Below are 144,179 nucleotides of genomic sequence, written 5' to 3'. Positions count from 1 at the left end.
CCAGGTCAGATGGTTGAAGGTACTTAGTCTGCAGTGGTACTGATTCCTAGATCTCAAAGCCTCCTTGACAATGTCAGAAGTACGTATCATTTTTAATAGTACCTATGGGCCTGAATGAAAGTAAAAATTCTGACTTCTGATGAGACTGGTTTGTGCTTCAGAGGTGTGCATTTTCCTTTGTATTTCAGTGGGTTTTTCAGTTGTTTTACAGAAGGGGTTTTACCTGGCTTAAAACCTCTGATAGCATTCACTTACAGGCTTGGATTGCCTCTTCAGCTGTACGAAATGTGATTAAAAGAGGTTCTGCTTCAAGAACGGCTCTTGAACTTGGGCCAATCCACTTCTTCTGGCAAATTAGAGTATGATGGATATATGTATGTGCAAGCATGTGTGCCTTTTATTCTGTTTCTTTAAGGTCTGTCTGATTTTGAAAAAAAACAAACCCAAAACACCAAAAAGAACCCCAAGGAAACATACAGTAGCAAGGATTATGGAAGAACTATTTGCTAAAGAATCATTAACTGCATCAACCAATCAGCTTGACAGTATAGTTGCTGGTCAAAAGAGACATTAATTTGAGGCTAATTTAGATCTCATGGGCTTGTTTGACAGGAAAAAATTGTATAAGGTTGTAAAATGACAGTTCAGAGGAAATAGCAGAAGAATTTGGACACAAGTGTGTGGCAATCTCACTGATGATCCTTAAACTCTCAGATGAGCTGTATTTTTGATTATAGGATAATCCTTAAGTTTTTAAGTTTTGAGTTGTCCATTAAGAAAGGAAAATTAATTGCATCCCTGTTCTTACTCCCTTGCATGCTGTTACAGACTTTGACATGTTGTTACACTTGTTTTGCTGCCCTGGAAAAATGTGTGTGTGTCTCCTTTTTCCTCTGTTTCATGGATGTGAGTACACACACACTCATGCACATACGTATACATATGCACAGGTATTCCAGGAGTCTGGGAACCATGGAAATTAGTTTACAATTTTCAAACTGGTTAGAAACACAAATGGTGGTTTTTAAAAGTGTTTGGGGTCATCAGTAAATGTATGTTAGGCATAGACTTGATAGACGTTATGTGCTTAAAATACCTTTTAAAAATATGTAGTCTAGTGTAGTGTTTCACAGCTGTTCAGTTTGTGAGCTGATTTTTAAAGTTTCCAAACTTCCACAGTATAAATTGGCAGTGTGATGCTGACATGGGACCTTATGGTTTTTTTTTTTTTTTTTTTAGACATATACCTGGTCATTTTAGCTATATATCTTCCAGGCTGTTTTGGAATTCACAACTTGTAATCACTGTAGGCACAGATAGAGTGTTATGTGGGAAAGAATTGTATAGGTTTAGCTTCTAATGTCTCAGGAAGGGAGGGAGGAAAGAAAGACAGGAAGGAATTCTGGGCTCTTTTGGAGGCAAATAATGGATTGATTCAGCCTCAGTTCAGGTTAGAGCTTCTCCCTGTTTACTCAATGACTTCTCTCTGAAATCTTTGGCTTCTTCTGCCAAAGGCAAATATCCACCTCTTAAATAGTTAATCTGATTTGTGTCAATCCTTTGTGCTTTCAATTCCTATACCTTCTGTCGGTGGAAAAATGTATGTGAGTTCTTTTGAAATCCTACTAGTTAAAATTATATCAAATGATTTAACCCACCAATGAAGGAAGCTTGAGCTAACTGATCAATGTTCTAAAGCAGATTAGGGCTCACTCATGATATTTTCCATTGGCAGTTACAGAAGAATAATGAGCAAACAGAAGTAGAGAATCATTACTGGCAGGGACAGAGCTAGAAGAAGACGTCTATGATTTTAGATATACCCTTGATTTTGCACAAATTAAGGTCAAGAGTAGAACTCCAGTAAATTTTCAGTGATGAAGTGTTGGCCTAGTAGCTTTCTTGTATGACTCATGGAGTCCATGAATCGAAGGGAAACACTTAAGATTCTAGCACTCCTAAGCTGAAAGCTGCATATTATTCATCCATAGATATCTCTTTGAATAAACCTTACTATAGTTCACAATGAGCAAGAGACAGATATTGGATGTTTGTGCATGGCTAGCAACACTACAAGCCTGAGTGCTGGTGGCTGTAGACACATTTTATCTCAGCAGTTTAAAGGGCACATCAATTTCATTCAAGTCCAATAGTGGCAATTATTGCTTTTAGCTGAAGTAAAAGTGGAGCCCACAGACAGCTTTTCCTTCTGTTATTTCAAAAAAAGATGACTCAAATAGAAATCTTTTACTTTAATCTCCTAAAAGGAGGTTAATTAAAAGAACTTGTTAAAATATTTGTTGCTAAATCTTTTTACTTTTTTTTTTTTTTGAGCTTAGGTTTTTAACACTTTCTTCAGTGTTACAGAAATACCACATACCATAACTTGGCTGGTTCTTGGTGTGTTAAATTCCTCATAGAAAGGATAAAGCAAATTTTTAAGAAGCAGCTTCTCTTTATTAGAGAGCCCATTACCAAAAGCATATAGAAAGAAAAAAAGACAGAAAGCTGATATTATTTATGTTATCCACAGAATGCCTCTCAGACCCATTCACATATCCAAGCAATTTACTTCCCAGTAAATTTAAATTTGCATCCCAGCAAACCTGAGTTTATCACATATATTACTTGAAAATAATCACCTTGTTGAATAAAAGAATCAGAATTTGCTTCAAAGTAGTAATAATGAAGTGCCATGTAAGTACAATTTTATATTTGGTGAGTGTGAAGAGTAGGATCAGATCTCTATAATCATCTAGTTTTGTTGTAAGTTCTCCTGGTGGACTTTTTGTTCAGTCAATTGTTTACTAGAAGCTGTATAGTCCAGAAAGATGGTACTCCTGAAATTCAATATTAGGACAGGTGTTTTCACATGGAGTGTGAAGCAACCCTGGAACCGGTTACCCAAAAAGTTGAGAATAATCAAATTTTTGTTTGGTTAGTAACCAATTCCAAAGTTGAAGAATCTCCATCCTTTGACATTTTTGAAACGTAACTGGAAAAAGCCATGGCTGATCTGATCATACACTAGCAATAACAAGAGGCAGCACTGCACGACCTCTGCTCTAAGCAACATTTCGGAGACTGTGAAGGCTCACAGTTGAAGGCCACGATCGGAAGGGAGGTAATTTTGAGGGGAACCTTCGCAGGAATTTTCGATAAATTCTTCTTTTAATAATTTTATTTTTGGTCGAGGGGCAATGTGCTGAACAAATGAATCAGGCCTTAATTTTACTAGTCCTGAGTGGCTGAGCCCTGCACAGAGGCAGGGATCCACTCTCCTCAGTCAAATATCCTACAAAACTAGAGGTCTTTCTAGTCTGTTAAATATTCAAAAAGCAGGAAAAGCATCTGTGAGAATTCTTCTTATTTATTTATATTTCATTTTATTTAGTTAATTAATAACTTTTTGGTTTTTTCCTGTCCCTTCCATTAGTGCCCTGTCAGACTGCTAATACAGTATATACTTCTTGGCTTTTCTAAACAATTCAATGAGAACACAACCAGCCACCTATCATGGCGCTCTTCTGCCCATTATAATATTACTATTATAGGAGTATGTTCTTGTAAAAATATTAGACAACAACAAAACAAATTACAAATATATTTGACTATAGATTGATAAACACTTCGTAGATTGTCTAGGCTGCCCAGAATTCCTTCTGTAACCACGTTCACCTAATCCCCATGCAGAGAACTGAGAACATCTGACCAGAAATACAGCCTTCTTATTTTGCTTTTAACACAGATGTCATTCATCACCAGGAATGCCACCTCCAGGGAATTCTGAATGAAAAGGCCAAAGCAAATTCAATCAGAACCTTCCTTAAGCCTATTTCTTCTAAATCATATCCCTTGATGAATATTTCAATCAATTAGTTGGCAGTTTGTCTACATTTTTCACAAACCCGATTGAGTTTTAGCTGGCTGCCCATATGGAACACATCTGTCAGCATGGGCTAACTCAATTAACCTAATTCAGAGCTACTGCAGGTTTCTAAAACTGAGTGGAGTCATCACTCCCTTCTTTGTATGGGCAGAGGAGAGGAGAGGACAAACACTTCTTTGTGAAAAAGGAGGAGAGAGGACAGTATCTGGGAAATCTCACTGGTTGGTTGGAACAGGCTAGTATCTTGAGACTTAAAACTGACTTACTAATATACATTACTAGTAACACCTTTTTACCTTATCATCACACTTATGGCTTAACAGTGTGTGTGATGTGCTTAGGAAGTGCAGTGTTTTGTTCATTTGCCCTAATCAAGATGAGAAGATACATTTAGGTGGAACGTAAAGAGAATTAAAATAGTAACCCATGTTCTTCAGAGTTCTTCAAGCTTCTTTTCTGTAGCTGGTCCATTGATGGGTTCCAAGCATATATTTATTTGCACTTTAATGATCTTATTAACCCTTCTGTAAAAATATATTATAAACCACTACAGAACTGGAATGTCCTTGTAACCTCCATACTTAATGTTATTAAAGATTGTATGTCAAGGACTTCAAGAAGATAACTTTAAAATTCAAATTTTCAAGATAGATGGAAAATAAACAGAAAAATTAAATGAATGTATACAAGTAATTCCATCTGAAACCCGAGTCACGTGATTGTAAAGTAGTATGCCAAAAGGCAAAATTTCATGAGAAGTGAAAAAGCCTTCAGTCAGGGTACAAGGTTATAACTTTCTATTTATTTATTTATTTATTAAATTAACTATTCAGAACACTGTCATTCAGAAGTTTAAAATTAATTTAGAAAATAAATGTGATCTACAATAAGATCCAAAATCCCAACACATTTTGGGAAGGCATACACAAATATGTCCTCCACTACAGCAGCATTTTTATGCGATGTGATCCTATGAACAAAGGATTTTTCAGTGACTTCAAGGACCAACATATGGAATTTAATAAGCAGGAGATTTACCAGGCAAATACGTAGTACACCAACATCTTTGCCTTCATTTATTAAGATGCTTTATCTTAATTCAAATAAAAATTTTGTGTGTGTGTGTGTGTCACACTTACAATTACAACTGATCCCCATGATAATTGGTAAAAACTGTACAAAGTGCTTTTATATCATATGCGTTCCTCATCTTTTATTCAAATTAATAACTATGCCAAAACTTCGTAAAGGTTTCCTTTCCTGTGTGAACTATTTCCCATCTGCGTCTTTGAGGAAAGGAATTAGTAATATTGCCATCAACTCTTTAGTGAAAACAAGACTCAGGAGATGCAAGAGTTAGATTGTAAACAGTTCTACCTTGCAGTAATTCCTACTGGAATCTGCTTTTTCCAGTAGGTACTGTGTCCTAAGAATATGATGTTGTTCCCAGTGAGGTCAGTGGAATGATTCAGTTTCAGTCTCTTATGGAAAAGTGCTGTTAACAGATTATTTATTTCATCATATTTAATAGCAGTAGCCAAGTTTGTATCATCAAAAATATTCTACTTTTGTTGCTGGCAGAGGATCGTTGTTTCTGCATATGAAAACATGAAGGTCTTCTGATATTTTGAAAATTAGATCACCATTCTGAAAAAGGTTGATACATTTTTTTTTGTAGAGTTCATAGCTTTGGTTATTCAGAAAAATCCCTCTCTTTAGTCCACAATGAACTCTTTTTCTTTTTAAACACTTGCAATGCATTCAGACTGAATAGGAACATGACATACACAAAAGCACAAAATTAATTCTCACTTGAGCAGAATATAGTGATTTTGAGAAAGTGGTATTTCAAGCTACCAGAAGTCAGCTCAGTCATGTAGTGGGGCAGCTCCTCTTGAACCTAGTTTTCAGTTCATTGAAAAATGTGTATTTGACATTAACATTTTTATCTTATATCTGACTTCTTCACACTCCAAAATTAATCCTAAAATGATCATGGTAACTGGTCTTTCTGAAACAGGATTATAAAGGCAATCTGACCCATATATAATTCCAGTTGGAGATTATGCACATTTAGTTCAACAGTCTGTGAATTTAGCTTCACTAATGACAATGGCCTGCATCCTCTGTTACCTTTTGTCTCAGAGGATAATCCTCATAATTGTGAACCCCAAGATTATTGGATAATTCATTAGTCTTTGATGATCTTTTTTTCTACTGGAAACTGTCCTATACAAGGTAGATTGTAGAAAAGCACAATTAGTCTACCAATTACAGAAATAGACAATAGCTGTCAGATAATACCATAGATAAGTACCAGATCATTGAGCATTTTGATAATCTTATTTGAAGAGATACTTCAGGTGGAAGGGATTCATAAGGAATTATTTCCATCAGTCATTTCAGAAAGGCAGATGGGAAACATGTGAAATCCAGGCTACGAGTCAGAGAAGTTATTCTGTATTTGAGGAGTCATGTGCTTAAGGGAGGGAAGAAGACCAGAAAGGATCAAGGAGCTTCAGAAAGTTTGTATATAAGACTGAATGAAGCACAAACCCTGTGAGGAAACTGAGACAAAGAAATGCATTTGATAGCTTGTTTGCTTTGTTAAGTTTTTTTTTTTTTTTTGTACTTTCCAAACTACGCAACATGGTCTGGATTCATTCTGTTTAATTAACACACCTGAAATGGGAGTCCGTTCTCTTAATAATCAGCAGAGCACTGTGAAAAAAAAAAAGAAGTTAATGCTACCATCAGTCTGGTCTTTGGTAAACTAACGTGTCCTGTCACAATCCTTATCTTAGTAGTGAAATTGTATAAGGACACTATGCTTAGAAATTAGTCACCTTAGATACAATCTTGTGTTTAAGCAATGAAAATCCAGTCCTTGCTGTTTCAGAATTCCTGTTTATGAAATCTGTGTGCTACATATTTATTTCAGTTGCCACATAGCTCTAGAGCAGCAAATGGGCTTTTTTCTTTCCCTTTTTTCTTCACATAGGGATCTACTTACCTCTCACTCCTCTCAGTTAGGGCAGCCCTTTTCTGTAGATCCTTTTCTGCAGGAAGGATTCAGATTTCTTAACACAGAGATCTTTACATAATCTGACCCTCGAATTTTGGACTGCTGCTTCTCTTTTTTACTATCACCTCTTAATGTAAAAGCAGCTTTCAATTCCTGGCCACTGGACAGAGATGGAATACAGATAAAAAAATCTCCAGTGTTAATGTGATGTATATTCATCATCATGTTTTAAAATGAGACATACTAAGTCCCTTCGATTTTCTTTTGAATCTTTTTCTTCTACATTTTATGCACTGCTTTTCTGAGCATCTAAAAGAATAAATGAATTTAAAAAGTTCATGTACGAATTAAATATTAATGTCTGCTCTGGTTGTCATAAGCAGATAGAGGCACAATAGAACTATACCTATTACATAGCAGAGAGAACACTCTATCTGCCATTTTATATGATATATTCAGTGTTCAGTAACTGGGAAACTTGATCAGGAATTTACCACTGAAGGAAAATTGTGACTGTGATTTGCTTAGAATCAAATAAGGTAAAGTTTCAGGATCTCTCTTTCAGGAACTTTTAAACCTGGATTTCTCTTTCAGGAATTTGAAAACCTCAAAATTTGAAACCTGGGGTCTCTGGCCTTAAAGCAGTCAGGCAGCAGATTTTCTCCTTCCTGATTAATCCACAAGACAGCTAAGAGATATCGTAAATTGCTTCTGTCATATCCCATGCTTGGAAATATATAAAATAAATACATAAAGGAAAAAAGGAAAATCAGCTGAACTAAACTTGATAATTATTTTTCCTCATCTTCAAAGAAAAATATATTTAAAAATGCCCAGGACCTCTGCAGAGGTACTTGAGGGGTAATTGGTTTAGCTCCATACTCCTCTGTAGAATGTGTTTTCGTCAGGGATAATGACTCCTGATAGCTTTCTGATTCCTAAAATACAGATGTCTTCCTTTCAATTCATCACTGTGTGGTATATTTGAATGCAGCAGCTCCAACTTACTTGATTGATACTTTCATGATCAGTTTATTAAAACCACCAAAAATTTATTCTCTTTCCAAATAGATTAATTTAAACATTTTCACCTCCTCCACATATACCATGTAATCACACAATAATAGCTTACTAAAACAGTTGTCAGTATGAATGAGGCTAATTTATCCAAGGTGGTTCCCTGTAGGTAAAATGAAGGCTAATTTCAAAACGTTTGTAAAACTCAGACTCTGACCAAAGAAATTTTTGTCAGCCAGAAACACACTAAAACTGGACCATCTGTACTACTTGAGTCATCTCCCTTTCCTTCCAGAAATCAAAAGAAACAGTAGCAGAAAATGACAGTCAGTTTCTCAGAAAAAAAGTTTTTTTTTTAAAAAAGGATTTCAAGTTTTTCATAGTTTCAGCTTTTTCAGAGTCTCTCTGAGAGAAGGGTACTTCATGTTCTATTTTAGCACATCCACTGGAAGGAATCAGGTAGAGAGAGGCATAATAATACCACAAGAAGCTCATTATGTAAAAGATATTAGCACAAAAAAAAATTACTTAAATTCATCAGAACTATTGAAGGATCTGGATTAAATTTAATTTTGTAAGAATTTCATTATTACAAACGATACTTTCAGGTTATTTCATTACGGCTGTAGCCTAACTTAAGCCTATCTTTGGGAGACCTATAATCTCCCTTCTGTTACTGAATTTAAAAAGATGTATTTATGAAATTACAGAGTAGATGTCATCCTGATGTTTCTGACGTAGTAGCTATTTTGCTGTACTGTGAGAAATATATATGGATTTAAATTTCAGCTATTAACGTTCTTTGCATTGAGCAGAGTATAAAAAGGCTTAGAAAAATTTTGTTGTGGGTTTTTGTTTTTTTTTTTTTTTTTTTTTTAAATAGACTGTATTCCCTTCCTAATCTGAGAATTTCAGTCCCTTAGTCTTATACTTTTGTCTTTGTTTTGGTTGGGGTAGAGCTATTTTTTTCATAGGAGGTTTTATTGTATTGTGGCTTGGATTTAGTATGAGAATAATGCTTGGTTTTCTGACTACATTCTTTCTATGGGTATTTTCTAAGCAGAAAATAAATCTTCACCTTCTTGAAATAGGTCATCAGTGTGCCAGCCTTCAGATTTGTATCCCTGTGTTGTTGTTTTAAATTTCTAAAACATTTAGATAAAGAAACCAAGCAAAACAGAGATTTTTGTGAGTCCTAGATGTAGCTATTAATGAAAATTTTTGAAAAAAAAACCCAAACTAGAATATGTGTAGGTGCTGTGATGTCTTTTGGAAAGATTATGCTGTAGGAAGCAAGAATAAAAAAGTAAGGAAAATGAAAAAGAAGTGTTATGACAATTTCTCTTGAATTTCCTTTAAAAGATAAACCTGCAGTCCATAGGATTTTATCAGGCCAGATTTCTTAAAGTTTTGAGAGAAACCTAACCTTTCGTTATTAAATTGAACTTGATTCTTCTTTTTTTTTCTTTTACAACAGGAGGTGCCATTCACATTTTCCTAATTGTATTATCCTGATGGATTAACTTGTTCAACAAGCTGTATTTTTTTCATTTGTTTGCAGTTGTTTAGGTGTTGAACCACCAAGAGACGAGTCATCATCCTTATACATATGTTTTCCTTATCATTCTGATTTACCAAATAGCAATGTCATTTGAAATGAAAACCTTTTCATTGTGTAGGAGTAATAAAGTACTGGAAGGGGATAGATTCATTTTATTAAGTAAAATGGCTTGTTTTACTTAAAACATTTCCACCATTCATTTTTTGTTTCTTCTGAACACTTCCCTGTCCTAAGCTAGCTGAATTCCTGCGTATAATTCCAGATGTGATCAAACCTCAGCTTACTTTGTTTTGTCAGTTATGGTAAGAATGCCATAGACTAATAAATCAAATAGCTTATTTGATATAATAAGCTATTTATAATTAAAATTTCATAGCTATCTAAAGGAAAAATAATGAGGTATAGCTACTATCAAATCCTTTAGCCTTGCAACTATAACTCAAGTATATATTCTAATCCACTACATAATGTGGGATAAATAACCAGACAACATTAGATTCCAGAAAAGAAAGCTAGAGCTTTATTAATGTTTATGTTCTTTGTCTATGTCTTTTCAATGGTTGACATGTAATACAAAATACCAGCCCCTTAAGGGTATAGTTTTTTACAGGCCGGGTGATTTTTTAAAATGTCTACATAATTTCTCTTGCATATATTAAATGGCTGTTGCTTTAGAGCCATCATGACCTATCACTAATTACAGCCTAGAGTTGTAATCCTCAAATTGCAAGATGAGGGATGATCTTCAATCTCTGCAGTGACAGCCACATTTTAGCAGGACATGCAATATTTATCTTCTTCCTGGAGATGAAGAGTACAGAAGTTAACAATGGAAACCACTACACGGCAATGTGCCTGATATCTTATTTTTCAAGAAACCATGGAAAACAGTCAGATTTGTGAGTAACTTGATTCTGATCACGAAGCTCTTGCTGTGATGGTTACTTTCAGACAGAATACTTCTCAGCGTGTAGTTCAGGATATCAGCTCTTATAACCTGGAGACATAAAAGTAACAGGAGTTAAATGGACTCCTGCAGCAATGGACCTGCCATCTAAGAAGAGTGAAAAAAAGTGCTTAATGAGCTCTGAAAACATTTTTGGTTTTTTGCTTCAGTGTTTTCCTTTTCATTTTTTTTTAAGTAGAAATGTCTTGCAGTGGCTTTCCTTCTAATGAGCATTTCTAAGAAAACTGTATTTTTTCTTCTTTGGGAAAGGTGAGACAGGAGGAAGCAGAGCAGAAGGGGAGTTTTCACAGGAAAGCACATTTCTTCCAAAAAAGAATGTTTTAATTATAGTTTGAAAATTGTTAACTGAAATGGTGAATTAGCTACAAATTTTGGACATCAAGGAATACTGGCAGGAACACTAAGGATTTGCAGGATCCAGTGATCATAGAATCATACAGTCATAGAATGGTTAGTGTTGGAAGAGACCTTAAAGATGATCTAGTTCCAACCCACCTTCCATGGGCAGAGACACCCTGCACTAGACCAGGTAGCTCAAAACCCCATCCTGTGGAGACAGTGTTCTCATGGGAGAATGCATAATCAGTACATAAACTCTGAATAATCCTGAAAGATACAGCAAGGCCATGAGAGGCCCGAAGAAGCTTAAGCAAGCAAGATAAGAAGAAGCTGGAATTCACTGAGTTAATGAGAACTGTGGACTGTTGGCAAGCTTTCGAGGTCAAGTTCTCACACCTGTGCTTAACCAATTATATGTTAGTCACTAAGGGTCTTCAAGACATGTATCCAATCATAATATGCCAAATCACTGTAAGTGCATGTAAGAAATAGTATATAAGGAGCTAAGGCTTTGTAATAAATTTGGCAATCGCTTGATCACATTGATCGTCTCTGTGTTGTCCGTGACTCCCGTGTCAACAAGTGGCGCCCGAGCAGGGACCCTCCGATCGGTAACTCGATGAAGACGAGTTTGAAGGTCCGACGAAAAGGAGGGGGCAGGGAGCCGGCTGAAATTCAGCACTGCCCCGGTGCTGGGAAGTCAGACGTCTGCAAAACTTTGGGAATCTCGCCCTGATCAGGTAAGCAGCTGGGGAGGAGATGGGGTGGGGCACTTGCTATCCAAAGAGGAACAGGCGGTGGTGAAGCTCCTCCAACACATTCTCTCTAAGAGAGGACTGCAATATGATAGTGCCGCCTTACAGAGGCTGTTAAAGTGGTCCCGTGATCGCGAGGTTAGTAAAGGGACCAAAGGTGCACCGAAACACTCTACGCTTTGGAGATTGGTGTTTGAGACTTTGAAAGAGACGAAATTGGAAAGGGTGATGGTAGCTTCTGTATTTGCCGCCACAGCTCCAGAAGGGGCTGTCTCCCCTAACCCCCATCATAGTGCTGCGGCTATGACTTTTGCACCTCCTGTGGTACCTGGAACGGCGCTGAAAGAATCAATGCCCCGAGCAGATGAAAGCAAGGGCCAGGTCCGCAGATGGCCATGTACCGAACGAGACACCTGACAAGAAAGACATAGCTGCGAACAACGGAGACCCTGAGTTCAACCCAGTATCAGACTCCCAGTCCACTGAATCCGAGCCAGATTTATATCCTCTGCTTCCAGACTCTGACTCGTCATCTCCCAGGTCGGTCTACTCAGCTCATCAGCAACTACTCACTGGCCTTGGAGATGCTCAGCTGCAACAATCGATGAAAAAGCTTGAAGCCCTCTAGACTCGGATTGAGACATCTCCATCGGTGCCTCCACCTTATCCTCTGCAAAACTCCTTTCTTAAAGAAGGCAAACAGGGGGAGGGGGTGGGAGAGGTATCGGGGGCACAAATCCTGCGCACTGTTGGCACGGATTAATCAAAAATGTGATTATTACAGGTGAATTTTCTGCAATGGGCCTCTCTGCATCCTGTGTTTACTACACAGCAGGGGGTAAAGAGTGGGAAGCTTTTGATCTCAAAATAGTTAAGGAGGCCTGACAAGCGGTGACCACATATGGGTTAAAATCCTCTTATACTCAAGCTGTATATATTATGATTTTTTTTGCAATTGACAGGAGACTTTAATGACTCCCCTGCTATAATATCCGGTCAGGGATTAGGTTCAGGTTATATGACTAAAACTCCAGGTATTGTGGTCCAGCACAAGGATTTGGAAAGTGGCATTTGGAAAGGTTCTGCAGAAGTAAAACTAACTGGTTGAGATTATATGTGTGTAATTACAGATTCCGGTTTGCAGTGGGTGCCAGCTAGATGGGTGAAACCCTGGAAAGAGTCAGCATCACCCCAGGATACCCCCCTTTCCAGTGATTGAATGAATTGAAATTTGAGCTCAGGACATCTGTTTTATGGATGTTTTCAGTCCTCTTAAAGTGAAGGGAGCAATCTTTTTTACATTAAAGTAAACAAACAAACAAACAAGAACTCAAAACCCAAAAAACCCCACCCCCATACCCCCCTTCCCCGAACCTCCAGGGAAGCAAGACCAGCGCGGAATACAGACGTATTGTGTGATTTTCTGGTGGTGGGAAGGTCTCTTTTATGCTGTTATCAGGGGTATTGGGCATACTGTGACGGACCGTGGACTTGGGAGCCCATATACAACTCATTTGATACAGTCTCTCTGTGATACTCATGTACTAGAAGTTGGTAAATATAAGTATGTCCACGTTTCTGTCGGCCTTTGGAAAACTTTATAGATATTGCTGGCCACTTCTTCCAACATGAGCTGGCCACCTGTGTCGGAATGAGTGTACGTTTTGGTCAGTATAAAAGCCCAAGCCTCATACGATGTGGGGGAGGCAGAGCCTCTGTGGGGACGCCTGCTAAGGATGAGCCTGCCACCTCACACTGCAATGATGCTTCTTGGAGCTGGTTTCCTGTTAGTCTCCACAGGGTCTTTGTGCCCCGTTCTGTACGTGGGACTGTAGTGGGAGTAATGGTTGTCTGGATTTTGTGCTTCAAATATTGTAGTTGTGTGGCATGTGCTTGTGGGATCCCATACGTGTGTGTGTGTGTGTGTGTGTGTGTGTGTGTGTGTGTGTGTGTGTTGAGGGCAGATGGTGTTCTGTGTATTTTTGTTGTTGGGTTCATGTAAAAGTTTTTAACAGGTAGCAGTTTAACATTTCAGACAAGAAAGGGTTAATGCAAAAGTGCGGCTGCCGGCAGGTATTTAATGGTTGCTGCTGAAGCAGGCAGGCAGCTGTAGCTGCTGCCGAGCAGGCTAGCATTTGTAGCTGTGCAAAGCAGGGTGAGCGACTTTTGAAAAAAAAAAAATGAAAAAAAAAATCTGACCTCCGATTCAGCTCCCGGTGGCCTCCTTAGAATTAAACCTGGCGAGAAAGGTCAAGGACAGCAAAAAGAGCTTTTTCAAATACATGGCAGACAAAACTAACACCAGAGGCAATGTAGGCCGACTGATGAACAGGATGGGTGCCCTGGTGACAGAAGATACAGAGATGGCAGTTACTGAATGCCTTCTTTGTCTCTGTCTACTCTGCTGCAGGCAGTCCTGAAGAGCCCTGCACCCCTGAGACCTTAGATGAAGTCAGGTCAACGGAGCGGTTTGCCTTAGTCGATGAGGAATGGGTTAGAGACCAGTTGAGCAATCTGGACATCCATAAATCCATGGGTCCAGATGGGATGCACCCGCGGGTGCTGAGGGAACTGGCGGAAGTCATTGCTAGACCGCTCTCCATCATCTTTACCAAGTCTTGGGAAACGGGAGAGGTGCCTGAGGACTGGAGGAAAGCAAATGTCACTCCAGTCTTCAAAAAGGGCAAGAAGGAGGACCCGGGTAACTATAGACTGGTCAGCCTCACCTCCATCCCTGGGAAAGTGATGGAACACCTTATCCTTGGTGCCACCTTAAGGCATATCAAGGATAAGAGGGTTATGAGGGGCAGTCAACATGGCTTCACCAAGGGGAAATCATGCTTGACCAATCTCTTAGCCTTTTATGAGGAAATAACACGGTGGATGGATGATGGCAGAGTGGTGGATGTGGTCTACCTTGACTTCAGCAAAGCATTTGACACAGTCTCCCACAGCATCCTCACAGCTAAATTGAGTCAGTGTGGTCTGGATGATCAGGTAGTGAGGTGGACTGTGAACTGGCTGAAGAAGAGAAGCCAGAGAGTTGTAGTCTATGGGGCGGAGTCTAGTTGGAGGCCTGTAACTAGTGGAGTGCCTCAAGGGTCAGTACTGGGACTGGTATTATTTAATATATTCATCAATGATTTAGATGAGGGAATTGAGTGTACTATCAGCAAGTTTGCTGATGACACTAAGCTGGGAGGAGTGGCTGACACTCCAGAAGGCTGTGCTGCCATCCAGCAAGACCTGGACAGGCTGGAGAGTTGGGCAGGGAATAACTTGATGAAATATAACAAGGGAAAGTGTAGAGTCCTGCATCTGGGCAGGAACAACCCCAGGTTCCAGTATAGGTTGGGGAATGACCTGTTAGAGAGCAATTTAGGGGAGAGGGACCTGGGGGTCCTAGTGGACGACAGGATGACCATGAGCCAACACTGTGCCCTTGTGGCTAAGAAGGCCAATGGCATCCTGGGGTGTATTAGCAGGGGGGTGGTTAGTAGGTCGAGAGAGGTCCTCCTTCCCCTCTACTCTGCCCTGGTGAGACCGCATCTGGAATATTGTGTCCAGTTCTGGGCCCCTCAGTTCAAGAAGGACAGGGAGCTGCTGGAGAGAGTCCAGCGCAGGGCAACAAAGATGATTAAGGGAGTAGAGCATCTCCCTTATGAGGAAAGACTGAGGGAGCTGGGTCTCTATAGTTTAGAGAAGAGGAGACTGAGGGATGACCTTATTAGTGTATATAAACATATAAAGGGGGAGTGTCACGAGGATGGAGCCAGGCTCTACTCAGTGGCAAACAATGATAGGACAAGGGGTAACGGGTACAAACTGGAACACAAGAGGTTCCACTTAAACTTGAGAAGAAACTTCTTCTCAGTGAGGGTGACGGAACACTGGAACAGGCTGCCCAGGGAGGTTGTGGAGTCTCCTTCCCTGGAGACATTCAAAACCCGCCTGGACACATTCCTGTGTAACATTATCTAGGTGTTCCTGCTCCGGCAGGGGGATTGGACTAGATGATCTTTTGAGGTCCCTTCCAATCTCTAGCATACTGTGATACTGTGATACCTGTGCTTAACCAATTATATGTTAGTCACTAAAGGTCTTCAAGACATGTATCCAATCATAATATGCCAAATCACTGTAAATGCATGTAAGAAATAGTATATAAGGAGTTAAGGCTTTGTAATAAATTTGGCAATCGCTTGATCACATTGATGGTCTCTGTTTTGTCCGTGACTCCTGCGTCAACACCATCCAACCTGACCTTGAACAGTGCCAGGTATGGTTGAGGGAGTATATATTTTTGACGAGAAGCAGTGGATGTTGAGCTTCTGAGCAAAAACCGTTTACTTTCATTGGGAAAACAGAGAGCCCCATCCAGTGGTTAGTGGAGTTCGTGGAAAGCTTCCAGCTGGCCCTAATGAAAATTGCAATGAGTTCCTAGGCTTTGGTAAAATGACTGTAGAAGTGAAAAGAAGCTATAATCAAGACAATCTTTCCAAAAGCAATTTTGAGCACTTTCCCTGGTAAAAGTATAAATAAACGGAGAAAGAAGAATAAAAGAGAGTGAAGCTCAAAGTCTAAAGTAGCTTTTTCTTTTCCTGTAGAAAATTGCCCAAGGAAAGATGCGTATTGCACCTGTATTTTGAAATGAAGGGCTGTATACTTTTTTTTGTTTTCCCATCAAGTTGACATAAGATATGAAGACTTAGGACATGTCTTATGCTTTTGTCTTGAAAAAAATTAATGCATAGAGTGTGGAAAGCAAATTACTGTTTAAGATATTCTTTTTAAAGAAAATAAATACTGCAATAATTCAGAAATTTCTCATTATCCTTTTATGTCCTTACGTTCCAGTTTATATGAAAAGGTCATCTCAGGTTCAATTCCTCTTTCAGTTCAGGACAGAATTGTGTTTAAAATTTCTATCTGAAAAGAACAAAAAAGGTTAAATAAACAAATCAAATAAAAACAATATGCGGGCTTGAAAAATGACAGTGCTTTCACGTCAAGCAAGGTATAAAATACAAAAAAGACCAATCTCAGCTTTAATTGGCAAGGAACTGCTGCTGCATGGTGTGCAAGAAAAAAAACAGAAGCCCAAATCACAATCTCCTGATAATTACTTTTAAGATACATTAGAGAGGTTTATTAACAGATATAAAAAAAATTGTGGTTCCCAGCAAAGGTTTTAATGGGCTATGATGGTTGCCTGTCCTGTGTCTAGCTAGGTAAGTTGTGACACAATTAATCCTTGTGAATACAACTGTACTTTCATGAAACAAATTTATTCATTTTTGGCAAGATGTAAGCATGTTTGTAACCTCAGTATTTACAGCTGAGTTCTGAGAGAGAAAAGAAAATTCATTTAAGGGACATTACAAGATTAGCCCTTTTGTGTCCCTTTTTTGGAATACTTTGTTCTTAACCCTCTGCATTCAGATGAAATTTGTATGTTAATCCACTTCATGGCTGCATTTTCTGATATTATAAGACCAGTGAAGGTATCTAACTCCCTAATAATATATTGCATAATATATTCTGCAATATCCTTGCTATTTCACGTCTACAGTCTGATTTTCAAAGCCATGCCTTGTAAGTCACCTGTTCACATATAAAAAAAGCAGACCTTACAGTCTTCCAAGAGTAATAACTTTCAATTTAGATAACAAAAAGTGCATGTTCCAGACAAAGTAAAAAAACACCATTCCCTGGCACACTTTCTTGTTCTTCAGGAGTTATGGCTGCCTACCCATCTAAATCAGACCTCCCCCTTTCCCCCTTTTCTTTCTTTCTTTCTTTCTTTTTTTCATGTAAACCTCTTTCTCTTACTCGCTGGCAACCTGAAAACTTAACTGCTGACACAAGAAAGACACTCTTCTCATATCTGGTTCTTCATACCTTCTCTTGTGAGTTTCTCCCGAGTCCTTCAGTATTCTTGTTTCTTAAGATACAGCAGTTATTACTAGATCATTTTATTTTGCTTGTGAAAAAAAATTGACTCCCTCATATCACAGTTTCCACACAGACGTTAAAAGAAATTGGAACCAGCTAGTTCTCTTCAGGTGTTGCTGTACAAATAGAAAAATACCAGGACTTAATGTTTTTGAGACACAAAGACAGCAAATGTTGGATGCCATAAGCACAGAGATGCCTGGAAGTACAGGATCTTAAAAAAAACCCAGAAAATTTAATAAATTGTAAGTTGGGTTACCCAAGTTAGTTAATGGCATTTTCTCTTATCAGATATTTACAGTCAAAGATTTTATGTTTTAGCCTTGGAGAAGCAACATGTTTAATGCTTCTTACAAATGAACTACTTGTTGAATTACAAGTTAAATGAGAGGAAAAGTCTTCATCTTCATAAATACTGCTTTTTTTCTTGTTCAGGATTACAAATCTTAAAGATGTGGAGCTATAGTTGTCCAGCATGTTATGAACTCACCCTCTAATCTACTAGCATTCACTATTATATTAATGGAAATTTTTCACTTAAAAATTATTCTTGATATTGTAAAGGATGATGTGACATCCTCATTTTGTATTGAAGTTGTTCCTACCATTTCATTTTTATGTTGCTACCATAGATAGTTATATGACTGGTTGGGATGTCAAGATAAGTGAATAGCACCATTTCAGATATGTGCATTCAATCTGACATGGTAAGGGCTAGGGAATGCTACACATTTAAATACTTTTAGCAAGAAGTTACTGTGCTTTTCATTGGCATTCTAAGTAAATATACAAGGAAAAAATGCTTCTCAAGAACTGAGATATTTAGGATGAGTTTTGTAACTAGCTTCTAGGTCAGGAAAATGGGAAATAATTGGTAATGTAGTTTGTTTATCACATTGTTTAAAGAACATCTAAACTCTACTTTATGCTCAAGTCTGTCAAAATCTGCCTTTTGATACCAGTTGGCAGATCTTAATATTGTAAAGCATATGCTCTCTCTTGTAAGCAGAGTAGTGCTGTGATCTCACAATCTTTCAAGTTTGTAATGACCAGGTACATACTAAATATGCATAACAACTGTTTTTATGAGATTGCTGGATATTTGAGCTCTGCTGGTAAAGCATAGCTCCAACCCAAACTTGGTTTTAGAAGAAAGAACCATAAATATATACCTCTGTTTTTATGAAGTCTGATAAGTTTATCAAGACTCTTACAACATTTGATATGCTCTTAACACTTCTATTCATGAGTGCAGCAACCTGAAAGATCTTTTTGAATGAAAGTTTCTATTCCTTATCATTCTGTGAGGAAGATTAAAAAATTAACAGGTATTCCATTGTGGAGCACTAAAATTAGGCTGTGTGGAAAAATGTTCATACTAATTGTTGAGAAAGGGGGAGATTTTTACCTTTTGTTATCTATGGACATGAATTTATTTTAGTAAGAATTTCTAACATGTTGAGACACAAGAAACCACTTTTTAATTTTATTTTCTTTTGACCATTTACATTGAAAGTTCAGGATATAAACTTAATGGAAACATGTTCTTCCTTAATCGCATTGTTTTCATATGATCATTGTATAGTCAGTCCACAATATTGTTTAATGATAAAGAGTAATATTTTTTTTAAGGAGAAAGAAGAAAGATTACCAAAATACCCCCACCCGCACCCCATATTAAAAACCAAACAAATAAACAAACCCCCACATACAATTCAAAACACCTTAATGTTTCATGGAACCTCCTCCCAAGCTCAACAAAATCCGAAACACCACTATCAAACCTATTCCAAATCTGTTTATGAATGATGGGCAAATACAAAATATGTTTAGGATAACCCTGCATTACAAATTCATGAGTAGCAATCAGCATGAATTTGTCAAAAATAAAGCATGCTGAAGCAACCTGCTAGTATTCCATGAGTCTGTAACGGGCTTTCTTGAAAGAAGGGATGTCTGACTACAGTAAGGGTTTTTATTGTATAACTTTTCTAGAAGAGAAAATTGAGAAAACTAGAGTTATGACAATTCATGAAGAGGTTGGCCACTACAGAACTCTTTGTGCAGCGCTGTGCCAGTTCTTGGTGCTCCACAAGTTAAGCATGAATCCTGTGCTTCCCTATGGGCATCCTACCTCCAGGCCTATCGCACTCCTCTCCACCTCTCAACTTCGCTGTACTGGAAGTATGAAAGAAGAAGTCCTTTCCCATACCTCTTGAACTGAAACTCTTACTTCCACCCTATCTGTGACTGAAGGCACTCCTCATCTGACTTATCCCTTGCTTTCCCTTTCCCCTACCTTCTGAAATATAGGTATGTCTGAGGGCTTTGAGTGTGGCCATCTAGGTCAGGGAAACAGTCTGAGTAAAAGCGGAATTTCTGAAAGTTTAAAATTTTTTAAAGTTATCCTATGAAAATTAATGACTATTTCTAGTCTGAGTTAATTATTTTGTTTATCTGATGATTTTTACTTTCAGTGTTTATAGCAGCATGGTGGTAGGATCAGGTAAATAAGAAAGGGCTCTATTGTGGTTTAAACCCAGCCAGTAACTAATACCTGGTTTTAACTGTTGTGTTTTTGTTTTTTTTTTTTTTAAATAAGCAGTTTTCTTTGTAAGTTTGACTCTGCAAGTGTGTAATAACCAAGTTTTTTCAGTGGTAGTACTGAAGTGGAAGTAGTTACCTTTGATCGTAAGGATTCTCAGAAGCTAAAGGTTTATTCTGTCTATTAAGTCCTGATGGCAGGTAATTTCAGGAAGGGAGAAAAAAAAAAAAAAAGCTGAAACAAGTACAATAAATATGGTTTGTACCAAATCAACATTATTTATCTCCCTTGCATTTCAAAATTTTTCAAGTTCCATACACACTTGAATGTAATATACTACAGGAAATTCCTATGTCCAAATTTTGCACAGCTGTTGAGAACAAGTCCCTTGATGCCTATTGGGCAATGTGATTTACCACATTTCACATCAAAAAGAAACCTTCATCAGAGAAATGCGATTGCAGGAGTTGAACTAGTGGGAAACATATACATACTTATTGTAGTTTCATTTAGGGTAATGATAATTTTGAACAGCTAAGTGTGAGTGACAGTAAGAGTCAGCCTTGAAGAAAGAATATGGTTTTTTTTAGAGCACAGTTTATAAAATTTCTCTCTTCTATGTTAAAATTGAGTACATGGTTTCCCTAGAGGATAAGAAGCTGGCTGAGATTTCTACCCTTACAGAAGAAATACAGTTTTTTCTGAAATTCTTATATGCCAAAATGTAAATGCAAATGCTATGTCTCACTCCCTTTTTTTTCCTCCTCTCACTCTCCCTCATAAGCTAAAACTGTGCAGAGACCTTGCCTGAGTGCACAAGAAATGAATGGAAAATTGCAAGAAAATGAAAAAGAGAATGCATTATAAAATTCTGAATGTCCTGGTTCTACTACCTGTGAGTAATTCCAAATTTTCTTCAGAAAGACTTCTAAAATGCTCAGAATATGATCATCAATGGACTGTTCAAGAAAAGGTGGTGCAAAGATATGTTTATCAGGACTTCTGAAGAACCAGTAAGGAGAAGAATAAAAAAACAGCTAACAAAACCTCCTAAGTGCTTGAGAATACACAGCCTGAAGCATTTACTGATAATCAGATATTTAACAAGGCTTCGCTTAGGCTATTATAGCATCTTGGAAGAAAATGCTCCAATCAAAGATCTTTTAAAAGTGATATGGGTGTTTGGGTTATGGGAAAAGAATCTAAAACCCTTCTTTTCTCTTCCAAGCACTCATTTGTGCCTGAAGTACAAGGCAGAAAGTGAAGTGTTGGTGCTGTGGGTGGTGGTGGTGTGACATTTTTCTGCTTTGAGATATTCTCACAGGAACAGAGATGCAGACTTTGGCACAGAGTTTGCCAGAATCAGGCTTTGGAGAGAACAAAAAATGGAGTGTGATATCTGAGGATTATTATATTCCTTGTAGGCGCTGTTAGAGTCTTAGCACCATTCACTGGTGTGAGTGATACCATGTCTCATTTTGTTTAACACAGCATCTGTGTTGCAAGTAGTGCAGCTTAGCTATTGCTAATGGTAGCAGCAGTAGCTGCATCCAGGCATGATAGCTATCCTGTTATATACACTTGCCTGAGGTTAATCACACTCTTAAATTCACTGTTCTTGTGACTCTCAACACAGGTCCTTTTTTCAGCATTTACCTGAGGTATACCAGTACTGAGCCAGTGAGTTTTTTTGAGAATGTAAAATTACCAGGTAATCCCTGGGTCATGGCGGTGCCCTGTTTTAAATGTTTGTAAACAGATCAAGCTCTGCTGTAGAGGAGATAGGAACTTTGATCTTATTTAAATGTTATTTGGGAATTTAATCTTCTTGATATTGAGGAATGTTGTACTGGTTTTCCATCCAAACATATATATAGCCCACTGTTATGCACTTGCTTTAGTGTCAACTGTCTCTTTAAGATCAAAGCTTTTATTTATTTACACATTAATTTCCTCCTGTTTCTCCTGGTGAGATATTTCTAAATTTAAATCAAATACCCTCTTGATCTGTTTTTTTTTGCTAAACAAACCCAGACCTCCTGGTGCTCACCATGACTATCTAACTACTTTCTTGTCTTTGTATCATTCTTAGATATATATGCCGTTTCATGGGAAGTACTATCCAGCCCTTATGTGATTGCCATGCCCAAAGGAAATATTTTGCTGAAGCATCAATTAATAGAACTGCATGAATTCTAGACATAGTTTGGATGGGTTTTTAGTTGGTAGCTGCAGCTTTTGTATAGCTCTGCTTTCTTTGTTTACAGCTTAAATTGTAGAGTAGGTATCTCAGAGAAAAATAAGCTTCTGTCAGTTTTTGTGTCTGCTGTTTACAAAGGAATCATAGCCTAATTACAGCTGTATTGGTCCACAAGCCTCAGTTCCATATTCTTCAGTATGAGGCAAATAACACAGAGGTTTTCATGTAGAGCTCTTAACAGGAAACAATGCAAATGACATTTACTAGCAATTTTTTTTCCCATTAATGAACAGTACTTCAGGGAGTGTAAAGGCAAGAGGCATATAATTTCTGAACTATTTAAATTGCTAATTAGATCTGTACAGGAGGTGTATTCCTAATGCAGACAATTACAACAGCTCCTAAGTGTTTGCCTTACAGTTGCTAATTACTGCAGAAGCCAATTAATTGCTGTTGACTTTTTGTATTCTTTTGCATATCGCCAGTTAATATTTACATTTATAATGAAGACAAAATTGGCAAACACTGTGTCATTTTGTAATGAACAATTTCAGTGTCTAAACAATGAGCACATTATCTCATTTGCGCCTGAAGAGTACAGCTGATTAGCATATGTTCTGTGCACATTAGAACAATATTGTTCTTTCCTCTAAAGAGTGAAAACGTCATTTAAGTGCAGCAAGTACAGGTGCAGTGCCTCTAAGGTGCTTAGAAGTGCTTGTCTACATAAACTGTTTAATAGCAAAACCAAACTCACACACCCATGTATACCTGAATAAATGACTGTAAAAATCCAAGCCCCTACATTCAATATATGCATCAAAGAACTATAGGCTGTTGGTTTCAGAGAACGCAGACCCACAAGAGAACAAGTAACATTTTTCAAGTCTCTTTTTAAAGGTGAAAGCAGTGGGTGTCAGGTCACAAAGCCAAATGCACCTGCTGTAGTTTTGGAGACAGTTTTACAGATCGGATGAGGGGGTCCAGGTTTCACATGGGTTTCTTTGTTATTTATTGCCTCAGGCTCTACAGCAGATATTAACTCCTGCAATGAAAACTAAATTTTGTCTGAATGTCCCTTTTTTACAACAATCTCATGGAATTTTATATAAATTGTATGTCTTCAGTAAGGTTCCCTAAGAAAAGTATGAAAACATAATCCAGTTGTAGGAAAATATTAAATTCCCCAGGGCACATACAGAAGCTAGTTGTGACTATTTTAATTATATAGGGCTTACGATCTACCCTGAAATTTGCCTATTAAATGACCAAGAATACAGGACTTACAGAAGACCTGCCCTAAGCAGAAACAGTTAGACCTGTCTTTGAATCGCTTAACTGGTTATCATATTCAAATGAATAAAGGTGGAACCAAGGATCCACTGTTTGTATGCCCATGCTTTCTTAACCACACTTAAGTGAGAAGAGGGATAGTGAATAAGAGTCTGGTGCTATTTCTTCTTTCCTATTTGTCTGTTTATTTATAGGAATAATACAGATATGGTAAAGGAAGTGATTAAGACTCTTGACTCATCTTCCATGTGCTCTGGATCAGACCACTAGAGAACAAACAAATCTTATGAACACAGTTTCTGATAGTGAGTAAACTATTTCTTCCCCTGCTATATACCAATATCAGTGCAGAAGGCAGAGAATTCAGAGCAGTTGTGGAAACATTATCTTCACTCACAGTGTTAAAACATCCCTTATGGGATTAACATATGGAGAGGATGATTGTCGTAGGTGAAAAGTATTAGCTGATGAAGTCTGTATCAGTATAATTAGAGGATTCCATGAGTCTGTTGGCATAATTCATTAGCTAGAGTTTTTCAGTAAATCCCAGACTGTTTTTTTTTTCTCTATCCAAAATGGACTTTACTAATGACTCTGCCCTTTATGTTCAAGTCATATAGACATCTGCCTCATTTTTTTTTCATCAAATCAAATAAACTGAAATTAATCGTGGTAAATTTGACAGTTATAATTCAACAATGGTCTGTGAAATACTCTGAGTAGCAATTACATCACAGATAATGATAATATATTATTTTAAATGTCTAGCATCATTATTATTAATTTTGTATCTTTTGTCAAGACACTAATGATAATGAGCTCTTTGGAGATTTAGATGGATATTAAATTATTTCCCTAGGTGTTCCCAGCGTAATGTAAAATTCAGTAACCTCTAGTATTAGACTCTTGGAAGAATATAAACATGGGATGGCTTTCTTGTTTCTTTGTTTTCTGTGTACACAAATAAGTGTATTCAGTGATTTTTATTTTAGTTTAATAAAAGAGCAAGATTCTTTGAGTCTGCTTTCTGCAAGAGATAGTGCCTGCTCTGAGATCTAAATGGCAAAAACAAGGATAAGTCAATTTTACATCAATGTTCTTTTACTAATGTGTAGTACTTTACTCATAAGGGGTGAGTTTGTGACATTCATGTGGATAACAATAACCAAATTCAATAGGATTACTACAGCTAAAGACATGCAAGAAAATCAAAATAATAGGCTGCTTCTTTTCCCTCCCCCCTTAACCCTCCCCCCCCCCCCCAAAAAAAAAAAAAAAAAAAGGCTTCTGTAATGAGAAAACTTCTGATGGCTTGAATTCTGTAGCTTTTCCTGTGTTAACACTTTTTTTATTTTGGCTTGTTTTTTAAGAACACGTATGAAATATATAAACATGGGAGGCACTTGATTCTTTTCATTGAGCTTACATGTGCTGTTGGTGATGCTTCATTTTTTTATTTTCCCTTTTTTTTTTAATTAGAATGAATCTATGTCAGAACTAATTCGTACAGGTTGGAAAGTTCATCCTTGAAATGCTGCTTACATGTGAGGTTTTATCCTAGGCAGCTGTGATTATTTAAAAAAATTTGGAATTTGACTGTGTATTCCTAGCATGACAATGTAGCCATAGGTATCTTGTGAGAGTCTGAGGTGTCAAATCAGGATGTAACAAGTAAAATAGAGCCTATATGGGTGAATAGAGCTCTTGCAATCACTCCTGGAATGCAAGTAGTGAAATACAGTGCCCATTGAAAGTATCTACATTTGGAAGAAGATGTTGAACATTTGGAGAGGTTCTAGAAACAAAAAATTAGAACTGTAAAATGCTCCCTATGGTACAAGCAAGAAGTTTGACCTGTTTAGCTTAACAAATAGAAGGTTAAGGACTGATTTGTTCTTTGTGTCTGAGTACATAAGACCTGACAGTTTCAGTGGTGCAAAGAATGATAATTTACAGTTTAGGACATAGGGGCTGTGCTCGGCAGAGAACTTCTCATGCCATGAACTTCTCAGGCCTTGGGCAAATTAATTAAGCTGTGCATAACCCAGCTTTTGTATCATGTATGTAAAGTTCAGAGCACTAAAATGTAATACTGATCACAAGGAAAGAACTTAAAAATGTTCTCTTGACTCTCGTGCTCTCTAGCAAGTCCTGATATTCCTGTGGAAATAATGAAGGATCTGCTTCCCCTCATATACCACACTTTCGCTGTCTTCTATGAGCACTTACAAAGCGCTGGGTAATACCATTCTCCATAACACCTGGCAGTTTATGAAGCAATTGCAGTGTGGAGAAGATTAATGCTTCATATGGAGATTACCCAGGGTCAGCAGGGAGCCCATCATAAGCACATTCTACAATTAGATTTTTTTTTTTAACTTGCATAAAAGTATTTAAATAAAACATTATTCCTGTGGTTGTATATACTGTTGGAAATAAAAAAGGAAATCCAGAATGATTCTTAATAAGAATTCTCTCTATTCAATGTTTTCCAAATCTATTTTTAAAAAGTTTAAGAAGATAAAATTTTCTGCAACTAATAAGACTGAGATAACTGATCCTTTTGTTTACAGTCTTCATATCCCAATTTTGTATTTTTTATCCTTTAAATGAATGGTGTTTTGGAAAGATTAATCCTTCTACTGCTTTCTTTCCAAAACAACGGGACATGACTGTGACAACATCAAATTAGATCCTTATACTTTGCCAAAATTAAAAATAACTGTGATCACTATTACTTAGTGCATCAGATTAATTGATTATAGTGCCAGATCCTTATTTTTAACAAGTACTCACCTTCACATTTTTCCCAATTTTATTCTGTAAAATATCAGAGCTTTATTTATTGGGTTAGACTTTCTCATCCAACTCTTTGTGTGTTTAATTACATGCATTTAAAATGCCAAAACTGTCAGAAGTAATAAGTCTGGAATCATGTTACCTTACACCTTTTGCAGAGCTTTACGGAAAAGTGTATTTGCCTCCAAGAAGACCACACATGCATCTTTCCTGTGTCAGCTCTTGATGCAGACTGTAACAAATCAACTTCCCCTGTAATTACAGAAACTGGATGTGTGAATGTTTTGTTTTGTTTGTTTTGTTTATTTATTTTTCCTTGCGTTTTGTTTCTTTGTTCTTGCTCCATCCGCACTATGAAAAAAAAAAGCAAAAGCTCTTCACTTATATGTTCTGGTCAGTTCTTGGGCTTTCCTGGACTATATATGAATCTGGAACTGGGCTACAGTTAATAGCGAGGATTTTGCCTTCAGAAGTAAATCAAACAAAGCAGAAGAGCCACGCCAAAGTAGAACTGCATACTTGTTTGGGTAAGACAGTTCAGCTCTTTCTGAATGAGAAACCAGGAAAAGCATTTGGGAAGAAGCTTCTGAATGGTCTAGAGGAAAGACTGCGTAAATGACCTGCAGGATGTACACTGGAATGGCAGAACCAGCCCTTTATCGTCCACTTCCTTGACCTTCTTCCTCTCTGACACTTTGAGTAGAAAACAAATGTCCTAATGTGGGAGTAAACAAGGGTTGTTTGGCTAATATTTAGCAATCTAGTTAACAGGGTAGTGAGTTGGCTACTACCTTAAATTTTGTTACTTATGGCTTGCTGACTTGGAGTTATGTATGTGTGATAAAAGTTTCACATTTTTCTAAGTGTTTTTGTCCTCATCCCCATTCTAGTAAGCCCTCTGACATTTCATCTGTGATTCATTCGCACAAGAAGTGTTTTGGTTGGTGTTGTTAGTGATGAACGAAAGTGGCATGAAAAAAATATCCAACTCAAACCCCTATAAATCATTCGAATAGACTGAGCAGGAGAGGATTAGAAGCAACCAGCTGGTTGAAATTTAATTGGCAGTGTTTGGTCAATGTAAGCAAACTTGCCAAGATTTAGTCTTCTGTTAGGTCATTTGTTTCCTCCTAACTAAACTTATCTTGGTTATTTATAAAAGTAAATGAATTATTACTCCTTATCATCTTCAAAACTTGTCATTTCTGGTATTTAAATATCAATTGTGAGTGAAAATAGGGAAAACTCTAATGTAATCTCTTGACATCAAATGGAAAAATGTGAAGGAAAAACAGTTTCTATCTTATTTTTCCAGAAAAAATAAAGCTTAACAACCTTCTTTCCTATTTTACATTAAAAAAAAACCAAAAAAACAAACAAACAAACCATAAAATAAACCTTCAAGAACACATATTTCAAGTTTTTAAATGTTAATGAGGTATTATGCATTGCTAAACTCAGCTGTACAAAAATAGGTTGTGTCAAATCAGAAAAATCTGTAGTGGGGGAAGTTACTTTCTTTATTTGGGCTGAAGGAAAATGTATCTATTCAATACTTGCTTATCAAAGAAAGGCTGTAGTCTTACTCTGTTTCCAGTTTGCAGGTTAAATAGGCTATGCCAACAGTTATTTTTACTGTGCTCATTCTTGCGGAACATTTGGACCATTTGAATAATTTGCTTTTTGTCCAGATCCAGCTTCTAACAATTTATGAGCATAGGCCCAATCAAGCAAAAATTTTGCCAATAAATGTAATTGTTGCCAAATTAATTTCATATACTGAATCATACTGATTATGTTGTATTAAATTACACTACTTATTCTTTATGTTGGCTATACTGAATACTATTAGAAATAGTCAATCCATTGAGAGTTTGGTCATCTTTATTGTTTTGAATAAAGATATATTGGCTACAGTGAATTGGTTACAAATTAAATTGTTGCAGTGTTCATTAGATTTTGTCACTATAGTAAATATGCCAACCAACAAATTTTTCATGAGAATTACTCATGGCTTGTTTTTTATCATTCTTCCCTATCCACTCCAAAGTTACTGACTTATTTCTTTAGATGACCCACATGAGAGTCTTAGGAGTATTCTCTGATATCTTAATGCATTTTGCTTTCTTGCTATGGTGCTGCTTTTAAAGTTGCAATCCATTTCTGTACAGGAGAGAAACAGGCACACTACTGAAAGCACTTCCCTTCCTCTAGTACTTTATATTTCCTAGAATCATATAATCTTCTACCAATAAAATATATGCTATGAAATGCAAAGCTTTAATATATGAAGGTATGTAAACAACGGTGCGGATTTTTGTCTTAGGTGCTTAGAGCCTTGCATGTAAGTTAAGGGTATCTTAAGCTCTGTTAAAGGACAGTTTCTCCAGAGAAATTGTCCTGGCCATTAATCCTCAGAAATAGTGAGATAGCAACCTGAACATGGTTGCAACTGAGACTTTCTTCTGGGTGCTAGTGATTTGTAATACATGTTTAATGGGTTTTACAAAATGTATAAAAGTCTACACTGACCTTTGCAAAAACAGAGGGACAGATGAAAATGGAATATTAGCCAAGTACTTATCCTGTCAGGGTTGCTTTTATAAGTCCCTTTAAAATGAACTGAACTTGCTTAAGTTTAGGATAATGAATGACCATCTCAACTGACAGAGGTCAAATGGAAAACTACCTGAATCTGATATTCTGGTCAATAAAGTATTGCCTGTAAGATACTTCTTTTCCTATTTTGGAGCAGCTTCCCTTTCTTATTTTGATTTCTTTTCAGCATCATATCTGTGCACAATATTTCTGCACCAGCAGACAGAATAGTGGCCCAGGCTACACCTCTATTGATTACAGTCCTTCTAGCCTCAGGAGAACCACTTGTCACCTTGTACAGACTGTGATATTTACTGCTGCAGAGGAAAAAAATCTTAGTTTTTGCAAAATAGTTTCCATTGATTTAAGGCTATAGCATTCTAACAGCTCACTGTTAAATGAACTGTGGGGCTTTTCCCCTTGAATTGTTCCTGAATTATTAGTATACACTACAGACCCCTTTTCTTAACCATTTTCCATTTTTCTGGCTTTGCCAGTGATATTACTAGAGAAGAAGACCTGTCCTACTGCTGGAATACAAATGTAATTTTTGCCCAATGAAGTTAATAGTTCTTCTTTAAATAGATAGAATTTCAGATGCTGTCACCAGGAGAGGTGATATTTGCTTTTTAAGTCCACCACTGTTGCGTCCTACTGTTCTCTACAAAGACTGAAATTGAAGAGGTAGCAAGTAACAATTCCCCCCATTGCTATGCTGAAAACTCACCAGCAAAATATACACACCCCTTCCTACTTTAAAAGTACAGTTCTGTGCTAGCAAACAAACAATTCTTCTCCCTCTTTGTGTCTAACAAAAAGAAATATTACATGTTTGAGTAGATAACAAGAGGTACCCTTAAGAAACAGAAAATTGAAAATCTAGATTGCAACAAAATTGAAAATCTAGAATGCAATAAAATCGCAGACAGAAGGGAATTAGTAATAGCTTCTCCATATTTTAGTAGAAAAACTTTTTATTCACCCAGCAAACAGTATTCACAAACAACAGTGAAGAACAAAAACTGTGATTTATATATATGGACAGGTTTACATGGACCCCTGACCTCCTGCTGCCTTCCTCGCCCTTAGCACCAGAAGCAATTTATGGATACCAGTCTAAATAAACATTAAACAGTCAAGGCCACAAACTGACAGCAAGGAAAATCAATGGCTCCAGAAACCAGCTAGTAGGATCAACAAAAAAGATTAGGCATCACAAGCTAGTGTGGGGCACTTAAAGGTAAATGCAGTTTACATTTCATCTGACAGGGCTCTCTCAGCATCAGTATAAAACCTGTCAAAGAAACAGAAGCACATCAAGTAGCCAGTGGAAGACACTCCTTAGCTGCAAACACTAAATGCTGACATCTGAATAAAAGGAATTTATACTGAGCCCACAGGGAATTTCCAGTTGCTTTTCCAGAGTCATCTCACACACCTGTGCCTTTGTCCATTGGAATTGTTTCAGATATAGATTTGGAGAACTCTAGTTTTTCTTTGTTTGTTTTGCTTTCCTGAATTGTTTCTTAAATCCTTTCCTTACAAGCCTTCATTAAGTTACACCTTCCTCTGTAACCTGAGCAGTTACAGGCTACACTGGGGTAGAAAGTTCCTGCTGAAATCAGTTCAATGCCTTCAGTCTCTACTAGCTCTAGGTTGGGAGCCTGAAATCTCCCACAGCACCTCCAGACTCAGCAGTGGCATCTTTCACCTCAGCCAGCATTCTGTATTAGTACAGTGTGCATAGCTGGATCTAGATAAATGCAGACCCATCCTTCTCATCATCAAGCCAGAGCAGGGCTACTTTTTATGCTCTGGGGCACTGTCTTTCATCAGATCATAAATGTTAATGTTTTATTATCTGTGATCTTCCAGTCACCAGTGAGAATCTAAAGATGATTGGTAGAAGCAGCCTGTGTTCTATTATTCTGCAAAAGTCTGTGACCACAACTGTACTTATTACTGTGCTCAGGGCTCCCAGCTCATGCCAAGTTTTGCCTGACTTTCTTTTCTAGCTATTTTACAAATGGGCGCACAATTTCTGTTTCTTCAGAAACCCTCTGTGGAAACTTTAGTTTAGTTTTAGTAATCTTCAGGCTACCTCTGAAAGTTAGCCATGAAGAGACTGTAGAAGCTGCCTCATACCAATTTGAATGTAGACTTCCGGGTTAGGCTATGAAGGCTGTCTAAACTACTTGATATCCCTATTTAAAAAGGTGGTGAGTGGGGGAAGGGAGGACACACCCTTTTCAGAAAATCCTTCCTTCCTTCCTGGCTCCAAAACAAGGTATTACAGATTAAAATAAAAAAAAAAAAAAAAAAAAATTAAAAAAAAAAGTCTTAAACTTCATTTAAACTCAATCATCCATCAAAGTCACTCATATGTCAATGCCTATCAGGGACATAAAAACACTTCACAAACGAGTAGATTCTGCACTAGCTTCATCTTTAATTCGATATATGATAGCTTCATGTGGACTGCATTGCAAGTGGCTTGTTGTGAAATGGGCAAGATCAGGATGATATTAGCGGGTGCCAAGTCAGAAAACATGATTGCTCTGATATAAGTACTGTGTGCAGCTTGTGATAGAACCACATAAAAAAAACGGGAGCTCAATAACAAGCAGGGTGCATACACCTTTGTATTATAAAGACCTTGTATAATCTTCCCTACTTATCACTTTTCCTAATCTACTAGGATTCTTGTATTTTATCTGGTTTAGTTTTCACTATCCAGCTCCCAACCTACAGTATACTTCAATATGCTTGACATTTGAAAAGAAATGCGTGTGCATTTCCTCTATTAAGAAGAGTGACCTGAAAAACATGCCTTCACATCTCTTAGCAGCATGTCAAAAATAAGCTCACTGAGACCACACTATATCCATTCTGTCCTATTAATGAAAACCCCAGTAGTCCCAATCTTCATTTTTGCCTTAAATTCCAAGGAAATAAATAACTCACAAGAGAAAACAAAGACACATATACTTACTGTGATTTGGTACCTCCATCAAGGTTACGTATGCCAGTCATATATGGACTTTTTGTTGCTAGATGGGACATAGAGGTAAATAGATGCTTTAAGCCATATTTCCTTTAACCTAAGAAAGTGACCATTGTCTGAGTTCACTTCTCATTGAGGTTTAGGTTAAGGAAATTAAAACTGTAGATTAAGTGCAGATAGGGAGTAAAACCAAAAAAAATGAAAGGAGGTTTAGGAGAACGAGACCTACTTGGAGTAGTGAATAGCCTTCATCTGCAGAACTCAGTGGCCTGGTTCATATTTTAAGTACTTAAAGCACTGAGGCAGAGCAGAAGTACGAGCGAGCTGTTCATATGTAAACAAGTGCTCAGCTACTGGGCTTTTTCTTACAAGGGTGTTGGTTTCCCTTGAACTTTCATCTAGATTTGTGAAATTTCTCTTCTGGTCAAAACTGCTATGTTAAGACCAATTCTCTTCCATTTCAATGAGTCAGCAATTTCCTAACAAAAAGTTCTCATCTTGGCTCAGATCTCTTCTTGCTCCCTGAGTAGCAGGCAATTCATACTTGGCACTGGATAGCTGACCATAACACTGACACACTGAAGAGCAAAGAGTTCATTCCTGGCATTGAAAGTCACTCACTAGCACTCTGATTGGGTTTTACTCATTTTATGTACATAGAAGATATGTACATAACAATCAATCATAGAATCGTAGAATCATAGAATAGTTAGGGTTGGAAAGGACCTTCAGATCATCTAGTTCCAACCCCCCTGCCATGGGCAGGGACACCTCACACTAAATCATATCACCCAAGGCTTCTCCAACCTGGCCTTGAACACTGCCAGGGATGGAGCATTCACAATCTCCCTTGGGCAACCTATTCCAGTGCCTCACCACCCTTAAAGTAAAGAACTTCTTCCTTATATCCAATCTAAACTTCACCTGTTTAAGTTTTAACCCATTACCCCTTGTCCTGTCACTACAGTCCCTAATGAAGAGTCCCTCCCTAGCATCCCTATAGGCCCCCTTCAGATACCGGAAGGCTGCTGTGAGGTCTCCATGCAGCCTTCTCTTCTCCAGGCGGAACAGCCCCAACTTTCTCAGCCTGTCTTCATACAGGAGGTGCTCCAGTCCCCTGATCATCCTCGTGGCCCTTGTCTGGACTTGTTCCAACACTTCCATGTCCTTTTTATGTTGAGGACACCAGAACTGCACACAATACTCCAGGTGAGCTCTCACAAGAGCAGAGCAGAGGGGCAGGATCACCTCCTTTGCAGGTCACTCTCCTTTTGATGCAGCCCAGGATACGGTTGGCTTTCTGGGCTGCAAGTGCACACTGAAGCCAGCTCATGTTCATTTTCTCATCAACCAACACCCCCAAGTCCTTCTCCGCAGGGCTGCTCTCAATCTCTTCTTTGCCCAACCTGTAGCTGTGCCTGGGATTGCTACAACACAGTTGTAGGACCTTTCACTTGGCATGGTTAAACTTCATGAGGTTGGCATCAGCCCACCTCACAAGCGTGTCAAGTTCCCTCTGGATGGCATTCCTTCCCTCCAGTGTATCAATCAAACCACACAGCTTGGTGTCATCGGCAAACTTGCTGAGGGTGCACTCAATCCCACTGTCCATGTCACAGACAAAGAAGTTGAACGAAAATGATTCATTTGAGAAACAGAGTTGCTGCCTGTCATCTTTGGCCTTGAAGTTTGGAATTACTCCAAAGTTGACTAGTAAAATTGAGATTAAATTTAAAATTCTAGGGAAGCATTTGAATAGGATTTTGGTTTTATTTTAAACACTACTACTTTGTATTTTTATTACTGTTTTAAGCCTATGTTGCTGCCAAAGTAACAGGTTTTCCTCCTTTTTGTCGATGATTGTTTACTACTATTGTCATGCCCCTTCCTCATCTGTGTGACTACAAATATTGCTGTAGTGTTCAGGCACACTCTTTCAGAGTATTGATCCACATTAAAACTAGCCTTTTTTTTTTTTCTGGGTTAGTTTTGTACTGGATCAATTTATCAAGTTCCAGGATGATTTATGAGTATGAACAGGGTGTCCCACAATCTGGTGCTTCTCCCTGGGTCTTCTATTCTTCTATTTTCAGCTTATTCACTAATAGAATTGTGGCAGCTGGTAGATTGATGGTCATTTGTGATTTGCTGAAATATCTGCATTTTGAAAAATACATCAAAAACTGGAAATGACCAAGACATTTCATATATCAAAAAAACTAATATCCACAAAAGGTTGCAGTTGCTCCGACAAACACTCACAGTCCTAGCACCTTTTATCTGCAAATGCCTCTGTAGAAAACAATAAATCAGGCTGAGCTCATTAAAGAAAGTTCACTTTAATCCCCATAAGTGAGAATAAAGAACTATGCTTCAAGTTTATCAAGATCCTTTAAAAAAATGCAGACTGAAACTGAACTAGAAGAGTAACCCAAAGGGTATGTAATGAAATTGATAGAAGTAGAATTTAAAGCAGGAATTAATATGGATCAGTTCTTATATAAATCTAATATCCATTTGGGTTTGCACATTGTTGTAGGGAAGATGAAATGGACATAAAACATTCAGTTCCCTGATCAGCAGAAATTCTATGGCCGTGCCTTCAAAGTATCTCTGGCCTTTGCTCATCTGAGCAGTATCAGAGGAAGGTTTTATAGTTCAAAGGTCCTAGAATCCTTGGTCTTGCTGGAACTATGTAAGGTGATCACACGTAAGTTGAAGTGATAATGAGGTTATTATTCTATTTATGCCTACATAACATGAATATGAAGTACTGCTTAATCAGAATTGTAGAATTGAAAAGCCACATAAAGGGAGATGTGAAATAAATGCACAATGATCATGCAGTGCAAGATGAAAAAGTTAAATGAACATGCAAGACTAGGCATTCAATACTTCCATAGTGATATGTGAAGTATACTTCCTAACCGTAGCCAAACCAAGGCAGGATCATAATGGAAGCTAAAATAAAGTGCTAAATGTTTCCACGCCTGAAAGTAGTTTGAATTTGGTTTGATTTTCATTATAGGAAGAGTTGAGGATTACTTCTGTCTTCAGTTGTGAGAGTAAAGGTCCATCATGCTGATCTGACAGTTACTGAAATGGGCTTCATGTGCTTTGTGACCACTAAAAGACCACTGTACTTTTATAACATTTGATAGCTTATGCTCAGATGGTCTTTCTGCTTCATGGAAGTTAGAAATGAGACTGTATCTTCAAAATTGCTACTTCCCAAAACCTGATAATACTTTTGATCTATCCTTGTATAGTACATGTTGCAACAGAATTTTGGACCATTTCTGGTGTTACTGCAGTACAAGATTTCTCATGGCATGTCTTTGCCTAAAAGACTAACTTCAGGTTTTAACAAACTAATCGGGTAACTCTGATTGCAAGATTGTCTTTCTCCTGTCTCACAGAGAAGATGGTGGTAAGGATGCTATTTGCTGGAGAAAAAGTCAAAAACAACATAGTTTTCTCCTGTTTAGAATATAATTAATGAAAATATCTCTATTTCCATATAAACGTTCTAACCTGTGCAAGCACATCCTGAATTTCTCACATGCATCTACTTGCATATATTTGCAAGATTGAAATCCTATTTCTTGATTGTAAATAGATTTATTTTCATATGGATCTCTGCGCCATAACTTCTAAAAGTGTAACCTTGAAAACAAATTTCTTTCAGATAACAGGAAGACATTCAAAAACTTTGATTTGTTTTCTGGGATTTTGCTCTGTATTTTTGGGTTTAGGTTTTTGGTGGGGTATTTTTAAATCTTTGAAATATACCTCTGATCCAAGATGCGTAGTAAGTGTAATGTGTCAAAAAAATCCCTCTGGACTGATGCCCTCCATGCAAAATTATGTAGCATTTGTCTTTTCTAAAGGCTATTTTTTTAATTTCTACTTTTGGTCTTCAATGTGGAATATTTATTTTCAGAGTAAGATGTGCTTGTTCTGAAAGTCCTCTCCATGTTGATGTGTTTTATGATTACCTGTTTCTGGGGCTTTGCTGTTGTTTTATCTGTATAATGGTCTCTAAAGTGCACATTGTGTGACAGATGAATCACTCTTACAGTTCCATTACATAGCAAAATAATCAGACCACATGTTTATTACACAAATTCACAGTCTCATACCTATGGAGTAAATATGACAGATTTGTCACCTGGGATGTCTCTATTCCTATACAAGTTCAGCTGACAAAAGTAACCCAGGTTCAATTAGAGCTTTGCAAAGACCTGGTTTGGAATGATTCTCAACATCCAGGGGGCCTTGTGGAAACATACTGAGAGCATTCAGAGCATTCCCATAATGATAAAAAAGCAGCTGAACAATTCACCACAGCTTTGCTCTTAAAGCAAGTGAAGCATGGCTAGTTCAAGGCAGCTTTGCTGCAGTAAAAGGGAAACTGCCTTTTGTGTTCCACTGAGAGTGAGCAGCGGCCTGTTTCTGGCATAAAAAGAGGAAGAAAGTGAGAAAAGGCAAGACCTGAGGTGAAGTGAGAGAAAGAGCTTTGGAGAGCAGAGCAAGCAACTTCTGCCTTTGCCTAGGAAGAAACAGAAATACAGAAGATGATAATGGCATCTTTGGCAAGGATATGCCAGTCTAACACCCTAGACATTTTAAAAACCATGACAGAAGTCAGTTCAGTTTTTCACCACCCTAGCACAGAAAAGAGTAGGGGCATGGCTATTTCCGACCCCTGAGTTTTGCAGACATTAAAAAATGTCTTCTTAGCTTGTACCTAGAGCCAGCATTGGAAAGTAGTCCATACATTGCAGACCAAACCAAACAAAAAATACTGCTTGCAGATTTGCTATGGTTTAAGTTGTGTGTTCATTTGAGGTCTTCAAATCCTGTAGAAATGGACGAGTATCTGCATCAGGCTCTCCTTTGCAGGGGTGGTATATAAATTATTCACAAGAAGTGAAGTAGTAAACACACAGAGATTATTTGAAATAACCAAAGATGTGTCTAAATACACTTCAATAGTATCATAATGGACATGCATGGAAGTAATGTTTATTCAAAAACTTAGTTTTACCCAAATAATTCTAAGTTTTTCATTAAATGTTTTATTTCTTTGTTTTCCTTTTATTTTCTTTCTTATCTCTGAGAAAGCTTTATTTCCCTGCCTGCTCTATAGATCAACTTAGAAAATCATTTTTTCAGCAGTAATCAGTGTGTATGTTTCATGTACTTTTTACTTATTATAAATGCACCCACCTCAGTAGCAGGAAAGCAAATGATCAACATGCAAAAATTAAATGGAGAAAATAATGGGAATCCTGACCGAAAGAACAGATAAGACAAAACATTCTAATGCTAAGGCATCCAAAAATCTGTTAGGACCCCTCTTTCCCTCAATGTGTATCGCAGATTGCATGTTGTTACAAGATTGCAATAAACTGAACTTGGATTAAGAAGTTTTCCATGTCAACCCCTTAGGGCAGCTGATTATAGGTTTGACCTTTTGAGATTCTGTGTATTTCCCACTTAATCAGTGCCGGAATGAGATACTGCTAAGTAGGATCTATGAGAACCCTATGGGAAAAGCAAAGCCATCTAAAAATAATGAGTCTCTTCCCCACTCCCTCCCCTCCTGCCATTTTGAGCTCTATTAGGCCACGGTAAGAGTTTCAATCTAGGCTACAAAAAAGCATAATATGGCATGTGATATTTGCATTATATCAAGGAAAAGAGGTCTGGGAAGGGCTGTTGACAGCCTGGAAAGTGAAACTTTACAGCATTGTTAAAAAATGCTTCACTCTTCCCTATCTCCCTTTTTCCTTTTTTTTTTTTTTGTACAAGGATTTATTTGGTTGAGCTAAGGTTTTGTGAAGCTTTCAAAATCCAGTACGTAAGATTTTGACAGAGTAATTGGTTCTCTCTTGCCTGAGCAATAATACAAAATTGGAAACATCTCCATTTTGTCTTGTTACAATAACACACTTGGTGGTTTAAATATAATCTCACATAGTAGTTCAGTCATCAGTCCGTTTCTCAGCAGTTGAGATCTGTGGGCTTTTTTCCAGCCATGCATTCTAGTTTCTTCTTCTCCTCTGCCTCTCCCCCAGCCCAGCCCCCCTCCATCCTTCACATCTTACCCCCCCTCACTAACAGTCTGTGGAACTGAACAGCATAATAGATGTAATTAGGCTTTCAATAACATGACTGAATGGAGCAGGCAATGTGACTCCTTCTCGGGAAGCAATCAGTGCATTAGGTCCCCAGGACTGAAACTGCATTTAACAAGGTCTGGGGCTTAGGGATTGTTGGTGTAGGTTTCTGATGCTTCCCCATGAGGAAGCTCTACCCAGAGTGCAAATCTTCATTTCCTATTGCAACAAAAGGGAGGAAAGGAACATTAGACACTTTATTACACACATAATGAAGCTAAGTGTATCTGTTGATTTTTTTTTTCTTGCCTTAGCAGTAAATCAACTGTTCACAACTGCTAGTAAGTATAAGTATCTGGTCTTTGAAACCATTTCCTGGGTTTTCTTCATCCACCCTTGGAAGAAAAAAGCTTTGAATGGTGTCAAATCAAAATACAGTTCATCAACATGTTTTAACATGCAGATTCAAAGATTGGTCAAATAATGTTATTTGACCAATTCCTTTCAAGGGGAATGTTTGGCAAAGTTTACACATAGTCTGTTGATTTCTGTTCTTAACTGCGTAGGCTGGTGTTTGCATAAAAAAAAAAAAAACAAAACAAAACCTTTTAAAATTAAATACTTTCATCATTCCAACCTTAACCCTATTTATAGACCATCTACCTTCCTTCAGTTTCCCTTTCATAACAGGATGTGGTATGTACTCTCATATAGTTGTCATTTGCATCAGCCTGTGCTTCCCTATTTCTGCCATCCATTCCCCAGACCTTGACACATATGGGCAGTGTCATGGTTTAAACCCAGCCTGTCACTCAGTACCACGCAGCCATTTGTTCACTTCCCCCTCTTCCTCCCCCCACTCCTGGAGGGATGGGGAGGAGTATCGGAAGAATGTAACTCCCACAGGTTGAGATAAGAACAGTCCAGTAACTAAGGTATAACACAAACCACTGCTGCTACCACCAATAATGATAAGGGAAATAACAAGGGAAGAGAATACAACCACTCACCACCCGCCAACCGATACCCAGCCTGACCAAGCAGTGATCTAACCCTTCCAGGTAACTGCCCTCAGTTTATATACCAGGCATTACTTGCTGTGGTATGAAATACCTCTTTGGCTAATTTTGGTCAGGTGTCCTGTCTCTGCTTCCTCCCAGCTTCCCCTCCTCCCTGACAGAGCATGGGACTCAGAAAGTCCTTGGTCAGACTAAACATTACTGAGCAGCAACTAAAAACATCGGCGTTATCAGTGCTGTTCCCAGGCTGAAAGTCAAAAACACAGCACTGCACCAGCTACTAAGAAGGAGAAAAATGACTGCTACTGCTGAACCCAGGACAGGCAGTAAGGAAAGGAGTTCAGTCTTCATTCAGGGTCAGATCTTTTGCATGATTTGGCACAGAGACAGGGAGAAGGGGATACAGTCAGACATGTCCAAAAGTACAAGGCTTTTTTATGAGGTCACTGGTCTCAGAGTGGGAAGCGAGAGAGAAGCTCAACAAAACCTAGAGAAACCCCCAGTCCGATATCATAACAAATGTATTGAAGGCAAGCAGAGAAGTTCAGCACACTGTGCTGATCTTGACCAGAGGCCCCTTACACATTCAGGAGCCAGTGAGCTACAGCACAGCTAACCCTGTCAGGCACTGCACACCCAATGTGGCTTTCAGGCTATGCTGTGTCATGTCACACATCCCTTGGTTGTGGTACAGGCTTAGCCCAGAATCTGAGTGGGTGTAAGCTGTTACATGCCATATGTATTCCTCTTATTCTGCCTTATTAAAGTGGTTATCTTATTAAACTATTTGTTGTTGGGCCTTTCTGAATGAAATACAGAAAGATTCTTGCACCAGCTTGCTCCTACCTCATCTCTTCTTACCCCTCCATCCCCAGAGTATAGAACATACACTTAGTGTTGTAACATTTCCCTGGATTTTCTCCTCCATGGAAAAATAATTTTGAGATACCTGCCACCAGCAAAGCTGTCACCTTGCCCAAAATAATTTCTGAACCCCTTTCTTCTTAATGGGTCACTCCTTCCTCTGACATAGTCTCTCAAAATCCTTGTCTCTCAAGAAGCAATATTTCTCCCTTCACCACCTGAAAATTCTTATTTCCTCTACATTTCCACAAACCCATAATGTAGGCTGTATTTCTTCAGATGATGTATTTTTTTCAGACACAATAGTAAAAACTCATAAGCTTTCTTTTTTTCTTGTTTTCCATCCAAGTACAATATTTAATGGAAGATATTTAAAAATAAACTGTTTCACTCACTGTAACCTTTCACCAGATTTTTATAAATATTTAGAAAAAAATGACACTGATTTCCTACTTATTATATGCAATAAATTTTGCATTTACTTCTGGATTAAGTCATGCTTAAACCAATTTTTTCTTAATTTTATCAAATTCTTAGAGTACTTTAAAAATTATTTCTCATTTGTTGTCATACTGTCTGTGTAAGCTTTAAGATTATGTGATACAAAGTTTTTGAACTCCATAATGGCACTGTGAAATATTTCAAGCTTCATTGTTATACTGATGATAAATAATAATTTGAAAGTCAGACTGCAATTAAATTCAAGACTTAGAGATGTTTGTTCTCACCTTTATTTAAACAAGGTCATAAACATGGGGTTAGAAGGAAAACCTGGACACATTTTTATAGAAGGTGGAAGAGAAAAGTAGATTTTGTACTGAAATTTGAGGGGGATCTCAATAATTCAATATAGCTTTCATACCATGAGCACAAAATAATCTGTCTTCCCATTCTTCCGCAGTACTTTCCGTTAGGCTCTTAGATCAATACAAACTAGCTGTGCTTCTTTGATACAGAATCGGGTTTCAAACCTTGCCATGTATTTTTAGGTCTTAACTGTGGGCTTATTTTGTGGTTACCTTTGATACCTCTCAGTGATTGAGTGAATCTGCAGCTGGCTAAGATTGGCTGATCGAAACTTTACAGATCAACCCATTCTTCTGATACCCTGCAAAACTAACTTGAAAGTTAACTTATATAAGTACAGCAACTTGACTGGGCCCCATGGGTGCAGAGGCCTAATTGAAAGGAAGGGGATAATCAAACCATTGTCTTTGACTACAGATAATGAACAGTGCTATGGGAGAAAATCTATTATCAAACTAACCCCAAGAAGTTTGAAACCCTCATTCTACACAATTAAAACCTTTCTTCTTCAGATTCAGAGGACACAACTCATCCAGAAATGTCAGCACTACAAAGGTACTTCTAAAGTTATGGTCAATCAACAACACTGATATTAGTTCCCTGAAAGTATGTTCCCAGTATGAAATTAATCTTTGAAGGATCAAAGAGATAAATGCGTTCAAGATTACTAAACCATTGAAACATCAGCTCCTGTAGTGAAACAAGATCTCAAATATTACAAAAATTAAATATACTAAACCAAAGTTGATAGTCAAAAATGCAGGTATTTTTACATGAGTTCAGAAGCAATAGTTCGATATTGAATACTTAATTTGGGAAACTCTCATTGTAGGTGATCCACTCAGCTACTGAACTACCAGCTGACAATAACAAAATTGCTAGCAGTTTGCTCGCAATAAGAACCAAGTTAACTAATGTATAGCTGAGACTTTCCTCGCCTCCATTTTTAGCCTTCACTTAAATTTTGTGTACGTGAATTAAAATCCACAGTTTTAGTCTTTTGGTCAAAATATATGTAATAACTTCATGCTTTCAGGAATGCAAATCTAATTCTAATGTTGAGTCCAGTGACCAAAGGGAGACTTATTTTAACTCACCTGGGACAAAGTCTGTTTATGAAAAGCTAGTTTCTTTTTTTCTTCCAGGTAAATTGCAAATGTGCACTATGCTGTACAAATGAACTATACTTATTGGCTAAATGATCTATATTTATTGGCTAAATCTATAATAAGCATCACTTTATTGTGTTTTAGATTACATGTATGGCATCTTACATATGACACAATTCAATTTCCACGTAGATCACTTAACAGATACGGTAAGAATGTTGATGTCATAATAACAAGTTGGTGTACCTTCAAGTGTAGAAATCTGGGACAATATTAGAGCTGGCAGCAATTTTCAAGTACAACAATGATGGGTTTGCTTTGGTTAGCTGCCAAGTGCCTACCAAGCCACCTGATTACTCCTCCTCCTCAACAGGACAGAGGGAGAAAATAGGATGAAATGCTGAATCTGGTTCCATCCAACATGGGTGAAGCTTCTGGAATCTTCTCACAGAAATCACCCCTGCAGACTTCCCCTGGTACCAAAAACTTACCACATAAAACCAATACAACAAAATCTCAAAATTCCTTCTGAGGTTTATGCATGCACTTTATCCAGGGTTTTCCCATAATCAGGCAAGAATAACTGGGTCATTAACTTAATCATTATAATGTAAATTTGCCTACATTCTGCTTAAAGCTATAGAGTGAACCAGACTCTTATTTAAAAAATATAAACTTAAAAGCAAGTTCACAACTTTTGTGTAGCTGTTATATTATTTTCAGAAGATTTGTCTGAAGAGTAAATAGAACAATTATCATAAAAGGTCCTGTTCACTTGACCTCTACATTTGTAAGAAATGAAATGGTTTTGCCTTTCAGTAGATCATTGCTTTGTTCAAATGAGTCTGACTTTTCATTGTACATACTTATACTAGACAATACATATTATGTATTAAAATACTGATGTAATTTCAGAGCTAAGACCTGGAAAACACTATCTCCTAAAAAAATTCAAAGCCTTTGGACCAACTTTGAAAATTGTCGTGGTTTAAAACCAGTCAGGCAGCTCGTTCACTCACTCCCCCGCTTCTTTCCCTCCCCCTGCTCCCGGGGGGAAGGAGAGGAGAATCGAAATGAATGCAACTCCCACAGGTTGAGATAAGAACAGTTTAGTAACTAAGGTATAACACAGATCACTACTGCTACCACCAATAATAATAAGGATAAAGAAAATAACAAGGGAAGAGAATACAACACTTCACCACCCACCGACTGATAACTCACCCCACCCTGCCAGACCAAGCACCAATCGGTACCTTGTCCAACCCCGCAGTGTACTAACCCTTCCGGGTAACTCTCAGTTACATCCTGGGCATGATGTGCTGTGGTATGGAAAACTTCTTTGGCCAGTTTGGGTCAGGTGTTCTGTCTCTGCTTCCTCCCGGCTTTCCATTCTCCCTGGCAGAGCATGAGGCTCAGAAAGTCCTTGGCCAAACCAAACATTTGAGCAGTAACTAAAACCATCAGTGCTATCAACACTGTTCCCAGGATGAAAGTCAAAACCACAGCACTGCACCAACTACTAAGAAGGAGAAAAAATGACTGCTACTGCTGAACCCAGGACAATGACATATTTGCTACCTTTCACTGGTTTAATAGGCATTCCTAAAGCTTTTATTTTCAGTCTCAGTTTAAAAACCTGTGGCTTAATTGTGGACATACAATTAAGTGTACCTTAGCTTGTAAACCCACTGCTCTGAGAATCAGGTGTTAGCCTGCCAGAATTGCTAGAATTTGTAGAGTGATTGAACATAAACATTCAGATATGAATTTCATGTAATTTTCACAGAAAACCAGAAAAATCAACCCTCAGGCTAGGTTTCAGGTAAAGATGTTAAAAATGTCTCTAACTACATCTGTGCTTTCTAAGTTGTTGTTACCACTTTTTTGCTCACTCCAGGCTTTTTCTTCATATTGTCTTTAACCGAGAAAAATCTACTTTCCAGAATATGTTGAGAGTTACAATGAAACTTTAAGTAATAACTGTAAGTTCTATGGAATAAATAATGTTCTTGTGTTGCTGTTGGGAGCAGCTTTCCACCTGAATTAAAGCATCTTCCATGACTACAGCCACTCTCTGTGGGTGTCTCAGTTCTATAGAGCAACTGCAGAATAGCTTCCTGAGATTTGAAAGCTCTCTTGTAAGCTCAGCCTAGCAGAGAAAAAGACCTTATCAGAAGTTACCAGAAAAATACAACCCTCAACCTAAACCACCGAACTCCAGAACTCTGCTCTATAACAAGAAAGCCTCCAATACTCTTCTGATAAGAGTTCTGCTCATCACATAATTCAGTTTTATACTTTGAAAGATATTTGATAATTCCCTGGCAACTTACTCCAAATTATAAGGGAATTGACCACTGTGTGAGGTCAAGGCCATTAGAACATGCACTTGAAATAGAAAAACATGCACCCTGTTTCTCCTTTCTGTGCCTTGCTACCCCTTCTGACTCACAGCACTGTGACAGGCAGCAATGAACGACAAAGAGGAAGGAAGACATACTGATCTTTCCTGTCAGTTGATTACTGGGATAGAAATCATGATCTCCAGGAGCAAAAATCTGCACAGGCACCAACAATAACCACAGAGGGAGAAGTACTTTAATGAGGAAATAGGACAACCAACAAACACCTTAGTATGTGGAGAGCACAAGTGAAGAATGCAAGCAGGAGAGGAGATTGAGATGGTACTAACAATAAATGCATGAAAAAAAAATTAAGAGAGAAATAGGCAAAGGCATAAGATTGAAGAGAAGTCAGTTAATTTGGAAAAGAAACCTCTCAGTTTAAAATTATTTTAAAAATAAAGAAAATAATTGTAAGAAAAGAAGAAAAGAAGACCCAGAAGCAGTCTGAAGAACAGTTGCGTTACCACAGACTTTGTTGGATGCTTAAAACTAAGATTTAGAAAGATAGTATGTAATGTTATAGCTCACATCAGGGTATCTGAGGGATACCACTTTGTCTTTTTGCCATTTTTTTCCACTTGTCTCAGACCTCACAGTGAAGAATGACTTCTAAAATCAGTTCTGGTTGTCTTAGTTGACCTTTAAATATCAACCCTGAAAATTAAAGCAAACATTTCAGGGTCCTTTAAATAACTGCATATTTTATTTCTTATTAACCCTATGTACGTATCAAATGTAGTTGTAAATTGGGTTTGCTTGCTGAGAAAAATTGTCCACTAGTACAGGCCAGTAAATTATAGCTAGCCAGATTCTGCATCAGCACTTTACTTGCTTCTGATACCTCTATTTCAAGGGTGCTTTTAGGGATTTTACCTGGGAAGATAAGACACATCTCAGCCCTACACTTCTGCCTGCAGTTATGCTGTGAAATGCAAGGAGAGTTTATGTTAGGTCTATAGGTGGGAGTGAGGGTGGAAAGATACCTTAAGCATTGCTATCTCCCATTTGGAAGACATGGTTGAATGAGTGTAATTTGTGATTTACCACCTTGTATTATTTCATAGATACATTCTGAAAAATTTGCCAGACTTGCACCACATTTTCCTTAAGTGGGTGGCATTCAAACACAGAGCAGAAGCCTCATATATAGTTATCACGCTGTTGTGTGAAGAGTGAGAACCAACCAGTCAAGTGGTAGTCTGGGTAGATAGATTGAAGGTCTTCAATCCCTAAGAGCTTCACTGAAGACAGTGTGCAATGTCTTTCCACCATTCACTGGATGTTGGAGAAATGCTCCTTTATAAGCACCCACGAGTGCTCGTGTTTGCAAACTGAAAGCAGATTGCATTCTGGACTTGCCAGAGTTAATTGGAAATTTGTCATTGATGTCAGAAGAGGCAGGGCTGCTGATTTAATTTCCACTTTATTGAGCTTTTTTTCTTGGTAAGGCTGGTAGAACCAGGCACTTTTGTGGAAAGACTTATTCTGCCCAGAGACAATAAGAGGTAGTTGCTAACAAGTATTGCAGTCTCTTGTGTTCTTGGGATGAAAGCTTGCATGATTTTTTTTCTGCAAATGAAGAACAGAAATACCTTTTTATCATTAGCAGGCTGCAAATGAAAAACCAAAATCCCAGAGTTGCCTCTCTGTCAAACGGTTTTAGTGTTCCCATCAGGTTACATAATATTTCATACACTGATAATTTTAGTAGTTATGTCAGGACAAAGAGGAAAGAATTGTTTGACTTTTTAAAAGCTTTGAAAAAGAGAGTGTTCCACATTGTTAATTACTTCAAGGTTGAAAGACTCAGTTCAAATAATGAACTGCAAATCCGTAAGAAATTAAAGCCATGTGCTTTTACTTATTCTTATGAATAAAAACTCCTAAATGTACTCCAAAATTGTTGTTTTTTATCATTAAAAAGACATAACTTAATCCCTAAGTAACATTCTGGGCCAGAGTCTCAGTTCATGTTCATGTCTTGGAGAAGAAGAAGCACTGTTCTTACAAAAGAAATTTTCATCATATGATTAGAGAATATACATTGTTCATAGAAATACCATTATCCAAAATGTAAAGAAGATATCGGTATCAAATTACAATTTAATTTTTACAAAGGACTTTCCTTAATTTGTTACTATTTAAATAAACAGATTTTTTACTAGCTTTTGGATATTTTGAGCCATAATTTAATGGTTTTAGTTATGTATGTTCATATACACAAGTTACTATATCTGTTAATTTTATTGAAATTCAAAAAGAATTTCTGTCATTTCCTTATGGTAATGGAAAAGGTAGGGATAACACGTCAGCAAATATAGTAGTTTCTGCCATAAAACCTTGGAAGTCTGGGACAAGCAAATACAAGAAGGCAATATGAAGTTAAAGAATACAAAATGAAAAATATAGCTCTTTGTTAAATTGATTATGAACTTGATTATGAGCATTAAACACATGAATATCATCAGTGAATGCTGGTACTATTCACACAGCAAAATTCTTAGATACAGTTGATTCTCACAAAAGACTCTGCTAAGCCTTCTGTGTTTAGTGAGCAAATCACTGCCTCAGAGTGCTCAAGGATATTAATTTCAGACTCTTAAGAAAGGCCAAACTATGTATCTACTATAATAGAGACCATGCGAACTTGTGTATCACTATTCATTTAGTAAAACTGCAATTTTGAAGAACTTCCTTAGGTAATAATTTTAAAACTAAGAAAGCAGAGCAAGATACTGAAAGAAAGGGAGATAAAGATAAGTTTATATAAATTTTCAGCAATATCTTTTTCAACACAATACTAAAAAGAAATGTAACAAAGGAAAAGTAGAAAAAATCAAAGGTAATTGATAGATATAATGATGATGCTTAATGTTTTATCTAATGAGTTGACCTTTTGTGTTTATTATATGTTGTAATTCTGTTTTCTGCCTTCAGTTGGAAGGTGTGGTAAGTTTTCCTCAATGATGTGATTATATTTATATAACAAGTAATTGAAGAATTCCAGAAAAATGCAAGGTCTCATAATTTTTCTGATTTTGGGAGGTTTATGGATATGGATGCATATTTTAGAATTCCAGGTCTTCAGGGAAGGGCTCTTTGATTTTCTTTCTTTCTAAGATACTCAGTGCAAGAAGTCTTGTTACCACTGAGGACATCTGGTTGGCATTTTAGTAAGAATAGTTAATAAAGTAGCCATTCTACATTATCTTGACCTTTGAACATTGTCGTCCTAATTTTTGAAAATCACATGAAATACCTCCCAAAGATAATGAAAGTCTGAAGATTAAATTTTACACAGCAAATTCCAATCTCAGCAGATGGTCAAGGTTTTATACATTTGAAAAGAGCATTGAATAACTGAAGAGTTAAGCAGTCTTACATAATGCCTGCTCTGCTAGTTATATTAAAAGTTCCCTTTAATTTGCTTTGTGCATAACTGGGTGCTGTCAAAACCTCCATAATTAATTACTGGCAATAAATAATATTTATTAGGGGTATAGGTTTTTCTTTTTTTTTTCTTTTTTTTTTTTGAAGCACATCACCCTAAGTCGTGTTCTCAAATCATTGTTTGCAAAACTCATGACCTTGAACAAATTCAAACAAACAGTTCCATAATTCACAAACATTTATGTGTTTTTAATGTAAAATTGTTTGTGGGGTTTTATTTCCCTGTTCAAATCAAATCTGAAATGTCTTTGTAATTTTGGTATGATGATGATGTGCAGCGAATTGTGTCCACAAAAATTTTCAGAGGCTTCCAGTGCACTAGCCTGCTCTACACTTCTGCATTAATCATTACCTGAGCCACTTGTCCTTTGAGTTATGTGCACAGATGTGCATGCTATATGACCTCTGGTATCTCAATTATAGCAAGATTTCTTAGTTAGCTATACTATATCATCTAAACCTAATTTGTGTTTCAGAAGAGTGAGGGGTAATTCCATTAGCTTATTTACTCATACTTCTTCAGAGCAAGGAAAATTGTTTGGTATTTGTGACCAAGCATGTCTTACGGTTTTAAAATTCAAATCCGTATTTTAGTTATGACTTCAACCTTGATCTGAGAGCTAAACTAGTGTTTTATCCATTTGCTCTCTGAAGCCTGAAACAGGATGCCCATGTGAAACAGGTATTTAGCAGTATTTTTGTCTAATTTGCATATTGCCATATTTGTAATTATTTTTGTTTGCCATAGTACAACTGCAAGCAGCATAAAATCAAAGGCAGCAAACCAGTAAATTGTTTTGCTGCTTGCCTGTTAGAATCATGCTAAGAATGCTAGAGTACATCACTAGGCAAAATAAGAATTTTAAGTTCTGAGTCTGAAAAGAAATTTTTCTTTAACCCACCCTCTTTTTCTTACTTTTTAAATGGAAACACTATATTTCATACCTTCCTTTTCCTTAAATTTAGTTCGCCTGATTAAATGTACTTCAAAAATTATTTACTAGCTTGTCGAAGGATGCATTACACATGGATAAAAAGTTCAGTTTGTTGAGTTCTGAAGGAATTGACCGCATCACAGGTAGCTTATTTCTTGGCCTATTTTCTTAGTCCAGCCATCAGTGCAATTATCGTCATTAGAGAAATTTTCTCAGGTAGAAAAGAAGGTCACAAGTCCAGGAAAGTTCAAATTCACTTCAGGAAACATAACTGTTTGTTTTTTCAATGGGTTTGTTGGTATCATGATATACTTATCTATCTTTGTAGTCCAGGAGAAACTCTCAGAAGGGAGTATCTCAGTATTTGGTATTGTATTTTTTAATCTTTAAGTTGATTGTCTAAAACTAATAAAAAAATTGAAGGATCCTTCCCCCAATATGCATAGATATGCTTTTGTGCAGAAGGATATCAACATTCTGGAGATTTTAGTTAATAGACTTTTTAATTTTAATCTATGCTTCCCCAGTGAGATAATATTCCCACATTAGCACCGTAACACTGTCTTCACTGCACACTAAAACTGCCTTTATTATGTTGGGGAAGAAGACCAATCTCCCTCTGGACTACATTTTTACATTTAAATATTTATTTTCTTTCTTTTTCTTTAGCTGTGGTAAATCAGCTAGAGGAAAGCTTTAGAGGGCAGAGACAAGATTTTTTATTTTGCCTAATAATAGAATACAACAAATTAGTGACCAGTTTCAGAAGAATTTAATAGGTGCTTTTACCAGTTTTCACTTCATATAACAAATCTGTTGCTGAAGTTTTAAATGAAGATTGTGCTTAAATCAGACTGAAGATTCTTAAGAACATAGCAACTCATGTAACTGCTGTTGTTCTCCTCATGTAATTTTTTCTTAAGCCGGATAATACGTTTCAAATGATAGCAATTTCTTGCATTAAAAAACAGAGGAGCTAACTGCACAAGCCCTCATTTTTTTAATACTGAGCCCCTTTTTCTCACTGAAGATGAGTGATATGGTTAAAGTTGAGGGCAAACTAAACTATAGACAAGATTAGAACAGTTTTTAAATTATTAGAGTTGACACATCCGTCTGATTCTGGTCATTTAAGTTCATAATGTATTATGTACTTAATTATAAGGTTGGTGAGGCACTGGAATAGGTTGCCCAGAGAGGTTGTGAATGGTCCATCCCTGGCAGTGTTCAAGACCAGGTTGGACGATGCCTTGGTTGATTTGGTTTAGTGTGAGGTGTCCCTGACCATGGCAGGGGGGTCAGAACTAGATGATCTTAAGGTCCTTTCCAACCCTAACTATTCTATGAGTCTATGATAGGTTTAATCAGAAATTTATAAATCTCTTGTTTTCCTGGTTCAAGGTTCCGATTTAAACTGAACAACAGCTACGAATCATAGAATGTCTCAAGATGGAAAAGACCCATAAGGATTGTCAAATCCAACTGCCCACTCCTTCCAGGAGTAACTAAAAATAAACCATATGACTCAGAGCATCATCCAGATGCTCCTTGAACTCTGATCAGCTTGTGCTATGACCACATCCCTTGAGAGCATATTCCAGTGACCAACCATCCTCTTTGTGGAGAAACTTTTCCTAATGTCCAATCTAAACTGACAAATCATCTGTCTTCATCACCTCTTCCCTTCCTGTATCAAATCTGGGTCTGAAGCTCAGCTGGTAGGGATTTATGTTGTGAAAAAAATGGTGTGGTATTTGAAGGGCTGGAGGTCACTGAGGGATTACTTCTTAGGTAAACTGGTCCACTGAGTTTGTAAGCAGTGACAGATGATCTCTACAAGAAAATAGTTGATGATTTCTCCCAAATGTGCAATAGTATTCACTCTTGAAATAGGTATATTCCTTTGTCAAATGTGGTTTTACAGTATGTAGTGACAACTACAAATCTACCTTTACCCCTTCTTCACTGTTGTGAGGAAAGATCTTTTTTCAGATCTTTTCACTTGGAGAAAAGCTTATTTACTTAGCTGGAACAACCTGTGTAACAAGTTTACTGCCTTCCTCTGAGACTTTGAAGTTGTAAAATCTGCATTTCAATAAGCAGGTAACTAGTCAGGAAAAAGTAAGAAACTGGCTGTAAATTTTGTCTGATCTTTGTCTGGAAACATTCAAAAAATCCTTTACAGACTTAACAGATATTTTGCCATTTCTTCATATATGTTTTCTATACTTCACAATTAATTTCTTAAATATGTGTCCCTTTATATCATTCACCTTGTTTGGAGCAAGTTGGAATAGTGTGTGGCTGCCCTTTCCCTCAAAACTGTGAGGAATCTGCTATAATAAATTACCTTATGTCTACCTATTTTGGGTTATAACTGCAATATAAATGCAACTTTCCTCCTCTCCCCATTTTTCCTTTAAATTCTTATTATTAATGGAGCATCTCAAAGACTTTTGCACCAACACGAAAGAGCACCAGAGAAAGAAAAAGTCTTGATATTTTGGTTTTCACATTCTTCTGCAAAGTATTTCTGTATAATAAAACAGTATAAGTTCCCTGAGGTTTATAGCCGATTTAATATATCTCTCTTATTTGCTACACCTTTTGCTGAACACTGCATTTTCACTGACCATTGACGTACTTGACAGCTGCTATTCTGCGTAGTTCTTCCAGCTGTTCTGCCTAGCATTAGGCAACTGTATTGTCATGCCATTTGGAATCCCATCTCTTTGCTGCATTGCTGCTTTGAACTGAAAGAATCCACTGAGATCATCAAAAGAAAGAAAACTACCCTAAATGTCCTTTACAAGTTAAAACAAGGCTAGATACTAATGTAAACCCAAGAGGTCAAATAGATATGTTTTTAAAATAAGATAACAATTTGCTTCATTTTACTTTATAAATTTCTGCTACATTGAGAAATTCAGGAACATGAACTTGCATTCTTGGCTTCACAGAAGACTTGAAAGTTTCAAAAGCAATGAAAGTTGTTCTAGGAAGATTTCCCAAAAAAAGTATTAAAACAGACAGGTGAAAACACAGACCTGAAAGCACTGGCCACTTACTTCCCTGCCTAAGATTTGAGCAAGGATCCAAGCACTTCCTTAGAAAAACATTGGTCTGTATGTTTGGCTATACACATGCACATACACACACACATATACACAAAAGAGTCAAGCCGTCATCATACAGAAAAATATACTACAGTACAGATCAGGGTGTCATAAATGATGTTAGCAATGGTGATACTTAAATACAAAATCAAAAGAAAGACTCATCTGAACATGATTCAGTCAAAATGCATAGTTCCAAGGAAAGCTGCATGGTGATCCTTTTTTCATAAGGTAAAGGAAGGACAAAGCAAAGGAAAGAAAAAATGCTTGCACATGGTAAGAACCATGAAAAAAAGGATAGAAGGATGTTTTTAAGGATGAACAAGTCATACAAAGGAAGATTCATGTATAAGAATATCCAAGACCTGACCAGCCTCTGAAGAAATAGAGAAGCTATCAGCTGTTAGCTATGTCCCTTTAATCATGACTGTGTTGCTACCACTTAGGTGTCAAGACTTTGTGACAAAAAGTTTCCACCATTTCACTTTTTTTACTTCAGTTCCAAGAGAAATAATAAGATGGCAAAGGCTGAAGGGCTTTTTAATCTTCTTCAGATGTTTTTTTTTCCCCTTATTCAGCGTACTTCAGAAAATTATAGGATAATTTAGTTTGGAAGGGACAGAAGGAAGATTAGCTTTGATCTCATGATCAGAACATGTCACTCAGACCTTTATCCAGATGAGATTTTAAGACTTTGGAGGTGGATATAGGGTGAGATTTCCTGACCTCTGCTCCACCTCTGGACTGTTCTTTTCAGGAAAAAATTTCCCCTGATAGCCACTCTAAAACTCTCATTTCTGTTTATGTCCCTTGCTTTTTGTTCACCTGTGAAGAACCTGGCTGTTCCTCCTTGATCTCCTCCCCATACTTGCTGATCGCAAGTGGTTCTGAAGCCATCCCTTCTCTAGGCTGAGTAAGTCCTGGTCCCACAGTATCCACCTGCAGGGTCTATTCTCCAGCCCCTGTCTATCTATCCTCTTTGTCTTCCACAGGACTCAGTCCAGTTCATCAATGTCTTTCCTATATGGGGAGACCCAAACTGGAAACAGCACTTAGATGTGCTCTAGTGAGCATAAAGTAGTCACTCCTCTCAACTTATTGGCCTTGCTTCTGTTCATACACCCCAAGATGCTGTTGCCTTTCACCATTGCCAGAGCATACTGTTAGCCCACATTCAGCTCAGTCTTTAAATAGTGAGAGAAAAATCAAACTTTAATGAAATCCAGTGCTTAATGCAATTCAGTGTATTGTTGAACATCAGTAATTGAGGAAGACCAAGTTTGTGTACGTTTGACTGTACATGTACCTTATCATAGAATTATAAAACCATAGAATAGTTAGGGTTGGAAAGCGCCTTAAGACCATCTAGTTCCAACCCCCCTCCTATGGGCAGGGACACCTCACACTAAACCATGTCACCCAAGGCCTCGTCCATCCTGGTCTTGAACACTGCCAGGGATGGAGCATTCATAACTTCCTTTGACAACACATTCCAGTGCCTCACCAGCCTTACAGTAAAGAACTTCTTCCTTATATCCAGTCTAAACTTCCCCTGTTTAGGTTTCAACTCATTACCTGTTGTCCTATCACTACAGTCCCTAATGAGGAGGCCCTCCCCAGAATCCCTATAGCCACCTTCAGATACTGGAAGGCTGCTATGAGGTCTCCATACAGCCTTTTCTTCTCAAGGATGAACAGACCCAACTTTCTCAGCCTCTCTTCATACGGGAGGTGCTCCAGTCCCCTGATCATCCTCTGATAGACTCCTCTGGACTTGTTCCAACACTTCCATGTCCTTTTTATGTTGAGGACACCAGAACTGCAGACAATACTGCAGGTGAGGTCTCACGAGAGCAGAGTAGAGGGGCAGGATCACCTCCTTTGACCTGCTGGTCACACTCCTTTTGATGCAGCCCAGGATATGGTTGGCTTTCTGGGCTGCAAGCGCACACAAGCCAACTCATGTTCATTTTCTCATCGACCAAGTCCTTCTCGGCAAGGTTGCTCTGATCTCTTCTTTGCCCAACCTGTAGCTGTGCCTGGGATTCCTACAATCCAGGTGTAGGACCTTGCACTTGGCATGGTTAAACTTCATGAGGTTGGCATCAGTCCACCTCACAAGCATGTCAAGGTCCCTCTGGATGGCATTCCTTCCCTCCAGGGTATCAACCAAACCACACAGCTTGGTGCCATCGGCAAACTTGCTGAGGACGCACTCAATCCCACTGTCCATGTTAGCGAGAAAGATGTGAAACAAGACCGGTCCCAACACCGATCCCTGAGGGACACCACTCGTTACTGGTCTCCAGACGGACATTGAGCCATTGACCACAACTTTTTGTGTGCAGTCATCCAGCCAGGTCGTTATTCACTGAGTGGTCCATGTATCAAATTGATGTCTCTCCAATTTAGAGACAAGGATGTTGTGTGGGACAGTGTCTAACGCTTTGCACAAGTCCAGGTAGATGACATCAACTGCTCTACCCCTGTCCATCAGTTCTGTAGCCCCATCATAGAAGGCTACCAAATTGGTCAGGCAGGATTTCCCCTTAGTGAAGCCATGATGGCTGTCACAACCACCTTGTTGTTTTTCATGTGCCTTAGCATGCCTTCTCTGACAATCTGCTCCATGATTTTGCCAGGCACAGAGGTGAGACTGACTGGTCTGTAGTTCCCTGGGTCATCCATTTTCCCCTTCTTGAAAATAGGGGTTATATTTCCCTTTTTCCAGTCATCCGGAATTTCACCTGACTGCCATGATTTTTCAAATATCATGGACAGTGGCTTAGCAACTTAACTTTGTCATACTGTCTGATTTAGAAATGATAAATGGATACAATATTATTATGAAATGGTCTATCTGTCCAAGGGACAATAACTTTTGGTCTTAAATTCTGGAAATTTTGAAGTTATTTTGTCTGGGGATTACTTCTGCAATTATTAAATACCAACTTAGCCTGAATATTTTAAATGCAATATATCAAATGAAACGTACCCTAAAACCATGGTTTGAAAGGTATACCTCAACCTCCTTCAGGTTAGCCTCATTATGGCATAATTTTTTACTTATGTTGAAAATAATTTGACTATTCATGTCTAAAACAAAACTAGTGTGAAAAAAATAAGAAGTTAAAGCCCTGAATTAAACACTGTTTTAATGATTTAAGTTCTGTCAGAACTCAACTTATGTTCCAGGTCTTAGCACTACATGGAGACAGGGAGCATTATTCAACTCCAGAAACAACAGTAAATGTGACCATGAAGTGTTCCAATGTAGAGTGGCAATAAGGTGAAAGCCCATTTGAAAACAATTCTTATTTTAAATGTCTTTCCAATGAGTGAAGACCAGAATCTTTTTAATTTTATATTTCTTCTGTGTGCATATTTCTGTGTGTACATATATGTATTGTGTGTGTTTGCAGTGTATGTAGGTAAATCACTGTGTGGTAGCTGCTCATTTTACATAAAAATACACAGAAGGTTCCCGAAACAAAGGTAAAATATTAACATTTTCATTTCTGTAAAGAACCTCTTTTCCTTAGTGTGCTTCTGGGTTATTGCCTAACAATCACACAGCAGTCAAATCTCATCACCTTCAGCAGGAATAATTTATGGTTTAATCTTACATGCAGGTGTATTAAATTAGTATTACTCATCAGAACTCACTTATTAATAAAACAAGCTGAATTAGCCACCAGAGAATCATATTTGGAAATTCAATGACAATTTTACTTTTTTAATAAAGGCTTAGAAATATTATTACAGAGCAGGTGGTATGAAGAAATGTGGTCAAATTTGACATTCATTAATAATTGAAGTGTGGAACGTGACAGAGGTGAAAATTCATATTGATTTTCTCCTCTCTAATATTTGGATGAGTTCTGAAAAGTAAATAAAATGAAATAACAAGGCATATCAAGTCACCCTGATTTCTTTGATCACTCCTCCCTGTATGCACACATATATATCACTATTTTCGTTATCATGTTTTTGAATAATTCAACATCCCTAGTCTTTCCAGTTCAATGCATTATAAAACATGCTCAAGCCAAGTTTCAATCATATTAGGCTGAAAGATGAATCTTTTATGTAGGATTATTTAAAAGAGAATGTGTCTTGGACCCTGTAGTCTCTGAAACCAAACAATCCTGAGAGTTCAGTGAAGAAATGTCAACACCGTGAAGAATTTTTCGATTCAAAAAATTAAAGGAATCCTGTTTGAGGTATATTAACCATATCAATATTAAAAACCTTCTACTGGATTTCAGAAGTGATATGAGAGTGGCAGTATTATCAGGCTTGTATTTTAACTAGTTGTGAAAGCTGTCAAATGCTTGTACTTATGCTGAACTTGGCCCTCCTTTAGGTCAGCTCCAGCAGCACTCTACTGATTTCAGTGATGAAAATCTGCAGGCTCAGTTGATGTTAGCCTCTGTAGCCTCCTTAAACTCCAAGCACACAAGGAGGGTTGCCAGCCTCTGCTGACTAAACTCTAGCACTGTGTAGGCATGAGCTATTTTATGCAGGATTTACATGGATAACATAGGTCATAACATATAGTACACTCCGTCATGCATGTGAGTTTGTTCCAGCATTTCCCACTTCTTTCTGTCCCCACATTGAATAAGCTTGTGAATAAGATCTTCTTTAAAAGACAAGTCTTTGTTTACATTCGTCATCTATTTGAATAACTGTGTTCCCCTTTCTTGGCCCAGTATTGCTGTTAGGAATAGCGGAAATGTGCAGAAAATAAGCTGTGTGTTCATAAAAAGCAAATTCCTTGTTTCTAAAGAAAATAATCTACTCATATGTTCTAGCTGTAGGTGAAAATATTACAGAGAAAATAAAGGAAAAAAAATCACTTTTTGTATTGTTCAGTGTAGATTTCAACCACAGCTTATCTGTCTTCCATGTGAAATTTTAACATTGCCACATGCATACCCACACTTCACGTTCTTTGTGATATCACTCTCCTTCCTTCTGTACAGTCTCTTGTAAGCTTGCCTAGAACTGCAAGAAAATCCTGCTCTCATGGACTTTATCATGGTCATTTTCTGGATGCTATGCAATTTACACAGATTATCAGCCCACAGAGTATTGTTCAAAAGATGTAACAATCTTCTCTGTAGAATCAGCTCTCTATAGTTAATCTATGGAATCTGCTCTTGTCTGTAAAAAAAACCCAACAAATGAAGGTAGCTATAATAATGCCAAAGCAGTAGAACATTCAGAAAAAAATATAAACAATCAAGAGTTAAGAAGAAGGAAGGAAGTTAAAAAAGAAGTTCAAAAGGAGGAGGGAGAAAGTGTGTCAACTCATAAGTTTTTTTTTTTTTAGGGATGCTTTCATGTTTTGACACAAGCATCTCTGCTTCAAGACACTGAGCACAAACAATATGGATTGACTGCAGTCATTTTATGCTCTCATGCTTTCTGTCTACTGCAGAACAAGCGACAGTTTGCAGGACTGTGTTAGCAGATCAAAAGGATGGTGCTTTAGGTCTCATTTTGTAAGAATGGATTTATATTGACTTAAAGAGCCAGAATTAATGAAATAACTGAAAAGGTAGGTATTTTGCTTTAATTAATGAGAAGTATTGCAGAAAATATGAGTCAACTGAGATTTTTTAACTTCGCAATATATTATTCTCTGTTCATATATTTCATATATTAATGTTGAAAACATAATCCCAAATTGTGAGTTGAGAGCTATTTGGAATTTGAGTGGCATTTCTTGATGATTTTTTATTATTATGTGTAGGTTCACATTAGAGAGAAAATATAATTAAAAAAAAATGTTATTATTTGAATTAAAATGAGGCAATAGCTTAATCAGCATCAATGAGCAACCACTACTGGGTAAGTTAAATTGTCCTTATGGGACATGGTGCCAACAGGAGCATGCTCTCTTATGCAAAAATTGCAGTAAGTTGTTCAACAAAAAGATCATGCATATGGAAGCATTATTTTTTGCCTGTGACAAATACCAACTTTTGATGTACTCTTCTATCAGCAAAAGCAGATTTGATAAACTGTCCTGGTGTCAACTGTAACAATTATTTTTCTCCTTCCTAGCACCTGGTGGTGCAGTGCAGTGTTTCGGCTTAAGTCTGAGAACAATGCTAAGAACACACGGATGTTAAGACACACGGAAGTTTTAGTTAATGCTCTGTAGTTCTTACCCTTATCAAGGACTTCAGTCTCTCACCCTCTGCCAGTGGGGAGGGGCACAAGAAGCCAGGAGGAAGCACAGACAGGACACCTGACCCAAACTATCTAAAAAGGTATTCCATACCACAGCACGTCATGCCCAGTATATAACTGGTGGAGTTACCTGGAAGGGACGGATTGTTGCTCAGGTTGGGCTAGGTATTAGTCCTGATCGGTATCTGGTGGTGAGCAATTGTATTGTGCATCATTTATGCTTATTGGCTTTTTTTCTTTTTGCTTTTAGTTTTATATTCTCTCCTTTGTTATTTCCCTTATCATTATCATTATTATTATTACTAGTAGTATTATATTGTACTTTAGTTATTAAACTGTTTTTATCTCAACCCATGGGTTTTACCTTTTTTCCATTCTCCTTCCCATCTTTTCCTCCTGCCTGAGGACGGCAAAAGAGTGCAGGAACTGAGCGAAAGGCTGTGTGGTTACGAGCTACCAGCTGGGTTTAAAACATGACATAAGGAAAATAAAGAAAAAGGTGGGAACACATGGTTTAAGTTGATTGATTGCAGTATTTGGAAAATAAGTGTCCTGTTGAATTTAGGCCAATTCAACTGTAGCCAATTGTTACTGAGTCAAAAAGGCTCTAAGTACTGAGTATTTCACTTAAGTCACCTGAAAAGCTGAATGTTCTGAAAAGTGAAATTTTTATGCACCCTTCAGGTCAGATGGCTATAATTTGGACTGGTTTAACACCCTTGTGATAGCACAGAACCATTTGGGATACATCGCATGGGTACCCTTCTTAAGTTTTGACAGCTTTCCTCCCACCTGCCTCATGTTTCTGGAAGTGGCTAGGGAATTTCAGGCCTTAGACTTTTCTGCCCCGTATTTCAGAGGCTGATGCCAAGTCAGAGATCACAGCTATGGTTTTGGAGGATCTGTTTGCTTTGTGCTCTTCTTCCAAGGGAAAACATGTCAACAGGTTAAGAAGTGGTAGGTAGAAAAGTTATGAAGAAAGTTCTTTTAACTGAGAACATTTTCATTTTTGTAGCAATATTTTATTTTCCTCTGACGAAATTCTTGGTACAAATATGAAAACCACAGATTTTTACAGTCTGCTTTGCTCTGATGTTGTTTTCTCCTCCTTATCCCAGATATATCATTCATTTTCTCCATCATCACACTACATATAGTACATGCATACTCACAGATTTAGAGATAAGTTTGTAAGATAGACATAGAAAAACAGTGTGATGCTTCTCAGTATCTCAATATACTATTTTTATCAAAAGTCCATAGTAGATATTAATCTTAGGGTCTGAAATATTTTCTTTTCACTTGGGAAAACATGTATTTCTTACCTTCACTACCACTGATGCTGAAACAGGGTCTCCTGCTCTGGGTAACAAGACATTACCACAAAAACATGGCACCTGTAATTAACTCTTCCCTCCTTGCTGAGGACTTGTTTAACTGTTACCAGCTTGTACATGTGCCAGCCCATTGAACCTGAACTTCCAAGTAATACCTCGAGCTATAGTTTTTTTGAAACTCCTAAAAAGCAAGCCATAAAGTTCATTGACAAAGATTTTGTGCAAGGAACCCTGGAAAGCTCCCTTTGCCTTATTTGAAACCTTGAATTCAGACCACTCACTGCAGCTGTACTCGCTTTCTTCGGCCTGGCTATGCCTAATATATTTGCTTGTGGTTAAAGATTGCTCTTCTTAGGAGTTAACACGCTATCCAAAGGGAAATGGAAATGGATAGTTCAGGAATAGTAACTGGCTTTCTCGTTTTCTGGAAACCTGCCTTTTATATAAAAGGTTAGTTATCCCCTGTAAGTCCAGGAACTGAGCCTTATTCCTTATTACAAGAAGACTACTTGATTAAAGAATTGAGTCAGTCAGCTATTACAAAGATTTAAAAAAATGCCTCCTTTCTTATTGTAGCCATTGGAAGAAAGATGTGAATATTTGTTAGGAAAGTAGTTTGTGTGATATATATATACATATATATAAAGTTATAGAATTCCTCATCTGCTTCATAGCTTACTTTACTACTAATAACATTCCACTGATTCCTCCACTATTGAGCCAGAAAAATGGATAACAAGTTTATAGTTCTGTATGCAAGGGGAAACTCAGTTTTGTGACATATGACAGAGTATAAGTGAAAAATAACTTAAATTTCCACTGCCAGGCAGAGCTATGCCACACATTACACTTACTGATTATAATTCTTCTGGATCCAGAGCCTATTATTAAGCACCACAGAGTCACAACCCTGAACTGCAGTGCACTTGCCATTAGGCTGATCATGTTGTCAATCAGCCCCTAAGGATCTTACGAATGGCTTTCGGTTGGCAGAGTGAATGAGAGTGAATGCAGAGACCACTCTGCATTCAAGTTTGTGAAAGAGACAACTCTTTTGTTGAATATTTGAAGAGACACTATGTGTTTCTGTGTGCTACACATGATGTTGATGTCAAATTCTGGGCACCTTATTCTTGACAGGGAATACCAAATTTCAGGTGAACAAATAATCAGACATTATTAACTATACAGAATTGAAGAAGTCAAATCCTTCAGACGCATTTCAGCCAAAAATTGTGCAAAATGAATTTTGATTAAATAAGTGCTAAAACCAGGATATCTATATGGAACACAAGTAGACATCACTGAAATATACAAAATTCAGTAAAGCAGATTTCTTTCTTAAGTAAAAATTATTTTCTTTGGGACAAAGGAAAAAAGCATCCACTCTAAGAGAAGCAAAGTATTACGGTAGCTAATTTAAATGAATGTATGTTTTAGTGACATACAGTTCATTATTTAGGTGAAAAATATTTTATTGTGAGGAAAGAAGGAAGTGGCATTATGATCTGGCATGGGAATAAAGGGTCATTTTTATGAAGTCTGCAGTAACTTGGTGGTAGTGCTTAAGGCAGTATTTTAAATGCTAGTCCCATGCTTCTCTAAAACTTGAAGAGTTGCCTGTCCTGTGATAAATGTTTCATTCTCCTTGTAGGCAGTCTGTATACGGGGAGCAATGTTGCATCATGGTGCAGAAATGCACACCTGCCAGTACCGTGAACACAAAAATTAGATGAATTATTTGCATGTATGGACATACATTGTGTAAGAACAGAAACAACTGAGAGGTGGACAGGGTCAAAAAATAGGAGAAAATGCACTATCCACTTCTTTATGTTTTCTTTGAGAGTCTGAGACCCTTTATCACAGCAGTTCATAATTTTGTTACAGCCCTGTATATTCCTAGTGATTCTCTCCCTGAATGAATTGATTTTCATTCTCCATTCTGTTTCAAGTCAATCAACCTATTTTTTTTCATCCATTTTTACATAAAATTACCTGCACTGGGTCAGATCAAAGGTCTACCTACTCCTGACAGGCCTGGGGAAGAGTTTAAATGCAGGGCAAGCACACAGTGATACCTCCCTAAAACAGTCTCCTTCCTTCTGGAAATTTATGATGCAGAGACCTGAACTAGAGGTGTCATATTTCTGTACAATTGTGTTCAATACATTTTTCTTCCATGATTTTTTCTCTTAATTTTCTGATTCCAAACAGACATTTAACATTAACCTCTTATGGCAAGGAAAACCACAGACAAAAATCACAGAATACTGAAGGCCCATCCTCCTTTCCCTGGAATAGTGCTGTTTATCTCTCTTGTCCTTCCTGCTCATTTGTGGAGAGAAGATGCAAGATAGCTCTCCGTTTGGATAGTATGTTAACTCCTAATAAAAGGTATTTTCAATCATAACACTTCTCAATGTGTCTGTGACCTAGTCAGTGAGTTGTAGTACACAAAAGCAGAGCTGCATCACTTCAAGTCTTGAAGTGCCTGCATGTGTATGGTTAGGGCCCTCTCCCCTAGCTGTCCCACATGTGAAACAGGAGTAATAACTCTTCTTTATTCTAACAGGACTTTTGTGTGACAAATGCATCAGAGAATATCATGTACCTAGGTATTATGTTCATATTAGCATAATGAGGAAAAACAATTTTGCCAACATCCTATCAATTCCACTAGAAATTCTACCCAAGAAGAAAGACAATACACAAAGAATAAGTCAAATTGAATTAAAAATAAAACAAAAATATAGTGTTAAATTAAGGGTGATAAATGGCGATGGGAAAAAAAAAGGTAAGGATACACTTTGGTGCTTTTGTTCATTTTAGTTCGTTTGCGGGGTTTTGTTTGTTTTTTTGTAAATCCATGATACCTAGTCTAATAATCATATCTATTTGCAGGACTATGTGTGAAAATAATGGTCATATCATGCCAATATATTCCTAGAATTTATATGAAAATATACACAGTACATCATTTCTACATAAATTCTTATTCTTTATTACTCATCAAATGCTGCATAGTCTGTTGTAAGATCATATATTACAAACAGTGAGACTTCCTTTTTACTTTAAATAAGCACTTGGTTACTTGTCATACTTCAAATTCATTTTTACCCCCCACACTGTTTGCTATTCCACTGCAGTTAAAATACAATTGAAATTACTCTATATTGTCCCAACTCCTACATCTTGTTGAAATAAAAAAGAAACCCAAAGAACAACCCAAAACATATCCATAAATTTACACTTAACACTTACATATGCATTATGTAGCTCATTAATCATCATTAGAGATAAAACAGTTCTTCAATTGCTTTGGAATTTCTCAAGTTTCTAATGTAGGGCTAAAAGACCTCTTCACTTTTGTACTGTTTTATAGGTGAAGGCAGATTTCAATACTGCTCCCCAGAAAACTTCTTTCAAAGCATCAGTGGTCTTCTAAATGCTTCCATTCACCTAATGGATGTGAGGTAACTTTTCCTGTCTTTTTCTGAATTAGTCTCCCTCATTATTTTCCTCTCCTTCTTTGGTCCAGTGAGTAGAATAAGAACATTCTCATCTTCCTCTTGGTTTATTATTCATTTTAACTGAATTCTGGTGTAATTTTCAGGCATTCTTCTCTTTGCTGAGTCAGTAATCTGTGGAGAAAGCCTTTTTCTCCTCTTCCTACTGTTAACCTGTCTTTGAACGGCCTTATCTCTCAGTCCTATAATTTCAACATCATGCTAGCAGATGAGCCTGTGAAATATCTTTTTGGCTTTGCAATTGTGCAGAAACAGGCAGTCATAGGGCAAACTTCTATTCACCCTCTTCATTCTTCCTGAGGTAAAGATCCTTAGTTTTGATTCTTCAACACTTTTTCCAGTTAAAGCTGGCTACTTATGAAATAAAATATGTATGGATAAAAGCACCTTATCAAGGAAGGTAAGGAATAATCTATCCAAATCTATTTAAGTCTGTTAGCAGCCTAGTCACAATCTTTCCACTTTACCTTCCACCAAAGGCCAAATATTCTTTTCTGCACATCAGACCATATACATAGAAACCCTCACATAAAAAGGGTACTTACACTTTTTAATCCCTCCCAGAAATGCCTTCGTCAGTCTGCATTAAATTGGTGATATATGCATTTATCTCAGGGATTGGTCTGTAACAGTAGCTTTGCATGCTAGCCTTTGAGTTGACAAACATTTCCGCCCTCATTACTTGGAAGGTAAACATTCAGTTTTAGAAAAGAATCAGTCTGTTTCTTAATTAGCACCACGTAATTCATTGTACGTTAACATCATACTTTATGTTGCAAGTGGTACTGTTAACAACGTGAGATTTTTGCGTTACATGGCATGTCTTCCATCTCTTTATGTACTTTAACACTGTTGGCACTTCAATACTGCCAAATCACATCTTATCTAGCAGTTCTACAGTATGAGTGTGCCAAGACATTCAACTTTATTAACCTTTTATTCTTTTGAGATTATCAAAAGACAAGTAAGAAATTAAAACCCAGTTGTAATGTTCTTTACCCTTCTATACACCATACAGAAACTGAAATGAAGCAGTGAAAATTATGGATTGCGTAGCTCTGATAAAGTGCAGTTGGCCATGAAAATCTGTGTAGATTAAGCCATGTTGCAAGCCAGTTGTTCAAGTGATAAAAGTCAGTGTACCTCTGGTGATGTCAGTGGTTTTATGATAACTTAAAATCTCTGCAGGTATGAATATGTATTGCAATGTCCATATTGCTGTCTATGCCTGTCTTCTATCACACTTCAGACCTAGGCTTTTTGTTAGGGAAATCAATGTTAGCTTAAGTGAAATAAATGGATATTGTTATAAAACTTGATTGATAAAGGTTCCCCAAGGAAGTGGTTAATACTCCATCCCTGGAGGTATTTAAGGCTATGTTGGACAGGGCCCTGTGGGAGGTGTCCCGGGGCCACAGCAGGAGTGCTGAAACTAGATGATCTTGAGGTCTTTTCCAACCTATTCCATGATTCTATGATTCAAGGCTCTCAATACCTGGGTAATATTTTTATTTGGCTTGTTCCAAAGTCTACCTTACAGATACTAGTACAGCAAGGATGTTCAGATATTTCCAGGACTGTAGGTAACTTGTGATGACAATGGGCATGCAAGAAATTGTTTCCTTGTTTTTCCCTCTGCCCCCACCACTGCCTATATTAGTGAACAGATGCGCAGTTATGACTCTGTGAAGACGCTATATTTGTCTAGCAACTCTCAGACCATTATACTGTGTGGAAGTACAATGTTATATACAGAATTACATTTTCAGATGCAACAATGCATTTCTCCTTTAAAACATGTTTACGTGGCACAAGAAAATCTGAAGATATACTCCGACAATTTTTCAAACACCTCGTTATTTTATTTGCAAATTATAAATAATGCAAAATAATTTGACTTGGAATTAGTGACAGTTCAAAAAATACAGGATATTTCCGATTATTGTTCATCTCTATTGATCTTTACTTCATTGTCATGTGCTTGCCAATATCCCTTACACTTCATCTAAGGCTTATAGAATTATATGAATCAGAGCACTAATGTTTCAAATTTGTTAACTGACTAACCAGATTGCAGACCAGTGGAGAATTTCCTCTCATCCCCTATTCAAGATTTAGGCAGTTAAAATGAGGAAATCAACATAATAAAATACTAACTGCAGTCACCATAGCATGAAAAAACAGTATACAACAGTGTAAAGGATATAACATATATTCAAAACACAGAGACGGTCAAATGTCATAACATGATCTTGACACAGAAACTCAGCCAAGAGGCTTAACATTGCTAAAATGTAGTTCATAGTCTGCTGACTGCTATTACAAATAAATGCGATTTGATACATATTTCAAATTTCACTTCAACCTAGAATATAACTACCTGATACCGATTTAGCTCAAGGAGAGAGTCCCCACCTACTAGCATTTCCTGCAGCAAGGCTTTCTACTCTACTTCAAATGCATACGTAAGATTAAATCAGCTCTACCTATGATTCAGCTGAAGTGTCAGATATAGTCATAATCTCAGTTATTTGGTTCTTTTATGTCATTACTTGTCTTGAGAAAAAAAATCAAAATTTAGGTAGTCAAAAAGCACAGTTGAGATACACGTCTCAATATCTGTGTCCTTTGTAGAATAAGAGAGTTTTTAAAGTATTTTTTTAACAAATTCAATTACATTCATTAAATACCCCCTTTTTAGATGAATGCCTAAGACACACACAGTTTCCAGCAGGACTTTACAACAGCATGCATCTAATGAAGGATTAGCTAGAAAAAACGATTGGTGCAAATTTTAATGGAAAACATGTTTTCCTATGGTTTTTGGGTTGGGATTTTTGGTTTTTGTTTTGACTGAAAGAGTGAAAAAAAGTAGCTTCTGGCTGTTGCACCTGCCAACAAGATAATAAGTTATCATCCCTGTATGGAATGAAGAGTGATTACTCTCCTGCAGCTCAGAGCAGATGCCAGCATAAAGTCTTTTGCAGATGTCACTTGAAGAATACCAAGAAGACAGGAAACACACAGTGTTTTTCTCAGGGGTTCTGAATGGTTTGTGTCACATATTCATGTGTTTATGTGTTCATATATATATATGTTTATCATTTATGTTTAAGCACATCTATATACATACATAAACATAGAAGGTAGAAGTATAGATATACATAAGCACATGCAGACAGGATATGTATTTGCGCAAATGTGCAGTGTGCTGAGATGTACATGTATACATTTCATTTTCGCATGTATTTACTTATATTAGCATGCTATACCCCTTTTTATGTATGTTATATTCAGGTTTGCAAATACATAAATAGCAGTGCCTTTCCAATCTTTTTCACAACTTTTTTTTTTTCACTGTGCCTAGGAACATAAGTCACAAAAAAATGTCATGAAAGCATTCACAAATCCTTGTGTAGTCACAAAGATATACATTAGATTTATATGTGTGTGGGGAGAAAGTGGGATGGATGCAGACTGAGAGAAAGGAAATGATTATGTATTCGTGTGTTTCCCACAGACACGTGCGCATATACCCATGCACACAACACACACAGATGTAATTCTCTACTACCTGTTTTCCTATGCAACATAAACAAGGCCTCTGTCTATCCCAAGAGGTTAATTTGGTCAGACTTTGATACATCACTTTTTGCCTGGTGTTAATATTTTACTCCAAATGCCATATCATCTTTTATCTTTTATTTATGGTGATCTTCATTTCTCAGCAGAGGCAGTCACTGCGGGGAGAAAAGGCAGTGATCTTTAATTTTTTTCTTTTCCTTTTACATTACAAACTTTTGGACCTTAAGAAAAAGTGCAGACTGTGAAAGACAGAGAAAAGATAGAAGGGGAAGTAAAAAACCCTCATACATTGAGAATTCCTTCCAGGAAGCTGAACAAGAGCCAGCTTTTTTCACAGACTGAGGGATGCAGCTATAAATAAGAAACAAGTTTCATTAATTTGTCTTTAGGTGTATACTACTTTTGAATTGAACCCTGAATTGTGAAAAAACAGGTGAAGAAGAAACTTAAAAATGGAAGATATAAGTTTGGAAATATGAATAGCAAAGCTCTTTACATAAACTTTCAATAAATTCACCTGCATCCCTTAGAGACCAACTTATTAAATACATGATTGCTATTTAAAGAGTTAGAACATTTATTGTTATTTTAACCCTTGAACGCTAGCCAGATGAAGCTGTGAATCAAGGTCTGTGTTCTGTCTGGTGTAATACTGCCACAGAATAATCAATTTTTCTTCTGCCAATACAAATAGACAAGAAAGATTGCCTGAACAAAGATTTGAAGAATACTTTCCTTTTTTTCAAGCTCAAACAAGGATTACATAAATTCTCAAAATCTGAATTCCTAGCAAAATGTTATTAAGACTCTCTAAAAGTTTCATTTGCCTTCAATCTTCTACCTCTTCACTTCAATACAACTTGATCTTTCTTCTCAGTCATACTTTTATTTAAATAATGTCTCTGTGTGTATGCATGTGTGTATAAGTTTCTATTGGCACTGCACTTGGTTGCATGGACAAAACTTGCTTGCCTAATCCTACTTTCTTGTCTTGGGAAATCCTCAGATTTGATATTCAGGAAAAATAGTCTATTGAAATAATACATATTATGGCAAATTCTCTAGTCATCACCAAATGACTGAAATGTCATTACTCTGAGTTTCTTAAACGAAGAGTTAAATCTGTCTGCTCAGTAAAACCTGTTGGATCCCAACTCAGCTGAGACAAAAATTCAAATAGTAGTTGAAGAGAAGTAAGAATGGGACAAGTCATGACAAGAAGTCTGTTGAGACTTCATATGGACACATGCTGACATGATTCTCTGTGCTTAATTAGCTGCTAGTCATTTTATGCATCATTCAGACTGCAGTTTAGAACCATGTCAGCGGTTCTAAACTGCAGTCTGAATGGTGGCCTGGTAGCCTGGGCATGAGCTGGGGTATATGCAATGGTACACCACACTGGACTTACGCCCAGCCTGAGGATGATTACATGAATTCACATGACAATAAAGAAGAATTTGACTACTCCACCATTGGTGTAATTTATTCACATTTCCACATTCAGGTGATTTGAAGAGCAGAGGTCTAGACAGTCCTTATTATTTTTCACTCATTTCCATTCACCAAGGCAATCTGGTCCCAGTGAATACTCTATTCTACTGTACATGTGTCTTGCATATTTAAGGAAATCATTAATCTAATCAATAGCAAACATATTCAGATGCTCTTTTTTGTCTTGATGCATGCAGCTTTGTCTTGGGCAGCTGTGGGCACCTCTGTGTGAAGATAGGAAAGACAGACTTCAGAATTAGTTATTCCTAAAATTCATGGGCAATGTATTATGTCATCAGCAAGAAAAAAATGAATCCTGTTCTGCTTACTGCATGATCTAGGGAATCACAGTATAACGCTGCAGCTCATAAAAGTTCATTTTTTGCTTCAGAAGAACAAAAAATGCTCTGTTGAAGTCAGATCACATCCCACATGGGTTATGCTTGATTATGTGAAAAGAATTTGACTCAAAAGGAAATTACTGTAACCTAAGCAGTTTAAATGAAAACATAAATAAGGGCAGAATATAAATTAGGATTCCATCCTACTCATTTCCTTTTGAGAATACAATTGAGGACAATGCAAAGGTGAAACTCTGAGTAAAGTGGAGTTTAAATCCCTGAACTACTTCAGGCATTTTTGTGGAGTTTTACTCATCATTTAGTGAATTAATTTACTTTTCATAACTCAAGGAATTGACAAGCCTAAGTGTTCTTGGGAAATTAAATTACTCTGAATAGTGAGGAAACTTACAAGAACACACCAAGAAAACCTGAATTTGAAGGTGTTTCTTAGCTGGCAGCTTCTTATGGGACGCATATGTCTGTCATTTGACTGGATGCTTACATGATAAGTGGGATTGCCCCATGTACCCTAACTACTCTGATGAGAAAGACAGATCCAGTGGAGATTCTAACCACTTAAGATTTGAATTTCCCTGTCCAAATCTCTAGTATTTACAAAGAGAAGTCTCATCTGTCATCTAGCTAAAGGGAAGTTATGTTCAATATAAGTCACTTCTGTTAGGTGCCTAGATTAGACGGGATCTACCTGAGCCATAGACCTTTCCTTCACACTGTAAAGAAGTATTGTAAATATGATTTGTTTTCTTGTGAGGAAGTTATTTTAATGAAAGGAGGAAGTAGATTAAAGCTTAGATAATGGTTCTGGAAGCTGAAACCACATTGTGGGGAAACTGGGCCCAGCTTCTCTAGGATATTTAACCACCCACCTTGATCCAGTGTGAGTTTATCGTTGAACTACTTGTGGGAGTTGATGCCTAAGAGCAGAGACCCCTTTACTTCCCAGTAACTTCCTCTACAATTGAAATGCTCGTATTTCATGCCCCATCCTGCAAAGGGTCTGTACTGCTTTCTCCAGTAAAATTCCAGTTTGTTTTTTGAGGTTTCTTCTAGATGCTCAGCACCTATTGAATCTAAAGTATATTAGGTCTGTAAATACATATGCTTTAAAACCCATCCCTGGAAAAATTCTGTATATCGTTCTTAAATGCAGCAGTCATCTGCTTTCTCAGAATTATGTTACTGAGCACATAATAGTGTACAACTTCACTATCTCTTTCTAATAAGCTAGACTATGGCTAAAGATTGTTTCCTGCAACATTCAATGTTGTGATCCGTTCTGAAAAATTTCCATGCTTTTTTGAAGAGCTATTGAAGAAAAATTTTCTTTTCTTTTCCACATATCCACAAATGCTATGGATACTCTTACAGGGTTAATTTTCTCAGCTTTCGGTTTTATATTCATGGAACACAATGTGTCCAACCTTAATATTTTACACTGTAAGCCATATCATCTTTTATCTTTTATTTATAGTGTTCCTCATATTAATTTCTCAATAGCAGCTGGCACAGCAGGAGGGACAAGGCATTGATCTTCCAATTTATCCACTCCTCTTACATATTCTGAGGTCGAAGCAGCCTAGAGAGATTGATGGAGCTCTAGCATCAGTCCAGCGGCTGTGTGTTTCTCATGCATGAAAATCAACAACAGGAAACTCAAATTTGAAAATTTGTAGTAATATCAGTGACCTCTGTAATAAATATAACAGGACTGTTTTCAATAATTTAATGGAATATCAGGTATTCCATAATGAAAAATCAGCCTTGTGAGAGTGTGTATATACCTTTGTGAGATTCTGTATATGTGTGCTTAGATGTGTACACACACAGCTGCAGACAACAATATACAATTTATTTTATTTGCAGACCAGAAAGTCTTAAAAATTATCTACGATGACATTAGTTACATTATTTCTCTGTTAATACAGGAAAAATAGTAAAAGGGCTGACATGTCTGCAATAAATAAGAATACCCACTCCCACATTCATATGGATTTCCTCTAACCTTACGAGTCAGGGCTTCACTTTAAGTTGTGACTAGTACCTTGGAATCATTCAAACAGCCTGCCTACTAGGCATAGGCCTCTGAAAGATCACACAAAGAGAAAACTTTTGTATTCTTAATCATTATATTGCTTGTAGTTGCACACCAGTGTTTAACAGCTCCTGCTATATTAATTCCACTTCTTACCTTTTCAAAAAAAAGCAGCTGATCTGCATCATTAGCAGTTACAAAGCACAGATTAACCCTGCTGTCCAACAACAGTTTTATGAGCTATCCTGGACATATTCAGTAAGAGAATGCTAACTGTCTAATGTTTACTCTTTGTTGAATCTAACTTCTGTAGGCAGATTACAGGGCTTTATAGGCAAAATTTTGAATACAAACTTTATCAGGTCTCCCCACTCGGTGCACCTAAACACAGAAATGCTCTCCTACTCAAAAGAAGCTAAAAGTACCTACCTAAAACTTGGTTAGCTAAGATGTACAACAGTGAAGCTGACTTATCAAGACATCCTGAGTAGCAGTTACTGCACAAGCACACACTATAAAAAGTTTCAGGTAAAACTGCAGCTTGTGTTCCCAATTATGCAACATAACAGGAAATGTTACAGTCAACATTATGTTCACTGCCATTTCTCCTGTGTCTCTAGCTGTCCAGATTCATTTCTCCTCCTCTTATGCTTACTGTCTTCCAACCACCCCGAAAAACAGTAACAATTCATGAAGTCCCACCACAGTTCTGGAGTTTTCTAGCTGCTAACCTATGACCCAGATGATGGAACCTGTGAGATACTGAGGGGTTTAGATGCAAAACCAGCACTCAGCTGGTAACCAAATAACCCAAGAGAGAGGAAGAAATGTTCCATGACATGGCCTCTGCACAAGGCAAGGGGACATATTAAGACTGAAAAAATCCACCTTACATATGCCTCCATTATATACGTTCTGAAGGCATGTTTACAAATATCAGCCCTGTGTTAGGCTTAAGAGCACTCTGGAACCGAGTGTCATGGTTGTAATTATGGAACTGCAGGGAAGACCTCTGTTCACCCGTGAGCTGCATCCACTGCTGACTGTATTCACTACATATTACTTCTGAAATAAAAATAAATTTCATCAAAAAGAAAGGACAAACACCTTTCTGCCAGACACTTTAAAAGCTGTGGAAGAATAATTCCCCTACTACTCAGGATATCTGCTGGTATCTTAGGAAAACCGTGGTTGATCTGAGGTACAGACTCATTCCCTTTATTAGTCAATGATGTAGTGTTTTTATAAAAGGCGCCATGTGACCTGTTGAGTTTATGTTGTAATGCAGCTGCTTTAAAAAACTTATGGTTTTAATGGTCATAGCAAACAGAATACATTACTTAGAGCTCATAGCAAAAGGCTATGAGGGGCTTTAAAGTACAGCACAGGAATTGCAAGACACTACTGCAAGCTATTTTTCTATTTTAAAGCTTTTTGCAACTATGAAAGACCCTTTATTCTCAGAAATTCAGTCTCCTGTAAAGAATTCCTACTTGTGAAGTGTGTTTACCAAGGAGAGAGAAGAAGCCTCTGAATTTTACCCAAATCTAGGAATATGATTAGGCTGCTTTTTTGTCAAGTTTTTTGAAAATATTTGAATATATTATTTTTTCACTACTTTCTTCAGCTGGGACTGTAACAGGAAATGCTGATAAAATGAGAGAGGCTCTTCTCATAGTATTTCTGGACATAAACAGTAACATAAGTGCCAGAGATTTCACAGGAGAGACTGTTTTTATGATATTTCTTTCTCAATTTTATTATTTTATGGAGTTCAATAATGTCCTGGGTGCTTCAAGTACAGATAAGATTAATGGTGCATAAAAAAACAAAAATGGCTTCTGTCCCAAGGTGTTTCCAATCGGTTTCCAAAAAGAAAGAAAAGAACAAAATGGAATGAAATGGGAAGACAGAGACTAGGTAATTATGGCTGTCTAATAGTTCAGTGATGGTGTACATGCCAGTAGTTGTCTGTAAACCCACAAATTCCCATGTAAATTATGTGTAGGTTCGGGGGGAGGGGAGAGAAGGAGTGCTTTACAATTGTTTAGGCTTTGCTTTCCATTGTCTATGAACTTCTGTCTTTACAGTAATAAATCTCTGAGCCCAGAATTTTCAGAGCTGCCAAGAATGGGCAGCCATTTCTACAGAATGGGCTTGGAAAAGACACTCCTGCATCACTGATACCAGTCTTCTCATTTCGCACACAACTAGTTTATTAGGAGCTGTCACAAACAGCTCAGAATTAGTAAGGTTTTCCACAGAATGCTGTTCTGTAATATCTTTTCTTCGGTAGTCAGAAAAGACCTTCTCTTTTCCATATCTATCACTAGTCACGGATATATTTAGACTCCTGTATCTTTTCTATTCCATCTTCTCTCCATTCCTCTGGTCATCTTATTAGTGTGAATTGCACAAAATTATAGGGAGGGAATTAGCATGCACAGTGCAATGCCAATAATATTTATCTCTCTGTGCTCATGCTTTGCCCACAGATTATACGTAGGGAAATCAAACTATTACTGCATAGCTGGCAACCTGCAGATCATGAATAATTAATATACAGATACCTTTTCCACACCTATGACACTGCCAACATATTTCTCCACCTCTTACAATCATTCAGCTCTTCCGTTGCAATATTCAGTCTCTATTCTTGGCATTTCTGCCCAGTTGAATGTCATCAATTAGTTTCTTTAGCAATGAATGACTTCTTTTTTATTTGTGATCTCATTACTGAAAAATTTAAGTAAGATAAAATTTGTCCTAAGATTCTTGAAGAATTCTGCATGTAACAGCCCATTCACAAGTGTGCTCTGTTTCAAAGAATTTCTCAACCAATGTGAAAAACTTTTATAAATCATAAAATACATTCGTTTATTACTAATATGAGATTATCTAAGAAACTGTAGAAAATATGGAACTCTTTTTTTTTTCTTTGATTTACTTATTTAATAAACAACCAATTATCTAGTAAAAAGATGCTACAGACTTGCATTCTGGCAGCATGCTGTTCTTGGATAGGAAAAAATTTCTTGTTAATACCACCAAATTCCATGTACCAGGTCAGGGCAGCACCTTGTAATAACAACATAATGGGGGCATAGTACGGGGAATTGTGACAGTGGACCTGGGGGAAATAAGTTAGAATGACAGGATATGCTTTTATATATATATATATATATTTATTTATTTATTTATTTTTTACTAACAGTTTTGCCTGAGGGAGAGAGGAAGGTCCTTCTGCCAAAACCAGAGAGACACTAAAACTTTTTCTGACTCACATTTTTCTTGTTGTCTAGGGCTTTTTTGATTTTAGGTTATTTTGTTGGGGTTTTTTTCCTAGTAGTGTAACAGTTTTCAGGACACTGCAACAGTGCATATAACAAGTAGAAGAAAAATAGTGACATGAAAATTGTTATGGCATTTTCTGTTAGCAAAGAAACACACAGGAAAGAGGCAATCTTCTTTTCACAGCTAATTTTAACTTTGCAAACTTGGAAAGTTTCAATACTTCTGCCCCTTACCTCTGTGGTCCTCTGCTTTGCCTTATAAAACTCAGATAATCGTCAGTTAGCATCTCTCTAAGAGTTTTGAAGTTTTGCCTGGTTATTTTTGTCCCCCTTCAGAGGCTTTCATTCAAAATGCTCTTGAATAAATATGGAGAACCCTGTGTATGTGCATGCACATGTGAATGTGTGTTAATGTCATTGACAGTTGATAACAGACTGTCAGCTACAAAGAATTAAATTGCAGGTTGTGTTATGGAGGAAATGGGGTAATAGTAGTAAGAGGCATAGGACTTTTGGGCAAATGTTCAGCACAGTTCCTGACAATATGAAACTGTAGCATATGAGAGAGGTCAGAAGTCTAACAGGAAAGTGTTGGTACGAGAATGGGACACCAACTTGCTACTACAGGGAACCCCTGACCCAGCACCTCCCTGACATTTCCATAGAATGAAATCATATAGTTGCTACAAAGACTTGGATCTAGCTTATTACAGCTGGTAACTAAAAGAAAAGTGGTCTAAAATGACTAAGAATAGTGACGCAGTGAAGGTATTAAAATGTTGGGTTTTTTTTTAAAAGAGAATGAAATGTAGCTTATGCTATTTAGAAACCAGCTGAGTGCGTTACTTGGGCACTACTGGATTTTGGTGGTAATGTTTTTTTTCTTGGTTTGGAATTTGGACACAATAACTAAGTGTCCTGGGTTCAGCAGTAGCAGTCATGTTTTTTTTTTCCTTTGTGCTAGCTGGTGCAGTGCTGTGTTTTGACTTCCAGCCTGAGAACAGTGTTGGTGAAGTCGATGTTTTCAGTTGTTGTTAAGTGATGTTTACCCTGACCAAGGACTTTGTGAGGCTCATGCTCTGCCAGGGAGGAGGGGAAGCTGTGAGGAAGCAGAGACGGGGCGCCTGACCCAGGCTAGCCAAAGAGGTATTCCATACCACAGCACGTCATGGCCGGGGTGGGGGTGACTGGGAGTTACCCGGAAGGACACGGGCTTCCGGGTGGAACTCGTTTTCTTGGCCGGTGGTATCGTATTCTCTTCCCTTGTTATTTTCCCTTATCATTGTTGTAGTTGATAGTAGCGGTGGTGATTTGTGTACATTGGTTGCTGGACTGTTCTTGTCTCAACCCGTGGGAGTTGCATTTTTTCGATCCTCCTCCCCGTTCCTCTGGGAGTGGGGGAGAACCCCGGTGGGGGGGGGGGGGACACGGACCTCGATTGTTGTCAGCTCGGCACCACTCACTGGGAGTGAGTGAACAAGTTACCTGACTGGGTTTAAACCATGACAGTTCTTTTTGGCGCCCAACGTGAGGCACGAGGGGTTGAGATAAGAACAGATCTGACTGGATTGATAGTCACTCGTCACAATGCTGATTTATTGGCTCTCAAGGTTGTTCCTCTTGATCTCACAGTTTCAGTATATCGTATCTTACATCCATTCGGTATTTGCTGTATTAGTGTTTTTCAAGTGTGGGGCTTGGGATAAGGTTTTTGTCCCATTGTACTTTATGGTAATGACTTGTAATACAATAGAATCATTGATCATGAAACTGATCTGGCTTATGTTCCCAGTGTGGTCACCACCTTTATACTTTGGGAGGTATATGATGGAGGTGCTTAGCAATTACACATCTTTTTTCTTCTTCTCAGGTGCTCAACCTGTGAAGGAGACATCCTTTTACCCTCCCAGTCGACCCCCCAGACCATTTACATTTGAGAGTTTTGAATTTTTTGGATGGCATTTTAATGCTGTTGAGACTTGTTTGCTGATGGTGATGGGAATCACCATGCTAACACTCATACAGAGCGTGTTTTGCCCACTACTGATTTCAAGAGTTAAGCAGATTCAGATTTGGGTCTTGTCTGGGGTCAAACGACGATGTAGGAGGACCGAGAGATTTTCCCTGAGGCTGGACAGCCATGAGTGGCAGGGTGTGTGGGATAGTATGGGCAAGTATCTAGGTCAGTGGGCCCCTCCAGTACTTTGGAATTTCACTACCGAACAACTGCAAAATCCAGGAGAATTAGTAAAACACTTAAATGAGGTGTGTGGTCATTCTGGCCATACCAGAGACGGACAAATCACGGCAACGTGCTGGGGTTTGGCCTATGCTTACAGGGCCTTGTTCAACACTATCCAGCACCTTCAAAAGGAAAAGAATGTTGGCGGATCTGAGGGCAAAGCAACAGTCGCTACTCAAACTTTGGCTGCAATGAACAGCACAGCTACCCCAGCAGCAAGTACAGCAGCTGCTCAAACTTCAACTGCAACAGACAGCGCGGTTACCCCAGCTCCAAGCACAGCAGCTGCACCAACCCCAGTGGCAAGTACAGTCACTACTCAAACTTTGGCCTCAATGAACAGAGCAGCTACCCCAGTGGCAGGTACAGCAGCTGCTCAAACTTCAACTGCAACAGACAGCGCAGTTACCCCAGCTCCAAGCACAGCAGCTACACCACCCCCAGCAAAAAGTACAGTCGCTACTCAAACCACAGTGATAATCACTGCAGCCAAACCAGAAGACCAATTCGTACCAATATCGGTTGCCCCCGTACGCAAGAGAACAAGCAAAAAGGAGGCAAAAAGGGTGAAGCGAGATGAAGAACCAATGAATTCACCACCCGGTCCAGAATCTGATCAGGAGTCATCATCACATGATGAAGAAGAAGAAGAAGAGGTAACTTCTCGACCTCGGACCTCAACCGAGCTGCGGAATATGCAAAAAGATTTTACCCGTCAACCAGGGGAGCACATCATCACCTGGTTACTCCAATGCTGGGACAATGGGGCCGATGGTCACGAACTAGAAGGTACAGAAGCCAAGCAGCTGGGATCACTTGCTAGAGAAGGGGGAATTGACAAAGCAATTGCAAGAGAGAAAAAGTCCCTCAGCCTTTGGAGGAGGCTCTTGGCAGCTGTGAAAGAAAGGTTTCCGTACAAGGACGATGTTACGAGTCGTTCGGCCAAGTGGACTACTATAGACAAAGGCATCCAGTCTCTGAGGTAATCAGCCATCGTAGAGATGATCTTTCACATCAAGCCGAATAACGGGGATACACCTATAGATCCAGATGAAGTTGAATGTACACGACCCGTGTGGCGAAACCTTACACGGAATGCACCGTCATCATATGCCCATTCATTGGCAACAGTGACCTGGAATGACATAGTACCACTAACAGTGGATGAAATGGTTCATAAACTCCGAGAGTTCGAAGACAATCTCACCCCTTCCATCATCTCAGCTGTGAAAAAACTGTCCCAGGTTCTCAAACAATTGAGGGACGATCTATCTGATTTATCCAGCTCCTCACGTGTACCAACACACGTCTCAGCTATTAACAAAAGGCGTCCTATTGTTCAAGAGAGGAGATACAGAAGGTATACACTACGGGGTACCCTATGGTTTTACCTGCTGGATCATGGAGAAGACATGACAAAGTGGGAAGGAAAACCTACTTCAGCTTTGGAGGAACGGGTGAGTGAACTGAAGAGGGGAGCAAGGGCCAAGACTGATCGTCCCATGAGAGCTACGGCTTCAGTCTCTGGTGAGCAGTTTCCCAGATGGAATGGAAGAGCTGATTTTACTCCAGCTCCTGTGATAACGAAGAATAATCCCTTTCACCACGACTTAAGTGTCCAATGCTGTGACGACCATTAGAGGGGCCCTGCCTCCAGCCAGGTGGAGGTAGGGGACAATCGGATTTACTGGACTGTGTGGATCAGATAGCCTGGCACATCAGTCCCACAGAAGTATAAGGCTCTAGTAGATACCGGTGCACAGTGTACCCTGATGCCATCAAGCTGTCAAGGGGTGGAATCCATCTATATTTCTGGAGTAACAGGAGGATCCCAAGAGTTGACTGTGATGGAGGCTGAAATCAGCCTGACTGGGAGGGAGTGGCAAAAGCACCCTATTGTGACTGGTCCAGAGGCTCCATGCATCCTCGGCATAGACTACCTCAAGAGAGGGTACTTCAAAGACCCAAAAGGGTACCGGTGGGCTTTTGGTATTGCTGCTTTGGAGACTGAGGAAATTGAGCAGCTGTCCACCTTGCCTGGTCTCTCAGAAGATCCCTCTGCTGTGGGGTTGCTGAAAGTTGAAGAACAATAAGTGCCAATTGCGACCACAACAGTGCACAGGCGGCAATATCGCACCAACCGAGACTCCCTGATTCCCATCCATCAGTTGATCCGTAGACTGGAGAGTCAGGGGGTGATCAGCAGGACCCGCTCACCCTTTAATAGCCCCATATGGCCAGTGCGAAAGTCTAATGGAGAATGGAGACTAACAGTAGACTATCGTGGCCTGAATGAAGTCACACCACCATTGAGTGCTGCCGTACCGGACATGCTAGAACTTCAGTATGAACTAGAGTCAAAGGCAGCCAAGTGGTATGCCACGATTGATATTGCCAATGCATTTTTCTCCATTCCTTTGGCAGCAGAGTGCAGGCCACAGTTTGCTTTTACTTGGAGGGGTGTCCAGTTCACTTGGAACTGACTGCCCCAGGGGTGGAAACACAGCCCTACCATTTGCCATGGACTGATCCAGACTGCACTGGAACAGGGGCAAGCTCCAGAACACCTGCAATACATTGATGACATTATTGTGTGGGGCGATACAGCGAAAGAAGTCTTTGAGAAAGGGAGGAAAATAATCCAAATCCTGCTGAAAGCCGGTTTTGCCATAAAACGAAGTAAGGTCAAGGGACCTGCACAGGAGATTCAATTTTTGGGAATAAAATGGCAAGATGGACATAGACAGATCCCCACAGATGTGATCAACAAGATAACAGCAATGTCTCCACCAACTAATAAGAAAGAAACGCAAGCTTTCTTGGGTGCTGTGGGGTTCTGGAGAATGCACATCCCGAATTGCAGTTTGATTGTAAGCCCTCTCTATCATGTGACCCGGAAGAAGAATGATTTTAAATGGGGCCCTGAGCAGCAACAAGCCTTTGAGCAAATTAAACGCGAGATAGTTCACGCAGTAGCCCTTGGACCAGTCCGGACCACACCAGATGTAAAAAATGTACTGTACACTGCAGCTGGGGAGAACGGTCCTACCTGGAGCCTCTGGCAGAAAGCTCCAGGGGAGACTCGAGGTCGACCCCTCGGCTTTTGGAGTCGGGGATATAAAGGATCTGAGGCCAGCTATACCCCAACTGAGAAAGAGATACTGGCAGCCTATGAAGGGGTTCGAGCTGCTTCGGAAGTGATTGGCACTGAAGCACAGCTCCTCCTGGCACCCTGGTTGCCCGTGCTGGGCTGAATGTTCAAAGGCAGGGTCTCCTCTACACATCATGCAACTGATGCTACATGGAGTAAATGGGCTGCACTAATTACACAACGAACTCGAATAGGAAATCTCAGTCGTCCAGGCATTCTAGAAGTCATCATGGACTGGCCAGAGGGCAAAGATTTTGGAATGTCACCAAAGGAGGAGGTGATGCACGCTGAAGAGGCCCCACCATATCATAAACTGTCAGAAAGTGAAAAGCAGTATGCCTTGTTTACTGATGGCTCTTGCCGTATTGTGGGAAAGCATCGGAGATGGAAGGCAGCTGTATGGAGTCCTGGATGACAAGTTGCAGAAACTGCTGAAGGAGAGGGGGAATCGAGTCAGTTTGCCGAGGTGAAAGCCATCCAGCTGGCCCTGGACATTGCTGAACGAGAAAAGTGGCCAGTACTTTATCTCTAGACTGACTCATGGATGGTGGCAAATGCCCTGTGGGGGTGGTTGAAGCAATGGAAGCAGAACAACTGGCAATGCAGAGGTAAACCCATCTGGGTTGCTGCACTGTGGAAAGATATTGCTGCCAGGGTGCAGAACCTGGTGGTGAAGGTACGTCATGTAGATGCTCATGTACCCAAGAGTCGGGCCACTGAGGAACACCAGAACAACCAACAAGTGGATAAAGGGGCTAAGATTGAAGTGGCTCAGATGGACTTAGATTGGCAACATAAAGGTGAATTATTTTTGGCCCGGTGGGCCCATGACACTTCAGGCCATCAGGGCAGAGATGCAACATACAGATGGGCCCGTGATCGAGGGGTGGACTTAACAATGGACACTATTGCCCAGGTTATTCATGAGTGTGAAACATGTGCTGCAATTAAACAAGCCAAGCGGTTAAAGCCTCTTTGGTATGGAGGACGATGGTTGAAGTATAAATATGGGGAGGCCTGGCAGATTGACTATATCACACTGCCACCAACCCGCCAAGGCAAGCGCCATGTGCTTACCATGGTGGAAGCAACCACCGGGTGGCTGGAAACATACGCTGTGCCCCATGCCACTGCCCGGAACACCATCCTGGGCCTTGAGAAACAGATTTTGTGGCGACACGGCACCCCAGAGAGAATTGAGTCAGACAATGGGACTCATTTCCGGAATAACCTTATAGATATTTGGGCCAAAGAGCATGGCATTGAGTGGGTGTATCACATCCCCTACCATGCACCAGCCTCTGGGAAAATCGAACGGTACAATGGGCTGTTAAAAACTACACTGAGAGCAATGAGTGGGGGAACTTTCAAGCATTGGGATACACACTTACCAAAGGCCACCTGGTTGGTCAACACCAGAGGATCTGCCAACAGGGCTGGCCCAGCCCAGTCAGAACTTTTACATATTGTAGAGGGGGACAAAGTTCCCGTGGTGCATATGAAGAATTTGCTGGGGAAGACAGTCTGGGTAATTCCTGCTTCAGGTAAAGGCAAACCCACTCGTGGGATTGCTTTTCCTCAGGGACCTCGATATACTTGGTGGGTAATGCGGGAAGATGGGGAAGTCCCATGTATACCTCAAGGGGATTTGATTTTAGGGGAAAACAGCCAGTGAACTCAATTGTATGCTGTTGCCTGCTGTGTAATGCTTTTATAGCCCATCAACTAGATGTCTCCAGGTCACCAGCGACTGGCCCTGACTTCCCTCCAGCCATCATCCCAACAGAGAATGAACTTTGAACATCATGGACCGAATGGACTCGGCAGCATTATAGGGATTGGTCCATGCACTAAGAAAATGATCTTTTCCTCTTGGTCTGTATGTATATGGATGTATATATGGGGGAGAGCGATGGTGTATTGAAAATGTGGGATCTGAGCACGACGTGAATGGTATGGAATAAGGGGTGGATAATGTCCTGGGTTCAGCAGTAGCAGTCATGTTTTTTTTTTCCTTTGTGCTAGCTGGTGCAGTGCTGTGTTTTGACTTCCAGCCTGAGAACAGTGTTGGTGAAGTCGATGTTTTCAGTTGTTGTTAAGTGATGTTTACCCTGACCAAGGACTTTGTGAGGCTCATGCTCTGCCAGGGAGGAGGGGAAGCCAGGAGGAAGCAGAGACGCGGCGCCTGACCCGGGCTAGCCAAAGAGGTATTCCATACCACAGCACGTCATGGCCGGGGTGGGGGGTGACTGGGAGTTACCCGGAAGGACACGGGCTTCCGGGTGGAACTCGTTTTCTTGGCCTGTGGTATCATATTCTCTTCCCTTGTTATTTTCCCTTATCATTGTTGTAGTTGATAGTAGCGGTGGTGATTTGTGTACATTGGTTGCTGGACTGTTCTTGTCTCAACCCGTGGGAGTTGCATTTTTTCGATCCTCCTCCCCGTTCCTCCGGGAGTGGGGGAGAACCCCGGTGGGGGGGGGGGGGGACGGACACGGACCGCGATTGTTGTCAGCTCGGCACCACTCACTGGGAGTGAGTGAACAAGTTACCTGACTGGGTTTAAACCACGACACTAAGTCAGGAATATTCCATTTCTCCAGGTCTTAGTCTCTGTCATCACCATACAGTAAAAGTGCTTGCAGCAGTGTACTAAACTGGGTCAGCTCTATCACCATCTGCCTCTTTACTGGGTTAGAAAACATATCTGCACTAAAAAAAACTTGCTTTGAGAGAGAGAGATAGATCTGTTTATTGATAGCTGAATTTCTTATTTATGGGGAAGCTGGTGGGGTCTATTTATAATGCTTGCATTTCTCAAAGAGTTTTGATTCTAGTAATTTTGGGATAGCTCATGAAAGACTTACAATACATCATATGTAGTAGGACTGAAAAGAAGCATTTGGGCAAAACAAATACTAAACTATAGAGCAGATATGTCCCACATAGGAAAGTGTTGCTCCTGTGACTAGCCTCTGGCTGCTACCATTCAGCCAATTCCTCATCCACCGAACAGTCCACCCATCAAATCCATATCTATCTATTTTAGAAAGAGGCTCTACAGAAGTCCAGATAAGGTGTGTCAAACACAGCATCACCAGCTGATCAAAGGAGATTATTATCTTCTCTATTTAGTGATGGTGCAGCCACCTTGATCACTGTGTGCAGTGCTGGGCCTCACAATTTAAAAAGGATGCTGAGGTACTTCAGTGTTTCCAGAGGAAGACAAAAAAGCTGGTAACAGGGCTAGAAGCCGTGACCTGTGTGGAGTGGCTGAGGGTTCTGGGTTTGTTTAGGTTGGAGAGAAAGGAGGCTGGGGGAACAACCACATTGCTCTCTTCAACTTCCTAAGGAGGGGACATGAAAAAGGAGCTGCTGAACTCCTTGGGATTCAGTGATTAGAAAAAGTTTTTTTTCACTGAGAGGGTAATCAACACTGAAATGGGCTTCCTAGAACCACAAAATCATATAATCAACTAGGTTGGAAAAGACCTTTAAGATCATCAAGTCCAACCATTAGCAAAGTAGTGCCTGGGGGTCTAAACCATGCTGCTAAGGGCCTCATCTACACAGTTTTTGAACACTTCCAAGGATGGTGATTCCATCATCTCTCTGCAAAGCCTCTTCTAATGACTGGTAACCCATTCAGTGAAGAAATTTTTCCTAATATCCAGTCTAAACCTCCCCTATTGCAGCTTGAGTCCATTTCCTCTTATTGTTTGTTACGTGGAAGAAGACACCAGCCAACTCCTTGCTCCATTCTCCTTTCAGGTTGTTGTAGTGAGTGATAAGGTCCTCCCTGGGTTGGGTTAGGGGCAGGCTAGACAGACTATTCACGGTGCTGAGGGAGCCGGCAGGTGTAACTCTACCACTCTCCATCATCTTTGAAAAATCATGGAGAACGGGAAAGGTACCCAGTGATTGGAGGAAAGACAGTATTTCTCCCATCTTCAAAAAGGACAAGAAGGAAGATCCAGGAAACTACTGGCCAGTCAGCCTTGCAACCATCCCTGGAACAGTGATGGAACAGGTCATTTTGGAGGTCATCATGAAACATGTAGAAGAGAAAAAGGTCATCAGGAATACTCAGTATGAATTCACCAAGGGTAAATCTTGCTTTACCAAACTGATAGCCTTCTTTGATGACATGGTACGATGGGTAAAGGAAGGGAGAGCAGTCAATGAGGCCACAAGACTGATCGGGGGTCTGAAGCACCTCTCTGATGAAGAGAGACTGTGGGAGCTTAGCCTGTTCTGTATAGAGAAGAGAAGCCTGAGAAGGGATCTCATTAATGCATATCAATATCTCAAAGGCAGGTGCCAAGAGGATGATGCCAGATGCTTTCCAGTGGTGCCCCGTGACAGGATGAGAAGCAGTGGCCACAAACTAAACCACAAGTTTTCTTTACATTGAGGGTTTAGGCTAAAAGTACTCTTTTCTGTAATGACAACTACTTAATTGTGGTTAGGAAATTTTGCAGAATAGTTCATATTATTTTATGTTCCTAATAGTTTCCCACTGTTTTCTAGCTTGATTTGGCCTCAATTTCTGAGTGAAAAATGTGTACAATCATATGATATTTTGACATGTTTTGAAGTCCCATTTAAATCCTGCACAGAAATAGAGCGTAAAGATAATAAAATTTTCTAGAAACACACACGTCATTGTCAAATATATCTATAACCAAATAAATTAGACCTTGGAGCTCTCAACTCTTTTGAAAAAGCTCTACCGCATCAGCTAAACAAAACAAACTCTGCTTTATGTATTGCTGCATGCTACTAATTTCCCCAAGAGAACAAGCTGTTAAAAGTGTCATCACATGTATGAATAAGTTACACTCTGTTTTCTAGTCTAAGAAAAAATCTCTTAACTAGTTGTAGTAACAGCTTTCTTACGGTTTATTTGTAAATATTTTACACTGGAATATTAATCTTGCAACAGCATGAAAAAAAGAAATATTAATCTTTCTTTCTAAAAATTCTATTTTGACTCTTTAATATAGAATTGCAAACATACTACTTTCACAGAAATTTTTATTCATGATCCTGTATCCCTGATCTAAAGCTATAAATATAAAATAATTCTAAGGATGCTTTTCAAGCCTTTTTATTAATCAACTACCAGTGTGACTTTGTTCTTTAAATAATGTCTAAGTACATCCCACAAGAATCCTGGGAGTAAATTCTGGTGATGAGAATGCCCAGAAAGACCTGTTTAACAAAGAACATAGGAGTAACTGAAAAATGTGGTATAAATCCCATAGGTTTTATAAAAAAAAAAATTATTTTCACATCAATTTTGTAAGACTATTGGTCTCAAACCAGTAGTATTATATGGACCTCAAGATAAAATGTGGTGGTGTTGAATCCTTGTAAAGAGTTTAGAAGTTAAGCATGGTCAAAAAAGAATAGTTTTCATTGGATTATGCATGAAGTCTGTATTCAGACATGAAAACTATTTTGTCAAGTACTAAATGTTAACAAGCCTTCATAATTTTCTGGTTTAAGTCAGAAATTAAAGTCCTATTTTTATACATGTTTTCTTTTCCTTATTCTTACTCATGCCTTTTCTGCTACTTCTTTCCTTCTTATTATGCTAATTTTTAATTTTTTTTTTTTTCATCCTATTTGTTAATTCATTGTGAATCTCTTGGGTTACAATTCTTTTCATCTGAAGGCTGGTTTCACTCTATTCACCTCTCTTTACTCTCCTCCAGAATTATTTTCTGTCAAGGCTACGAGCTAGAACCCCAGGCACTATGCCCAGCTCTCACTCACCCACATGTAACACCTTTTCCCACCAATCGCTCCCATCTGTTGGTGTTAGCTGTGTGCACTATTGTTGGTCACCTTGCTGCCTCTTACCTATCCAGCTGCTCATAGCGTTCTTTCTTTACCTATTCAAACTATTGGTAGGGAAAATTCCTGCAGTCTGATATAAGTTATCACATTCCTCTTGCTCAACTGAAGGTAATTGCAATCATAAAAATGCAGCAATCTAAGAAAATGAGGGAGTAGATGGTGAAGTGGAGACAGGGAGCAAGGAAGAGAAAAAGTACGACAGGGTTATCCCTGTCTGTGATATGAGCATTTTGGCCAAAAGAATGCTGTATGAAGACTTGGACTGATTGCAGAGCCCTAAATTCAGTTCCCCAGTTTTTCAGATTGGAATGTCGCTTCTACACAGTGGATACTCCTTGCTGCATAAGTCTGTCAAGTGAAATACAATGGGGGGAAAACAGAGGTATAATTCTCAGTTTTACTTTACTTTGTTAAGCACCTTGAGGACATCAGTATCCTCATCAGTAAAATGGGAATAATAACACTTATCCACCTTTGACAAGTGCATCATGATCTAAGGATCAAAGTGCTATGTACAACTAAGTATTTTTATTATTACCACTTTGATGTGTAAATCACAGACACAATTGGCTGTAGCTGTCTTTGAAGTTGCTCTGAAAAATCATACCATATTTCACTTCAGCAGTGATTTAATTTGTGGATTAGTGACATGACAGACCATAAGAGGCTATTTGGAAGTCTTCCAATTGGTTTTCTCAATGTGTCTGCTGTGAACATGCACTTAGTGTTCAGGAGGCAGAAAATGTCCTCAAATTATTATTACTGATTGCATCATTTTCTCAGTGAAAGGATTCATATAATTATAAATCTTCTTTCTTTTTAATATGATTAATTTTATGATCTGGCTCAGTTCCCATGAATTATATTTACAGAAACAAAGTTGTTAGCCATGCAACTTAGCTACTCCTATCTTCAGACTGGCTCAGTAAGGATGAAATTTCATTGGAACTAGGCAAGTGTGCTACAGGTCAGCAGACTTGAGTTCTACTTTTCATTGGAAAATCCAGTCAGCAGTTCTTTCACCATCCAGTGGGCTAAATTAGTCGCACACTCCTACATCAGATTTCAAGGGGCAAATTCAAAGATGTCTTTGTCTTGCCATTCTGACACAACCCTGAATGAAGTTGCTTCAGAGTGCTACATAAATGTCTTAAAATGTGATAACTGAAAACTTTTGTTTCCCACTAACCAATAAATTACTTTACAACCTTCCATGCTATCTGATACCATGATAAAAGAAAAAAAAAACCAAACAAAACTCACATGTATGGGTCAGTACTTACATCCAAAAAATATTTGCAAGGCCAAATGACAAGTCAAAGACAAAGTGGAACTGATGTTGCATCATAGTTTGATAATTAAAAGCTTGGAGATTATGGTACTTCAGGGTTATTAAATAATTGCACATGAAGTGTCAGGATGTTCAGACCCTTTGCAAATTGAAGTATTTTGTACAGGATGAACCATGCCAGGTCACGTGACCAGAGAGTCCAGGGAATGGCCAGAGTGATTTTCAAGACAAATAAATAGACTGCTTTATCAAAATCCTTTGCTCTGTTATCTAAAACAAAAAGATGGCAACAGCCATTCTTCTAATGAATGTTATGAAATACAGTATTTGGATTGTTAAATCTTGCTTAAAACTGTCCCACTGTTGTAATAATAATTCTAGTTCATAAGAAAATATTTAATCCATTGCTAAGTCAAACAATTCTCTGAACGAAACAACAAAGTAAGGTTGTTTCTGATTCGACATTTTCTTTTGACTTTCCATGCAAAAATATAGCTTTACAAAAAAATATGTAAGAGCAAAGGTTAAGCTATGAATATCCAAAATGTGTTTTCCTTACTATAGCTGCTTTAAAATTGCAATATTTGTAACTCGCAAACTGCTCAGCCAGTTGTCTCCACAAGGGCTTACTTTTGAATTCTTATCAGACTTAACAGCAGGATAACGATAACAGTTTGAGTTAAGTATGTTGGAAAAATAAGAGCCAATATTTGGCAAACAAAGATAATTTTAAACTAAAAGTGAGTCACTTTAATAAAAAAAGAATTATTACTATAGAAATCTTAACTGTTCAGTGGTAATTCTACATCAACATATTATTTGTCTTTCTTTAAAAAAAAAGCTTCAGTTCTTAAAATGAACACTTAATTTCTTATTCATATTGATATTTCTGGTCACTTTTCTGCTGGAAATGATTTTAAAAAAAAATCCACAGGAGAGCTATTCTATAAGGAGATAACTGTCCTGTAAATGCTTGAAATAAGCAAGGTAAGAAGTTATCAACAGACAGATTTTATTATACTCATTGTCTGCCACTGAGAAATTAGTGACAAAAAAGACCTTTTAATTATCTAATCTATCATGCTGCCAATGTTTATTCTTAACTTTTCCAACATTTTGAGAAGTTAGAGATAATTCAGGTGAATTTTCCATCACAGTGAAATGCTATGGTTAAACACACCTGATATCTTCCACTGCGTATTCAATTACTTAACATTAACCTGTTATTTGTAATGCTACCTGATGCTATTTCTTTTTTGATGCTGGATTATCCAGTCCATAAGGAGTTCAAGTACATATGCAGGTAGGGTTTTGTTTTTTGTTTCTTTTTTTTTAATCAAGAGAGGTATGAAAATGTTGGAAAGTATCCCCAAAATGAGAATTTGATTTTAAAATGCTGAATGATTCCATTTCAGTGCCTGTGTGAGTAGCTACATCCAGAGGGGATGCTGTGTTTTATGACGAAAAACATACAATGAAGAATGAGCTTAGATTTTAGAGAGAAAGTAGACACTATAGTTCCTAACATACTACTGTAATGGTAGAGAATTATACTACAGCCAAGTTGTGTCTGCCCAGATGACACACAAGAAAATTGATTTAAAAAAAAAATGTGAAATACTGATGTGGACTCACTTCTTCCCAGATAAAATATATCTGAGAAAACTTTTAAGAAAAATGTCCACTCTGTGGAAAACCTGTTTTGGCACAAACACATTTTGTAGTACTCTTGACTGATAGAGCTGCTGTGACCCCATGCCTCAGTGACCCTGTGACCCCATCAGGTTTCTCATTCATCTTCACTTCTATTCTGCTGGTTGAGGACCAGGAATTCCAGCCCTGTGGCTGAAGTCTCTGTGCCTAAAATACCCTGACACAACTTCTGCTTTGAAGAACTTGCTAGAGACTATTAATTGAAAAAAAAAAAAAAAGAGCCACCTAATCTCTTTGTAAGATTTGTCTGTACATCAGCTAAAAACATGTTTCTTCTGTTGACTTTTTTCCTTGCTAGACACACCTTTATCAGTAATCCCATCTCAGTATCTCCCTTTTTGGAGTGGAGTATTATTTTTTTATACAATCAATTCCTTTCTCTCCTGTTTATTGTATTTCCGGTCATCCACTAAAAACATTGCTAAGAAAGATTTCTGAAGCGGTGTGTATATTGTAAAGTACACTTATTGTCTGTTATAGTCACAGAATCACAGGATGGCTGAGGTTGGAAGGGACCACAGGAGGTCATCTAGTCCAACCTCTCTGCACAAGCAAGGTCAACTGCAGCACATTACTCAGGATTGTGTCCAGATGCCTCTTGAATATCTCCAGGGAAGGAGTCTCCAGAAACTCTCTGGGTAACCTATTCCAGTTCTCAGTCATCCTCACAGTAAAGTTCTTCCTCATGTTCAGGTGCAACTCCTTGTATTTTAGCTTATGCACATTGCCTCTCATCCTGTGGCTGGTACCACCAAAACCAGTCTGGTCCCATACTCTTTGCACCCTCCCTTCAGATACACACATTGATCTCTTCCCCCTCTAAGCCTTCATTTCTCTAGGCTGAACAGGCCCAGCTCCTGCAGCCTTTCATCATAGGAGAGGTTCTTTAGACCCTTAATCATTCTAGTGGCCCTTCACTGAACTTGTTCCGGTATGTCCATGTCTCTCTTCCTCCGGGGAGCCTAGATCTGAACCCAAGTACTCCAGTGAGGCTTCACCAGAGCTTAGTAGAGGGAAGATTATCTCCCTCAACTTGCTGGCACTGCTCTTCCTAGTACAGCCCAAAATAACCATTGGCCTTCTTGGCCATAAGAGCACACTTCTGGCTCATGGAAAACTTACTGTCCACTAGAACACCCCAGTCCTTCTTTGCAAAACTACTTTCCAGCAGGTCAGCCTTCAACCTGTATTGGTGCATGGGGTTATTCCACCCCAGGTGCAAGACCCTGCACTTGTTTTTGTTAATTTTTAAAAAGTCCCTCTCTGCCCATCTCTCCAGTCTGTCTAGATCCTTCTGAATGACAGCACAGCCCTGTTTATGTCTATCAGCCACTCCTCCCAGTTTTGAATCATCAGCAAACTTGCTCAGGGTACATTCTGTCCCTTCATCGAAGTCTCTGATGAGTAAGTTACATAATACTGGACGCAGTATTGACCCTTGGGGACACTGCTGGCTATAGGTTTTCAATTAGACTCTGTTCCACTGACCACAACCCTCAAACCTTCCATTCAGCCAGTTCTCAGTCTACTTCACCATCCAGTTGTCCAACCTGCACTTCCTGAGATTGCCTATGAGGATGTCATGGGAGACAGAATTGAAAGCCTTGCTGAAGTCCAAGTAGACAACATCCACTGCTCTTCCCCCATCTATCCAGTTTTCCCATTGCAGAAGTCAAGCAGGTTGGTTATGCATGAATTCCCTTTGGTGAACACTACCAGCTTCTTGCCTTCTATGTGCTTAGGGATGGCCTCCAGGATGTGCATTCCCATCACCTTTCTAGGGATTGAGGTAAGGCTGAATGGCCTGCAGATTCCATGGTCTTCTTCCCTGCCCTTTTTGAAAACTAGGTTGAAATTCTTTTTCTTCCACTCCTCAGGCACCTCTCCTGATTGCCATGACCTTTCAAAGATGATCAAAAGTGGCCTAGTGTCCTGGGTTCAGCAGTAGCAGTCATGTTTTTCCTTTGTGTTAACTGGTGCAGTGCTGTGTTTTGACTTCTAGCTTGAGAACAGTGTTGGTGAAGCCGATGTTTTCGGTTGTTGCTAAGTGATGTTTACCCTGACCAAGGACTCTGTGAGGCTCATGCTCTGCCAGGGAGGAGGGGAAGCTGTGAGGAAGCAGAGACGGGGCGCCTGACCCGGGCTAGCCGGGGAGGTATTCCATACCACAGCACGTCATGCCCGGGGTGGGGGGATAACTGGGAGTTACCCGGAAGGACACGGGCTTCCGGGTGGAACTCGCTTTCTTGGCCGGTGGTATCGTATTCTCTTCCCTTGTTATTTTCCCTTATCATTGTTTTAGCTGATAGTAGCGGTGGTGATTTGTTGCTGGACTGTTCTTGTCTCAACCCGTAGGAGTTGCACTCTCTTGATCCTCCTCCCCGTTCCTCCGGGAGCGGGGAAGGGGAGAGCCCCGGTGCGGGAAGGGGGGGGGAGACGGACACGGACCTCGATTGTTGTCAGCTCCGCACCACTCACTGGGAGTGAGTGAACAAGTTACCTGACTGGGTTTAAACCATGACAGCTCTTTTTGGCGCCCAACGTGGGGCACGAGGGGTTGAGATAAGAACAGATCTGACTGGATTGATAGTCACTCGTCACAATGCTGATTTATTGGCTCTCAAGGTTGTTCCTCTTGATCTCACAGTTTCAGTATATCGTATCTTACTTCCATCCGGTATTTGCTGTATTAGTGTTTTTCAAGTGTGGGGCTTGGGCTAAGGTTTTTATCCCATTGTACTTTATGGTAATGACTTGTAATACAATAGAATCATTGATCATGAAACTGATCTGGCTTATGTTCCCAGTGTGGTCACCACCTTTATACTTTGGGAGGTATATGATGGAGGTGCTTAGCAATTACACATCTTTTTTCTCCTTCTCAGGTGCTCAACCTGTGAAGGAGACATTCTTTAACCCTCCCAGTCGTCCCCCAGACCATTTACATTTGAGAGTTTTGAATTTTTTGGATGGCCTTTTAATGCTCTTGAGACTTGTTTGCTGATGGTAATGGGAATCACCATGCTAACACGCATACAGAGTGTGTTTTGCCCACTACTGATTTCAAGAGTTAAGCAGATTCAGATTTGGGTCTTGTCTGGGGTCAAACGACGATGTAGGAGGACCGAGAGATTTTCCCTGAGGCTGGACAGCCATGAGTGGCAGGGTGTGTGGGATAGTATGGGCAAGTATCTAGGTCAGTGGGCCCCTCCAGTACTTTGGAATTTCACTACCGAACAACTGCAAAATCCAGAAGAATTAGTAAAACACTTAAATGAGGTGTGTGGTCATTCTGGCCATACCAGAGATGGACAAATCACGGCAACGTGCTGGGGCTTGGCCTATGCTGGTTTAAACCCAGTCAGGTAACTTGTTCACTCACTCCCAGTGAGTGGTGCCGAGCTGACAACAATCGAGGTCCGTGTCCCGTCCCCCCCCCCACCAGGGTTCTCCCCCACTCCCGGAGGAACGGGGAGGAGGATCAAAAGAGTGCAACTCCCACGGGTTGAGACAAGAACAGTCCAGCAACCAATGTACACAAATTACCACCGCTACTATCAACTACAACAATGATAAGGGAAAATAACAAGGGAAGAGAATATGATACCACCGGCCAAGAAAACGAGTTCCACCCAGAAGCCCGTGTCCTTCCGGGTAACTCCCAGTCACCCCCCACCCCGGCCATGACGTGCTGCGGTATGGAATACCTCCCTGGCTAGCCCGGGTCAGGCGCCCCATCTCTGCTTCCTCACAGCTTCCCCTCCTCCCTGGCAGAGCATGAGCCTCACAAAGTCCTTGGTCAGGGTAAACATCACTTAGCAACAACTGAAAACATCGACTTCACCAACACTGTTCTCAGGCTGGAAGTCAAAACACAGCACTGCACCACCTAGCACAAAGGAAAAAAAAAAAACATGACTGCTACTGCTGAACCCAGGACACAGGGCCTTGTTCAACACTATCCAGCACCTTCAAAAGGAAAAGAATGTCGGCGGATCTGAGGGCAAAGCAACAGTCGCTACTCAAACTTTGGCTGCAATGAACAGCACAGCTACCCCAGTGGCAAGCACAGCAGCTGCTCAAACTTCAACTGCAACAGACAGCGCAGTTACCCCAGCTCCAAGCACAGCAGCTACACCACCCCCAGCAACAAGTACAGTCGCTACTCAAACCACAGTGATAATCACTGCAGCCAAACCAGAGGACCAATTCGTACCAATATCAGTTGCCCCTGTACGCAAGAGAACAAGCAAAAAGGATGCAAAAAGGGTGAAGCGAGATGAAGAACCAATGAATTCACCACCCGGTCCAGAATCTGATCAGGAGTCATCATCACATGACGAAGAAGAAGAAGAAGAGGTAACTTCTCGACCTCGGACCTCAACCGAGCTGCGGAATATGCAAAAAGATTTTACCCGTCAACCAGGGGAGCACATCATCACCTGGTTACTCCAATGCTGGGACAATGGGGCCGATGGTCACGAACTAGAAGGTACAGAAGCCAAGCAGCTGGGATCACTTGCTAGAGAAGGGGGAATTGACAAAGCAATTGCAAGAGAGAAAAAGTCCCTCAGCCTTTGGAGGAGGCTCTTGGCAGCTGTGAAAGAAAGGTTTCCGTACAAGGACGATGTTACGAGTCGTTCGGCCAAGTGGACTACTATAGACAAAGGCTATAGTCTCTGAGGGAATCAGCCATTGTAGAGATGATCTTTCACATCAAGCCGAATAACGGGGATACACCTATAGATCCAGATGAAGTTGAATGTACACGACCCGTGTGGCGAAACCTTACACGGAATGCACCGTCATCATATGCCCATTCATTGGCAGCAGTGACCTGGAATGACATAGTACCACTAACAGTGGATGAAATGGTTCATAAACTCCGAGAGTTCGAAGACAACCTCACCCCTTCCATCATCTCAGCTGTGAACAAACTGTCCCAGGACCTCGAACAATTGAGGGACAATCTATCTGATTTATCCAGCTCCTCACGTGTACCAACACACGTCTCAGCTATTAACAAAAGGCGTCCTATTGTTCAAGAGAGGAGATACAGAAGGTATACACTACGGGGTACCCTATGGTTTTACCTGCTGGATCATGGAGAAGACATGACAAAGTGGATGGAAAACCTACTTCAGCTTTGGAGGAACGGGTGAGTGAACTGAAGAGGGGAGCAAGGGCCAAGACTGATCGTCCCATGAGAGCTACGGCTTCAGTCTCTGGTGAGCAGTTTCCCAGATGGAGTGGCAGAGCTGATTTTACTCCAGCTCCTGTGATAACGAAGAATAATCCCTTTCAACACGACTTAAGTGTCCAATGCTGTGACGACCATTAGAGGGGCCCTGCCTCCAGCCAGGTGGAGGTAGGGGACAATTGGATTTACTGGACTGTGTGGATCAGATGGCCTGGCACATCAGTCCCACAGAAGGCTCTAGTAGATACCGGTGCACAGTGTACCCTGATGCCATCAAGCTGTCAAGGGGTGGAATCCATCTATATTTCTGGAGTAACAGGAGGATCCCAAGAGTTGACTGTGATGGAGGCTGAAATCAGCCTGACTGGGAGGGAGTGGCAAAAGCACCCTATTGTGACTGGTCCAGAGGCTCCATGCATCCTCGGCATAGACTACCTCAAGAGAGGGTACTTCAAAGACCCAAAAGGGTACCGGTGGGCTTTTGGTATTGCTGCTTTGGAGACTGAGGAAATTGAGCAGCTGTCCACCTTGCCTGGTCTCTCAGAAGATCCCTCTGCTGTGGGGTTGCTGAAAGTTGAAGAACAACAAGTGCCAATTGCGACCACAACAGTGCACCGGCGGCAATATCGCACCAACCGAGACTCCCTGATTCCCATCCATCAGTTGATCCGTAGACTGGAGAGTCAGGGGGTGATCAGCAGGACCCGCTCACCCTTCAATAGCCCCATATGGCCAGTGCGAAAGTCTAATGGAGAATGGAGACTAACAGTAGACTATCGTGGCCTGAATGAAGTCACACCACCATTGAGTGCTGCCGTACCGGACATGCTAGAACTTCAGTATGAACTAGAGTCAAAGGCAGCCAAGTGGTATGCCATGATTGATATTGCCAATGCATTTTTCTCAATTCCTTTGGCAGCAGAGTGCAGGCCACAGTTTGCTTTTACTTGGAGGGGTGTCCAGTTCACTTGGAACCGACTGCCCCAGGGGTGGAAACACAGCCCTACTATTTGCCATGGACTGATCCAGACTGCACTGGAACAGGGGTGTCGTGGTTTAAACCCAGTCAGGTAACTTGTTCACTCACTCCCAGTGAGTGGTGCCGAGCTGACAACAATCGAGGTCCGTGTCCGTCTCCCCCCCACTTCCCGCACTGGGGCTCTCCCCTTCCCCGCTCCCAGAGGAACGGGGAGGAGGATCAAGAGAGTGCAACTCCTACGGGTTGAGACAAGAACAGTCCAGCAACAAATCACCACCGCTACTATCAGCTAAAACAATGATAAGGGAAAATAACAAGAGAAGAGAATACGATACCACCGGCCAAGAAAGCGAGTTCCACCCGGAAGCCCGTGTCCTTCCGGGTAACTCCCAGTTACACCCCCACCCCGGACATGACGTGCTGTGGTATGGAATACCTCCCCGGCTAGCCCGGGTCAGGCGCCCCGTCTCTGCTTCCTCACAGCTTCCCCTCCTCCCTGGCAGAGCATGAGCCTCACAGAGTCCTTGGTCAGGGTAAACATCACTTAGCAACAGTGACCTCGATTGTTGTCAGCTCGGCACCACTCACTGGGAGTGAGTGAACAAGTTACCTGACTGGGTTTAAACCACAACACCTAGTAATAAGTCCTCTTCAACAAAGGGAAAGAATTTCATCAGACCTTCTCCCTGGTCTTCTCAGGGATTCTTAAGGTCTGGCCTTGGCATTGAATCCTGAAGCACAGAAGGCATTTAGTATCTCTGCCTTCTCTGTGTCCCTGCTCCAATTGCTAGCTTTTCCTAATTCTCTTTTTATCAACTATGGACTTTCGTCTATGTGGCCCTATGTTTTAGGACATGAATTAATAGTTTAAGGGCATGGTACTTGCTAAACTTCAAGAAATTTCTTCACAAATAGTGAAGACACTACAAAAGGAGACTATGGTCCAAGAAGAATATTTAATGGGCTCTTAATTTTGCTCTACATGATAGGATCTTAAGAGACATAAGTACTTAAATGCCTTTGGGTTTTTTTCTGCTAGTTTAATAACCAGAGCTCCACTACTGATGAAGTTAGACCCTTTTATGCTAACCTAGTATTATGCTTGGCATAGACGGGCTAGAGTATGGTTTTATTCCACCACTATCAGATATGCTATTTAATCAAATGTCATTTTTGCTGGGCTGATGACTTTCTAAAATTAAAAAATCAAATTTAAATTAAAAAAGGTTAATTTGTTGACCTCAAGTTTGTTTAATTGTTACTAATGCACTTAATGTAATTAAGCATGCTTTCTCAATAATTATAGGAGGGAACAACAAAGCTTTTAAGGTTCCTACTATTCTAGCATCCTATGGCTACATGTTTCTAATTATTTCATTTTAATGTACCAATTATGTGAATTATATAAATAAATTTGTCATAAAGAATCTATCATTTCAGTAACCCTTGACCTGCAAAAGCTTTAAACCCTATTAAAAAATATAAAACAGTATCATTCATCAAAATCATTGAAAGGAAGTACTGACTAAAATATTACTAGCTTTTTTTTTTGATGATGAGATCTAATGGTTTCAAATCATTGGACCATATATAAAAATAAATATAATATTTAGGAGATACAGAGTCACTGTACTGAAGAACTATGTTTTAGTCCTTATATGTCATTTGCCATTACTAACTTTTCATGCATCACTTTTAAAGTTTTATAGTAGTATTAAAACTTAGTTTTATTCAATTATATAGCAGTTCTCCTATTTTGCAATTGCATTTCAGTTGTCTGAATAATCAGCACAGTCCCAGACTATTAAACTGATAGGAATGACGGTATTAGAGATTTTTCTATGGGCCTGCTCTTTGGGAAGAAAGTTTTACATCCTGAAACTGCAACACAGTTCTCAGTGGTTTTTTTTTGTAATAAAATAACTGTAATTACGTATCTTTTTGAGACAGTGTGACTGATTGAGACAGTTTTAATATGTAAAAATAGTTTTACAATGAGTTAATCTGGACCAGAATTTAACTCTTTGCATATTACATGGCATAGCTTTCTAGTACCAATATAATTTCTGAACTCATAGTTACAAATGAGTTGGAGCACTTCAAAACCTCCAGTACAGCAGACTCCAGTGATTTTTGGCAAAGTATATGTTCTCAGTATTACTTGTGTGCTATTACGAAAAGTCTAATACTTCAACCAAAAGACAAACACTTCAACTAAAAGACAAAGTAATTTGTATGGTGATAATTCTAAGTGCAGAAAAGGGAGATTGAAGATTATTTGTTTCATGTTATATTTCCTCTAATTATTTTAGGATTAAAAAAAATAAAATTTGAGGAATTGTGAGAAAAAATTTATCACCAATAGCTTTGATTCTTTCCACATCATTATATTAAAAAAAAAACTTTTTTCGTTTTGAGAATTATAACTTTTGAAAAATGTTGAAATATCAAATAAGGGTGATATATTCACTTTTGTATTCATTTTTTTTTTTTATTATTTTTCTACAGTACCAACTGGAGTACTTAAATGTCATCAGATAATGCATTGGAATACTGTATTTTAGTTTATCCTTCATTATGAACCCATGCCATAATATTAATTAAAACAATAATCTGAAATTAAATTTCTTCTGATTTTTTGATTTTTTCAGCAATCCTTTTAGTTGTTTTGACTTAAAGTGAAGATGACTTGTGAAAACAGATGAAGATTCATTCATGTGTGTCTATATTATCATAAATGTGATTTTTCCCAAACATAAGGTCTGAAAATCAGTTGAGAGGAATGAAATGTAAATGTAATTACATGTGTTTTCACCTTTATAAAGCCTGTAAGCAAATAAAAGTTTCCCTTTTTACAAAGCAGAGCCCACTCCCTAATAAGAATAGAAAAAGACCAACTCTGATGTATGTTATACATAAACTGCAGCACAATAGAGCTATCAAATTTTTGTCAGGCAATTAAACTTTATGCCAAACCAATTCAATTTCGCTGCTGTTTTATTAAGCCCTATGAAAAAAAAATAGATCTAGTCTCTTCAGTAAATCATACATTTCACAAAGCATTTCCTAACTCAGACTCCTTGTTCTGCTACTTTGATATATTGTATCCAGAAAAGAATTTCCAGGGTCATAAATCTGGAGTGATGAAATTAATCTTATTGCTGAAGAGAAATAAATATTTTATTGCAGTTTTATGAGCTTTTGTTCCCTTTTCACTTGCAAGAAGGTGTTTAGTGGTACAAAGACATTTTGCTGCTAAAAAATGTATTAGAAACAGTATAGCAGTCATAGAATTCATATTTACAAAGCTGTTCACTTCTCAGAATGAAGGTTCAAGAATATCCTAAGGAAAACTTAAAAAACAATACTGTCAATAACAGTACTACACTGATTATTACTCTTCCATTTTAGATTTTAGGAATTATTAGTAATTTTAAAGTAGAAATTTTCTGAAATCATCCCTGAACAATACCTACAAAATTAAATTTAATAAATGCATATGAAATATATACCTCAGAAATCAAAAAATGCTAATTAATCCTTCATTTTCTTTCCATTTTTTTCTTGCTTAAGAATGTAAGGAACTGATAAGACTAAAGATGTTCATGCCTTGATTATATCTTGGTCTGAGATGCTAAGAATTTACAGTAATGATGCAGTTTATTCAAGCTTGGTACAACATGAACTACATTTTGAATCTCAATTATTTGAAATATAATGAATGGGGGTGAGGTCCTCAGAGACACTGTTTATTGTTTGTCACTATTAAGAAATAAGTAGGGGAGAGGAAAGTAAATGTAGGAATTTCTGTCAGAGTAGAGACAAATGGGCAGGGGTGGCACAGCCTGGTCTTAAATGTTATACAGAGGGAATTGCTTTTATCAAAGTACTGCTTCATATAACTATAGTGGGACTATTCTTTGCTACGCCTGTATGTTGTACAGGCATTCAGAAATATCTAGAATAAGTCTAAATGCTCTTGTTTGGTAAAGATTATCTGAAGTTTGAACAGGTTATATTGTCTGCAAGGCCATTGCAACTCAAGTTACTTAGTCCAGCGGTTTTGTGAATTGTTTAAAAATTTCTGCAGATCACCAAATGAAAATTATAGTGTGGATAAACCTGAAGAAGAGATGGCAAGATAATATCTTGACAAAAAATTGTAACCAGAAAAATTTATCTGTTCTCAAAAATGCACAGGACCACCATAAAACATCATATGGGTACAAAGCATTCTAAAACATCATATGGGTACAAAGCATTCTCTGGGACTTTTCGGGGGGGGGGGGGGGGAGTGGGTCCACTTCTGTGAATTACTAAATTTGTTTGATAACTTTTTTAAAGACCTGATGTTTTTTAATGAGCACTGCTTATATTCAAATTTGGAATACATGACAATTTTTCATTTTGTCACAGTTACCAAATGGAATGGCAGATTACTAATTCACAGTTGCAAGTGGCAATGTTTTAGTCCAGGAAGAAGTACAACTGCAGGTAGAAGGAGTATTAAATTTACAGCAAAGCAAGCGAGGTTTTAAAAATTATTTATGCTTGTTGAGAGGAAAAGTTTAGAAAGGAAATGTTAACCAGATAGACTATGATTAAATATTTAATACATGCAGGGACTTAAATTCAAATATATTTGATGGTCACTAAAATAAAGAGGGAACACTGTAAAATGTTCATTTTAGCTAAATGCACTTAATTTATGTGTTCTCCTCTGTGAAATTTTACATTAAATCTATATCAGATAGCTGATTCTGCTTTTCTACTTTTAGGGATTAGCAGGAAAAGAAATGCTGAAGAAGATGATATGCATAGAGCAGAATAATGCTGCAGGCCACTAGTATTGAGAAAAATAATCTTGAGCTCTGAATGATAGAGCAGCAATATGCAAAAAAGATCAACTTTTACCACTTAACAGCGTTTTTTAAATGTACTGTGTCATCATGGATAAAAAGGGTCAGTATAGTGCAAGTCTGACAAGGGCATAAACTGGGGAGCAGCTCAAGCCAGTCTATTTGCTGGGGGTGAAGGAGTCATTTACAGGACGGAATTGATCATAACAGACTGAGCTCTGTAGGCACCCAACAGTTCAAAAGCAGTTTAGGAAGTACTAGTATACTATTATTTTTCACTCCAACACACAAAGCTGCTATAGAACGAGGGTGAACTGTGGTTAATGTTGACAATACTTTACCGATCACACACTAGCACATGGATAGCCAACCATAAACACTTTTATTTCAGCAGGGAGGCTAGATCTGTACTATGCCTACTAACTCTGACTGCTATTACCTTTGTCAAGAAACTTATTTTCTCACACTGCTCAATCCTGTGTAACAGGGCAGACTTTTTTTTTTTTTTCCTGAAATCTCAGTTGTAGGAGTGAAATTTAGCAAGTAACTGCAATAATATTTCTTTTTCTGTTAGTCCCAAATGTGCCTTTACCCTCACCCTACGTTACTATTTTTGCATTCATTTCTTGGATCCAAAACCCCTATAGTACTGTGTATTGCTGTTGAATACCTGCAGCAGCTGTCTTCTCAATGCATTGCTAACAGCCTTTCTTTTCTTGAGGTGAACGTATTGGTGTTTTGGTTTTTATCTTTCTCCACTATGGTGATAGGGAAGTTCTTAGATGCAGAAAAGTCAGGCATTTCTAAAACAGAATGGCTTGGTAAGCAATTGTTTCTGATAGTAGATAGCGCAGAAAATGGAAACTAGTATGAGGGAAAATATGTGGAAAGCAGTGGGGGAACTGTGGCACATTTTTAACTGTAAGAAATGAAAAGGATTATAGAATAATTGTACTTCTGGTTTATGACACATAAAAATCATACCTGTCACATCTTCCTTTTTCTTTTAAGCCTAGAGATGAGTAGAATTTGGCTTCTTTGTTGTTTACTAATTTATGAAAAACAATGTATTGTGCTTTTTCTCAGTAAACTTAACATCTTTTCCTGATGCCTGTGAAATATTTAATAGCTTAGAAAACATGAAAGAGCTAGTTATGTATTAATACTATTTAGCAGATCAGGGTGCTACTATCAGTTCTTATAGGTCCATGTAATTTTTAGTCTGCAGCTCCTTTAGCAAAGAGGATACTAAAAAAAACATTTTTTTTTCTACAGTGTTTATGGGATTATGTTAAATTAGACTGTCACCTGCAGTCGTCCTCAGGAAATTATGAGTTAGCTTGACACTTAAACTGAGTTATTCATTGAGATGCTTTTAAAATCCAGACAAGTTAATGAAAATAACTGTTTCAAGTATTTGTGTATCTTTATTAAGAATTAAACTGTCCATTTTTACACTTCTGTTTAAAGGCAAAAGGGACAGTTGTCTTTCAAACATTTAGCTCCCATTAGTCTATGTCCTGTACAGCAGTTCATCTTCTGAGCTGTCAAATCAGACAAAATCCTTCCCTGGATACCATGTATAAAGTCAGGAATTAATATTTCTTACAAATAAGTGTTGAAATCTCACTGAGGATGTGTTTATTCTGGCTTTTTATGGGAAGACAAGTTGTAAATTTTTTGTGATATTTACCACTTTATTCAACTAGAAACTCCTAAATCCACCTGTTTCTGCACAAACAAGCAAAACCATGAAAGTGAAAGAGTGATGTATACCTTGGAATATGCCATTTTTGTAATGCTTTGTTATTTTGTGAAACTCATTATGAAGGCTTTCCAAAGGAAACAGAGACACAATTAATTGCTGGTAAGCATGGGAAGAAGGAATTAAAATACTCATAGTGACTTCCTCCTTTTTCCTTTCCTTGTGCCCCGGCTACTTCTATCATAAAACATAGTGCATGTTTCTTGATTATAAAGGGTTTTTTTTTTTTTTTTTTTTTTAGATGCGAGGGAAGATTATTTTGTGGAAGAAGCAATGCAACATTATAATATTTGCAGGTTCTCAAAAATGCGTTTAGAGTGCTGAAGTGGTGGAGATGACCATTCCGTCAGTTTCTTTCACTCAGTAGATTGTATTGCATCTGATCAAATGTTAAAGATGAGCATTGCCCTTTCAGGATATCAGCAGGTACAGACAAAATCATCATTGCAAAAACCAGAGCTCCATCTCAGGTGTGTTTTCTGTAAATGATTTTATATAATAAAACCTTCAAAGTACTTTTTTTTTTTTCCTTTTACTGATCCAACTTCTGTAATGAATGGCAACAGGTAAGAATCTCAGCCATGTACGAATGTGTAATCCCCTGCACAAATAAACTGCTGGCATGGTACCCAGCCGAAAAAGTTTATGAAACTTTATGGCAACAAATCCTGTTATAAAAAAGTCACTGTGTTTTTTATTAGAGCCAATATTGCCACAAAAGCACATTTCAGCCCTCAGAAAAAAAAAAAGAAGGGAAAAAAACCAAAACCCCACACATGAAAAAACAAACTACTAACTCTACAAGATACAATAATACAATGCATCCAGTGTAATTTCTCAGGAAAGTCTGTAATAAGCTCCAAAGTTTTAGTGTCTGGGTTGAATTTGACTTCTCTGTTCAACTATAATGGATTTAACAGTAACCGTGAACTACATCTTCATTAGGGAGATTAATGTTTTTACAATGTATCTAGATGTGTATTTCAGTTTTATTTAAATTTGTAAAAACACTTTAAAAAATATTTAACTTGTCAAGGAAACTGGCATTCCTGTTAAAAGAAGCTTAGTTTTGCATTTTCATTAAATTTAAAATAGATATTTAAATAACTCGCTTTGAAAGAGGATATTTCTTTCAGTACATGTTTGCCAAGATCTATCCATTCACTGAAACTTCTTTTAGCAAGCAGAAGGTAAGAAGCAATGGATTATCAGAAATAGAATGAGTCAGGATGTCCTGGGTTCAGCAGTAGCAGTCATGTTTCTCCTCCTTGGTAGCTGGTGCAGTGCAGTGTTTTGACTTTCGGCTCGGGAACAGAGCTGATAGAGATGTTTTGGTTTGGCCAAGGACTTTGTGAGCCTCATGCTCTGCCAGGGAGGAGGGGAAGCCAGGAGGAAGCAGAGACAGGACACCTGACCCAAACTGACCAAAGAGCTATTCCATACCACAGCACGTCATGCCCAGGATGTAACTGGGAGTTAGCCGGAAGGGCTGGGAGACTGCAGGGTTGGAGGAGGTATCGGTCGGTGCTTGGTCGGGCTGAGGGGGGCAAGTTATCGGTCGGCTGGTGGTGAGGTGTTGTATTCTCTTCCCTTGTTATTTCCTTTATCATTGTTATTATTTGTGTTAGCAGTAGTGATTTGTGTTATACCTTAGTTACTAAACTGTTCTTATCTCAACCTGTGGGAGTTGCATTCTTTTGATTCTCCTCTCCGTCCCTCCGAGAGCAGGGGGAGGGCAAGAAAGGGGGGGAAGTGAGCGAACGAATTACCTGACTGGGTTTAAACCACGACAGTTCTTTTTGGCGCCCAACGTGGGGCACGAAGGGTTGAGATAACGACAGATCTGACCGGATTAATAGTCACTCGTCACAATGCTGATTTATTGGCTCTCAGAGTTGTTCTTCTTGATCTCACAGCTTCAGACCGTTGTAACTTACTTAGAGCCGGTATTTGCTGTGTTAGTGTTTATCAAGTGTGGGGCCTGGGCTAAGGTTCTTGTCTCACTGTGCTTTATGGCAATGGCTTGTAATACGGGCGGGCTCCAGCAGCAGGGCGGGACGGACGTGGCCGTGGACTTGTACCTGGCCGTCCGGCTGCTCTTCACCGTCCTGGCCCTCACCCTACTCTCCATCTTCGTGAGGCCGCGGGGAGCCGAGGGGGAGCGGCCCCGGGAGCCGGCGGCAGCCGAAGCGGCCCGGGAGAGCGGCCCCGGGGACCAAGCGGCGGCGGGAGCGGGGCCGGAGGCCGTGTGGGGACGGCTGCAGGTGGATGAGTTCGGGGCCATCGAGGAGCAGAAGGAAGGGGCTGCCGAGCAGCGGGAGAAGGCGGTGGAGGAGCCGAGCCCCGCGGTCGAGCCGAGCCCCACGACGGCCGGGAGCATCCCCCGGAAGCCGCCCGCCGAGCCCCAGGAGGATGCAGGAGACCACGCAGCATTTCCCAGAAAGGCAGAGGAGGAAGAGCTGGACTCAGGAAAAGAGAAGCTGGCGGTGGGAGAGCCGGCAAGCACAGCAGCTACACCAGCCCCAGTGACAAGTACAGCAGCATCACCTGAGAGTTCTGAAGGCTCTGAATGGCCTTTGGGTATCCTTGGGACCTGCCTGCTGATTGTGATGGGGATCAGCATGTTGGCACACACACAGGCTGTGTTCTACCCACAACCATTTTGTCTGATCTCAAAAGTTAAGCAGAGTCAGGTTTGGGTCTTGTCTGGGGTTAGACAACAATATAGGGGGACCAAGAGGTTTTCCCCAAGGCTGGACAGTCATGAGTGGCATTGTGTGTGGGACAGTATGGGCAAGTATCTAGTCCACTGGGCCCCTCCAGTGCTTTGGAAGCGTCGGAGATGGAAGGCAGCTGTATGGAGTCCCCAGCAACAAGCTGCAGAAACTGCTTAAGGGGACAGTGAATTATTTTAAGCCTGGTGGGCCCATGGCACTTCAGGCCATCAGAGCAGAGATGCAACACAGAGATGGACTCATGATCGAGGGGTGGACTTAACAATGGACACTATTGCCCAGGTTATTCACGAGTGTGAACACTGCACACAGTCTCTCCTGCTCTGGAAGACTGTTACAAGAGATGGAGCCTGACATGGACCAGATGGACGCAGCAGCTTTATAGGGACTGGTCCATGCACTAAGATAAGAGTGCACCGAGATAAGAGTGATGGTATATTGAAAATGTGGGATCTGAGCATGACGTGAATGGTATGGAATAAGGGGTGGATAATGTCCTGGGTTCAGCAGTAGCAGTCATGTTTCTCCTCCTTGGTAGCTGGTGCAGTGCAGTGTTTTGACTTTCGGCTCGGGAACAGAGCTGATAGAGATGTTTTGGTTTGGCCAAGGACTTTGTGAGCCTCATGCTCTGCCAGGGAGGAGGGGAAGCCAGGAGGAAGCAGAGACAGGACACCTGACCCAAACTGACCAAAGAGCTATTCCATACCACAGCACGTCATGCCCAGGATGTAACTGGGAGTTAGCCGGAAGGGCTGGGAGACTGCAGGGTTGGAGGAGGTATCGGTCGGTGCTTGGTCGGGCTGAGGGGGGCAAGTTATCGGTCGGCTGGTGGTGAGGTGTTGTATTCTCTTCCTTTGTTATTTCCTTTATCATTGTTATTATTGGTGTTAGCAGTAGTGATTTGTGTTATACCTTAGTTACTAAACTGTTCTTATCTCAACCTGTGGGAGTTGCATTCTTTTGATTCTCCTCTCCGTCCCTCCGAGAGCAGGGGGAGGGCAAGAAAGGGGGGGAAGTGAGCGAACGAATTACCTGACTGGGTTTAAACCACGACACAGGATTATGTGAGACATTCTTTTCTTCAGATACTGTTTTAGACTTCTTCTTGGTGGAAGTAGTATGGCAACCCTCCTCTTCTCCTCTACAGCTAAAATGACAACTATGGACAGGGCACCTGAAACACCTTAAAAGTGTTGCATAGACAAGGTGCTGTAAAACCAAAGGTCATTCCCAACACCTGTCCTAATTTATACTACCAGAATTCTGGTTTTAGTAATTTGGAAAATATATTTTTCTTGAATTTTGAATTAACTTGGAATGAAAGGTGCGGCATACTTTCTTTGTTTGTTTGAAGTAATGTTTTTGCTGTTTGAAATTAAAAATAATTTTTTTTAGTGAAATAGATTTTAGAAGTTGAACAAAATTTTTTTTTTTCATTAAAAATATTCACAAACATTTGAAGCAAGATGATTTCTACAACACTATGACTTTTCCTTACAATGTTCTTTTTCCTGTAAAGTGCCATTACTTAAATTGACATACGTCTTTAGAAACTCCAAATGCACAAAACGAACTGAAGTAAAGATTTAAAACTCATTGGAGAATGTGTACCTGGCCACAACAGTATACAAGATAGCGGTGTTTGCTCCTGCCAAAGTTTAGTAAGGACACTAATGCCTTGCTGCAGAGCCAGTTGGGTTTTACAGTACAGAGACAGCTGGCTGGAGCTAAACAGCTTTTCAGATTTAAGCTTCCCTGTTACTATCAAAGGAATATGGCAACGAGTGGGGGAAAACCTGACATATGGCCTCATGAGAAATAATTGCAATTGGAAAACATACAGGGAGTGAATGAATGGTCATTGTATGTAAAGGAATCTTCTAGACAAACTTCTAATTAAAACATTCAACCTAGAATCTCATCCCTTTTTTGTAAGTGTCTCACATGTCGAATAGGAACTGTGTCCACAGTGGAATTGCAACTGAGTATTCCAATTTTTGAGAAATTTACATTGATCAATTCCTATTGATCTTCAGGTTCAATTTCACATGGGGAATCTTGTGAACGAAAAAGCATTTCTTACAAGCGTCCAAAGTCTAGTTTAGTCTTGTTCCTTGAGAGCCTTTTTCTCAAGAGGAACTGGTGAACTCAAATCTCAGGGCTAGAAGTTGTATCATCCAGGGTGTGCATCTTCACATTTTCAAGCCAGTAGATTGACCCTGCTATCTGCTGAATGTGTTTGAACAGAAGCAGGCTCTTCACAAAGATATTTTTCAAGGTTGCATATAGTTCATATCCAAATTCATTGATTTCAATACAAAAACTCCATCAGGAATCTTTTTGGCTAAGTCCTATCTGGGGCATGTGAACTGTTGTCTCTATTTTTCATTGGAGAATCAATCAGATAATGGGTTGGGTTGAAAGGGATCTTAAAGATAATCTACTGCAACCCACCTGCTGTGGCCAGGCACACCTTCCACTGGACAACGTTGCTCAAAGCCCCATCTTATCTGGCCTTGAACACTTCCAGAGATGGAGCAGTGTTTCACCACCCTTATTGTAAAAAGTTCCTTCTTTATAGCCAATCTAAATCTATGTTCTTTCAGTTTAAAATTGTTGTCCCTTGTCCTGTCACACACCCTGGTAAAAAATCTCAGTATATCTCTCTTATAAGGCCCCACTACTGAAAGTTCATAATGAGGTCACACTAGAACCGCTTTCTCTGCAGGCTGAACAGCAGCAATTCTCTGAGCATTTCTTCACAGGAGTGGTATTCCAGCCAGAGGTATTCTCAGAGTCTTCCTCTGACTTCATTTTACAGGTCTGTGTCTTTCCTATACTGGTGAGCTCACTGCGCCCAGTGTAGTACACAGTCTCTTCTACTCTCAGCAACATTTATTATTTAATAGCGGTTTTGACAGTGTACTTTTAGGTTGCTAATTTAGAATCATAGAATCATAGCATCACAGGATATTTAGGGTTCGAAAGGACCTTAAGATCATTTAGTTCCAACACTCCTGCCATGGGCAGGGACACCTCACACTAAACCATGCCACCTAAGGCTCTGTCCAACCTGGTCTTGAACACTGCCAGGGATGGAGCATTCACAACTTCCATCGACAACCCATTCCAGTGCCTCACCACTCTCACAGTAAAGAACTTCCTCCTTATATCCAATCTAAACTTCCCCTATTTAAGTTTTAACCATCACCCCTTGTCCTATCACTACAGTCCCTAATGAAGAGCCCCTCCACAGCATTCTTATTGGCCTCCTTCAGATACTGGAAGGCTGCTATGAGGTCTCCACACAGCCTTCTCTTCTCCAGGCTGAACAGCCCCAATTTTCTCAGCCTGTCTTCATACAGGGGGTGCTCCAGTGTCCCAGTCATCCTCGTGGCCCTCCTCTGGACTTGCTCCAGCACTTCCATGTCCTTCTTATGTTGAGGACACCAGAACTGCACACAATACTCCAAGTGAGCTCTCATGAGAGCAGAGCAGAGGGGCAGGATCACCTCCTTCAGCCTGCTAGTCACACTCCTTTTGATGTAGCCCAGGATATCGCTGGCTTTCTGAGCTGCGAGAGCACACTGCTGGCTCACGTTCATTTATTGACAGGTTTCAAAATTATTCTCAGGTTTCATGTCTTGATCCAGATACTTTTATGTATAAGACTCTGCATTACTTACTATGGTTTCTTCAATATTAAGCTAATTCACTAAAGATATCCTTGACCTATAAATCTCAGTGATGTGTACAGTTCAGTAAGTGGTATCCTCATTCACATATCTATGAAGGACCTAATTATAAACCTTCTTGTGGCTTTTTTGCTTATTACAGTTATTTTTGGGGATAGGTTAATTTTAAAACATCTACATTAAGAGCTGTGGTTCTGCAGCATATTCGGTAATCCACATTCATTATTCCAGCAGCTATGGAAAACCACCACACATGCTTTAAAACATAGCTTTAGGCTATACGACTGGAAACCACAGATGCCCACTTTGTTTTCAAAGCTACTTTCTGCTCTTTTTTGGATATCTGAATTAGAATCTGGACAAAATCCCACAAAAACACAAAACTAAATATTAAACTGATCATGACTAAAAATCTTCTTTCATACACTGAGAAGCTTGGGACCTCGTGAAAAAGTTTTGTTGGTACTAAAGAAGCATATACACACACATACACATCTCTTTCTCTCTCAATATATATAACGTTTGCTTTCTGAAACTGTGAAAAAAATAAACACTTCATAAAACTTCCTGTCACAGAACCAAACATATTGAAATGGCTTTTTATGGAGATATTGAAACAACAAAAACAAAGATACATAGGGCTTGTTTCTCCTGAGGGTTCAATTATTTTGAGTGCTGGTAGCAAACTTTGATTGATAAATCTAGCCTTTCCTTTCTAGGCAATAGTTTGATCACATAGTGATGAGAAAAAGCTAGAGAAGGGAAGAATAATATTTGGATTGCAACAGAATAATGAAAATGCAGGGGATGCTTTTGACTTTTACAAGGTGAGAAATTATTTCCCATTTTGATTGTTTGACAGCAAGAATCTCTTCTAAGGGCAGGCAAGTCTGGGCTTTGTATGATGTCTTGAAATTATTTTTTTTAAATTATAAGATTTCTCCAGCTTTCCAACTAGAAATTCATAATACATCCAACATGCAATTCAAGCTATAGTGGCAACATATGTTTTTCAGCAACACAAATGACTGAAGTGTTATGGTGACGACACGTCATATGTGAAATACAAGCTAAGAAATAAAACTCCCCAGCCAACAGGGAAAACCAGGCAGCCTTTCTATTCAAAACAAATTCATGATGTTTTCCACTGGGATTTTACAAATAAACTCATGAAAGATGTCTATCATGACCTAACTTGACACCTCTATACATTTTTTTAATTATCTGGTTTTGCATCATTATTTTCATCAAATCTTCTTTTACTTGTAGAAGAAAAAGAGGCTATCAATCAAATAAAATTAAGATAGACCATTTAGTTTTATATTATTATAAATTCCTTTCCATGAGACCCTTCTTCGTTAAAGACAAAGGAGCTGTGCCTCTACTTATAAGCGATTTCAGTGGGAAAAAAAAAAAAAGAGAAAGCAAAATTTGACTTTAATATGTATGCTTGATTATTTTGAAAGCAAAACACTTAAAATATTTGAAGCTGTGTTGTTTAAATATTTTAAGCTTTTCACAAGCAACCACAGAATATCACTTTGAAATCTTTGAATATTTTTGGAATCCAGTAAAATAATTATTTCACAACCTTTCATTATCACTTCCTTTCTGACTCATAAATATTTTTGAAGTTTGTGAGAGCATTTTGTAAGTAACCTTTTAAGCAAAAATCTTAACTGAAGAATTAGCTACATATTCCAACTCGATCTAATGAGCCACATTTAGAGAAAAAGATATTTTGTGTATCAGAGTCATAGTAGTGCAGAAGACAGAGAAAGCAGACAGATGCATCAGAAACTGGTCTAAGGAAGGCACATTGCAATGCAGCTGGTTTAACCTGAACATCGCAATAAAAGTATGGATGTGAAAGCAGTAGCATTTATTGGCTTCCAGATGTTGTGTATCAGAATGCTTAACGCCAAATTAAAGTTTTTCTTAGCAAATGTAAGCTGTTGCAAATGTAGTCTGCCTGCATACGCTTGCTCTGTCCTCAGATGTATGCGACAGATATAATTCAGTTCTAATGTTTTAGTTAATGAAATCACTGCTACAGCCTATAACAACTGCAGCAAATGGGCTCAGTATTAAATAGCACTACCCTTGAAGGCAAGTGTGGCCAATAGATGAGTCACTACATTTCCACCTACTTTTGCAGTTTTTACTGCCTTTTTCTGTTTAATATGAAGCTAGTTTTCTGAAGAATGGTGTGCATGCACAAAATTTAAAAAATGGAAGAGGTCAAGTCTTAGAAATTGTAAATATGTGTAGCTCTGAAAAATTTATTTACACTCACTAAACTGTCAATAACTGGTATCCAGACTATCACATTTCAGCATCTTTTTCCAGCTTCACATGCTGAAATGAGAAAATGCATATTCAGAAATACACTGATGCATACATACACCACATACATTCTGCTGGCATCTCTGTGATATATTGCAAAACCATATATAAAGTAATTTTTTTCTAACAACTTGGAGAATCTACCTTCCAGCTTCTAAGCCATCTCCATGGATTTACTAATGTCTCAGCCTCCAAAAAGTTTCATGTATCTATTTTTTAAAAGAATATTAATCATCTTTCCTAAGACTTTGTCTCACATAATTTTTCCCTTCTAATTATGTTACTTCTAATTATGACCTTTTGCCCAGTTTCAGAAAAAAAAATATTTCAAGCTGATTATAAGAATTCTTGCTTTGTAACTTTGTGCTAACAAAGCTTTGTGATTGTGCCACCAAAAACACAGGTGAAAAATTAATTTACTTTTGTACATCAAATCACAATTCTCCACAGAAATTCTGCACCAGCAACACCTGAAAAATGTAATGAGAGGTGATATTGTGCATGACGAATTTTTCATAGGTTTGCTGATTCTCAGATTTGAAACTTATGTAAAAAGGAAGTACATTTTCAGAGGGACAACTAAATTTATAATTCTGAAGCCCATATGCCTGTTTTAACTGCCCTTGTCCAATACAGGCCATGCAGCTGATGAAAACATTTTCATTTTTTTGTAATATTTGTATGTGAATAAAGCTATGAGCTAGATATTCATTATGGATATATGAGTAAGAAGTGGCATAAGGCATTTTGGGGGGTATTGAATCTCCAGACTAAAAGGTTACCTTCTGCACATTGGTTAAGCTTAATAACTCCCCCAAATTCCACAGAAAGAAAGGTTCACTATTAAAATACTTATTTTTTTCTACATGTGAAAAAAACAAGATGTAGTTAGCTAGCTACTTTATGTTATCAGTTTTGTAAAGTTTCTGTTTCATTTCTAAGATTTTCAGAACCTCCTGAACAGAAGTCCCTACCGATGCAGCCTTTAGCCACTAAGTAGGCTCTTCACTGTGATTTTTATTCATTGTAATCTATTTATTTTTGATTTGTATTTTAATTTGTAATTTATTTTTTATTGGTTTTATTTTTCTATTTTTATATATATTTAATATACATATTTTATTTATATATTTTTTTATATTTATTTAAATATTTTTTAATTTTTATTTTATTGAATTTCATTTATTTTAAATTCATTGTCATTTTTATTATCTCTACCGATCAGTTTTCAATCAATAGCTATTGGCACTTGATAAGATGTTACTTCAGTCACAAAATAACAGAAACTAAGACTGATTAGTTACTTCGTAGGTTCTGTAAAATTGTAATTGAAGGTCTAAATATAAAAGAAAAAAAAAGCAAAAAAACACCCCCACGCACACACACAAAAGAACACCCTAAGGCTCTTGATGACTTTGTAGGGGGAAAAAAATAAAAGAATTGACATGCCATAGAAGCATAAACTTCAATAAGATGCAAAGTCAACAAAAATAAACATGGCAAATAGTGATGAAGAAAAGGCAGAAACATTTATTTTTTTTTTTTACCTCAGTTTTCAATTACTTATAGACTCACAGGCCCACTCCTGTGAGTTGGAGGACCACAACTGTGGGAGCACCGACTTTCCTTTTGTGGACCCTGAAACTGTAAGTGACTGCTTGTATCAGTTGAACCTTCAGTAAATCCATGGGGCCTGACAGAGTTCATGACAGAGTACTGAAGGAGTTACTGGATCTTACAGCAAGACACCAAGGTCGGTGCAGAAGAAGGGGAGGAGGTTCTCCAAGAGCCAGAGCAGAGATTCCACTGAAGCCCATGGTACAGACCACCATGAGGCAATCTGTCCCCTGCACCCCAGGGCGACTCATGGTGCAGCAGTGATCCACCTGCAGCCCATGGAGAACCCCATGCCAGATCAGGATGATGCACTCAAAGGAAGTTATGACCTTGTGGAAAGCCCATGCTGAAGCAGGTTACCGGTGGAATCTGTGGCCCCTGGGGAGAGGAGTGCACGCTGGAGTTTTGTTGCATGACTTGTGACCCCATGGAGCAGTTTCTGCCTGAAGGGCTGTACCCCAGGGAAGGGATCCCACACTGAAGCAGAGGAAGAGTGTGAGGAATTCTCCCCTGAGGAGAAAGGAGTAACAAAGAAAATATGTGTTGAACTGACCACAGTGCTCACTCGTCATTCCTCTGTGCTGGTCTGAGGGAGACAGAAAATTTGGGATTAAAGTCCAGGAAGAAGGGAGAGGTGGGGGAAAGGTGTTTTAAGATGTAGTTTTATTTCTCGTTATCCTATTTAGATTTTGATTGGTAAAAAATTAAGCTAAATTTCCCCGAGTCAGGACTGTTTGCCTGTGACTGTAATTGGTGAATCATCTCTCCTTGTCCTTAACTGGACCCACAAGCCTTTTGTTATATTTTCTCTCCCCTGTCCTTCTGAGGGAGAGTGATAGATTGGCTTTGGTAGGCACTTGGCATCCAGTCAGAGCCAACCCATCACATCAAGTACTGTTATTATTGTGAATACCACATATTTTATTGTCTGAGTGCCTGGTTTGAGTTGATTTGAGTGCCAGCAGACTGTGATCACCCCATCTAATGTTTTGTGCTCCATGGAAAGAATAAGGTACTGATAAAGAAAAGGAGAACTTGTGGTAGGAGTATTGAGTTTGGAGAATACACGATTGAAAATTAGGTGGAGAAAGAAGACACTGAATCTCAGGGAGAATAAGATAATTTAAATAATTTGACTCAAGCCAAATAGATACTTCGTGAAACAGAAATTGGCAGAGGTACTCACAGAGGAAGAATGATCCTGTGAATAGGAAACACAGAGGAGGAATAAATACAGCTAAACAAGCCAGGCTGACACTGGAGGGGAAAATTGTTCACAGGGAGGGCTGGAAAGGAAGAATGAAGCATGGCATGTAAAGCAAGTGGGATGAAGAGCAAATGAGACAACAGAGTGGAGACTTTTGTGAAGGAAGCTACAGTGGAATAACTGGAAAAGGCTACATGGGAAAGGGCATTTCCCAGAGCAAGTGTCAAAGGGTAAAGAATAGATGAAAACTAGACCACACATGAGAAAACATGCAGAAGAGCTTTAAATATACAGGTTTTAATGTCTCAACAGTCCAATACTGTGAAAAAAAAACTCACCAAACTGTGAAATCCACCAGCAACTTGTAATTTTTATTTAACAGGTGTATAAAGTTGATGATAACCTACTTTAACCAATTCTAACTTGCTTAGTGGCAGAGGTCTGTGCTGTGAATCCAAATTTTTTTATGAGAAGATAGTTCTTAATGTGAAGTCATGTTAAAGGATTTTGTTTTACAGTATGCTTTTTAAATTACAAACTCATACATGAAAACACCCCAATGCAAGAGAATAACAACAATGCAAATTTAAGAAAATCAGCTGCATTGCTTCAAATTAACATTATGATAGTCTCATCTTTTTTTATTTTCTTTCCTTTTTTCTGTGTAGAAACTTGACTTAGAATCATAGAATAGATAGGATTGGAAAGGACCTCAAGATCATCCAGTTCTGACCCCCCTGCCATGGGCAGGGACACCTCACACTAAACCATATCACCCAAGGCATTGTCCAACCTGGTCCTGAACACTGCCCGGGATGGAGCATTCACAACCTCCCTGGGCAACCCATTCCAGTGCCTTGCCACCCTAACAGGAAAGAACTTCCTCCTTATATCCAACCTAAACTTCCCCTGTTTAAGTTTAACCCATTACCCCTTGTCCTATCACTACAGTCCCTAATGAAGAGTCCCTCCCCAGCATCCCTATAGGCCCCCTTCAGATACTGGAAGGCTGCTATGAGGTCTCCATGCAGCCTTCTCTTCTCAAGGATGAACAGCCCCAACTTTCTCAGCCTCTCTTCATACGGGAGGTGCTCCAGTCCCCTGATCATCCTCTGATAGACTCCTCTGGACTTGTTCCAACACTTCCATGTCCTTTTTATTTTGAGGACACCAGAACTGCACACAATACTCCAAGTAAGGTCTCACAAGAGCAGAGTAGAGGGGCAGGATCACCTCCTTCAGCCTGCTGGTCACGCTCCTTTTGATGCAGCCCAGGATATGGTTGGCTTTCTGGGCTGCCAGCACACACTGCCAGCTCATGTCCATTTTCTCATCAACCAACACCCCCAAGTCCTTCTCGGCAGGGCTGCTCTGAATCTCTTCTTTGACCAACTTGTAGCTGTGCCTGGGATTGCTCCCACCCAGGTGTAGGACCTTGCACTTGGCATGGGTAAACTTCATGAGGTTGGCATCAGCCCACCTCACAAGCGTGTCAATGTCCCTCTGAATGGCATCCCTTGCCACCAGCGTATCAACCGAACCACACAGCTTGGTGTCATAGGCAAACTTGCTGAGGGTGCACTAAATCCCACTGTCCATGTCAGCGACAAAGATGTTGAACAAGACTGGTCCCAACACCGATCCCTGAGGCACACCACTCGTTACTGGTCTCCAGCTGGACATTGAGCTATTGACCACAACTCTTTGCGTGCGGCCATCCAGCCAGTTCTTTATCCCCCGAGTGGTCCGCCTATGAAATTGATGTCTCTTCAATTTAGAGACAAGGATATTGTGTGGGACGGTTTCGAATGCTTTGCACAAATCCAGGTAGATGACATCAGCTGCTCTACCCCTGTCCATCAGTTCTGTAGCCCCATCATAGAAGGCCATCAAATTGGTCAGGCAGGATTTCCCCTTAGTGAAGCTATGCTGGCTGTCACCAAGCACCTTGTTGTCTTTCATGTGCCTCAGCATGCCTTCCAGGAGAATCTTCTCTAAGATTTTGCCAGGCACAGAGGTGAGATTGAGTGCTCTGTAATTCCTTGGTCATCCATTTTCCCCTTCTTGAAAATGGGGGTTATATTTCCCTTTTTCCAGTCATCAGGAACTTCACCTGACTGCCATGATTTCTCAAATATGATCGAGGCTTAGCAACTTCATTTGCCAGCTCCTTCAGGACCCACGGATGGATTTCATCAGGTCCCATGGACTTGTGCACGTTCAGGTTTTTAAGATGGTCTCAAACCAGATCCTCTCCTACAGTGGGCCTAAGGTCTTCACTCTCACAGTCCCTGTGTCTGTCTTCCAAGACTTGGGTGGTGTAGTCAGAGCCTCTGCCAGTGAAGACCGAGGCAAACAAGTCATTCAGAATCTCAGCCTTCTCCAAATATTGTGTAGCCAGTTCTCCAAAGAGCTTCCAGAGGGGGCCTACATTGTCCCTAATCTGCTTTTTATTCGCTACGTACCTATATAATCCTTTCCTGTTATCCTTAACATCCCTAGCCAAGTTTAATTGAATCTGGGCCTTAGCTTTCCTAACCTGGTCCCTAGCTTCCCAGACAACATACCTGTACTCTTCCCAGGCAGCCTTGCTTCCACTTGGGCCCCCCTGCCCTCTAGGGCTATATCCCATGGAACCTTACTAAGCAGGTTCCTGAAGAGGCCAAAGTCTGCTCTTTTGAAGGCCAGGGCAGTGAGCTTGCTGCATGCTCTTCTTACTGTCCTGAGGATCTCGAATTCAACCATCTCATGATCCCTGCAATCATGGGTGTCCTTGAGCATCACATTTCCAACAAGCCCTTCCCTGTTGGTGAGCACAAGGTCAAGCATGGCATCTCTCCTTGTCAGCTCCTCTATTACTTGCAGAAGGAAGTTGTCTTCCACACAATCAAGGAACCTCCTGGTTTGCTTGTGCCGGGACATACCATCGCTCCAAGACATCTGTGTGGTTGAAGTCCCCCAAGGGCCTGTGAGCATGATGCTTTTCCTATCTGTCTATAGAGAGCTTCATCCGCAGGTTCTTCCTGATCAGGCAGTCTGTAATAGATCCCCAGAGTAATGTCTCCCATAGCTGTTTTCCCTTTAACCCTGGTCCACAAACTGTCTGTTAAGTGCTCACCTGCCCCCAGACAGAGTTCCATACTCTCCAGCCTATCCCTAACATAAAGAGCAGCTCCCCCTTCCCGCCTGCCAGGCCAGCCTTTTCTAAAAAACCTGTAACCTTCCATTCCAACACTCCAATCATAGGAGCCATCCCACCATGTTTCTATGATGCCTATAGACCCCCGTCGAAGTGCACACATCTCTAATTTCTCTCGTTTGCTCCCCATGCTACAGGCGTTTGTATAGAGGCATCTGAGCCGAGCTCCAAATGAAGCCGGCTCATTGGCTGGAGCTCTGGAATATCTCTAAATTACTCCCAGCCTTTATTATAGGTGCTGGCAACTGACTGGGTGTGTTGAAATGCAGTGATGCCCCCCCTCCCCCCAACACATCTAGATTAAAGCATCCTTGACCAGTCTGGCAAGCCTCCTACCATAATCAGCTCCACCAGCCCCTAGTAGACCTGGCCTACAAACTGGGTCCCGTGTTCAAGAGACCCAAACCCCTGACTATGACACCACCCTTTTAACCATTTATTAACCTGGCCAATCCTCCCAGCTTTTTTTAGGTCCTCCCCTTTATCCTGGAGAATTGATGAAAAGACAATCTGAGCTCCAGAACCCCTACCTACCTCTCCCAGGGCTCTGTAGTCCTTCTTTCTGTTCCCCAGGCTACTACTATCTATATCCCTAGCACCCACATGTATCAACAGGAGTGGGTAATAGTCCATGGGACTTATTAGAGCAGGCAGCCTCTCTGCAACATCCCTGATCCGTGGCCCTGGTAGGCAACACACCTCCCTTGAGACAGGGTCAGGCCGACAGACGAGTGCTTCTGTGTTTTTCAAAGTAAAGTCCCCTACCACCAAGACCCGCTGCTTTTTTGTGGCAGTACCAGTAGAGATCTTCTTTACCGGTGCATCAGCCGGCTGTTTCTGGTGCGAGTGTGTTTCCTCATTAGCCCCCTGCAGGACAGCAAAGCGGTTCTGGGCAGGGACAACAGATTTAGGGGGAAGCCCCTTGCTTTTAGTTGTCCCCTTCCTCCTTTTTTTTTTTCTGTTGTTTTTTGTTGCTGTTTCCCAGCTTCCTGAGTTAGTGGCCTCCTTCTTTCCTACATGAGCTACAGTGAACACTTGAGGCTCCTGCACAGTTTGGGCCTGGAGCAAGCAGCCCTGCTTCCTCTCATCTTCCCTGACATCTCGCAGCCTATTAACAGCATCCCGCAGCTCAGCCCCTGCTGCAGGAGCACCTCCACCAGGGAGCACCGAGTGCGGCCCTGCCCATTGTGCACCCTCCCCTCACCAGACCAGTGCAGGCACTCTCTACACCCCGAGCTCTGCACTGCAGCCTCCCCTCTCATCGGCTCTGTCTGGGTGCCTACGCTGGCCACCGCCGGGGCAGCCAGGGCAGAGTTCCCACATCGGGCTCTGGTCGCACGACGAGCACCCACCCTCCCGCTCGAACTGCCGTGCAAACTGCCTCGCTCTGCTCACTCGCGCTCCCTGGGGCAGGTTTTTACCCAGTCAGGGCTGGTGCCGCTCCTCCTGGCTCCGCCCCCTGTGAGTCAGGGCTCGCGTCAGATGAGCTGCCGGCTCCTGGGCAGGTCCTGTCGAGGATAGAATAAAAGAGGATATCTGCATAGGGATGAATGAGGTGGAGACATCTACTATAAAAATTTTTACTAGCTGAAGAAGATAAAAGTGTGGGGTGAATAGCATAGATATCACTCAAAAAAGCAAAGAAAATTGTGTTTGATAAAACAAGTCAGCTAAAGTTTCCACATGAAGTTATCCATTACATATTCGCCATTTTTAAGATAACTGATATGAGGTAAAGAGAAGTAATAATCACTTCTAACAACCAGATTTCGGTGTCTTTTTTGTTAGAAGTGATTATTAGTTCTCTTTACAATGGAAAGCATTAGGAGTTTTACTGATTATATAAGTTCTATGTAAGAATTTTGTACTCTGAAAAAAAATAGTTTGTCAAATTATATCTGTAAATAATATCATCTTGCTAGTTATATTCTTTGGTTATTTTCTTCAGCTGGAAGAAGACAGAATTGCACTGTCACCTTTCAGAGGCGTTGCAAAGTTATAAAAACCGTGAAACTTCAGCTATGAGCAACATGTATCTTCTGATCCTTCCCACGACTTGTTGTTGCCCTTATTTTCACAGAGAAAGATCTCACTGCTTCCACTGACAAAAGTGATTCAATAGTGCTTGTTTTCAGTGAATTACTTTGAGGATAGTTTCCAGGTCTCACTGTGATATATTAACAGAGTTCTTCTGAAAGCCTCCCTGTGTTTTCTGAAGCTTTCTTATCTTTCAGACAATGTTGAGTTTAAAAAATTATTTAATCTCTGTGCCAAAAGAACAGCATCAGTTTTGTTGTAGTCCCTCTGTTGACTAGCACATTGCTTGGACATCTATACTGATATTTATGTTCTTTATTATCTACTCGATATGTAGTTTTAAAAGATGTTTGTTTTCTCAAAACTAACTTTATGACTTTTTTGCTAGATTGGAGTGCTTTAGGTGCCTTCTCATTAGTGTTTTGCTTGAATCAAAGTCAATTTTGCTAGATGCCTCTCAGTCTGTAAGCTGGACTCCTTATAGATGACACTAAACCATAAGATATGTATGAGGGTTCAAGAACACTTAGGGTATTCCAGGCATTAATGGGCATTCAGGTCAAAAGCCAAATTAGAGCTAGTCCAAAGTAAAACCTCCAAACTATGCATGGATAACAAGTTTACTGATGCCACCAAGCTGTGTCGTATGGTCAACATGCTGGAGGGAAGAAATACCATCCAGAGTGACCTTGACAGGCTTGAGAGATAGGCCTGTGCAAACCTCTTGAAGTTCAACGAGGTCAAATACAAGGTCCTGTGTTTGGGCTGGAGCAAGAACAAGCACAACTATAGGTTGAGTGGAGAATGGATGGAGAGCAGTCCTGAGAAGGACTTGGGGGTGCTGGTTGATGGGAAGCTTAACATGAGCTGGCATGATAAGGACCAGTTTACCACTGTAGGTAATTCGGATTATGGGAATGTTCCCAGGCAGTAATTTATTGGGTGGTAAAACCAATTGGTATGTTCCTCCACTTCTTTTAGGGTCAAGACAGAGTTCATACCTGATGCTTTGACTGCAGTCCAGACCATTCCCGTATAAACTAAATATTAGATGTTTATTTCATCTTTTTTGACATAAGACAATTCCACAGAGTAGACAGTTGCAGGAGTCTCTTTAGTAACTGCAGTCAGCTTGATTGTTCTTTTCCAATTATTTATTTCATGAATAAAAAAGTATCCATGAAGAAACTGTTAAGTATCCAGAGTAAGGTCTACATAGTGTGGTGTAAATAAAGCTTAAATTTGTACAAAGAGAAAAAAAAAAAAAAAGGTACCTCATTAAGCAGTCAGAATAAGGTTTTAATTCTATGGAAAATTTCACATGTAGCTATATAATTAAAAAGCATATGATACATGAAATGAAAGAAAGGTGGATGCCATTTCCTACCTGGGAGCAGTTTGTAGTAAAGTTAGTAGCAATACTGTGTGCAATAAAATGTGTGTTATTATTTAGTAATAACACTGCACATTTACAGCATGCTTCAAGATATTTCTTCATGCACGGTCAGAAATTTTTTTCACTATTCTAGTTGATTGCCAAATAAGTAGAAATCTTCTATTCTATAGAATCTACTTTCGTAGATTGCATAACTTTCAGAAGCATATATTTAAAATTCAAGTCTTTTAAAGCTGTGTTTAACACGAAGGTGGCCCTATTATGAACACTGAATGTGCATCAGCTGTCGTCAGTTATGATATTATTTTAAGATCAACCTTACATTTAGTCTGTAAGAGTTGTAACAATTCCAGAGGAGCTATTTAGTCCAAATGGATGCTCTAAGTATTTAAGTAAGTCTTACATAAATTACTCCAACTTACATGGGGATTTATTCTCAGGCTGAGAAAGTTTGGGCTATTCAGCCTGAAGAGAATGCTGCATGGAGTCCTCATAGCAGCCTTCCAGTATCTAAAGGGGGCCTACAAGGATACCACCAAGGGACTCTTCTTCAGGGACTGTAGCAACAGGAGTAGAGGTAGTGGGTTCAAATGGGTTAAACAGGGGAAGTCCAGGTTAGATATGAGGAAGTTCTTTACTGTGAGGACTGTGAAGCACTGGAAAAGGTTGCCCAAAGAAGTGGTAAATGCTCCATCCTTGGCAGTGTTCAAGGCCAGGCTGGACAAAGTCTTGGGTGAAATGGTCTCGTGTAAGGTGTCCCTGCCCATGGCAGGGGGGTTGGAACCAGGTGATCTTAAGGTCCTTTCCAACCCTAATCATTCTATGATTCTATAAGTAGCCCAGTTTGGTAAGCTACTGGTGGATGAAGAGAATGGGAAGAAAAAAGGGAGTAACACTGTAGTAACTTGAGATCTGAAAAGATATTTATGACATTATCTAACATTTTCTTTCCATGTGAAGTTGTATGAATTTTGTTGTTTCAGCTGTTACCTTTACAGATTTTGTTCAGCACAGGATAGCTTAAACCAAATCATTGTCTCTTACTTAAAACTGGACTAGATGTATCTTTTCATCTGTCTCCTTTTCTCCCTGCCTCATCCTCTCTTCCTCTCCTTATTCCCACTTCCACTTGTACAGGAAATTTGAGTTCTTTATAATACCTAATAAAGTTATGTTTTTCTCTAGCCAAAACATTCTGTGAGTCGAAAAATATTACTTTTACTTTTTGTGCTCCTTTGTACTTTTTGTACTTGTTCGGAACTCCTGAAATCAAAGTCTCAAAATTTTAAAACACGTAAGAATGTAAAAAATGTACAGAGAGGAACAAGAGGCTAACTATTTCTGCTGGTTTCTTAATACCTCAGTAAAAAGTCAATGGCAAATTTCTATGAAATCTCTAGCGTGGGAGTAGTGAAGGAATCAAAACCCAGGACACCGCTCGTTTGAATATTTTACAAAAACTTGATGTAGAACTATATATATCAACATTTCAGATGTGCTCTCTTTGGACTGACTTGTACATTTGGAATATGAGTGTCCTCTGTTTTGATTTTCTGTAATGAAAAAAAATTTAAACCAACCTGAACAAGAATAGAAGGAGGAGAAGAATAAGTGAACACAATAATACATATATTTACTTCCTGCCCTGTGTTTAGAGAGGAGCTTTTCCAACTGATGTTTTATTTCCTTTTCAAGTAATGACAATGTAGATGTTCATGCGAATTCATCAATAAACTTTATATTGTAGCAAGTAGAAAGTCACTGAAAAGTATTTATCTGTGTTCACTTGAGAGCAAAATAAACATGTTGACCTTCAATTCTTCCCCCTTTTAGCTTTCTTCTTATCAAAGGATGTCAGCATTTAGCGCAAGGACAAATGCCTGCATTTTTGTGAGGAATGTAGACAGTGCTGTCATGAAACAAATAGCCTCTAGGAGGAAAAAAATGGAAGCCTTTCAAAAGGCTTAATGTGTAAAACAGGCAGTTTCAGTGAACCCATCACTGTATGTCAAATGTCTAAATACAGGAAAAAAGCCCCTTGGAGAAATGGATTTCCTACTTCCCTGAACTGCAGTATTTTACTGAGAAACTGAATACACATGCCAATGAAGAAATTTCAAAATGCTCTGTTTATTCTAATGCATTATGCATTGCCCTCTTTGTGCCTATTATACCACTTATTTTCTTAATTATTCACAATGTTTGGCTAAGGTATGGTACAGACAAAGCAGAAGCCAGTCACTCTAAAGAAACATGTCAGCTGAATGCTTAACGTGTTCTTTGCCTGGAGTATATCTGGCTGAGAAATTTATTTTAGGATTCATTTTTCTTCTTACTATATTAGAATCAAGGTAACATACTATCTGAAATAGTCTTGAAATGTAATAATTCCAAGAGTAATAGGAAATATAATGTGTACTGTTCTCATGGGAAAAGGATATTTCCCACTTACATAGTTTGGGAAACTAATTGCATCATTTTAAAGCTACAGATTTGAATTTACTGCCATAGCTATTTTCTTTAAAAGTTTGTGTTGATTCTCCCCAGTTTTGTGTTTTTATGGGTCCAAATTTGTGAATATCTGATGAAATGTTTAAGGAAATCCATAGTGTAAACCCTCAAACATAGAAGAAATGTGTCTTTAATCACAAAAGTTCCAAAAGAAATATTGGAAATATTCCATCTGTTTCTATGTGTTGCCTTGTTCACAGAATAACAGTTATTGCTTTAGCACCTTCTACCACCATATGTGTACAATAAGTAAATGAACATAAAATCAAATGAACACATAAAAGGTTAAACCCACCCAGCTCAACAAACCCATTCTCCCACCTGCTGTGTTCTGGAACATGAACAGAGCATTGTTTAGATCATAGGATGAGTAAAATAACAGTCTTGGTGAACAACATGGTCATGTGGATTAAATTATTATTTCTTAAAGTCAGGGTATGATAGCAGGGATACCAGTGATTGTACTTACTTAATTCATTATTCTAATCCAATGACTGTGGAAAGTGTATAATTATTTCAGTTGAACAGATCAGCAATTATACATAAAATAAAGTTGAGAATATTTTCTATAAATGAATTGTGATCCTTCTTTTGTTCTCCTTGGTTAAAAATGAAATTACTATAATTAAAGATGTTTTCACAACCCACTTCTCTTTCAATAGCAGAATTGCTTGTCTGTGAGACATGAAGAGTAAAAAATGTCTTTAAAAGTAGAACTGGAGATAAGCTAGCATGTGTCTTTTATTATAAACTTTGATGTTGATAGTTCACTCTTCCTTGTATTTAAATTTCTGTAACTTATCTTTAACCTGTCTGATAAAAGGATATCTGGGCCACACAAGAGGTAGCATAAGTCTTACCCTATGGCTCTTATGTGAAATATATATGAAAGAGATAATGTTTTTTTTTTTCCCTAGAGACATATATGTTCCAATTTCTTCTGTAATATCTCCAGGCAATTTTGAGGCAGTGGTCTTTGAGAGCCTCCCAACAGAAATTCTTTCATCACTCAATATTTCTATCACATGAAGAAGAAATATGTTACACATTAATAGAGAATTAAATCATTGGTGGATAACACTGTGCAGTTAGAAGTAGCAATAGTAGCCTGTTTGTACTCCTTCAAGCATAGCATTTGGAAGATAAACCCTTCTGTCTTACTTCTTCATGTTCTGCAGGGGAAGTCTGAGAAGAGAAACAGAAACTTCAGGTACAATCTTCATTTTCTTATGTGAAATGAGTATGTCACCACAGTCCCAAGGAATAGTCTTTTTCTTCCCCCAAGCAGTGATAGCATTCTTGTGAAGAAGAGAGCCACAATATCGCCCTTTTAGCAATGACACATCACTGCACCACTCTTGATGCCTCTTGTCAATGCTCTCACTTTTATGTCTTCAGTATGATTTCCTTTAATTTTCTTCCTCTCCCACTTGAAGCTATGAAATAGCAATTCACAAAGAAGAGCTTGTGTTGGCTATGTGACCTCCACTATCATGGTTACCATTACCACAACCATTACCATTGCCACTGTCAGTGCCATTGCCTTTGCCATTACCATTAACATTGCCATTACTGTTACCATTAATATAAGCACCAAACATATTCCAGTTTGATAGTTTTCTGCCCAGCCTAAGGTGTTTCTTAGCAAGAGATATAACATAGTTATTTATGTTTATGCTATTACTGATGTTAATAATCTATACATTTTCCCCAGTATTGTGATTGCTACAGTCAAGGCTGACACTGATTATGTCATCCAGTTCTTCCTTGTTTATAAGTAGCACATGCAGGGTGTCCACTGGCGCTTCCTGGTTCATTCAGCTTCTAAGATAAGCAGCTGTTCTCAGCACACTCCAACACCCCCATCCACTGTATTGCTTGTGTCCCAGCTAGTTGCCCTTGCAGCAGATGTCAGGGAGGTTAATGTCCCCTGTAAACCAGGGAATGATGATACAGAGACTTCCCTGAGTTGCTTAAAAAGGAACTTAGCCCACTTCTTAATTTGATAGAGTGGTTGGTAATAAACTCTCACCACAAAGCTACCTTCCCTTTTCTTTCTTCTGATGCTTATCCATAACGTCTTGGTCAGCCTGATGCTCATTCCATATGCTCATGCTGCTATCGACACGGAAAATAACCCCGCCTCTTACCATACCTCTCCTGTCTTGCCTGAAGAACTTGTGTCCATTTATTGCAGAGTTATAATCACACAAACTACCAAGCCACTCCACAGTTACAGTTCTGAGATGTTACAGCTTTGCATCCTCACGTGAAGCTCTCTCACCTTCTGTTTTTCTATTTTGCCACAAAATATTTTTCATAATCTGAGTTGTATAAATGACGTGCCATAGTAAGTGCAAAAATATTTTTATTATTATTATTCCAGAGACTTTGCGTTTCATCATAATAAGGTTGTGTATTTTGAGCTCATAATTGCATTTAATACTGTACCGATCTGTTTTCATGTTTACCATTACATATTTTAAAAAGAGTGACATGAATACAGGTTGGTGCTACACTCTCTGGTGAATACAGAATAACATTTCTAGTATTTTTAAGGAGTTATTGCTGCAATAAGTCTGTTATCAGTGCAAGGCATTATGGAATTTATTGTAGTCATGCACAGAAATTGTGATTGTGCTGAGAAGGCTCAGGACTCTGAATTTCAAGATGAACCTTTACAGGCAGGTAGAAAACCCCAGAAAGTTCTCAGGTGTTTCATTGTCAAAGATTAAATACATACTGTTCAAGAGGAAAGATGTTGATTATTCCTAAATGAACAGTGGTAGAGTATATTAATTACCTTGTCAGTTATTTCCTGAGCTTGGTTCTCTGTCTGTCACATGAAAAGTGATATCAAGTTCATCACAATTGTGGTGATTAGTTTCATATCCATCAATCAGATTGCCAGACAATTGGTTGTTTCCATCAAAAGCAAGTATTTCAGACTGCTTAAAATAGGCAATCATGAGTTGTTATCATACCCATCTGATATCTCAGCATTTTTTAAAGAAACTTTAGCTCTGAATGGATAGAACTGTCCTAAAATCCATGTCACCTACTGCAGAGTCTATCAGGCAGGACTCTGGCAGGTTGTCCATGTATTTCTCCAACAGCCTCCTGGAAGGTGACCTGCATGTACCCAGTAGGTGTATCTAGATATGCAGGAGAATAGAAACAGCTTGAAAAAATAGAAAGTCCCTTCATGTAAGAGCAATCCTCCCCATCTTCCATGAAGTAAACTATTTTTAATGCAACGGGATTGCTGTGAGAATTGTAAATACCATTTACATTAGCCAATTTACCCTTTTCCTTGGTATGCTTATAAAAATATATACTCAGAAAAATATATGCTTAATTATATTTTTTCTTCTCAGCTGGCAGTTAGATGCCCTCTTTACCCTCTTTTAGATCACCATTCTAGGAAGTGTAAAAAAATCCTCCCACTTGTTAAAAAAAAAACAAAAAACACAAACATTTTTTTCATCAAGCCCAGAAATTCTTTTTAGCTCATTTTATACAACATCCCTTTAAAGGTCTCATGCTACAAAAGGTTCCAGCTTGCAAGAAGTCAGTGTCACTCTTTAATCAATTGTGAGGATCACTGCTAAGTCCCCTAAGACTTAGTTCTCTTGTTCCTACAATTGCTTGGACTAAATATTCTGTTTCCACAATACTGCTAGCTCTTACTGCCTCAAGGAGTGAAGGAAACTGGAGCAGAGAAATAAAAGTAATGTCTCTGATGTATCAATGCACAGCATACTGCCATTAGGACATCAAGCAAGCATGATTTATTAGCAATTTTAATTAATTTTCTGAGTCATTTCCTAAGGGCTCAATTCTGTAATCTTATTACTATTAGCCTAACATGCAATACTAAGACTATGCTTTCTAATCTTTCTTTTGTTGTTAAATACAATCTCTACTTTCATTAGGAAACTCTTGAAATGAAGCAGGTTGTTCTTTTGTATGGTGAAATCTTTCTGTGTATGTTCATTAGAAATTTGTACTAGAAATTATGTAGAATACATTAGTTCTTAATACAGGACTCATCATCTACTTTTCTCCTTTATTCTTTTTCTATCAAATTGTGCTAGAAGCGATTGAGATCCCTACTTGAATGTAAAGAAGCTATATTTCTAGAATTTTAGAAATGGAATAATGTGACCTTTCTTTTCCTTTTTTTTTTTTTTTATGTACACAGAACCAAATCTTAATCCCATTTAATTCAGTGAAATCTGGTTTGTTTTTTTTTTTATCCATTATAGGCAAATATACTGAGCTCATGAATATATGTATAGATTATGAACTATACTTATGAACACATAGAATAGTGTGCTTTTATTGTTTGCTAGGTGGGTTTTTTCCCTATGATTTACACAATTCCTGATGCTGTTTCTCCTTTAAAATTTTTCTGGTATTTTTCTATTCCTACATATGAGCAAACCAGTTTACCATAAACCAGAAATATTGAACTCTCTGAAATATGTAAAATATCAGTGGGAAAATGAGATTTTCACGCTTTTAGGACATCATTAGGACATCACGTTTTAACTTGTCAAATTTATATCAAGCTTAGGGCATGTTATCTAGTGCAACTATTTTGTTCTGTTATTAACAGTGTTATTACAATTAACATTGACTGTGATATTTTAAAGGGACTGATTCTCCCATTTGCAAAAGCCACACTTATACCTTCCTCTCCTTTATACATGTGCTTGTATTATTTACAATATGCAAAAAGCTGAAGTGTAGTGCTCTTGTGGATATCAAAACTTTATTCAGCATGCTAATGTAATAAGCATCTTGATAATGTAAAAATTGTTGTAAGGGTTCCAGCAGTACAAGTTGAAAAAAGAGCTGTAAAGAAGAATGTTTTAAGCCATCTCATGATGGTTTCATTATAAGAAATGTGACATCTAACCTGTTTCTATTCTGATAGTGATAAAATTTCAAAGTACAAAGATGAATAATGACATTTTTCACACTGACTCTGCATCAACTAAAAAATGGACATAATAAACTGAAAGAGAATTGCACTAAAAGCCTGTGGTACTGTATTTCAACCTCTGTAACTTTAGCATTCCCCTGTGTTACCTTCTTATTCTTTTAAAACTCTCACGCAATCAGTAGCTCAAAACAGAGAAGTGATTTCGTTCTGCCTCAGATGAAAGGATTGACTACCCTTTTCCTCCTCCCCAACATCACAACACCGGAGTGGGAAATGAGAGAAGTCCTGAAGAGAGTCTTGAAGAGTGTTCAAGAAGATACATGTAAATTAAACACTAAAAATGCATCAAGTTCCACTCAGAAAACCAAGAAGTAGTGCTTTATTTGAAACTGTTTGTCTGGATAGAGGAAGACAAAGCTAGTATACAGCTTACAGAGGGTCAGCCAAGTTATTAAACTTCTTCCTAAACTATTTCTCCACTAGTAAAACAAAATTAAATATTTGTTCCAAGGCAGACTCCCTATTGCATGGAACTAGACCTTCCTCTCACATTCCTAGTTTCTAGTGTACACAATGCTTTTTTCTAATTTACATTTTCAATGTATTAAATTGTAAAATTTAGCAAATAAAGGATATGATATATTAACAATGAATTTACTGTATATAAAGCAAATATTTTAAAATACCTTGCATGCCAATTGCAAGAGACTCAACAGCTAAGATTTTGTATGTGACCCTGACCTGCCAAATGACCTTTGAAAACCGGCTTCTATTCTGCTTTTTGGAAATCCAAAACATAGCACAGTGTCTCCAGCTTTTCTGTACAAATAAGTAACTGCACCTTGTTCTTTAAGGTATATTTGACCCTTTTGCTTTAACTGATGTTAAAGATTAAAAACTCTGTGGAAGTGAATGGAGTCACACTGGTACACAAGTGTTGTAAATGGAAGAGAAACTGGACCATGTTTTATGTTTTGCATAATGATGTAGCATTTAAGACTTGATATTTCTTATTGATATAGCTTCAGAAAACAAAGTTCCTTGGTGGTTTTCATTACCACAATAAAGAACAGAGCTGATCTGCAGGGCAGTGAGGCGCAGTTAAGGAGAACTATAAACAAGTGGAGAGAAGTCAGCTTTCTGGACTCCTGGGAAAGCACACTCCAAAGATGCCCTCTAAAAGCACCATGGAAAATTTACTTTCTTCTTTGTAAAAGATATTTTATTTGAAAAGAGAAACAGTTATTGATTAATTATTCTCTTGAAATACTTTAAAAGAAACATTGGCAGCATACTTTCTTATGGAAAAAATTGAGATTTGTTTTCTTCCAGAAGATGTTGAGTACTTTTGTATCTATCTTCAGTAATTCCATATCATTATAATACATAAAGATAAATCATTTGAGAATGTCTTAACAAGCCTTAAAAAAAAAAATTATTCCTGTTTTGGAACGATGACATCCCTTTTCAGTAATTTCAAATACTGTTCTGTTTTTGAAGGGATAAGGGGCAGCTGTTCCTGGAAAATGTCTGTCTGAGTTAGATTAACAACTCTGTATAACCAGTAAGGTTTATTTCATAAACTAGCATTAACATTTCCCACACCTTCAATTAACACTGGTTTTACTTAATCTAATATTACTTTAGGCATGATATGATCAGAAAACAACATTGCCAGCCAAGTGTCCCTCAAACACAACTGATTTCTCTCTTTGGCACCTCATTAAAATGCAAACTGTATTAAAATTGGTTTTTAGCACTTTCAGGCAGGAACGTTTGTCATAATGTTAATTTGCAAATTTCCTCTTTTTTTGTATATATTCTGTATGCTGTGGTTGCCGTGTTCAGCCTGAGGCTGTTTGTATTGTGCAGACAGAAAATGAACAGTGAACATTTATTTCTCATATCTTTTGAAGGAACCTGAGGCGCATGAAGATATTTGTGCGGTAACAGGCATAGTCAATCTCCTTCACTCCCTTTAGTCACTATATATCAACAGCAAACTCCTAGCTAGTCTTGCTGCAGCAATTAACCTGCCAGGGCTTTCTGCTGTCAGACTCAGTAATAATAAACTCCCCCCAGTGAGAGATAGAGCTATAGATCCTCGCCCTGCAACTTCCACAGTGGGTGAATTATTCAGAATCAGCATGATTAAAGAGATGACATGGTATTAGTTAAAAAGGCGTACTTTTTCTTTTCCTGACTAAGGTTTAAACCTATTAAGGAATAACAGCAGAAGAATATGTGTCTTTACCATACATCCCAGGTCTGAGAAAAGGGATTTCTAGAAAATGAATTTCTAGAATGCCTATAATTTTGAAAATTTAAGGAGAAAAACATAAATAGCAAAACTGTTAAATCATAAGACATCTGTGAATCCAAGAACCAAATAAATCAGAGTAAAACAAATCATCTGGGACACAGAAACAGATATATTAACTGGGAAAAAATTGTAATGTTGAAAATGCTTTTTTAAAATAAAAGATAATCTCACTATTAATTTTTAGTCAATGTTATTGCGTAGAACATTTTAAGTTATGTACTCTGACAGATAAATTGAGAAATATGACTCATTCCCCTTATTTTTTTTTTTTTTATTCTTTTTTTTAAAGCAGGGAAAAAGCACCATTATTATAAATGCTGTAATATATTGCAAACAAATCAATTGTTTACATTTCCCAGTGCTAGGGCAGCAGTGTAGTGCCATACATGCACAGCAAGTGAGTTTACCGAAACAAAGTAATGGAAACATGAACTTAGCTTACACATTTCTAGTCCCATTAAAATCATAATTCATTTGCAAATCTCAGTTTGCTCAGCCACCTGATAGCACATTCTTAACTAAATACTCCTAGTGATTCCCAGGAGAATGATCTCTGTAAAATGCAGGACTGGGCTTACAAGTTAGAAGTGATGTTAAATGCAGTCAAATTCATATTCTGTGAGTACTAGAGCATTCTTTGTCATGCTCATCTAAATTAAATGGAATTAATCTGTTGATAGAGAAGACTAGAGAGAAATAAGAACCACATTTTTTTTAGTTTATCCAGACCGTCAATGCAGGTTTGACTGCTTAAGCATGCATTCCACACTAATGCAGGTAGTATGGAATTTACATTCAGGTAAATGGTTAATGAGTGCAGGTGGATAAACCACATGCACTTAAAACAAACAGTATTCTGAACAAAGGGAATATAACCTTATAAAATACAGCAATAGTTAAAGGTTTTTGAAATAAAATAACTTTTTGAAATTTAGTGTAAGAGGAGGTATTCATTTACCTCTCTGCAAAATAGTTGTTGAATCATACATATAGAAACAACTGAACTTCCATTTGTCATAGAAGGAAAGATACATTTCACAGTAGAGCCTTCTGTACTGTGCTGATTCTAAGAAGTAATGTTCTAAATTATGTTCTTTCTATCACACATGATCATTCATGGACCTCATCTAAAATAGCCTTCTAAAGCATAGAAGTCTATATAAACAACAGGAGATTCAAATAGAGTTATAAGCTCTGTTTTGGGTTTACAAAAGGACTGTTATGGCTTAAAACCAGACCAAAATAGGGCATGAAGTGTTGAGATAATGACAGATCCAACCAGAGTGTGTTAATCACTATTGAACAGCAATTAAAACATCAGTGTGTTACCAACATTATTCCCATACTAAATCCAAAACACAGCAAAGCACCAGATACTAAGAAAAAAGTTAACTTTACCCCAGCTGAAACCAGGGCACAGAGAATTTAGAGCAAATATCATGGAATCCATATAACTTCAAATCCAAAATGTAGTATTACCAACCTGTTCTAAATTTTCAATTGTGCTGAACATTTGGGTTATATTCTTTCATATTTAAGTTAGCCAAGAGCTGAAGAGATATCTAGTTCTTAACTTCTATACTTGTCATATTACCACTGAAAATATTCACAGTGCTTTTTATTAAGAACAATTGGATTTCTCTGCTTTGCTACAGTGTTCTATGCAGTAGTTTTGAAGTGCTACATTTCATGGAGTTGAGGCCCTACAAACATCTCTAAGGCTTCACGTGTTCATGGGATCAAAGCCTGTGATAGATCACTTTTCAAGAAACCCATCACCAACTTTTTAAAACAGAACACTAAAAGCTAGACCATCAAATAATGAAAATATTAGTATTAAAAAACTATTTTAAAAATCTGCAACCATATTTTAACTACATATTTTAGATGACTGGATAATGATAATTCAGAAATTATGTTCATCTTTTTTTTTAACGGATTTTCTTATGAACTTCGTTTCTCAGTTAGTTGTGAAAAGAAGGGCAAAGACTTTCAAAATTCTACACTTTAAATACAAATTTAGGTATATAAACAAACGGCCAAGTTTTCGAATGTGCTGTTTTTGCCACTGTTGTCAGTGAAATCATTTTAGTGAATCATTTATTATGGCTGAAAATCAGGCTAGATATGACAAATATAGAATATAAGGTATCCTCATCACTACCCAGAATGCATATTGGGTAAAAGCCAGTAGTCTTCTGCTGAGTAGTAGTAAGTTTGTCATTTTTGAAGAGTCTACTTGGCGGATAAAGAACTGGCTAGATGGCTACATGCAGAGTTGTGGTCAACGGCTCAGTGTCCAAGGGGTTGGTATTGGGAACAATTCTGCTCAATGTCTTTATCAGCAACATGGACAATTGGATCAAGTGCACCCTCAGCAACTTTGTCGATGACACCAAGCTATGTGGTGCCATCAACATGCTGGAGGGAAGGGATGCCATCCCGAGAGACTTTGACAGGCTTTAGAGATGAGTATGTGCAAACCTCATGAAGTTCAACAAGGCTGACTGCAAGGTCCTGAACCTGGGTCAGGGCAAGGGCAAGTACATCTACAGCCTGGGTGGAGAGTGGATGAAGAGCAGCCCTGCGGAGAAGGACTTGGGAATGTTGATTGACGAAATCCTCAACATGAGCTGGCAGTGTGTGCTTGCAGCCCAGAAAGCTGACCTTATACTGGATTCTATCAAAAGAAACATACCAGAATGTTGAAAGAGGTGATCCTGCCCCTCTACTCTGCTCTCGTAAGACCCCACTTGTAGCACTATGTGCAGTTCTGGTGTCCCCAACATAAGAAGGACATGTAACTGTTGGAGCGAGTCCAGAGGAGGGCCAAGAGGATGATCTAAGTGGCTTGAGCACCTCCCATACAAAGACAGCCTGAGAAAGATGGGGCTGTTCAGCCTGGAGGAGAGAAGGCTGTGTGGAGACCTCATAGCAGCCTTCCAATATCTGAAGGGGGCCTACAAGGATGCCAGAGAGGGACACTTCATCAGGGACTGTAGCAATAGGACTAGGGGTAATGGCTTTAACTTAATGGGCTTAACTTAAGCAGGAGTAGGTTCAGGTTAGATATAAGGAAGAAGTTCTTTACCGTGCGGGTGCTGAGACACTGGAACAGATTGCCCAAAGAAGTGGTCAAAGCTCCATTCCTGTAGTGTTCAAGGCCAGTTTAGAGAGAGCCTTGGGCAACATGGTCTAGTGTGAGTCATCCCTGCCCATGGCAGAGGGATTGGAACTAGGGGATGTTAAGGTCCTTTCCAACCTTTACCATTCTATGTTTTATTTTATGATTCTACGATACCACAAACTTAATTTTGTATGCCATCTGTATGAGTAAAGATGGCAGATGACAGCACTTTTGTCTTTCTGCATTTTTTTGGCCTTACTGCTGCCCTTTAAAAATATCATCACTCCGCATTCAAGAGTTTCTGTTTTTAATATTGTTTAGTCTTCAGACAACCAAAACCAGAGTTAATGCAGGGACTGTAATTCTCAAACTTCTATCGCTCTCTTCAAAGCAATAAATAATCTAGACCAACTTGTTTTGTTCATGTTAATATCGCATACATCAACAACATATTACCATAAAATGCCTATAAAAATATTTAACATACATTAGATAAAGAAATTATGCATATATTCAAGTCCATGGTTGAATACATGCCATTTTGTTAATCCTCTGAATTCTACCGGCATTTTTTAGAGATGCAAGAATTTCAAATAGCACACTTCTTCCTACCTGAGTAAAACATGAGTTTTAGCATGGGAGGAGTTATTTCTGGTATATCAGATATCTTAGTTTCCTTTTTGTCTATGCAGAGTACCCAGGCAACTAGCATGGACTAGATATTTAAATTTAGAAGGCAAAATCTTGCCTTGTGCAAGCACATATTTTCTGTGACTTCCAGATAAAAAATAAAAGTTAGTGTCTCTTTCTCCTGCAGTCTTGTGTACAGAAGCATACAAACTGTGGATCACCTTCTCGGACAGAACAGTTTTTTTTTTCATAACAATGAGATCTCAAAAATTTTGTTAGATGTATGCCCATATCTTCATATTTCTCACTGACGAAAAATTGTGAAGTAAGATATGTAGCAAATATTATCAGGAACTATGCAGAATTTCACTTTCCTTTCCTATTAAACTGTGTAGGAAAAGAAATCGTTTTCTTCTAATACAGCCATAAATTTTCAGCAAATTTAAATTTCTCTGTGTTCCAGGTAGGCTGATAAAGTCAGAATATTCCCACTCTGAAAGAGATTAATTGTGACTTTCTGTGAAAAATTTGTTTTCCATAAAGAAGGTTTCAAAGTGTAGCTGGAGCTGTCTGGCTGGTGTTGTTTGACAGACAAATGCTTCATTTCATTCTGTGACACAGATTAGATTCTAAGATTTTTCATCTATCCAAGCTGCAAGTTGGATTCTTGTCTTTCCCAACTAATAAAACATGTGATGTGCTCCCTTTGGAAATGCAGAACTGTGGTTTTTCTATATTATAATATGATTCAGCTTCTGGAAAAAGTATCTCAGAATTAGCATTCAAAATTGATGCTTGGTATTATTTTGCTGAAAAGGGATAGACAACAGCACTTGTTGAACTGGGGACTAGAGAAATAAAACACATTGCTTTTCTGTAAACAAAGTATTGTATTACTGCTTGGCCATTGTTGAGATGAAATGAACAGTTATAAGTTATTTTTTGAGGGTGGGAAAACATTTTCTTTACTTTGAAATATCTCAACAGGAGAGGGATAAAGGTTCTCTAATTCTAAATTCAATTAAAAATGTTATTGTTTTAAAGTTTTTTTTTTATTTTAAGATCATATTTTAGAATTCTTCATTCTTCCTTTAACACATACTGTAAGCTTACTGACATCAATTTTAAAAATATTGTTCTCAACTGTTTTACATTTTCCCATTGTGTGTATTTCTTGGTAGTTTTTTGTAAGTAGCTTTGAATTTATTTAGCAGATGCAGTCCTCACACTCCTTTCAGGCTTATTATCATCACACCTCTCCCTATTCAATATTATTAACACCATCCCACTCATCACAATCCTGCCTGAATCAAAGGCAACTTGTTTCTTGTTGGTGGAAGCTTTGAATGAATAATTCATCTGGAAAAGCCTTCTATGTTGTACATTTCCAGAAGACAGAGCAATTCGCTTGTCAATCACAGTGGCTCTGTCAGTACTAAGTTACATACAGTATGTGCTCCAACTGTACAGGGGATGACAAGCAGCTGAGATTACCAACTGTGTTAATCCTGGCCTTCCTTTTAGCTTTTCTTTGACAGAACATTCAAATTCAAGTCTCACTCTAACACTGCATTGAGAAACCAGTGTCAGATTTTCCTCTCTGTTCTCACTGATACAGTTCGGTTGAAAGCTCTTACATATATTACAACCAAACTGGTCACAAGGCACAGTTATTCATCTCCAGAGTGTTACACTTCATTTGGGGTCCTGAACTGCTGATTTTCTCTTGCCTACACAGACTGGGTGTGGGCCTTAGGCTGGCTCAGTATGAAATTGAAGCTCCAACTGGTAGTGAAGTGATAGTGAAGATTTCTGATCTTCATATGTGGAGCCCGTAGGCCTAAACATATCCCTGTTGACAGAAGTTGCACGCAAGTGTAGCCCCTTGAAGGATGGACTCCTTGTCTCTTCTCTGAAGATTAGTCTTCAGAAGCCTATTTTTTAATAATTGGAAATGCAGTACAACCAGAAGTGTAAAGTAATAGGAAAAGAAGCTGTACACTAAGAATCTTTCATTCTGAAACAAATAGGGAGATATAAGATGTGGCACTTCAGAGATGGAGCAGCTTAACATATTATTAGACTCTGAAAGTAGAGATTTTAAAAGTATGTGTTTTCTTTTTTGTTTTAAAATCTTTTCATTTTATTTTTAAATTAAGCTTTGACAATATGACAGGTGTATGGCTAATACACCAAGGAAAATTTGAGTGACTGGCATTAACTAGGTATGACTCTCTGTTTCTATCCACTTAAGGCATTTATGAGTAAAAGGCCCTATCTACATTAGCAAGTAACGCAGCATTATAGCAGCAGCTCTCTACAGCAAGGACCCAATGTCCACACCATAAATGTCATGCAGGGGATTACTTCAGATTAGCTATAGTCTCATTCTGTGAGATGAAGAGTCAATAGCACTTGAAGCATATTTGGCACACTTCTGATTTGATTTTGTAGAAAAGTAACAGAGTTCACATGATCCAAGACTGAAACAAAGCCAGTAGAAAGATTAGGAGATCTGTTTTAAAACCACGTTTATGTTGTGAACTAAAATCCTAATGTACAACAGAAAGCTACTATGTCTGAGAACATGAGCCATAAAAGAAGATGCAGGGTTAAAGGTAAAGAGCAGATCTAAGACCTTTAGAGATTAATGAGGCTGGAGAAACTGCCAAAACCTTTTTTTTTTTTTTTTACCTATTTTTATGAATTTGTAACATAAAATAGCAGCTATGGAATTGCTGCTTACCTCTACAGGAGGTACAGTGTCATCTTCTGGAAACATAAAACCTCAAAGTAAAGAAATATATCGTTGTGTGTATATATGTAATAATAACAACTAATTCCATTCCTTAGAGTAATTAAATTTCCAGCATATATTCTTAACAGTGAGATGTCTTTTAGATATAGTAGCAAATGTGCTGCAAAAATTCCATTTAAAAGGCTACAGTTGAGTATAAACATATTTAGTCTATCAGTTAAGGTTGGTTTTCTCCTTTAAGAAAGGGATTAGAGACAGTTAACATTTGGGAATCTTTTCTGAAACAAGTAGTGAGAATTTTTGTATCTGCCCTGATATCTAGGAAAAGTGCCTTTCTAGGTTTGTGGTTTGCAAGCAGAGAGGGACTCGTGAGTGAAATGGTGACTGGAGGCTATCTGGGGGACAGTGAACATGAAGTTGTTGAGTTTCAAATTGTTGCCAATAGGAGAAGACTGCCAACAGCAGCTCAGCCTTAGATATGGAGGGAAGATTTTGGGCTGCTGCAGCAGCTAACTGCAAGGATCCCTGGGAATTTGCTTTTGAAGGTATTAGGGTCCGTGAATGCTGGCCTCTTAAGAGCAGGCAATTCCAAAATGGAATGTGTGGCAGAAGTCTGGCTTGGTTGAGCAGGAATCATCAAGAACTTAGGTGGAAAAGAAGAGCGTATGGACACTGGGAGCAAGGAAATGTGTCGCAGAAGGACTACAGAGAATCTGTTCACCATTGCAGGGAGAAAATGGAGCCAAAGCACAATTAGCATTCAAACTGAGCAGTACTGTGAGGGACAACAAAAAGGCTTCTTAAAATATTTTAACAATGAAAGAAGGATGAGAAATAGCATTGGTCCATCACTTGATGAGGTCAGTCACCTCACAAATAGGGAAGTAGACAATGCAGAGACATTTACTGCTGCCTTTGCCTCTGTCTTTAACATTGATTATCTGGACTGGGAACCTCTGGAGCCCTGTGTTGGAGAACTGTGGCTGGGGATATGATAAACTCCCGTCAATTCCAAACTTGTTTGAGACTTTTTGCTTCAGCTAAATGCACTACAAATGTCTATGGGACTCCAATGTTATTGTGTGAGCTCTCTCCATTATTTTTCAATGGTTTGGGGAGTTTGGAGAGATCCCAGTCAACTGCAAACTGGCAAATGTTGTCTCAATGCCCAAGGGAAAGAATGAAGACCCTGATAATTATAGGCCTGTCAGTCTCACTTCAGTGCCTGAAAAAAACAGGGATAAGCTTATTCTGGAAGTTATTGAAAAACTCTTGGAGACAATTCAGTCATTGGTCAGAGCCAGCATGGGCTCATGAGGAGAAAATTCTGCTTAACCATCTTAATTTCCTTTTATGACAAGGTTATCCATCTAGTCAACCAAGGGAAGCAAGTAATTTGGTGGGATTTGGCAAAGTTTCTGATATTGTGTGTCACAGTATCCTTCTGGACTATGTCCAGTTTAGGGCTAAACAAGTCCATAGTATGTTGGGTAAACAACTGGATGATGGTTTGGGCTTAAAGTGGTAGACTAAATTGGGTACAATAAGCTGTTGGCCTGTCATAAGTGGGGTTCCCAGGGCTCAATTTTAGGGCCAGTGCTTAATGTTTTTATGAATGATCTGAAAGTAGGAATCAAATGTATATTAAGTATGATACTAAACTGGGAAAAGCTCTACCCTTGAGGTTGGAGAGATCTGGATAGACTAGAGAGCAGGACAAACACCAGCCATATGAAATTTAACAACACCAAGTGCAGAATTCTCCACTAGGACAGAGTAATCCTGGTGATATGTACAAACTGGTTGATGAGAGGCTGGAGAGCTGCCCTGTGGGAAGACATCTTGGGGTTTGGGTTGAACTGATGGCAAGTTGAATATTAGTTAACAGCCAGAAAGGTCAACTGCGTCCTGTGGTGTATCAAACACAGCATAGCGTGTCAAGGGAGGTGACAATTGTACTCTATGCTGCCATGCCCACCTCAAGCACTGTGTGCAGTCTGGGGCTTGCCAGTATAAGAAAGACATTAAACTACCAAAGAGGAGGGCCAAGTATATGGTGAAAGGCCTCAAGAGCAAAACTTAAAAGTAGTGGCTGAGGTCATACAGCTTGGAAAAGAGAACGCTAAGAGGTGACTTCATAGCAGTCTACAGTTTCCTCAGAGGGGCAACAGAGGGGAAGCTGCTGATCTACTCTCTCTAGTGACCATCAACAGGACTTGAGGAAATTAAATGAAGCTGCATTAGAGGAAGTTCAGATTGGACATTAGGTTCTTCACTGGGAGGGTTGTCAGTCACTTGAACAGGCTCCCCATGTCATCCCCTCAACTGGAAGTGGTCACAGCACCAAGCAGGTCAGAGTTCAAGGAACATCAAGGAACATCATTAGTCACATTTTACTATTATATATTCCTGTTAGGACCTGGGAGTTGGACTTGAGGCTTCTTCTGGGTCTGTTTCAACTTAAGACATTTTATGAGTCTGTGACCAGTAAACTGTTCAGGGTATTTAGCCTGTACTCTATCTCCTTTGTGGCTAGCTGTGAACAGCCATTTTAGTTATCTTAACCTTTCCCTATTTACAGCCTTATGTCCAGCTGATGGTCTCTCAATTGTGGAAGACACATTCACCTTCATCTTGAAGAATCTCTTAACTAACACAATAGAAGACAGTAAAAACATGTCAGCTGCACTACTCAAAATATCTTCAGGGTTTTCCCTTGAAGCACTTAGGTATCACATACAAAGAACTCCAGACTTTCTATCAACAATGTTGAAAGCAGTCCAGGGTTTACACATATTCACTCTAATGAGAATGACATATTATTACATTTTCTTTCATATTCCTTGTATCCTCAATATACCTATAGAAGTTTTTCTTGTTACCCTTAATGTCCTTGGCCAGATTGAGTTCTGTTAGGGCTTGAGCTTTCCTAACCTAATCCCTGGCTGCTCTGACTATGTATATTCCTCCCAGTCTACCTATCCTTGCTTTCACCCTCTGTAGGCCTCCTTTTTATGCTGGAGTTTGTCCAGGAGCTCCTTGTTTATCCATGCAGGCCTTCTAGCATTCCTGCCCAACTTCCTTTTTGTAGGAATGACAAAGAGCTCCTCATCCTGAGCTTGGAGGAGGCAATCCTCGAATATTAACCAGCTTTCTTGAGCTCCTCTTCCCTCCAGGGCTTTATCCGCTGTAACACCCCAAGCAGATCCCTCAAGTGTCCAAGTCCCCTCTCCTGTAGTCCAGGGTAGCAAGCTTGCTGTGTACCTTCCTCACTGCCATAAAGATCTCAGACATCGCCATTTCTCTGAATGTCAGCGAATTCTTCATGTAACCAGAGTTGAATTGCAAAGTGCATTCCCATACTGCAAGACTGTCTGAAAGCTGTTTGGGGTTTTTTTTCCATGTCTGAAAATAGGCCAATTCTTCTTCCAGTCTACTGTGTGTATGGTTTTGAAAAGTTATGATTTCTTCCAGTCCAGTGGTCCTGAGATGTGAAATAGCAGGGCATAAGTATTCTAAAAGACCATAGGAAACTGAGCACCTGAGTCTGTGTTGTACACCTCAAAAAGCAATATCCTAGCTAATAAAGTCCCAATTTACTGGCAGTAGTCTGTTCTGCTTCTATGCACTTCGCTAATTTTACAACTCTAAACTTGTAAAAAATTGTTATGTGTATTTGCTTAAATTACTATATCCTACATTTAGGATTGGTTTTAATGCAGTTGGGTGTTTCTGGTGAAAAAAAGGTCAATTGATAAGGTTTTTACTTTTATCCCAAGCAAGCTGGAAAAGCTGGTGGAAAAGCAAACTAAATATTTTGAAACCTACTCTTGAAAGCTCTCTGGCCTAAATAATGTCTTATAACTTCTCATTTTTTTATTCTGTATACCAAATGATTGCCTCCAAAAGTAACTTTTTCCTTTGTGTTTCAAAAATAAATGGCCTTTCTTCTGTTCACTCTTGTTCTTCCTTGATGTTATCCAAATAGGATATTACTCAACAGTTATCAGAGAATATGAAGGAAATTAAATTATTTTTGACTTATTTTCTTCCATATGAATCCCTTCATCCTCAAGGAAGAGAGGAAAAGGCAGAACATTTCACCTGTGCTACAGTATTATCTGCCTGGTGAAATCTGCTCTCTTTATGTTTTTACAGCTATTGTTTTACGGATAAAACAAATTTAAGGGCATCCTTATTAAACACATTTTTCCTTAATGGGAATGTTTAGGTACAACTCTGTCTAAATTAAAAGGAAGTCAGACTACCTCGCTAATCATCTCAGTTGTACTACTGGTGAGTTGTTGCATAAACTTTGGCCAGTCTCTAGATCTCCATGATCATTAATTTTATTCTCATTTTGCTAAAGCAAAGGGCTTTAAGATCAGATAATACAATGATTGATGCTAAAGAGAGAAGATAGATATAGAACAATGATATTTGAACTTCTAAGTGACAGTTTATTGATGTGTGTTATCCATCAATTTAGATTGTAATTGCTTTAAAAACTGCTTATTTGCTTTTGTCTCAAGTCCAAAACCAAGAAAAGAATAGAAAATGAAATACTGTTCAGTCACAAACACAGCAACTTATCAACACGTTTAAGTATGTGTTAATTTGTAAGCCTTTCATTTGATGCTCAAGCCTTGAGATCCTTTTTGGAAAGTTTCTTCTTTTAAATGAGCTTGTGAAAAACATAATAAGAAAATGCATCACAGGAAATGCTTCTATTCAAAAGCAAAGCTTGAATGCTGAATTTTAGACAATATTTTACAAAAAGGATGAATCTTCCGCATTCTAAACTGTAGTAAAAGCAATTTAAGAATACAGAAAAATACTTCTGATATTGTTAATTCATAATTTATTTTGCCTGAAATAATTGTAAATTCACAGAGACTTTAAATATTGGGAACCAAATTAGTGTTTTAATTCCTCCAAAATCTGCTTTTCTGTCTATGGAGACCAAACATTCATTTTTTATACAACATAATGTACTTCTACTTTAAAATGTTTGTTAAAATCATGCAGAATGAAAAATTAGTGTGCATTTATGCTAGACAAAAAAAAAAAAATCTGGCATCTTTAATTTTATATGCATTCTTTTTCTTTCTTTCTTCCCCCCCCCCCCCAGCCCCCCCAGTATATTTGCAGGGAGAAGCTTATGATTCTGAAATTATGATTTGTTCAAAAAAAAATACTGATGCCAACTCATTGCTTTTTTATGGTTAACACAAAGTCATTGGAAAAAGGAGGAGCACAAGATTTATAATGTGTTAAATGTTCATGCTGCTGTAGAAGTTAGTGAAAATTTTTAACGTGTTGTAATATATCTTTTTCACATATATATATAATTCATGGACTTTTTTAAAGCCTTTGTGTTGTAAAGTAGCTTCAAAAGATGCTTATGTTTAAATAAATGACCCTTCAAATTACTTGTACATGGGTAGCTTTTTCTACACTGTGACTATGTCTTTCATTATGAAAGGTGGTAGGTTAAGAGCACTAGAGAAAGTAGCTTTCTAGCTATCTGTAGCATAGATATTTTGTAAGTAATATAACTATATGATTTGTTGTACTTTTTTTCCACTCTATCTTGTTTCAAGATCTCGTTGACAAGAAATAAACCTGTGTAATATATAGAGTAATTAATGTTCACTAATTAACACATCATAACAATTCATATAGAGACCCCTGTAGACATGACCCAACTGTTTAAAAGTCCAGTAACATCACAGACTTTTCATTGCCAACAGTAAGTTGCTTCAAGTAAGTATTGTTTCATTATTATTAAAATTTTAAAACCTCAGTTCTAAACAAACCCCAAATAAAAGAAGTGTCTTAGAATTACATTTTTTCTGAAACCATACCATGTGCACAAAGACATAACAAACATTCCCAAAAGTGCAAAAAAGGTTGTACTTTCCCACTGCTACAATACCTGATTCTCCAGGCAGGCTTTCAGGTTTTGTAAGAGTTTTCCTAGCGGAACAAATTTCACACGTGTGCCTTGCAGCTAGTAGAGGATTAATGAAATATGGGTTTACACTGTTATTTCTCTTCTGACTTGTTTTCAATGGTTAAAGTCATGTGCTCTCTGAAACCAATATACTGTAAGTTGATTGTTTTTCTCTCAGTTTGCAATTGACATTTACTGTGTCTATATCGGTAGTAACAAGCCTAATGAAAAACACTAAACAGTATGTTTATTTCAGAATATTTGAATGATGATGTTTTTTTCTCAAATACCAGAATCAAACCCTACTCTTGCATATTCTGAGCCACAGACGTCCAACAAAGTTTATGGTGCTCTGAAGAGACAACTTTACTTCTGATTATACACCAAAGAAAGAACTGAACCAAAAGGCAATGTTATCACCAATTGGAGAACAGTCACAGGATCATAAAATCATAGAACCATAGAATAGTTTGGGGTCAAAAGGACAAAAGTCATCTAGTCCAAACTCCTGTAATGAGCAGGGAGGTCTTCAACTAGATCAGGTTACCCAGAAACCCATGAAGACTGGCCTTTAATGCCTCCAGAGATAGGGCATCTACTATCTCTTTGTGTAACCTGTGCCAGTGCTTTACCACCCTCATCGTAAAAAATGTTTTCCTCACATCCAGCCTGAATTTCCCCTCTTTTAGTTTAAAACAATCACTTCTCATCCTATCACAACAGGCCCTCCTAAAAGTCTTTCCAGTCTTTCTTATAGGCCCCTTCTAAAAACTGAAAGGCCACAATAACATCTCCCCAGAGTCTTCTCTTCTCCAGCCCCAACTCTCTCAGCCTTTCCTCACAGATGTGGTGCTCTATCACTCTGATAATTTTGGTGGTCCTTCTCTGGACCCTCCCCAACAGGTCCATGTCTTTCCTGTACTGAGGACTCCAGAGATACTCCAGCTAAGGTCTCACCAGAGCAGAGTACCCGGGCAGAATCATCTCTCTGCTGGCCATGCTCCTTTGGATGCAGCCCAAGATATGATTGGCCTTCTGGGCTGCAAGTGCACACTGCCAGGTCATACATATCCAATCTTTCACCTACCAGTACCCCTAAATCCTTCTTCTCTGGGGTACACCAAACCCTTTATCCCCAGCCTGTATTGATACCAGGAGTTGTCCCAGCCCAGACACAGGATCCTGCGCTTGGCCCTGTTGAACCTCCTGATGGTCTACATGAGCCCACCTCTCCAGCCTGTCCAAGTCCCTCTGGATGCATTCCTTCCCTCAGATGTGTCAACTGCACTTGGTGTCATCTGCAAACTTGCTGACAGCACACTCAATCCCACTGTCTATGTAACTGATGAAGATACTAAACAGTACTGGTCCCAGCACAGACCCATGTCACTTGTCACCAGTGTCCATCCAGACACTGAGTCATTGACCACTACCCTCTGGACATGACCACCCAGCAATTCTTCACTCACCAAACAGTCCACACATTAAATCCATATCTCTCTAGTTTACAGAGAAGGATGCGAGGGACTGTGTCAAAGGCTTTACAGAAGTCCAGACAGACCACATCCATAGTCCTTACTTTGTCCATTGATGTAGTAATTCCATCGAGGGCCACTTGGTTGGTCAGGCAGGACTTGCCCTTAGTGAAGCCATGCTGAGTCAATGAACTTCACTAGGAGATGTGAGAAGCTAGAACTCAGACCCAGATGATCACCCATGTTTTAAGGTTTCCTGTTGGAAGTAAATTGCTTTGGAGCCTCATGCAAGGCTAGTCATTCAAGTCAGCCATGTAACTATAATGGTCTGGCTCTAGCAGCAGAGAACCCAACACCAAGAGGTTGTAAGAAAGAGAATAAGTCAGTTTGTGGGGCAATGACTTAAAAATTAACTGAGGCATTAATGAATATACAAATTGAATTAATGCAATTAAATCAGTCATTTATTGTTGATTAGTTTGAGATCTACTGTCATCAACTCATTATATTCCTAAGCTGTGTATTTGGCTTATTTTTCTCCCTTACAGAACTTTTACAGAACTTCATCTGGAGACAAAAAGACATATGTTCAGTGAAGCCTATATTAATTTTCAAAATAATGAATGGCAACAAATGTATTTAACAGATTTGTTTTGCTTTGAGATTTACTTCAGAACATGATAAGATAATTCTAGGGAGAGTAGCTCATATCACAGTACTTGAAGAAGAATTGAATAACATAACCGTTCATTTTTAGAACAAGAATTTTAAAAAAAAAATACAGGAATATTCTCAGGTCATATTTTATCCAGTACAAAATAGGTAGTTTTCTGTTCCATGCAGCAACAAGATTCCTGTGATTAGAAAGTGATAGCAGCTTTCCCATACCTAAACGGGGCTATAGGAAAGATGGGGAGGGCATTTTTATAAGGGCAAGTATAGATAGAACAAGGGATAATGGCTTTAAACTGAATGAGGGCAGATTTAGATTAGATAAAAGGAAGAAGTTCTTTACTGTGAGGGTGGTGAGACTCTGGAACAGGCTGCACAGAGAAGTTGTGGCTGCGCCATTCCTGGCAGTGTTCAGGGCCATGTTGGATGGGGTTTTTAGCCACTTAATCTAGCGAAAGGTGTCTCTGCCTATGGCAGGGGGGGTTGAAACTAGATGAGCTTTGAAGGTCTCTTTATCCCAAACCATTCTATAATCACACAAGGTATGGTCTCACAAGGAGAATCTTAGTGTGGAGGGACTCTTTCACTGCTCCTGTTATTTTCTGCCAGAGCTTGACCTTACCTGTCATTTCTGCTCAGCTGCTCTACAGAAAGTGCAATATCCTAATATCAGGTCAGTAGCAGCTGACATATTTGCATCTGTCACAGGAAACTGAGCAGCTTTACTGTCAACACCTTCTGACTAGGAATGAAAGGAAGACTATGAAGTTATCTCACAAAGTACAAGGCTCCTAAGGAGGGATTTATTCTGCCAAAAGCAGAATGTACAAAGATGTCAGCTCTTCTTATGGAATTCAGC

This window comes from Pezoporus flaviventris, unplaced genomic scaffold (genome assembly GCF_033815535.1).
Source record: "Pezoporus flaviventris isolate CSIRO_AGI_PZ_B2104156 unplaced genomic scaffold, CSIRO_AGI_Pfla_v1 ptg000022l, whole genome shotgun sequence".
In the NCBI taxonomy this organism is placed as follows: Eukaryota; Metazoa; Chordata; class Aves; order Psittaciformes; family Psittacidae; genus Pezoporus; species Pezoporus flaviventris.
This window is presented reverse-complemented; position numbering follows the sequence as displayed.